The sequence below is a fragment of the Simochromis diagramma genome, unplaced genomic scaffold (genome assembly GCF_900408965.1).
Source record: "Simochromis diagramma unplaced genomic scaffold, fSimDia1.1 OVJJ01000477.1, whole genome shotgun sequence".
In the NCBI taxonomy this organism is placed as follows: domain Eukaryota; kingdom Metazoa; phylum Chordata; class Actinopteri; order Cichliformes; family Cichlidae; genus Simochromis; species Simochromis diagramma.
In genome coordinates, this window is record NW_024387300.1 from 655475 (window position 1) to 799653 (window position 144179).

The following is a 144179-nucleotide window of genomic DNA, read 5'->3' on the forward strand; positions in this document are numbered from 1 at the left end:
AGAGGAAAAGCGATATACATTTAAATCGCTTGCATGTAATTAGATGACTTTCAGCAAAGTCACAGGACTGAGGAGCTGTCATCGAAAGAAAAATCCATCACATAAAGTCTGTAGTATATAATCATATATTATCAGTGATTGAACTTAGATATTGCTTGTTTGTAAATATGAGGAAAAAACAAACAAACAAAGCCTTATAGCCTTATTATTGCACAGCTATACCTAAAACCATACAATATTTACAAAAAAACCCCACGACTGTTGACCTGGGTCAGCTTAAGTTCAGATCAACAGGATAGCAGATAATGTTGGCTCATCAGTGTTATCTCACCAGATAAAAGTAGGCTGTGGTTCACCAGAACAGTTTTGTCTGGTCAGTCTGTCTGTGGTGTGGTAAAATTTACAACACAGATAAGCCAATGCTGATGTTGTTTCCTTACAGACAGTCTCTCACAAAGGAACAAATACTGATCATATCGTTCCAGTAAAGTAAGCCAATGAGACATTTTCTTTTGACACAACAGCTTTGATTTGATAGATAATTATGTTATGAAATGTGTGTCATCACAAAACTGTCCAGCAGCAACTGTGTCAGCAGTGTTTATTGTTGTCAGTTTGTGAATTTCAGTTTCAAATCTGTGAGGTTCTGGGTGGATACTGGAGTAGTTAATTGCATTTTCTGTTTCATGTGCATTTCTGTGTATGTAGATGGAAACAGATCTTGATGAACTAAAGTCACTTTGAGGACAACATGTGACTGCAATTAGTTGCAGACCTGGTCCCCATCTTCAAAGCAACCACTTCAAAAGGCATCAAGGTCACTGCAAACAGTTGCAATACTTTTGGCGTGCTATGCTCTCTAATAACTGTTTTTCCCAGTGTGACTATAGCGTTAATGGTGATCTCGTAGAGTGGCTCACAGAGTGATGATCAAACAATAGTAATCATCCAATTCTATAACTTTGATTTAAAACTAATTTTCAGCCAAGATTACATGTTGACACTGGGCTTTTCACCGAACAGTAGTAACAAATCAGGTGTAATAGCTACAATAATCTGCCTAAGAAGATAGGAAATAAGCACCCTGTACAACTTGCTTCTGAATTCCCCGTATCTGGTGATTATATATAAAGTTTTTTAAAAGGTTCATTTTAAGGCTAATTCCAATAATATGGCTGTAACAGTGACCAGGCAGCCAAGCACATATTATACACCCCAACAGACAAAATAATCTCAAAAACACACAATCACAGAAATAAGCTATTTTAAGAAATAAGTAGGCCAATAAGTGCTTTTCTGGTGCCAGCAGCTTTGCCCTCAAGAAACTTCTACTGCTGGATCCTGGTTTGTCTCAGTTTTATTGGGACAGTTGTCTGTCTTTGTAAAGACTCTCTTTACTTTGTAGTATCCCTGAAACAGCACTACACCACTTCACTTATCTGTGTCACGTTTGAATAATGTGGTATGGTGACAAATGTGTACACAGAATGAAGGTGGGTGCATGCAGATAGAGCCAGGTGAGAGAAAGAGAGGCAGACAGCAAGCCAGATGAAGAGCCTCATGATTCTGTAACTGCTACTCTCACTTGTTTGCACACTAAAACAGATGGATCAGTGAATTACAAACACACATATGCACAGAGAGAGAGTTATTCATCACAACATAGCACAGCAGATTACAGACCTAGTGCCTGTGCTTTTCTGCCAGCTCAAATATTTAAGGGTGGAAATGTTCCCATATTGAACAGTATTGCAGTGCAGTTTTAGATTTATTCATTCAATAAATTATTACTAAACCATGACTTCCTCTGACTATCCAGAAAGCTTTGAGTTAAACTGTTCGTAATGGATATCCTCACAAAATTCAACGAGTTGCTTGTATGATTTTTGTTTGGATTTTAGTTTTGAATTCAAGGCAAAGTAAAATGTATATATTTCTGTTGTTATAATGTGCTTTTTATTGTGCGGACTTTTTATATTGTGCTATATTTGACCTTTTCCTTCCCTCCTCCCCATCTAGATGATTCCACACATTAAGAGAGATGAAAAGGTGTCTTCATGCTGTGAAGAAAGGCTAAAGAGAAAGAAAATTTTTGAAGGTGTGTGCTGTAGCAGGCAGGACTCGTACACGGAATGAAAACTTAAAGTGGCAACCTTTATTGATGGATGACTTTCCATAGAAAATAAACTCTCAAAACACAAACCAAAACCTAGAACATGAAGACTAGAGACTAAACTGGAAACTAGAAAATAAGAAACCCAAACAAGGAAAACAAACCAGGGACTGAACACAAGAATTTCATCAGGAACATGAAGGGGGGAAAACACAGCACGGAGAGGGTATGACGGGACACAGGGCTTTAATGCACAAGCAAGACAACGAGGCACTGGGAACAGGTGGGAACACAGCTGGAACAAATCAGACATAACAAGACAAAGGAAGCATAGCAGAATACATTGACAAAGGACACCGACTGTCAAAGTAAAAGAGGAAGCATAACTCAGAGACACGGACTTGACACTGAGACATAAAAACATGACACACTCTGGAACAGTTAGAACATGAAGCACAGAGACAAAAAAAACAAGACGTGGGACACAGGGAAGACATAGAGATAGAAAACTAAGACTAGGCATATAACACAGAGAGAGCAGAAACAGAACAGAAAGCTAGAAACCAGGAACTGTAAATACAGTACAAAACAAAAAAAAACATAATTCAAAGAGTATAACTGAACCCCCAAAACACAAGCACTGGGTCATCAGACCCAGTGGCGTGACAAAAATCCTGTTGCCTAGTTGGGATCATTGTTTTGCCCACTGTCCAACTTCTTTGTTTCAACCAGTCCTCCCTGCTGCTGTCAGAATGTTTGAGCGTGTTTATTCTGGGTCAGAGGAGGTCAGTTAACTGGGGTCGTTTCTCTGAACCAAGCTCAATGCCCTCCATTGATCAGGAAATGAGGGAGTGAGGCACTGAAACACTTTTAGCTCCTTTTGTTGTTTGTTTGTTGTTTACTGTCCTGAAATATTTGACTTTGTGCGTGTGTTTGGGTCATGCATCGTTGCAGGGGCCCAGAAGAAAAACGATTTGCTATATAAACAGTTGATGGAGACAGATGGGGCAAGAGCACTAACAAGTTTAGGGGGGAAAAGCAGAATAGAAGAAAGGGAAATCGTTTGTGCCATCAGTTTTGGTTGGAGAATATTTGTAATAAAAAGTGAGAGATTTGATGATTACAAGCTGAGAGGGTAATATTTTTCCTACATGTCTGGCTCTCAGTTTTCCATCAGTACTTTGATATAAATTCTAGGGTGAATTGTTCCATGTGTACTATCTAAAAAGGAATCAAGTGCAGAGAGCTGCAGATACAGATCAGTGCTGAATATCAAATTCAGAGATGTTTTCACTGCATTGGAGGTAAATGGAGCCTTTGCCACTTACCAGATGGTGCCGCATTCAAAATCTGATGTTATTTTACTACATTCGTAATTTAATCAAAATCTCCAACGTCAGTTCAGTTTAATTCCCAATATAGTGTTCAGCTGCTGTAGATGGTTGTGGCGGCTTGGCAGTTCTATTTTGACCTCTACTTGTTCAGTTTCCTCAACTTTTTTAAGGACACACTCCACACCATAACAAATTATACCACATCTGGGGTTAACAGCTGCTTTGATATCATGGTTGGGAAAAAATAGTGCTTTATTCTTGTCAAACTGTGTTGTTTTTTGGGCATTTTTCGTAAATTCAACCAACGAAATGGGAAGAATAAATTTGTTTTTGTGTTAGGTTGCTAACATGCCTAAATAGTCAGTTTATAAATATTTTTTGTTTGTTTTTGTTACACTAATACAAAACAAAAGAACAAGCCCAAAAGAGCCCCACAGCTCTGTGGGGCTCTTTTGGGCTTGTTCAGGCGGCGCTGCTGAACTGGGCCCCGGTCCGGATGGGCCTGGGCCCCCTTTACCTGGTGGGTTGCAGAGTGTGGGGGTGCCTACTGGGGTCAGCGGGGGAGCTGGCCCAAGGGAGGTGTACAACCTCACCCCTGGCGTCGTTGCCCACCTCTCAATTTTAAATACACGTAGACATTGAGGCCAAACAGGAGGGGCTATGGGCTTACCTGCTGCTCTCTGGCAGGTAGCTCCATGCCCTCCTGGGTTTTAAATGCACCTTAGAACACACATGCATCAACACTACATATGAGCGGGTGGAGGGAGGTTTGGAGTCTTCACACACCCCCGTTCTCTGCTGCCTGTTGGGGCGGGGGGGCTGGGAGGAGGAGTTGGCCGTCCGACTGGGGTCTGGAGTGTGGGGCCTCCCTGCTGCTGCCGAGTTGGGGCGGTCTGCTTCTCTCCACCCCAGGGAAAAGGGTAACACTACCTGGGTCTGGGTGCAGTTTCGCCCTCCAGGGGCAAGGGTACCTAGACCTGGGGCTTAGAGTACGCTTGGGGAGTGTGATTGTGTGTACAGTGTCTCTTTATGTCTGTCTCCACGTTGGTTGAGTGTGGAGTAAGTGCATATGAGAGCATGAGGGTGGGAATGGATGTTTGTATCTGTGTGTGCCTTTTTGTTTATGTCTATATGTCAGGTTGGGTATCAGACGTCACCTCTCTAGGAACATCTCAGGCCCTCCAAGGTATGGAGGCCTATCTCCCCCCACCACTCCCTCTGCCAGTGGCAGACGCCCTCAGACATCGGTGCATTGGTGGTTCTTTGTGTCCGGGGATGGGCGTCCAGGTACACACCGGTTCACTCCTGGTGGCTGCTTGTCGGGGCCTGGAGCCTGGGGCTCGATCGGGCTCCTTCGGGGGTGGGTTGCCCTCGGCCTGAGGCTTGGTCACTCTGGCACAGCTGGCTGCCTGCGGAGCTCATGGGTACGTCACTGCAACCCCCAACCCCGGCTTCTGCTCCGCGGCTGCTGAGCGACCCCTCATCTGGGGCTCTCCTCAGCTCTTTCTGGGATAGTGGTGCAGCTGCCCCTCTGTTGGTCTTCCTTGGTCTCCTTTGCTCTTGGGGCCTCTGGATGTCTGGAGTTTTGATCTCCTCCATACCTGCTTCATGCCCTGGAGGACGGGGCTATGGCCCCCCACACCCTCTAGCAGATCATTACATGAAGGAACCTTTTAAATACAAGCGCGCTCATGCTCACAGGTGTACACACAAACAAACTACACCCTTTTTGGCTGCTACCTCAAAGCACACTGTGCGCTGTCGATCTTACGTGCTGCACAATAATATTTAATATTTACTGTTATATTCACATAGATCATCGCGATGATGTTGTTTATTATATTGCTCTCTTTTTCTTTGCTTGTTTTCTCTTTTTTCTTTCTCAACAGGTGATCCAGGTGATTGATATGTATTTTTAGTCTGTTTGTTTTGTTGCTTTATCCCCGTCCCTCTTCCCCGCTCTTTTTCTTTCCTTCTTTCTTTCTCCCTTTTCTTTTCCCCAGTGAAGTCTGTCCCGTGTTCAGCAAATGAAAATTAAATAAACAATAAAAGCAAAGGTGAATCAAATAGACCTATACAGCAAGGCTGGGATGGTCCATTTGGTAAAGTAAATCCGTTGGGCATCTTTCTTTGCCTTTAGACAACAATTCTGATGGCAAAAGAACCAAACGGGACATGCAAAAAAAAAGGAAAAAAAAGAATCATGCTTGCATATTGTGCAGTCAATATTTTATGATTTATGAATGTATACTTTGAAAAGGCTGTATAATTTTCCAAACACAGGAATCCATTGAATAACACCAGTACCGATTTAATCAGGTCAACCTCTGAACATTGTTCTACTGTCCTGTTCTATGTAAATAGCACAGGACATATATAATGTGTGTAATCATATATAATTTTGCCATTTGTTTTTGATGGCAAAATTATATATGATTACATACAAAATATGAGTTTTCCAAAAGATTTTCAAGGAGATGTGTTTACAAGAAATGGCTTGTTAAAAACGAAATTTAAAATAATCAATAGTTTATGTCCACTGAAATGTTCATGGGCTTGAAATAGACACAGAATTCATTTGTAATAGTTATGACAGTTAATGCACTTAATATACAGTTATAGAGTCAGGTCCATCATGGCTGTTGGCTAACCCATTACATTCCTAAGGTCAGATTTTGTGTCAAGTGAAGTGTCACTCTGCTCCCCTGCCTTTTTCTCATATTTAAAAGATCATGGCTCAATCAGGAAGAAATGACTGAATGAGCCTAAACTTATTTTCTAGGCTAGAATTCAGCTCTGGATCAAAACAAAAGCTGACGACATTGTTTTGCACAGTATATCAAGACTCATTGATTAAAACTGTGACTGTTGTGTACAATATCTTTATTCATTTATTTTTTAACTATCATTATACAGGATTTTGTACTGAGGGCCAGTATAAATTGTTACCATGTGGTAGATTAGTCATTACTAAAATGTAGATAGTAAGCACCTAGACAAACCTACTGCTATAGGTATTTACACGCATACATCCATTATACACCCGCTCATCCAGTTCAAGTTTGTGGGAGACTGGAGCCTATCCCAGCTGCCAGAGCAAGAGTTGGGGTAGGCCATGTACAGGTCACCAGTCTGTCACTGTGCTAACAGAGACAGACTGCCACTAACTGCTATTTAGCATCACCAATAAAGTTAACCCCACTAACTCTATTTGTTAGTGTTGTGGTAGGAAGCTAGAGTATTTGGAGAGAACCCATGTAGAAATGGGAGGAACAGCCAAACTCCACAGAAAGGTGCCAGATTGTTACATAAGGCTGATATGGAAAAAAAAAAGGTTCTCTGAATGCACAGCACAAACAGTACTGTTAAATCCGACAGATCATTTTTAACTTCTGCACTCAAGACAGACAATATCTAGTATCTGGTCAATACCTGCAGAAAGCTATTGCCTCACCCATGAGCTGAACACAGTCTTAGCTCTCATGACAAGTGGAGAAAACACATTTTGACAACATGAATTTAAAAAAAAAAATCCAGATGACTGCATTGCTATTGCTTAGTAGAGCTGTCATGAGGATTTTTTTTAGCTTAAAACTGAGGACAAATGTTTTAATAAACAATCACTTAGATGCTCTATGTTCAACTTTATATACAAAACTAGATTAAAACTACAGATTAAAAATATAATGTTTGCTACTTTCTTGGACAGACACACACAGTGTCCTCTGTAGCACCTACGGATAACTAATCACCATGGCAACCAAATAGAGCCTCATTTCCTTCTCAGCTTCACCTCATTTAAGAATAACAATCATGCTACAGCATCACTTTGTGCCCCCATGTAGTGCCATACATAGCAGTTGATCACATATTCTGGTATTTGTCTTGCTGTGATCTGCTCTGTCTGCTATCCAGCAAGGTGTAACTACTTACAGAGGTAATTAATGGCAACAAGCAGGACGCTTTATGACGTGCAAAGTTGCTTTTGATAGCATGCATAAATAAGCAGTAAACTGCTGCTCACGAGTCTGTTTAAAACAATTAATGAATGAGCCAATGGAGGAGATTAAAAACGGCTGCAGTCTGCACTCGAACATCCGCCTAATCATTGTTCATTGATTCCTGTCCAAGACTAAAGGAGGACAATAAATGATGTGTAAAATTGTAACATTAAATGACTGTTAATGTTACAATTTTGCTGGTAGCTCTTTTGCTGCTCTGGTTCGGTGTCCACCTATTCACAAGGAAAAATATTTGAGTCTGGGTCTGGTGATGGACAGTGACACTTAAAGGGACCCGTCAAATGACGTAAATAAATTCACAGTTATTTTCAGCTGTGTTACATAAAATTCTGACTGTTCTTACCACAAAGGCATCTCTTAACATAAGGTTTAAAGTTCCAGCGTTTTCTCATCTCAGATAGTAACAGAAGACCATTTTGTCATGTTACAGGCAAGGTGTTGTTTGCACAGGGACCCTGAGTACAAAATTAACCACCAAGAGAGAACATTCAGATTTTAGAGAACTTCAAAACCCACATGAGAAAGCTAGAAGCTATTTCCGTTTTCCTTTTCCTATTTCCATTATGTTTTGTGTGCTTTTGCAGCGTTTTTCTTATTGCTGGTGTTTTCTTAAGTTGCAGTCCGTTTGGCCTCTCAGGGCCACCGTAAGATAGACTGAGTACTGATTTGATTTGCTAATTTACCTAAAAACAACCTTAATCACCAGTTGATTCAACAGCTTGACATTTTGTGTTCATAAAGACAAATGTTGCTTCCAGTAATACAGTAGCTATCAGTAATGTTATTTGACATTATCCATGTCTGAAAAATAAAGGTTTTTAGACTGTATTCTTTTATTCAGTATTAGATAACAAAAAGCAACAGTGCTGCAAATTGCTCAGCTTTATTGCCCTCAGTGTATATAACTAATTTAATACAAGGAGGAATGATAGCTGTATGTCCTCCCAGTGGCTGGTCCCCTGTGAAGGATGACGACTTGATGATTCAGCCACTGTCCAGAGCATGGGAGGGAGATGGTGTGGGCGTACACAGTGTTTACTTCCGTTAATTTGGACTTTAGGCAGGTAGGCAGACAACCAGAATCACATCAGTCTGCTTAATCGGACTGAATGAAGTCCTGGTTTCTGTTTTACGCATTTGTAACAACCACTTTCTAAGCTGTGTATATTCTACAGATCATTTCCAGTATCACACAATGTCACTATGACGCACTAAACACAACAGAAACTGAGCCCTGAGGAGGATAATTTTTCAACCACAACAGCCACAGTCTCACCCACCCACCCCCAGTCTTTTATTCACACACACACAGACACACACAGACACACGCATCACAGCAGCAGCAACAATAGCCTGTCTCCAGTCTCCAGGCTGGCAAAGTAAAGGAATGGAAATGTATCAAGCCTAAAACATCTCCAGGGAGACATTGTGTGAAAGAGACACTACTTCACTTAGAAGAAATGCCACACAAGCTGATGACAAACGCAGAGTGGCTACTTATAGTAATAGAAAGCTGGGTGCTGCAGACCTCTGAGGCTCTTTGCTAATTATGCAAGTCAAAGCATTAGATCAATGACTTCAGGTAGCTTCAAATTATTATGTACCTTTATTAAAGGTGTTAACAGGGGAGAAAGTACACTGGTAGTAAATGTAAATGAAAGAAAGGAACTTTGCAGTCCACATCAAGGAAAAATGATAAAATAGCATATAATAACATATATAACATAAGGAGGCTTCAAAGACGATCATAACACAATTAGAAATTTAACTGATCTGTTCTTGTTGCATAGGTTTTAAAATTACAATTTTGAATTTTGATCTTAAAAGTCACTAAAAAAAAGAAAATTTTAGTGTCATTTAAGGTCAATGATGACATTCAGTGTCACTCATCCCCATATATCTTGTACCTGTCAAATCCTCCTGGAGTCTCACCAGCTGGTATCTCTTACTCTTCCAGTAAATACCTTACATCGCCTGCTGGTATTCACCAGCTTCGGCTAAAACATTAAAAGAAGATAGTGCCAGGAAATGTAGATTCTCTATTTTGCACATTACATTTTTGATGACAGGCAAATATACATACAAATAGACATTTGTAGAGTAATAAAACATGTGCCCTAAATAAAAGCATTATGTGTAATAATGTATGCAAAAAGACATGGACCAGAGCCCTCAAAGAAGGCATCCATGGCAACACTGTGTCAAGCATCGCTTCTCAGAAGCTGTGAGCTGTGAACATCCATAATCTCAACATGAGCTGAAACACTTTCAAACATCTTACTGTCTTGAATAGGTGGAATTAGCTCATCACATACAGAAACAGATTTAGTGAAGATTACAAATGCTCTTCTTCTGATAGTGGACTCTTATCTGTGCTTCTCCTACTAGACCTCAGTGCAGCGTTGAGTACTGCTGACCATATTTTAATTACAGAGAATGGAGCATGTGGTAGGTATGTAAGGTAAAGCGCTGCAGTGGTTTGAATCATATCTATGGAAAAGACTCCAATTTGTCCACATAAATTGAGAGTCCTCTTCACACACAGGAGTTACAAAAGGAGATTTTCCTTTTGCTGAAAGGGTGTTGTTTGATTGTTTGGGTTTCCTCTCTATTTTTCTACGGTCTTTACAATATAAAATGCCTTATAATATAAAGTGACTTGAGACAACTGTTGTTGTGATTTGGCGCTATAAAAAAACTGAACTGAAATATCACTGTGTTATCTTAAATGATGTTTAAGGGGGAAACTATATTTCATGACCCAGTGACGCGCCCACAGAAACCACAACAGAAACATATGATAATTTAAATTCATTACTAAATAAAAAGTCATTAACAGATTTTTTTTCCCCCTAACATTAGTGCAGCCTGATACTCCTGTTGATGTTTCCCGGTAATTATCTTCTTGATATTAAACCTGGTGGTATTGTACAGTGTTACACAATGGCGAGCTATAAAGAGTTAATCAGTGCAGCAGCTACTGCAGAATGGTCATGAAATGATTTCGCATAGATTGTACCATCTTTCCAACAATCTTACTGCAAGAGCTGAGTTATAGGGTCATAGAAATAAATTACATCCAAAAAGGTCAATAAAAAGTGAGTCACACAGCATCAGTACTGCTATGAAAATCTATTCCAACACAGGCTGTGAAAATAAAAATAAACACATTATCTTAACCAGTAAAGACATATATTTTATTGATAAGTATATACAGAATATGCAGTGTTGACTATCAATGTTAAGTGGACATTTTTGTGAGAAGATGTTAAAATAATGTCAGCATTCTTTTTAAAGTATGTGATTTTAAAAAAGTTTGGTTTTTAAAAAAGAATATTTATCTTATATCTTATGAATGTTGCCAATCAACATGCCTGTGACTGTGTTCACACACACACATGATAAGACCACCATGCAAACCAAACACATGCATTACATTATGTTTGGTGTTTCACATCCTCGGCCCACTCATTACATGTTCACACGTTCAGGAAAATAAACAAAGGAGGGCTTTCAAGAGGTCACTTTTGTGTGTTCTCAATGCATGTGTGTGAAATGTGTCTGCTCTGTCTATTAAAGCTGGCGCCAGCGTTCACATCCGCCTCTGTAATGATGGATGATACAGGCACTAGTGATCATGAGTCTCTGAAGACTGTAGACTTGTTATCATTATCCACATTGGACTTTTCTCTCCAATAAGCCATGTGTAACTTATTCTGCAAAATATAAAAATAAATTGAGTGTGTTGAGAAAGTGCAAGGAGTACTTTAAAGAGCTGAGGAATGAAGAAAATGAAAGAGCAAGGAGGACAGACGAAGGACAGTTATTAATTCAGGAAGTGCAGAGGATCTGTAAGGAAGTGAGGGCAGATATGAAGAGGATGAAGAGAGGAAAGGCTGTTGGTCCAGATAACATACCTGTGTACAGTAGGTGTGGAGCTGTCAAGGAGAGAGGGCAGTGGACTTTTTAACCAGATTGTTTAACACAGTCTTGGAGAGTGAGAGGGTGCCTGTGGAATGAAGAAGAAGTTTACTGGTATCAATATTCAAGAACGTGGGTGATGTGCAGAGCTGAAGTAACTACAAAGGGATAAAGCTGATGAGCCATAACATGAAGCCATGGGAAGGAGTTGTTGAAGCTTTCTTAAGAAGAGTGGTGATGATCAGTAAGCAGCAGAACAGCTCCAAGCAGAGAAAGAGCACTACAGATGTGATGTTTGTTTTAAGAGCATTTTGCTAAATACTGATTGTTTCTTATATAGCACTTTCTGCTCTACCTGAACATTCAAAGTCTTTTATACAACTGGCCTTATTCACACAACCACCTTTTACTATGACAAATGAGAGCAACTTGGGGTTGGAGTAGCCAGGGTTTACAAACCTTCCGATTACGGTAGTTAGATTAGAAGGCAGTCTTCATTTTAAGGACAAACCCTTCTTTAGAGCATCATCACATGCACTTACCATTTTACTGTATATAGATTTAAAATATTGGGGGTATATCTATCTATCTTCATCATTATTTTTTTAATTAGCTATCATTAGTTATTATCATAATAATAGTAATCTGTACTGTCAAACAGAGTTCAAAGAAAAGAAAAACAAATACATGTGAGACTGGAGAAATGAGGAGAATGAAAGCAAGCAGTTCATCTCATCAGATCTGTTTTGCAATCATCACAACAGCTTGTGAGCTCCTGCTGTAACTCCTTGCGGAATGAACACACTTCCACTTCGAGCAGATTTAGTTTGGGCCTGCATGCTTACTCTTGTCACCTTCTGTTATTATATTGCGTTTACAGTCAGGTGCATCAGATGTGCTGCACTGTATGTGTGTTACTGGTATCATGTCTGCAGTGGAAATGCAGGCAGGCAGGCTGAACAGGCGGCAGATGGCCAAACAAACAGACAATTGGTGGTGGAGATTGGATTAATACAAGGATCTAATTACATTTGAGAAACCAGAGAAAACACGTAAGGAAAAATTAAAAGTGGCATCCAAATGATGCCTGGGTTTCATAGCAACCTTGGCACAAACACAAGAAGTCTGAAGTTTACAACAAAAGCTCTTTGGTGGTTGTCACAGTAATTAGGGCTTAAACAAAAAAGACTATTTTTAGTAATCGTCTGTCAATAAAATCTCTGGAATATCTCATAAACCAAAGGGTCTGAAGTGGCCCTCCAGGCCAACAATGTTGATCTCTTTATAAAAGATTCAGTTAAATGTAGACATGTATTAATTAAAAAGCATTCATTAGGTAATAAATTCAGTTATTGATTCTGTGGTGCTACAGATATATCTTCTTTCCTGTTGTGAAAGTGTCAAAAAAATATATATACATCTCAATAAAAAAATAGATTTTCTCTATACAGTTAATTGTTTATCTTCAGTTGACTTTTGGTTTTTTGCATCTAAAAAGAACAGTTGTTCTAAACACTTGTATGTAATTACATGTTGAGTGTAAGCCAGGATCTTAGTATGTGGAGACTTACTCTCTGTTATATTTTCAGCCATATTGGAGGAAGAGTTCGCAAACTGTAATATTTATGTTTCAGTTTGCATGCATAAGGCAAGAGGTGTATTTCTGTGTGAACTGTACATATGAGTTGTATTGGTCTTGATATTCTTCAACTCTGATCAAGAAAGACAATTAGCTTAATTCCCTACACTGTTCCAAAAAATAGTAATGTCAAAGTATTTTACTGTGTAGTTTACAGTTGTGTACTGTTTTTCTAGAATATCATTACATTTACATAAGTAGACTGTGATCTGACACGTCAAATGTAAAATAAATTAACATCACTGTAAATGTAATAAAACACAATTTACTTGTTTGTTAAATATATTTTGTTGTACATATGCATATATAGATCGTAAAAATACATCCAGAAATGTCTCCCATCATGCCTTGGGACATGTGCTGCTGTTTAGATGTTCTTGTTTTATTGTTTATGGTTACGTTACTTTAAACTGTTATCTTGAATGTTGTGTTTACGCCGTGGTGCAGCGTCACTGACAGTTGTTGTTTTGTAGTGAGAGTGCTGTACCATGAGTGACTTCTGTTGTGCTGTTGTTGAACCTTGAGGCACATTGTAGCACTGGCAAGTATTTTAATAAGGAGCTCCCCCTATCAGCTTGGGGTTAAATAACAAGCTCAATCTCTCTCTGTGAGCTTCTTTGTTAAGATTTCTCTGCATGCCACAATGTAAAACGTTGCACAGACACACTGTTCTAATTATATATTTTGAAAAAGAAATATAGAGGTAGGAATTGCAATTAATATAAATAACATGACGCTAAGCATCGGTCAATGAATCTGAACTAACAACAAGGTCGCGGGTAACGCTGCGACCGTAGGAAAAAACCCTAATATGAAGGTATTTTACTGTGCATTTTACAGTAATGTTCTGCTCTTCTAGAATATCATTAAAGTTACGTAAATAGACTTTGACTTCACATTTTGAATGTAAATTAACATTAAATCACTGTAATGTAATACAACATAATTTTCATGATTATTAAATGTATCTGTCTGTACATATGCATATTTAGATTGTTAAAATACATTCACAAATGTATCATGATTTCACAAATATCTGTCCGTTATTTGAAAGATTGAACTGTTGAATTCAAATGTAATGCTGTGGAAAAGTATATAACATGATCCCTATAAGCTTGTGTTACATCACATAAGTATTATTATTGCTGCTAGTTAGGCCGTTCGTGGCTCAAGAGTTGGCAGTTCTCCTTGTGATCAGAAGATTGCCGGTTCGTGCCCCGGCTCGGGCGCTCTCCGTCGTTGTGTCCGTGGTCAGGACTCTTCGCCTACCACCTACTAGTGATGGCCAAAGGGGCCGATGGTGTGATATGGCAGCCTCGCCTCTGTCCCAGGGCATGCAATCAATTATTATTCAAACCAACTGTTAACTGTATATTTCTGTACATTTACGTATTATGATTCATATTTCCACATTCAGTGACCTTGTTTATAGGTAATTTCATTGTTTGATCACGTTAAAATGTTCCGAATTTAATGTCTAAAAGCACTTGGAAAAGGCAGAATCCCATGTCAAATTAGTGCAACAAACTCTATTTTCATTACTGAAAATAACCGTATTTTTATGGGACAGCTATTTTCTGTTATTTTACGGTCGTATTTTGGCGCCCCAGCTGCCGGAATATTACCGGTTTGTTAAGATGTTTTTTTCCCCTATTTATAGATGATTTCATTGTTTAATCACATTAACATGTTCCTGATTTAATGTTTAGCGGCACTTAAAAAAGGCGAGATCCCATGTCAAATTAGCGCAACTAATTGTATTTTCATTACTGGAAATAACCGTATTTTTATGGGACAGTTATTTTCTGTTATTTCACGGTCGTATTTTGGCGCCCCAGCTGCCGGAAGATTACCGTTGTTTTACGATGTTTTTTGTAACAGTGTAGCTCTTTTTACATGTCCACAGTTGCCACTAGTCTACAAAGCACCACACTAAGGTGAGAAACTATTTGATTAATCATTCAATTTTGGGTAAAAATGGCTTGCAGTGTATTCAGTGTAATACCATTATAAAATAGAAAACAAATGTACACTAATATCCTTCTTTTGGTTTTTAATTGTGAGATCTATGTGTGAATAGAACTAAACATGATGAATGTTTAATTTCTCACCTTGTTTTTTCTTTCCAGTAAAGCTGAAGACTCTGAATTTCTGTGAAGCCTCTCTGTGGTTTCCCTGGGTGATGGAGGCTAGATGGAGGCAGCAGGATTTGAGGAGGGCTGTGGGGCTTTACTTTTGAGGAATAAGCCCTCTCTCTTCTCTCCCCTGAGCAACTGGAGTGGAATAATTACATAGCATGTGCAAAACTGAACCGGGACAATAAATGGTCCTTGTGAAAGAATAGACTGGGTGGTAAGGAGAGACATGAAGCAGAGAAAAAAGAAAGATGGCTGCCAGATCATTTGGGTAACTGTGGAGACCTGCACAGCAGTCATCACATTATTTACAACTGAGAATTTAATGCATCGTTCAGTAATGAGCAGCCAGCCAATGGCCTGTGATCTGAAGCTCAGTTATTCACTCACTGGGCTGAACTCCAGGCAGAAAAAAGCTGGAGGAGTCCCTCCGGATGGAAACAAAGCCAGATCCCATTGCTATTTTTCACTTTATTCTTTTGCAGTCAAGTGTAATTCATTACGTGTGTCTGTAAAATGCATGTGACATCAGTATTTCTCATATACTGCCCTGTGTGTGTGTGTGTGTGTGTGTGTGTGTGTGTGTGTGTGTGTGTGTGTGTGTCACAGATGACATGGTGTCAATAGTTAGGTCATCATGTTTAGGCTCATTCACTCCAAAATTATTTCAGCCAAATCTTTCAAACTGTGTCACTGCATACACATTTCCAATAAATTTCAATCGCACAAATGCAGAAAGAATTATTTGCAGTATTTTATCTGATTTTTTATAAGAAAGTCATGCCTGATCATTTGTATATACAGAGATCTCGGATGTTGTTCCTGGGATTGTCACGGCAAATAGGGACCACAGGGACCACTGCTACTACCCTCACCCTCCACCGCATCTTCTCCAGCTCTTCTCTGAGCCCTTGGTACTTCTCTAGATTCTTCAGTTCCTTCTGTGTGTGTGTGTGTGCGTGTGTGTGTGTACATATATATCTATATATCTCTCTCTATATATAGAGAGAGAGATATCTCTCTCTCTATATATATATATATATAATCTATATATAATCGCCATTTACGTATTTAAGTATTTTTTGCCTATTAAAAAACATTCAGCTGAAGACTCATTCCATGCACTTATATAAAAACAAATTAAGGTGCAATATGGACATTATGGACCATGCTGGGCATCCTCTGCATCCTCTGCACACGGCCATAAACAACCAGAGGAGTCTGTTCAGTGACAGGTTGCTTCTCCCAAAGTCAAGGACCAGCAGACTTAAAAAGTCCTTTGTCCCACACGCTATCAAACTGTTTAACTCCTCGCTGGAGGGGAGAGGGAAGGAAAACTGGGACAAAGGAGGGGGGAACAAGTAAGCTGTAGTGCCTTTTCACTGTGCAATAGTTTTTGTTAATATCCAACGGTGTAATAGACTCACAAAACTTGAAATGTGCCGTTCCCTTGTATTCCCTTGTATATTGTATTTTTACTCAGTTGTATATAGTATTTATATTTGTATTCTATTTTTATCTTATTGTATATTTATTTTATTTTATTCTACTGTATATAGTATTTTATTCTATTCTGTACAGTTGTGTACTGTATTTATTCTTATTGTATTCAAATTTTTGCCTCATAACTTTTGCACTGTCCACTTCCTGCTGTGACAAAACAAATTTCCCACGTGTGGGACTAATAAAGGTTATCTTATCTTATCTTATCTTATCTTATTCCTATTTATTCTATTTATTCCTTTTGTATTCTCTGTATTTATATATGTGTATATATGGTATATTTCTGCTCACATTCTGCAACTTCTGTCAGTGCTGTGCTACTGGAAACTGAATTTCCCGGAGGAACCCATCTGAGGGATAAATAAAGTTTAATCTAATCTAATGTAATCTATAGGGCAGTACAGGGCTTTGTATCTATCACTTGCTGTGATATAATGAGCGGTCACGGTCACGTGGCTTTCCGTTGCCCTGGAGGTCCACCCATTTGTAGTTAGAGCAACAGAAGACGCCTGCACCAGTTCAGCCATAACTTTAAACTTTTCCTGCTCATACATGCTTGGAACGAACTTGTCACACTGAAGTGGACGCGCAACGAGATATCATAGCATGGCTCAAGCACGTTCATCACAGTTTAAACCTCTTGTTTTACACAACGGAATACGGCCTCCCGTCTGCAGCTATACACCCCAATAGCTTTAGCCCGGACGGATTGGGTAGCAAAAGGCTGCTTAAATGCCGCAAACTCATCTATATATATATATATATATATATACAGGGAGTGCAGAATTATTAGGCAAATGAGTATTTTGTCCACATCATCCTCTTCATGCATGTTGTCTTACTCCAAGCTGTATAGGCTCGAAAGCCTACTACCAATTAAGCATATTAGGTGATGTGCATCTCTGTAATGAGAAGGGGTGTGGTCTAATGACATCAACACCCTATATCAGGTGTGCATAATTATTAGGCAACGTCCTTTCCTTTGGCAAAATGGGTCAAAAGAAGGACTTGACAGGCTCAGAAAAGTCAAAAATAGTGAGATATCTTGCAGAGGGATGCAGCAGTCTCAAAATTGCAAAGCTTCTGAAGCGTGATCATCGAACAATCAAGCATTTCATTCAAAATAGTCAACAGGGTCGCAAGAAGCGTGTGGAAAAAACCAAGGCGCAAAATAACTGCCCATGAACTGAGAAAAGTCAAGCGTGCAGCTGCCAAGATGCCACTTGCCACCAGTTTGGCCATATTTCAGAGCTGCAACATCACTGGAGTGCCCAAAAGCACAAGGTGTGCAATACTCAGAGACACGGCCAAGGTAAGAAAGGCTGAAAGACGACCACCACTGAACAAGATGGAATGGAAGCAGACAAAAACAACAAGCACGCATGCTACAAACTTTACCCGAGTCATTTAGACAGCCGTTAGCACATGATTCTCCTTATGGGGACCTGATATGTTTAATATGCTGCTGAGAAAATAGCCCAGAAGAAGCATATAGTATAGCTTTTATTTTGGAAAGAGACATTTCTCTGTAATAAACTCTCTTTTCCAAAGATGAGTGATTCCTCAATCAGATACAGGGCTCGCAAAATCGCTAGCCCGACGTCCCGGGGCTAGCGATTTTTCCAGTCGGGCTACCAAAATCTATCTCTGCCCTGCCTGTCGGCCTATCGTAGGAAGGAAAAATATATGTCAATGCTTTTGCATTTTTTCGGAAATGTAGCTGGGTAATTATGTCATTGGCATCGGTGAGCCACTGTCAATATGTGACATATTGCAATCGCGTTTGAATTTGCGCTTGTTTTTTGCTTTCACTTTGCAATCGCGCAAACTGTGTATAGAGAGCGACAGCACTGATTGGTGAGTGATGATAATTTGCGCACCAATTCCTCTGACATCGTCTTATTAATCGTTAGCTTACTATGCAAACATGACAAGTGAAATCTCCCAGCAAGTTTAAACATGTGAGAGGTTGATCGCGCAGAGAATCACTGAGCTTATGTGAGTGCGTGTGTAAAAGCAGCAGGATATATATTTTAGTTCTGCTGAGCCAAATAAGACAGTTCAGGGTAAAGAAGTGACAGCCATAGAAAAGCTTACCACAAAACGGAGAAGTTATGACAAATCAGACTATAAGGCAAAAAGAAAGTGCAGCTTTATGGTTTCATGGACAAAAGAATTTCTGTGGCTGCAATATGACGAGCTAAATAACCAGGGGTGCACATAAGTGGTCCACAGGTGCGCATTCGCTGTCAAAATAAAAAACGCGCACAAGATAAGAAGTTGCAATGCGTGTTTGCGTACATAAGATTTTCAGGAGGAGGACAGACATTTGTTTAGAACTCTTAAAGATGTCGAAGAAGCTCTTTTAAGCAATTACTGTGATGTTCCTCCACCTCCAAAGAAATGTCAGAAGGAGTCCGAACCACAAAAGAATCACGTATTCTCGGAAAAGTGGTTGCAGGAGGTGAGCTGGCTTCAAACAAATGATGAACGCACAGAGATGTGGTGCGGAATGTGCCGTGAAAATTTAATAAATGACAAATTAAAAAGGCATGAATATTTTTTTTTGCATCGGAAAAATATCGAACCGTGACACCAAAGTATCGAACCGAACCGTGAATTTTGTGTATCGTTGCACCCCTTATATATATATATATATATATATATATATATATATATATATATATATATATATAGATGGATGGATGGATATAGATATCTATATATGTGTGTATATAGATATCTATATAAGTATAAAAACACCCAGCACGCCCCTGCGGGCGGTTTATCCTTCAAGCTCGGGTCCTCTACCAGAGGCCTGGGAGCTTGAGGGTCCTGCGCAGTATCTTAGCTGTTCCCAGGACTGCGCTCTTCTGGACAGAGATCTCCGATGTTATTCCCGGGATCTGCTGGAGCCACTCGCCTAGCTTGGGAGTCACCGCACCTAGTGCTCCGATTACCACAGGGACCACCGTTACCTTCACCCTCCACATCCTCTCGAGCTCTTCTCTGAGCCCTTGGTGTGTATATATATGTATATATATATATATATATATATATATATGTATATGTATATATATGTATATATGTATATGTATATATGTATATATGTGTATATATATGTATATATATATATATATATATCTATATATTAGGGGTGCAACGATATTCGTATCGATATTGAACCGTTCGATACAGTGCTTTCGGTTCGGTACGCATATGTATCGAACAATACAACATTTGTAATTTATTTTATCAATTTTCCTTCTGACGATGCTGTCTGTGTTGAGCGCTCAGTGAATCTGTGTTCGACTACTCCGCCTAGGCTGCACTGTCGAGCGCAGATCCACTGAGCGCTCAACACAGACAGCATAGTCAGAAGGAAGAGCGCAGGGCAAGCTAGCGAGACAGAAGTTAAGCTCTACTTGCAACATTCAGATCTGGCGTTTGGAATTATTTTGGTTTTCATGTGACGTATGACCGTGAAGGTAAGCGAGTCATGGACTAAAGTAAAACAGTATGTTGGATGTGCCATGCAATGCTCAATTACATTGGTGTGAACTAGTGTGTTAGCGCAGTTAGCTCGTTAACGTGTTTGCCGTGTAGCCCCATGCACGGAGCGATCGGCGGTAGCTCGTTAACGGAGATTTGCCGTGTTGTGGCGTTAAGGTCATTTCAACGAGATTAACCTGAAAGCACTAGTGGGAACACAACGAATATGACTGCACATTTACGCCGACATCATCCTAGTGCAAAGACAAAAACAACAAGCATGCTACTAACTTTAGCCGAGTCATTTAGACAGCTGTTAGCACATGATTCTCCTTATGCTGCTGAGAATATAGCCCAGAAGAAGCGGATAGTATAGCTTTTATTTTGGAAAGAGCCATTTCTCTGTAATAAACTCTCTTTTCCAAAGATGAGTGATTCCTCAATCAGATACAGGGCTTGCAATATCGCTAGCCCGACGTCCCGGAGCTAGCGATTTTTTCAGTCGGGCTACCAAAATCTATCTCTTCCCTGCCCGTCGGGCTATTGTAGGAAAAATATATGTCAATGCTTTTGCATTCTTTCAGAAATGTAGCTGGGTAATTATGTCATTGGCATCGGTGAGCCACTGTCAATATGTGACATATTGAAGTCGCGTTTGAATTTGCGCTTGTTTTTTTGCTTTCACTTTGCAATCGTGCGAACTGTGTGTAGAGAGCGACAGCACTGATCTGTGAGTGATGATCATTTGTGCACCAATTCCTCTGACATCGTCTTATTAATCGTTAGCTTACTATGCAAACATGACAAGTGAAATCTCCCGCAGCAAGCTTAAACATGTGAGAGGTTGATCGCGCAGAGAATCGCTGAGCTTATGTGAGTGAGCGTGTAAAAGCATTTCAGTTCTGCTGAGCCAAATAAGACAGGTCAGGGTGAAGAAGTGACAGCCAAAGAAAAGCTTACCACAAAACGGAGAAGTTATGACAAATCAGACTATAAGGCAAAAAGAAAGTGCAGCTTTATGGTTTCATGGACAAAAGAATTTCTGTGGCTGCAATATGATGAGCTAAATAACCAGGGCTGCACATAAGTGGTCCACAGGTGCGCATTTGCTGTCAAAATAAAAAACATGCACAAGGGTTAGGGTTAAATTTAAAAACTGTACTTTTGAGTTAAAATATATATTTATAATTTTAATAAATGACAAATTAAAAAGGCATGAACATTTTTTTTGTATCGAAAAAATATCGAACCGTGACACCAAAGTATCGAACCGAACCGAACCGTGAATTTTGTGTATCGTTGCACCCCTAATATATATATATATATATATATGTATGTATGTATATATATGTGTATATATATGTGTATATATATATATATATATATATATATATATATATATATATATATATATATATATATATATCAGTCCACTATCAACTCTATTGTTTTTGTGACGTTGAGGGTGAGATGGTTGTCTCGGCACCAGTATGTCAGGGTGCTGACCTCCTCCTTGTAAGACCCATCACTGTAGTGTTGTCCGCATACCTTACAATGATGTTGGAGTTGCTTGTGTCCGTGCAGTTGTAGGTGTAGAGTGAGTACAGGAGAAGGCTCAGTACACACCCCTGTGGGGCACCAGTGTTCATACGAGGTGATGCTGCCCAGACTGACCACTTGGAATCTGTCAGACAGGACGTTAAGGATCCAGCTGCAGAGAGAGCTCCTCGGAGCTGCCTAGATCTTGCCTTTTCCTGTCCAGCTTTGAGGGAACGATGGTATTGAATGCTGAGCTGTAATCGACAAACAGCATTCTCACATACATGTCTCTGTTCTCCAGGTGCGAGAGGGCAGTATGTAGTGGCAGGGCTATGGTGTCATCAGTGGACCTGTTGTGGCAGTAGCAAATTGTAGAGGGTCCAGTGAGTCGGGTAGTGCAGAGCAGATGAAGTGAATGTGAATGGCCAAAATGCAATGGTAGGTGTGTGTGGCTGGAGTTCTTTCTTTCTACCATCACCAAGAGATTGTTAATATGATAAAAGAGATCAGAAATTGTTCAGTAAACTACATTTTTTTGTCATGGCTTTAAGAATATTTGTAGACTGAAACCCTGAAAACAATCACTGAAAATTATATTCAGTCCTTAAGTCGAAAGCTTGGTACACTGTGGGATTTTGGCCTGTCTAAAAACCAAAGTTGTATCCCAGGGAAAAATTTAGAATCCCTGCAAATTTCAAACACTGACTTTGTAGATCAATGAGATCATTGCATTACTGCATCTAGGGAGCTGGAGCAAGATGGATGTACTGTATGAACAATCTGACAAAACAGGATGAAAACACATTGAAGAATTATAGTATCTTTGGTCACAGCTCCAAAACGGTGGTTCAGTGTTATGTAGTGAGAGAGGTTCAATATTGGTAATTTCACAAATTAAGAATGATCACAAAATGTGATTCCAGTTTTAACATACGCCTACTAACAAACAAGCAACAGAAATGCACAGGCTGTTCAGAAGCTTGCTTGCACGATGTGTCCTCCAGCTGTTATGATAATGGAGCCAAAGACCATGTAGAATGAAAACGGATAGCTTAGGAATCGTAGCAGTGTGTTCCAGGCTGTGATACAGTGCGTGTTATCATTGTCTTTGTGTCTTACCCAAGTTTAGTCCATTTGCAACTTGGAAATAAATTTTAAGATTTCTGATATTTCCCTTTCTGTTTCCACCTTAAAGGGGATACATGAGTTCAACTGACACTTTTCACATGTGGAGGAAAATACATTTATAACTGATATGAAGAGAGGACACTGACAATACACAGACAGATAAAACAGAGATGAAAGCACAGACCAACCACCCTCCTCCAAGTATCTGCTTATTTTGTTGCTGCTGGTCAGCAGCAGCAGCAACCAACCACCTACAGGCAAAGTAGCACATTTAAAGGAAAAGCTGACAATGACTCCTGGTGGTGACCAGGAGTCATGTTTTCAGTTTTTCTTCTAATGATGTTCTTTGGATTGAATTTAGAAAATATATTTGGTTTTTATAGTTATCTTGAACAAAACAGAAATCATCACATTGTTTGGAGCAATTTTCCCAAAAAGATTTTTATGAAAACACACATGGAGAAAATAAAAACATTAAAAAGTATAATTTAACAAATAAACACTTGGGTCAGTGACTGGAAAGTAATGATAAAGTTTAAGATGTTACTATTTCAAAATAAAATCTCCACCACAATCAAACATTACAGTGAAGTGAATACGTTTGAAGAATGCCTGAAGTAGCTGTAACCTGTGACACAAAGGTGTACATTTGATAGTATGCAAGAAATCAAAACCTTTGCCTGTTATACTACAAGTACAAAATGTAATTGTGAATAAAGAAAAAATGTTCCCAGATCATTTTCACTTCACTAAAATGTTTCAGCTTAAATGAACTTCTGCATTTGCTGTATATATGATTGAGTTACACACCGCTGGGCACAAATGTTTGATGGGTCCTAGCACCTTACATGACTACTGCTTTCTTACACTGTCAATCCAAATACTGACGTCATTACTCTGGTCCAATCATCTTCTCGCTTGCCTTCTTTGAGCCAATTAGCCTCTGCTTTGCATGGTTTAGATTGGTGCTCTCCATCATTCTTCCTTTCAGACTCCTCCCCATTGCTATCTCAGACACAGAGGAGTTCTGTCCTACCTCGATGAAAATACAAACTTCCTCGATCTAAATGACACAAAGTAACGTTTGGGAGTTTGAGGCTCCCAGTGAGCAGAGGGTAATCCAATATAAATCCATCTACTTACCAAGTTTACACTGGGACATGTGTCTTTTTTTTATTCTGTTTTTTGTAACAGTGGTGATGTGAGTTTAAAAAAAATATGAATTAATGAAGTTTAGTTTAAGGTGGGACACAAAGATCGTGTAGTGACTTAGCCATTCATGGAAATACAACAATGTATAGTGTTGTGAAAAAGTACTTGTCCCCTTCTTTTCTTCATTTTTTGTGATTTTTGTCACAAAAATGACACGAGTAAGTACAAATTGTAGTTTTTTATGTTGATGGTTGATGATGATTTAATTTATTAAGGGAAAAAGCTATCCAAACCTAACTGGCCATGTGTGAAAAAGTAATTGCCAGTGCCATCCTTGGCATAAAGAACTGCAATTAAGTGTGATAACTAGTTATGAGTCTTTCACATGGCTGTGGAGGAATTTTGGCCCACTCATTGAAGAATTGTTTTAATTTAACCACAATGGAGTGTTTTTGAGCATGAATGTCCTGTTTAAGGTCATGCCAAATCCTCTCAATCAGATTCAAGTCCAGATTGTGACTAGACCACTCCAAGACCTTTGTTTTGTTGTTTTAGCTATTCAGTGGGAAGTTTGCTGTTGTGTTTTGGATCATTGACCTGCTTCCTAAGCTGTGTGTACTTGAGCTTCAGAGCACAAATTGTTGGCCACACAGTCCTTCAGGATTTTCTGGTATAGAGCAAAATTCATGGTGTGGCACTGTTTTTTACTTCAAGTCATGTTTCTATTGCTATTGCTTTATGCTATTATGCGTTTTAAACTAAACTACAGTGTCGTTTAACTAAACTAAACGACACTGTAGTTTAGTTTAGTTAAGGTTAAACTAAACTAAACTTTAGCCCATCCTGGAAGACAGCAACAACCAGTTTACTGCCAACACTTACTTATCACTCATGCTTTCGCTGTCCTGCTTCCACGGCATCTCCACACCAGACTAGCAGCTATTTATAAACACAATATTCTCAAAACATTTGGGGAATTTTTACTTTTACAGTGATCACTAAAATTCTCATTTTCTGTAAACGAATCATTTCATTAAAGCTGAAGAACAGCCAATAAAGTGTCATTTTCATATTGACAAGTAAATATATATTTTTTAAAAAGTGCACTCTGAAACCAGAAAATTGAATATGAAAAGTTAAATTATTGACATGCGCAGTATTAGTTTGAATACATTTAGCTTTCAATAGTCCCTCTGTGCATTACAATAATGAATATATTATTTCATAATATTAAGTGATTTAAAAATGTCAAGACCTTGCTCACTGATTAGTATCTTCTTGTTTTTCATGATGTTCATAAAATTCATTCATGTGGGTTGATCAGACTATTAGAAACTTAGTGTTTTAATTACCAACAGTTTAACTTCAGTGTAATAAACCAAAATCAGTTACTGCAGAGTGGTGGGGCTGCTTTCAAGGGCTCCCTTAATCACACGGATTTGCCACATATTTGTTTTGGGGTTTTTTTTAACATTTATTTTTTTCCCAAATGCCCCACTGACACAGCCCTCAAGAGATCTGTGGTTCCTCCCGGGACTGCATCAGGGGGCTTTTGCTTGTTAGGGAAAGGTGTGAAAGGGAGAGTGGCTAAACTGCTGGTGCAGAGTATCAGTGCATAATCTGGTTAAAATGACAGTCATGGTTTGGTCCTGCCTTCGCTATTGTGGTTGATATGGGGGTAGGGACGGGCGTCTGGGGAGTCCCTAGGGACGTTTCCCTAGAGGGACTAACCTGGGGGATGTGGCCATGACCTGGTTAGGAGCTCTGGGGCTCTTGGATGGTGTTTTCCTTGTGGCTGCGTACAGCGGAGATGGGGGAGGGTCTGTGCTGGCGGACGTTGGTTACTGGCCTGGTAGCCTGGCTGCCCCTGGGAGGGTCCGGGACGGGCGAGGAGGCTTGGGGGTCTGGGGGTGCTCCGCCCCCCGGTCTGGGGTGCTGGCCGGGCCTTGGGGGCTTGGGTCCTGGCTGTTGTGTCGCCGGAGCAGTGGGCGGGTGGGTACAGGGGGGCTCAGCCCCAGTGCAGGGGACCTCTGTTGCATCGGCCCTACTAGGGGGCTCTCTAACTGGTGGGGAGATTGTTATATCTTGCAGGTGGTCTCCTCACTACAGGAGCTCACTCTGCAGGTGGGGGGAGAGATATAGGAGAGGTGGAGAATGAACTCAACCTGGGTGTCTATTGTCTTGTGTAGTTTGGGAGATGATTGGATGATGGGGTGGGTGCAGTTTTCTCTGGGGTGGAGTCGGGTGGGCTGCCCCGGACTCTGTGGGGCTGGGCGGTGCTGCTGCTGCGGGCCCCGGTCCGGATGGGCCTGGGCCCCCTTGCCCTGGTGGGTTCCAGAGTGTGGGGGTGCCTACTGGGGTCAGCGGGGGAGCTGGCCCCAGGGAGGGGCCGCTTGCCCCTCCCTTTCTTCCCTCCCCATCCTCAGTTGCCTCCCTATTCCCGCTCTACCACACCCACCCACACACGCAGGGCTTGGGGTGCAGGTATGTCACCAGGGTGCAGGGGAGGCACTCCCCCTCTGTCCCCTTCTAGCTGCCTGTGCCTCAATTTTATTCTGCAACCTAGACATCCACATTACTCACACTCTCACATAACACATACATATAGGGCCTTGGGGGTGGGCATGTTTTACAGCATCCAGAGGATGGTCGGTGTACTCCAACCCACCTCTGGCGCTGGTGCCCTACCCTCAATTTTAAATGCATTTAGACACTAAGGGTTTTCGGGAAGAGCCGTGCTGCTCTCTGAGAGGAAGCTAGTACTATGCTCTCCTGAGTTTTAAATGCACTTTAGAACAGCACACAGCAACACTACATATGAGCGGGCATAGGGAGGTTTGAGGTCTTCACTCACCCCGGTTCTGTTAGCCGTCAGGGCTGGAGGGCTGGGAGGAGGTGCTGGCCGTCAGACTGGGGTCTGGGATGCGGGGCCTCCCTGCTACTGCAGATAAGGAGGTGGTCCGCTTGCCTCCACCCCAGAGAGAAGGGTTACATCTCCTGGGTCTAGGTGCGGCTTGCCTCTCTGAGGGCGGGGATACCTGGACCTGGGATATAGAGTATGTTTGGGGAGTGCGACTGTCTGTGCAGTGTCTATTTGTGTCTGTCTACACGTTGGGTGAGTGCCGAGTATTTGGTTGTGCATATGGGGGTGGGAATGCACGTCTGTGTCCGCGTGTGCCTGTTCGTCTGTGTCTATATGTCAGGTTGGGTCTTAGACTCAACCTCTCTGGGTACATCTCAGGCCCTCTAAAGTACGGAGGCCTATCTCCCCTCACCACACTCCCTGCCGGTGGCTGATGCCCTCAGAAGTTGGTGTGTTGGTGGTCCTTGTCGTCTGGGGCTGGGCGCTCATGTATGTACCGGCTCACTCCTGGTGGCCGATTGGTGGGGCCGTGCGCCTGTGGCCCGGCTGGGCTCCTTCCGGGGGGTGGGATGCCCTCAGGCCTCTGGCCTCTGGGCCTGAAGCTCGGTCCTCTCTGGCACAGCTGGCTGCCAGCAGAGCCCGTGGGCACGCCACTGCAACCCCCTCTGGCCTCTGCTCCGTAGCTGCGGGGTGACCTCTCCTTTGGGGCTCTACTCAGCTCTTCCCAGGAGGGTGGCACGGTTCCCCCCCCTTTGGTGGTCCTCCTCGGGTCCTTGTACTCTGGGGCCTCTGGATATCTGGGGCCTGGATCTCCTCCATACCTGCTTCATACCCTGGTGGATGGGGCTGTGCCTCCCCCACACTCCCTAGCAGATCGTTACATGGAGAAACCTTTGGAATACAAGCATGCTGATCCACACAGGTGTGCACACAGGTGTACACACGGGTGTTCACAGACGCGGACTACACCTTTCTTGGCTGCTGCCTCAAAGCACATTGTGCGCTGTCTATCTTGCGTGCTGCACAATATCGTTTATTATTTAGTATCTACTGTTATCTACTGCTAGCTAGTTTATTGTGATGGTGCTGTTTTGTTTTTTTTATGTTGCTCTTTGTTGTTTGCTTTCTCTTCTGTTTTTTTTCTCCATACAGGTGATCCAGGTGTTTTGTTTGTTTGTTTTTTTTCTTTCTTCCCCCCCTTCTCACTGTCTCTTCTCCCCTTTGGTTTTCTTTCTCTCCCTCTCTTTCTTTCATTCTTACTCCCTGTCCTATCCCCCAGTCATGTCTGTCCCGTTTGTAGCAACTGCAAATAAAATAAATTCATAATTATAATAAAGGTCAATCAAATGGACCAATATGGCAAGGCCATGATGATCCACTTGGTAAAATAAATCCGCTTGGCATCTTTCTTGGCCTTAAGACAACAATTCTGATGGCTAAAGATCCAAACGGGACACACACAAAAAAATAAAATAAAATAAAATAAAATGACAGATTAAGGTTTAAAGAGATCTATATCTATACAGTAGTATTCACAGTTGATTTTATGTAACTACATTATTGGTTACATTGTGCTGCAAAAGAAGCAACAGCATTATTGTTAAAAGGTGTTTCCTTCATTCTGTTGTTGACATTTTTATCAGGCAAGTTTTTCCAGCAGGCGATGGTGGAAAGAACGAAGGCGTGCCAAGATCTCCTCCAGAGTGGAAGGAGGAGTCAAAATACACAGCCTGAGAGAGAAGGAAAAAGAAACACACCAACACAACATTAACATATACTACCTTGAAAAAGAACAGTCACATGAAAACTACTTACATTTTTAATGTGTTTAGATCACCAAGCATTTAACCTTTGGAATAGTGCCTGCATTTGCTCGATTTTACCAATTTTAAATATATACAACGAAACTAAATAGAGCCCTACATTTCATAAAGTTACAAATAAAGGATCCAGATTGTGTGCTAATTATTAGAACCTAATTATTAGTATCTGATTAACTAGTACTTATATAGCATTTCTTGCACTTGCTCTAACTGAGCACTAGAAGCACTTTATTACAAGACATGTTTCCCTATTCACACACATTCATATAATGCTTTAATCTGTACTAAAGTGTTAGCCAGTAAGCGTGGCTTCACAGAAACATCTGTGAAACTGGTTTATTTTATTATATGTCTTTGTGTTGTTTCTGTGCTGCTAACCAACCAGGCTAGCAATAGCTGACAACTCTGTAATATGGCCACTTCTGGCTTAAAAAAAAAAAACAACAACACAGTTAGGGACTTGAATGTTAACATTGAGGCTTCAGAAACCAAACAGTGACAGTTCATGGGTTAACTTAATCTTTTACATACAGTTTGCTATTTAAGATTTTTCAAAAACCTCTTTAAATAATGCGGTAGGAATGAGAATGCAATTCCAATAAAATTAAGCAATTAGCAATCAAAAAAGACCCAAGTAAAAATGTTAATGAGATAATGGTCAGCACAACAGCATCAGCAAACTGTTTATTTTGTCTACAAATCATTCTCTACATTTTTTTTCACAAAATCACACATTTAGGGGACTAAGGGCTAATTAAAGATCTGACTAGAAACATAAAATAAAATTTTACCTGATGTGATAGTTTTTATCTTCCTGTCCATTCTCACAACCTGCCCCCACACAAATACCCTCTTCTCTCAGCAACCTCTGACAGTAAAGCACATCCGCCTTCACTTCCAGCCTCTGAAATTAAAGACAGTAAAACATTGTATCAATTTATGATTTTCACTGTTACATAAAAATGCAAGCAATTAAATGCTGGATTTTTAATGTTAACAATTTTTTTTTTACTCATATATACTGCTCAAAAAATGAAGGGAACACTTGAAAAATCCTAACTTTTCCTGACTGAAATCCTTACTTTTGGTAAGATTATAAATCTCGCTCATCCAAGTTGTGGGAGACGAAAAAATGCTTCTCCCGCTAAATTTGATTCTTTTATTCACCCAAGTGACAGAAGAAGTGACTTGGGTGAGATCCAAGTGAAGAGAGACCTTTTTTTCTTCAGCGTGCATTTATGTTCCCAAACTGGGAAGTCTAATGTGATGTGGGGCAGTTTATAAGTTAATATAAACTGCAGTGGGTTTTTATTTTGACATTATTTTAATCTTAAAAGCAAAGCTGTAAAAACATACTGGATTAAATTTTACCCCTGAAATTTAAAAAAGTAGGAATGTAAAGTTCCCTGAAATCGAATTAATAAAAAAAACAGGCACACAATCAGAATAACATCCATATTTTTATCTTTGAAATCTCACCTTAGCCTCCTCTACGATGTGAGGTGGCAAGTGTACCCGGGGATAAAGAAAGAGTCCTGCCATTGATGGCTGACAGCTCATCCCTTCTACTCTATTCAGAAACTCACATGCCCGTTCAGCATTCTGGGAAAGAGTATCCTCGATATGATGAATCTCCTTTAAGAATAAAATAAAAATTACTGTAGGCTGGGGAGCTCCTTGAAAAACACTAATTTACTCAACTGCAGTTTTATTCAACATATTGTATCTCATATCCTCTTGGATGCTATGGCTCACTGGGTCATGCTGACGCTGCACCAATGCTGTAAATATTCACAAGACTTTGGATTCACCTAACAGAGTATATCAGGGAAAGGAACAATCCCCCTGCCAGTTTAACAGTTCAAGTGTTATTGGGATGTTTACATGCCTACATGCATTGAGTTGCTGCTATGTGATTGGCTGGTTAGATATTTGCATTAATAACTGAGTCGGTGTACCTTATAAAGCATCTGCTAAATGTACCGTGACAACATGTAATGTGGATGCTGCGGCTTATGATGATAAACCAACAGCAAATCTAATTTCTCTGCAGTTTCCTTTAGTTTTGTGAATGTGTTTATCCTTGTTAAGCTCCTTATTGCATTTTTCCTACAGCATAACTGTTTTGTCTCCATGATTACACTTTAATACAATGCATTTACCAGAGATCCTTTTTGATTAAATAGAGACGTTACCATAGGACAGTCCCCTTACCTGTGTGTATGAGTTATAGGAAGAATCTTCAGGTCTAGGTGGATTAACACTAAGTTCCAGTGCCAGCTGTGGTAACACTGAAGCGCTGGAAATGACAGTTAAGTACTTTTTCACTGCTGGGTCAATGTTGATTACCTCCATATACCCTCCTCTCAGACCACCCCTAAACAAAGCAAATGCAGAGTTTAATAAACAGCATTGATTAACACTGATGAATGCTCTATCATTCAGGAAAGGAAATTCCAAAAGGTTAATTGTATTGATCTGGACATTGTATTTTCATAGGCAGAGAAAACGCTTCTCGAACTCATTCCAGTGACTCCTTCAGTCACTCAAACCAGTGACTGACTAGGATGAGTGACAGAATCAACTTTGTAGGGTGTGCTTATATTCCCATCAGCAGTCGATTTGTATATTAAAAATGGACCCTATCGAGATGCCAACCACTTTTATGCTCTGAAGCTTTAAGAAAAAGTCAATTTTAGAGTTATTATATTTGAAGGCAAAAGTGATCATATTTAGACATGAGTGTTCATTTATCAGCTAACAGTAGCAAGCTTGGTTAGAAAGTCCATAAACTGTACAAGTACATAGATATCTGTGAAATAGAGCTAACTAATAAGGACATTGGGATAATAGGGACAATGACTAACACATGTTGAGGTTAGACATTGATCATAGAATGACACTCACTCTCCTATGTGGGCTGTGGAAATTGAATGGAAAGACACCAGCTCCATTGTCTCAGCATACGTTTTACCCATCTCACACAGCACTTTCTTGTAGGAAATAAATTCTTTGTCCTGGCCATACACACTATCCTGGTGCACCTAGACAGTACAAGTGAACATCAAAAGAAAAAGTGAAAAGTGAAAACCTGCACAACTCCTCCAAAGGGCAAGGGCTAAACTAAAACAATGAGGTTTTATGATATTTTTATTACTACGTGCTGACCTCGAGCTGCTTTTATAACAGCCCACTGCTTTCTGACCTTGGAACTATGATCTTGAAGGATTACATACTAAAATTGTGTATTTTATTGTCTTTACCCATATGGTTGGAGAAGAATTTGCTTATGTGTGATTTTCTGAAACATTATAGCATCATTGTGGTAATAAAAACTGTTGTATAGCTCTCTCCATGCCCTTTTTAATATGACATATTACTTAACATGGTTTCTTGAAGTCAACCTTGGATGCTAACAATGAAAATTTGAAGACAATCTATAAAAAATTGTGGGTAATATAAGTTGTTTTTTTTTTTTTACATATTTTTATATTTGGTTTTCACTTGATTTTCACAAACATTAAGTCAGCTCGAGCTGTTACTGGTAGCTACCATCACACAAACTTTGTACATGATATTTTGAAAACTGTGGAGGTTAGACTGCTAACAAACAGGCAGGCAAAAACAGCCAGACTGATGATGTACTCTTTCTCTTTGAGGGGAGAGTAAACGTTATGCTTGTGGTCACCTCTTCAGCCAGTATGATGAGGCCGTTGGTAGCAGCAAAGTGAATCACCTTCTCAATAGTTTCTCTGTCTTGCACGTAACCTAGCAGGGGGAAAGTCACATTATTGAATGAGCTTCTATGAAGTAGCTGTAAACCACAAATCCACATGTGCAGTGCAAACAGCTAGAAAGAAACTCACATTTTAGTTTTTATTTAACTCTTAGGCTTTAAGACAGTTGACCTCTTAGCATGATATAGTTTTAAAAAGAGGACGAGGATTCTCTTAACGTATACACGAATATAGAATAGATCAAAAGCTGTGCAGGATGTACCAACAATGGGCTGCTCACCTGTAGGTTTTCCTGGGTTGCTGATGTATATGGCTTTGGGCTCACAGTGGACTCTTCCAGCCTCTAAAGCTCTATGCAGCTCATCCAGGTTTACAGCCCAGCCTTGTTCTTCAAAAAGACGGTATGGAACCAGTGCCAGCCCAGTCATGTCCAGCAGCATGGGCAGAGTATGTGGACAGGGCATGGGGGTCAGCACACCTGTCTGAGTTTTGCCCTCTCCGCTGGTAAGCAGGTTCAAAAACACCTATAGTGCAAAAAATATGTTGTTTTTGTTATAATAATAATAATAATAATAATAATAATAATAATAATAGATGAAAATAGTGGGTAGTTTTGTGCATGATCAAAAGATGTGGTTGCAGCAAAGTGGTGAATTCACAGTAAGGAATGGTGTGGGACTGATACACAGTGGCGGTGGTGCTCATGGTCAGTGTTCGGTTACATCAAGCATAGCAGAGATTAATTTTAATTTAAGCTGAAGAGAGTTGATTACAGCTTAGACTCATTCACTCAAGTCCTCCTTTATGCCAGTTATATACTATGATAAAGACACCGTTAGTGTAGGAAATAGAAATCAGTCTAAATAGCTGGTTTTTGTTTTTGTTTTTCATTCACTGCTTGTATCCTAGATACAGATTCAAGCTAAGTACATTTGTATTCTCGTGTGCTGATATTTTTATATTAAGATACCAGCAGGTTCAGTTACCTTTGTATAAAAATAGATGGTAGAATTGTCCTTCAAGGAGCTACCTTTTACTTTCTTACTCTGAGTACATTTCAGAGTCTGCACTTGTTCGCTTCTGCAACTTCTTAAGTGAAGAAGTTGCAGAAGTACGTTAACTTTTACTGCATTTTACTTTTCCTTTTTCTTGGCTTTGCCAAGTGGTTACATTTCTGGTGGTTACAAGTTAAAGGAATGGTTGGCCTGCGTCTCACAATCAGGATTTAAAGTGTCTGTCAGAGTCCAGAGAATAAGAATGATTTGCTAAGAAACACACCATATCACTCACAGATTACATCTGGTGGAACACCTTTTCAAGAATTGGCCAATTTTTAAGCATTTCTTAAGTAACTAATTATACAAAGCAGAAAGATATAGCTTTATTTAAAAAAGAAAACAAAAAGAAACCTTCATTAAAATGTTCAGTATAAAGTGTCACACCGACAAACTCTTCTGTAATCCAGTAGTTAAGATAATGTCTTCTGGATGAGAAGGCACGCCACCATCTCGCCTTGTGATAAATTCAGAAATGCTTTTCTGGACTTGTGGTAAACCACCGGAGGTTGTGGAGTATGAACCTGTCACAGGCAAAGTGATTAGACTGGCCAGCAGAAGCATTTATACTCACTTTGTGCATTGCTTGCAGATATAATTGTTTTTTCTCACCCACACTCCCTCCAGAACACATGTCCAGAAGCTTCTGTGCCCTTTGCCTGACATCCAGAGGAAGGCTTTTTTCTTTGAGGAGCTCAGGGTACAGACACACTGCCATAACCTAAGAAAGCAATCAGAAAGTGATGTGCTCAGGTTGACAGAGAAGTGCAGGTAAAATTCACAGATGATACATAAAACACCAACCTGGCGAATAAATGAGATAGGTGGCATTCCTGCCTTGTGTGGATCACCTGAGCTGACATCAATCACACTCTTGAAGGGTTTTTTTACACTCTGGAAAAATACATCAGTGTTTATCAATATTGACCGTTTTTTAAATTGACAGCTAAATTCTATCTATGCCAATCATGTACTTATCTCTTTAACCCTTTGACATTTGGTTTTCCCTTGGCTAATTTAAACTATATAGAGATAGAGAATGAATTCAATATTAACCATATATGACATAACCATAGCTTATACTTGTGGTTAAAAATGTACACTCATCCTCATCCATTTCCTTGACGTGGAGGTCAAGGAAATGCTGGCCTTTCAGGTTTTTTTTGAATAAGTAGAAGAATAAGAGAGCACAAGGGAAAAAATAGTCTGATCTGTGGCCTTAATATTTATTTGGTTTTCAGACATTTCATTTGTAGTAACTATCAAGTTACTATATATATATATATACCACAGGTGGATATAATCCTTTGACAAAAGAGGATAAGCTGCAGATGTGTGGTTGACCAAATTGAATGACTACTATTTACTATTAAACTGCTAACAATGACTCATAATTTATACTGTCTCTCAAAGTCTTTACAGCTGACTCACCTGTGCAATCTGCTCTGAGATGCATGCTGCTAGACCCTGCAGGTTCACTGGGGCTCGGATCCCACGCACCCTGGGATTCACGTCCTGCACAGTGCTCATCTCTCCTGATTCAACTGTCTAACTGATCAAGGTCCAGTGAGAGGCCTGGAAATACACTCAGGAGGCAGGTACTTTGTAATTAGAATACCCGCCTCCTGATGAGTCTGGTCTTTAAGAGAAGACGGTGTCAGATTATTCAGCACCTTTTAAATTCAGATTTAGAAAAGAGCAAATGAGGAGAAACTAATACGGAAGAAATATACTCTTTCCTTCAAAGTTGCTGCTGACTGGTACACTCCAGGCTAATCACAGTTTGCCAGTGGTAACGCAATAGTGTTATCTGATTATATCTGAAGTTTTTGTGCCTTAATTGTTAAACTGCCTTTAATATCTGAAACTGTCCATATGACTTTTTCAACTGTGACACTTTTTGTATAAATAAAGCTTAAAAATGAATTTTACATACTTGGATATCAGCATATGTTTGAATTGGAATCCTTTGTAGTTTTTCTGCAGTCTGTTCATTTTGTTCGCTTTTAAATGTTTACCAGAGAAGTCTACTATTCTTAGAACTTGAACTTGTTCGTTTAAGACTTTTCCTACTTTAAAAACAAAAGAAATGTTTTAACCTTGTGACAAGCAGCACAGTCTGGAGTTTAAATATAAAACTAACTGCTTGTTACTGACTGACATAATGGGCCTTAAGTTCAAAAGTATAATCATACAGCAAAATAAGATCTTTTATTATTCCTTGGTGTAATAACGTTTTAAAGAGTTAGTACAAGCAGATATTGTCATGCCTTTTTAAAAAACTGAATATATTTTAATCTGGGAGTATTTCCTGTAATTATATCTATTGTCGCTCTAGGAATTATGTTAACTTTGCAGCTTTCTTCTTGTTTGATGGCAGATACTCCCTTCACCCTGGCCAAAAAGCCTAAAATGACCAAAGAAAAGCGGGAAACAGCTAAACATGAGAGGTTTTTAGACAAAATTGGTGGTTTTTTTCCATTGATTAAGCACTTTTTCCAGCCAAGAGTGATACCATATATGCCCTATAGCTGCAGAAAAGGCTAACATTGTTATCTTTTTACAAAAAAAAAACAGCTAAACATAAGAGGTTTTTGGACAAAGTGTGTGTTCTCTATTCTTTAAGCACCGTTTAAGCACCGGCACCATTTCAAAAGTACCGGTTTGGTACTGGTATTGGATAAAACCTAAACGATACCCATCCCTAGTGTTCAGTGTGTCTGGTTTTGCTTCCCCTTGTCTCATTAGGTCTGATTCAGCCCAGCTATCTTACCACCTGTTTCCATCCTCTCGTTGTCCTGCTTGTGTATTTAAGTCCCGTGTTCCTTCCTGTTAGCTGTTATGTTGTACCTTCACTATACTGTGTTTCTTCCCTCCGCATTCCCACTTAATTCCTAGTTGTCAGTTCCTGGTTTATTTTGTAGTGTTTTAGTTTGAGTTTTTTAGTTTCAAGTTTTCTTTTTGTATTTGTAGTAAGTTATTTACAGCGAAATAAAAGCTGCTTCCTTTAGTTCATTCCTCTGTGTCCTGCGAGTCCTGCATTTGAATCCAATATCCTGCTTGCACACAAAACATGACATTAATGGTATGCTAATTGTTGCCTACCTACCGAGCTATGGTTAAGATAAGGTAAACACATTAGAAGAGCAAAGATGGAGGATGAGTGTTAGAAGGATGAGAAAATAAACTTTTTTCAGTAAAAGTTAATGTGAGAATCCCTGATAGGCAGAGACAAATGCAATCATATAGTAAAACAGATGCTGAAAATGGATCAGACTTCAGTCAAGACAACATCTGAGATCCATCCACAACACAAGGTTAATTAAGCTCCATTCTGTCCATGTAATCTTTCAGATATACCACGTGTTCATGTGTGTGTTTAAACATTCAACGATTACATTCCTTTTCAAAATAAATAAAGCACATAGAGACAACATGTTTCCATGCACCTCAATTTATTTAAGATTTCCACAACACATATGACCGTGGCTGTGGGTGACCGTGGCTCAGGGGGTTGGGAATCGCATCTGTAACCGGAAGGTCCCCGGTTCGATCCCTGGGCTCTCTGTCCTGGTCGTTGTGTCCTTGGGCAAGACACTTTACCCTACTTGCCTACTGGTGTTGGCCAGAGGGGCCGATGGCGCGATATGGCAGCCTCGCTTCTGTCAGTCTGCCCCAGGGCAGCTGTGGCTACAACTGTAGCTTGCCTCCACCAGTGTATGAATGTGAGAGTGAATGAATAGTGGTATTGTAAAGTGCTTTGGGTGCCTTGAAAAGCGCTATATAAATCCAATCCATTATTATTATTATTATTATGAATCAACGATAAGACCTAGACAGTTATAATTCATCTAAAAGCGTCACTCTTAGCTTTGTTCACATTAACTGGAAAACCAAAAAATCAGTTTTATTTGTTGTTGGATATCATCCACCTATGCTTTATTCAAATTATTTATACAAAGTCTAAGACATATTTTTTTCAGTCTAAAAACACTGCATTAAAAACATTAACTTTAGGAGATTTCCTTAAATAGAGGCATGCATAATCCAGCCACAGGAGGCCACAAGCCAATTTACTCCTGGTGCCAAGCCCAAGCCCAGATAAATGGTGTGGGTTGTATCATGAAGATCATAAAGAATGAAATTTCTGTACCACTTTGTTCGTGGCCCAGGTTAATAATGACTGACTCTAGTGTTGTAAGCTGACAGAGTGCTGGCTAACACTCTAACTTCTAAATGAAGTGCTCTGATTTGTAAAGCTGATATGATGGAGAAAAGGAAGGTTTTGCGTGTGAATGAGACCAGGAAAGAATGAGATGGACATCAATGATTTACTGTGGCACACAAAAAGGGAGCAGCTGAAAGAAGAAGAAGAAGACGCTCACTACTGAGAATCATGAGCATCATGTCAAAACTTCAATATAGCCTATGTTGTTTTTGGTTAAATTCTTTACTGTTGGAACTGTTGCAAAGCAGATGTTACTATTGCAGAATGACACTGAAATCTTTCTAAAAAAAATTATTATTTTAGTTATACAGACAGTTATTTGAATTATCCTCTTGAGATATTTCACATGAATCTGACCAATCTCAAGTTTACACTTAGTTTAGGCCACCCTCCTCCACAGGGCACTATAAGCTGACTTCTTGCTTCTCTTTCTTTACACTTCTGTTGGGGTCACAGTGCCACCCATGAGACGGCAGTGAAAGGAGGTGAGGCGAGCTAGGACCTCTACCAGGGTGTAATGAGGAACAAGGATGCATAATCTGCGAGAGAGCACCACAAACAAGAGTCAACTTTTTTGAAGCAATACAACATGCAGTACAAACCTCAAAAGGTTTTATGATTTCATATACTTTACCTCAAATGGAAGCTGTCAGTCATTTCCCCATGTTCACCTGCACCAGCTAATACACCCTCCTCTTCCAGTAATTTCTGACAGTACAGAACATCAGCTTTCAGCCCCAATAACTGAAAACAGAAGTGCATATAGGACAGTATGGCTTTCAACTTTTGTACCATCAGAATGATGCTTTTTTTTTTTTTAATGTTCAAATTTTTTTCACAATCCCTCAATAGTCTGTTTTCAAGGTTAAGCCATGTAAGGAATAAAGATGGAATCAGGTTCAAGTAAGGATAATGGTTTGGCATTCATTTGTAATGGCTAAACTTAGTGGTTAGACTTGGTGTTCCATTAACATTGATAATAGACTGATGGAGAAAGAAAGATGGAAGATTGTTGGAACATTTCCCACCTTGGCCTGCTCCTTAATCCCACATGGTAAGTGCAGGCGAGGAAAAACATAGATTCCTCCAAGCACTGGCTGACACCTTACCCCTGGCAGTTTATTTAGGAGCTCCTGAACCCATTGAGCATTATGGGACAGAGTAGCCAGGATGAAGAAGGTCTCCTTTGTGAACAGAGCAACAAAGTAATTAAAAGTAAGAGTGTAACAAAGGACAACTGTTGGCTTTTGCTGTTTCCTCACCTGCATGTATGTGTGATACGATGGGTCTCCAGGTTGTGGCGGATTGACCATAAGATCCAAACCAAGCTGTCCTGTGACTGGAGTACTGATATCACCACACAATGTGTTATCAAAATAATAAATCACCTCTGGATCCATATTAACTACCTCCATGTATCCAGCCCTCAGACCACACCTAAGATGCAGACACAGATTATCTTAATTAATTTATCAATATAATGCATTTAAAATTTGAGAAATGTCTAAACTATTCATTTAAATGCATGCATGGTATAAGAAGGCATGAAAAGTGAAGCTTGAAAGTATATTTCAAAGTGTATTTAGCCTACATTAATTCTAATGATCAGTATGTGGTTGCATAAACAAGCTATGCTATAGAAGCCTAAAGCCCTTTTCACAAAGGACACGGCGCATACAGTGCTGCGCACAGAAACACATTCATTTCTATTGCTTGTGGTGCAGAATAATGGTTTACTGCTGCGTCAAGCAAAGTGCAGCGCAAGCATATCAGCAAAAGGTACTGACACATCCTGTGGTCAAAGTTCAAACCAGTTTAACTTTGACTGCTGCGCGTTGTTATGTAAATTTGTGCAACCAATAAAAAAGAAGCCCACAGTTGCACTAAGTTCAACCATAGGATGAAGAAAAAAATTTTGCGCATATTCGAGTTGGGTGAACTTTTTGACAGAAGTTAAGGTGCATAGTTTTTAAACTTCCAGAACTTCTTCTTTAAAGCTTTCTTCTTTGAGAGATACTTTTTTTTTCTTCACATTTGAACATAATACAACACAAACTCTCAAAGAGGACACAAAGTCACAGAGATACATGTTTTGAAATGACACGGAGCTGGGGCATGTAGTACATGTAGCGCGGCCATAAACAAAACTGACATACAAGCAGAGCGCAGCGGCATTTTTAATAGATAAAAGGCAAATGGTTTGAACATGAATTAAGGTTGTAGATTGGGGAGAGCCTCAGGTGGGACTGGCGGAGGCTCTCAGGCCAGGCAGATCTCCGTGTACTAATGACAAGCTTGTATAGCAGAGTGTGTCAGATATAGATAGAGCCAAAGCAGACCCAGCAGACTTGCTGTGGTGCAAGTAGTGGTAGAATGGCCTGTTCTGGCTGGAACCAGGCTGGAACCAACTCCGGTGTTTCCTAGCATTTGCTACAATTGATTCATTTGCAACTTCAGCCAAATAGCCCAAACACTCACTAACCTAACATCTCCCAAAATTCCTTTTCAGTGGATGCCTCCACTCAAGAAGCCTTTGACACACTCTTCGGTTCAGCCTCCATCCCCATTAAGCCACATCCATCTCAGGTAAAATGCACCCATATGCCTTTTTCTCTCGCTGTCTCTTTCCCAAAAAACAATAGACAATGATGTTGGAGACATTGGCTAGAAGGAGTTGAGCACCCTTTTCTTTGCATGGACAGACCTTGAAGATATGCTTGCATATCTTCAAGCACCGTGCCTTTTGCTCATCAAGCCATACAGATGCAATTTTTCTGCACAAGTCTGGAGGCCTCCACCCGAGCCGGAGGTTTCTGCACCTGCTGGTCCCATCACCTCCGCCGGTCCACAGTGGAGCATCGCTGGACTGGCAATATCTCAATTATAAAGTATAGAAAATTGACCGAGGCCTAAAATGATATTATTACAAATATCTTTTAAAAAAAACTACATTTTTGCGCCTCCGGCTTCCAGTTGAGCTCCAATGCCAGCACTGTCCATGCGGCCATCCACCAGAACTTTTGTCTAGGATCCTGTTGGAAATTGTTGTTGACAAACATAAGAGACAGAACTCACTCTCTAATGCAGGTACTGGATAAAGAGTGGAAGGAGATCAGCTGCACTGTTTCTGCAAGCTCTCTATCCATTTCAAACAGGACTTTCTTATAGGAAATAAACTCTCTGTCCTTCCCATACACGCTGTCCTGGTACACCTGGAGTGCAGAGGAAAGAAATTGATAGATAAAGAAAACCTGACAAATGCATAATAAAAAGCCAATCTGAAAAGACAGCTCATGGTCACCTCATCAGCTAACAGTAGGACTCTCTCAGCTGCTGCGAACTGAATCACTTCCTCTATTGACTTCCTGTCCTGCACATGGCCTAGAAAGACAAAGGTAATATAAACAGTGATGAAAGAAGACTGTATCTCCATCTAATGTACAGTACAGTGCAATAGTTACACCATTTGGCACATCCTCTACAGTGAAAATAACAAATAGCAAAGTTTTACAGATTACAGTCTAAAGTAAAATGTCAGTCATATATATTTAACCTCTTTAATATTCTGGATATTTATAATTGAGCTATTTGTATATATTAGAGCTATTTCTAATATTTTGTAACTTTTTAATATATTGTATTATTGAATTTATTTCAGTCAGTTGCTGTCCAGCAACTGTAACCACATAATTTCCTTCGGGATTAATAAGGTATGCTGATTCGGATTCTCATTTCACTTAGCTACTGTGTTTTACTTACCTGTGGGATTTCCCGGGTTGCTGATGTAAATGGCTCTGGGCTCACAGTACCCCCGAGCAGCCTTTAAAGCTTGATGCATGTTGTCCAGGTCTACAGCCCACCCTCTCTCCTCTGTCAGCTGGTACGGTACCAAGACTACCCCAGCCTCCTCCAGCACATTGTACAGCATGTGTGGGCAGGGCCCAGGTATCAGCACGCCTGTCCGAGTATTCCCCTCACCACTGGCCAGCAGTTTCACAGCAATCTTATAACAATAATCGAAAAAGCTATATTTTTTTCCTTTAGGGAGAGCAATCTTTTCTGTCACTTTTTGCTACAGGTTATTAAAAAATCAGGAATAAATGAAATAAAATAGAATGTTTGAAGCGTAAAACAAAGTAAAACTGTTTCCCCTCGCAACTCCCTTTGCAACAATGAGAGATCACTCACACATTTAAGCTTTTCTTTACAACTAACTCAATAAACTATGTTTAAAGGCTAAATTAATACAATACACCTGGTTGTTTCAAAGATTCTAAAAATATGTTACATGTAGAAGTAAAAATGTTTAAGCTGTTGTTTGAAAATATTTTGGTTATTTTGGTTGAGGTTTTTACAATGTGTAAAGACTGGACATTATTATTAATACAAATCATATTATTTTTCAGTTAAGTGCAAAGATAAAATGTGAAAGCTAAACAACTACTACAGTTTGCTATAGCAGAAGATACATACAAAAGTCATGGAAAGGATTTCCACGTCATCAAATTGCTTTATTTCAGCATTATGCAGGTCTGTTATTCCAACTTAATGTACTTGAGTTAGCTTATTAATTAATGATGAATCAACTTATTTACTGCAGTTGAGTCCAGCTTAATTTAATTGAGTTGATCCAAGCCACGCAAATTACATTAGTCCAGCAAAAGCACTTAATGCTGATAAAAAGTCATTTATGAACAATAAATAGCAATAGCATACACGTGGTGTGTGTATAATTTCCTGCCTCTTGTGACCCTAGTGATTTTCCTGTGGTTTGTAATGATTTTGTGATATTGCTAGTCCAGGCAACTAACCAGTCTTGCTAGCTTGCATTATGTCATCTCAACAAGAATAAATTTAGCAAGTGTTATGCTGATGAATTTGATGCAGATTGTATATGTTTCAACATGTCACTATCGAACCCCTCAAATTGTTTAGTCAAATTACAAAACTCTTAGCATCGTCGTTCCGAGCGGTCGCGGGGTAGCACCTAACAGAGGTCCAGACCTTCTCCCCAGCCACCTCAGATTGTCGTCCAGGCGCCGAGAGATATATTCTCCACGTGTCTGGGTCTGCCCCGGGCCTCCTCCCGGTGGGACAGCCTGGAACACCTCCCCGGAGGACCCAGGGCAATCCGTTGCCAGATGCCCGAACCACCTCAGCTGGCTCCTTTCGATGTGGAGCAGCAGCTGCTCTACTCTGAGCCCCTCCCGGATGGCCGAACTTCTCACCCTATCTCTAAGGGAGAGGCCAGCCACCCTTCGGAGGAAGCTCATTTCCGCCGCTTGTATCCGCGATCTCGTTCTTTCGGTCACTACCCACAGCTCGTGGCCATAGGTGAGGGTAGGGACGTAGATCGACCGGTAAATTGAGAGCTTCGCTTTTACACTCAGCTCCCTCTTCACCACGACTGACCGGTGCAGCGTCCGCATTACTGCAGCCGCAGCCCCAATCCGTCTGTCGATCTCCGGCTCCCTTCTCCCATCACTCGCGAACAAGACCCCGAGATACTTGAACTCCTCCACTTGGGGCAGGAACTCATCCCCGACTCGGAGTGGGCACTCCACCCTTTTCCGGCTGAGAACCATGGCCTCAGATTTGGAGGTGCTGATCCTCATTCCCGCTGCGTCACACTCGGCTGCGAACCGTTCCAGTGCGAGCTGGAGGCCCACCCGATGAAGCCAACAGAACCACACATCCCGCAAAAATCAGAGATGAGATTCTGAGGCCACCAAAGCGAAAGCCCTCCGCCACTTGGCTGCGCCTAGAAATCCTGTCCATAAAATTATGAACAGAACCGGAGACAAAGGGCAGCCCTGGCGGAGCCCATCACCCACCGGGAACGAGTCCGACTTATTGCCGGCAATGCGAACCAAGCTCTTGCAACGGTTGTATAGGGATTGAATGGCCCGTAGCAATGGGCCAGACACCCCATACTCCCGCAACACCTCCCACAGGTGATGAAATGAAATGAAATGAAATAACTATCCAATTTTAGTTTTTTGAGCGATGGTAAACCCTAAAGATTTGTGGGTGTGTGGTCTGAGTGATAGGTGTGTTCACTCAGATAACTGCACTTTCCAGCTGTCTGTTTTTATGCTATTGTGTCCTTTCAAAGCATTTTAAAAAAGATAAAGTGGCTGATAAAGTTGGACATTGCATCTTGCCTAAAATGTGTTTTATTGTGTGGCCTCCCTTGATGTTAGACATGTTTGATTATGTAGTGCAGCGGTCCCCAACCCCCGGGCCTCGGACCGGTTTGTGAGTCGTTTGGTATAGGCCGGGACTGATCCACTGCCCTGCGACTTATAGGAATAGGTGGCTGAGATGAATGTCATATGTGCTGTTGATATTATTTTACTTGTTTCTAGTTTTCACGGTGCTCCATGATTGTGAGAGGAATAAAAGAATTGTGGACATCAGTATGAAGCGTGGATTCTTTCGACCAGAGTAGATACATGTAGCATTTGTGTAACTAGAAATAGTACGAATAGTGTTCATAGTCATACCATTATAGCCCTTTGAGAGCCAGCAGAAATAAAGATGTTTTGGGCATATGAAGGAACTCCATCTCTTTTTGTGATGAACTCAGCGATGCTTTGCCTCACATGACGAAGACCAGAGGATGCAGTGTATGAACCTATCAAATTATAATTATTTAAGTATATTTCAATATACATGTGAGTTAAAATCCCAGACTCTCAAGTTTAAAATTCAGTTTGTACATGCAAATTTTTTAACCCTCACCCACACTTGCTCCGTCACAGGCCTCCAGGAGTTTCTGAGCTCTTATCTTGACATCCAGAGGAAAACATTTGTCTTCCAGCAGCTGAGGGTATATACACACTGCCAAGACCTGAGGAAGTAGGCCAGATTCAGAGAGGAGTTTGTAGACAAGACTTTTTGAACAAGGAAAGTGTTTTTAACACATTAAGAAGACAACATGGTTACAAATATAGGATATGTATGGTGCAAGAGTAATATAAAATGCAGGAATTAACAATAATCACTATACATTACATCCACTGCAGAAAGTAATGGACATAAATAAAGCACATGAAAATAAAATGGATAAATAAGATTACACTTAAAAAATCACAACTTATATGACAGATACACAAGTTTGACAGGAATGCTTACACAACACAAAAAGTTACACAACACAATTAATGAACACTAACCTGTCGAAGAAATGAAACATGTTGTAAATCAACTCTGTGGGGATCACCTGAGCTAACATCAATCACCTTCTTGAAGGGTTTCTGCGCCCCCTGCAGGACAACACATGTTTAGGACTCAATTCTCTAGACCCGAAACAGATTTTCTCATTTCTCGCAACATTTCTGAGGTTCTCAGCTCCCAAGTTAGCTAACAGTTTTAGAGAAACAACTCAGTTAAAACAATTAACTCATAAATGAAGAAGCAGTTTGAATGTTTATTACAGCTGAAAGTTTTTTGATTTAATGAAAACCAGTCTTGCCCAAAGACACTCAGTTAATCAGACTTGAAGAATCAGGGACTGATCCACTGCCCTGCGGCTTAGTTGATGACCCACTACCCTCTGAGCCACAGCAATCCATTTGGAGGTACTACTTAACCTGCTAAGTTAAGTGACTTCACATTCAATAACTTACAGACAGAGTGGGTATAACACAAGAGTTCTAATATTGTGTTTAATTAAAAATATTAAGTAGGTTGAACTCAATTTTTAACAATTTGTTATTAGAACTCAATTTAAGTAAGTTACCAGTACTTTTTATGCAAAAACGCTGATCAACTCAATTTATTTGAGTTCTCTTAACTTAGAAAAACTAAGTAAGCTGGAAATGTTGCTTCTCAGTGCGGAAGGATGAAAGACGTGTTTTGAAAGTGCCACGCCACTACTGTCCCCCTCCCTAGCATGGATCAGTCCGCATGTTCATGGTGCCAGCATTTTTTTCTGGAATATGTTGAGCAAACCTGGAGAAGCTTCAGCTCAAGATATTATTGTTGTCATTGCTGTGGATCTTTACCTGATATACTGACTTGGTGAGTAAATGTTTACTCTTATTCAAAATGATTTTGTGTCTTCTCTTAGTTTAGCACCAGGTTTAAAATCTTGCTAGGTAGTTAGTGTTAGCCTAGCGTTGCTGCTGCGGCTGGGCTCATGTTACTTAAAAATTAACTCCACAGCCTTAAAAACCTTATATAAAAATATGTCTGTGAAATTTTCTGTTGATTGTTTGAAATAAAAAAGTGAGATAAGAGCCCAGACAAAATTTTTCGGGAGGTGCAGCTGTTAGGGGTGTGGTGTGGGGGGTATTTTAAATCCATAGCCATAACTAACTAACTATATATATCATGTTTAACATAAGTAGCAAAAGACCGCAAGGGGGTTGAACACAATACACCAGCAGTTAGCTGTGCTCGCCGGCTCTATCGAGCCTTGACCTCCCGGTCAGCTATCCTGCTGGTGGATAACAGAGCTCTCCGAAAACCTCAAAGCACTTTTGCAAATATGTGATATTTTGATAAATTAAGTAGATATTTGAGCATTACACATTCTCGACTGAAAATATCTTAGAAGTTTATTTTGTGACCCAGACAGGGTAATCTGGGGAAAAGGAAGATGGCATTTGTCGGCCGCAGTTGTCGGAGCCTGTGTATGCTACTTGTGTGTACTTGTGGTCTCGTGGACTTGTGATACGTCGGAGACCAAGGACTCTTCCAATTCAAAGTACACATGAAGTCGAGAACACAAAAAATTCCGGGATGTGTTTTTGCTCCTCCCGTTTTATCGAGCATGTATCGGTGGTGACTTGTGTGGACTTCAAGGGACGTGGTACAGCTAAATATCCCAGAATGCAATTCGTCCCCGGAAAGGATTGTGGGTAGGAGTGGCAAGCGGTACTAGCGCACGCAGGCTTTCACATGAAAACAGTCACACAGCGATAAAAAGAAACACAAAGAATGGCAAGAAGCTGTTGTATTATTAACTGCAATAGCCGGTCTCATGACAGCCACGGGAAGCAGACGGGTAAAGAAATCGGTTTCTATCGGTCATAAACCCCGCCTCCTCCATGTTAGCGGATCGGATGGGACCGGGGTCAGACTAAAATAAATCTATTCTCCTCAGATAAACTTTTTCCGCAGGTTCTTTCTTTTGTTTTCAATAGTTCTCATCACGCTGATTGTTATCCAAGGGGTCTCCTCTCCCATAAGTTTGATTCTAATTCCTACCGCGGCGATGTTAAATTGGGGTGAAACGTCATCATAACAGCTTTGACGGGCAGCTGCAGTCACGGAGAAACTTGCGTATCTCTGTTCGGGAATAGCAGATATAGCGTAGGCTCTGAGAGGAGGGCCAGCGTTTATGCTACGAAAATACGACCGAGTGTTTTAACCTGACAGCCTGAGGTGTTCTTCAGTAAACTGGACTACCCGACAGAAGGACCCGAGGCCACGCTGCACGTTTTCGGTAAGTTAAACGTGTTTGTAAGCTAATCCGTAACTACCGTCCTTAGCTAGGTCCTGAGACCTAGCTAAGGACTCCAAAACACGTACAAACTCCAAAACACTTGCAAACTCCAAAATATTTGCAAAATCCAAAACACATGCAAACTCCAAAACACATGCAAACTCCAAAACACATGCAAACCCCAAAACACATGCAAATTCCAAAACACAACGGAAGTGCTCCAGGACGCTAGGGGCAGTGTTGAGCTTTTGTTACCTAGTAACTACACAAACCAGGAAGTACCAATGACCAGATCTGGGCTGTATCCAATTCAGGGTCTGCGGCCTTAAAGGCCGCATTTTAAGGCCGATTACGTCACAGCGACACAACGAAGGCTGTTCCAATTCAAAGGCTGCTCGAAATGCGGCCCTCAAATGCGTCCTTAATTTCCCTGAATTTTAAGGATGGGTCGGTGTAGCCTTCATGGCCCAACATATCCCAGATTTCATAGCGCGGCGGTGGGTGTGGATAATTTTGCCGAAAAAAATGGCGGAAGCGGAGCCGCTGAAGAGTAAACTTTCAGAAGTAAGTACTGAATATTATGTCACTTATTTATGCGCAAATGTTTTTATAATGAAGAACATTAAAACATTACTGTTGGCCACATGTCGGGAAAGTTATGTGGCATTAGCGATGTTTGTACTAACTTGGTTTTAAAGCCTTTACTTCAAAATATACGCTGTTCAATAGTTGACTTTAATCTTACAGAGAATGTGATGATTTTATGGATAATTAAAGTCAGTCATATATCCACAAACACAACAAGCTGAAAGTCAGTGAATGCTGCTCGGTTTGCAGTCCTGAATATCACGGCACAAGCAGGATTCACTGCACTGTTAATGTTAGCTATGTTATATTGCTGCCTCTGTTCGGTGTCGAGCCAAACGGACTTTAACGTGTGTTTGAACGAGCTGACGGTTCACTCGTTAAGCTGAAAGAAAGATGCTTTAATCACAGGAGTCACACATGTGTCCACTGAACCATCTGGGAACTCTTCTTGTTTCGTAATAACACAAACACTAAATCCTCCTTCTTTTGTGCTGTTTTGTAGCAGTGTATACACCTGAGACTGTCACTTGTCTGTCTGTGCTGCACTCTCTCTCTGTTTCTTTCTCTCTGTGTTGTGTAATAAAAGTATGAACATGTATTTATAAGTTACACTTATGTTTGAATCCTGCAGCTTATCACACATTTGATTTCCATGTGTGACAACTGCAAGTGTCCAGAGTGAGGACAGACTGAGGGACCCACTGCTGCACATCATCTGTGAGGCATTGCACTCACTGAAGGAATAACTGAAGGAACAACATTTGTCTCTTATATATGATACACCTATATATGCACTGTCAAAGATACTTGTCTTTGAGTGAAGATTTAAGGTGATAAGACATATAAATAACTGCAACTTGAATCTGTACTGAGGCTCAGTATTTGACACAGAGTTCATGTTCACTGCTGTAATAGCTAATAATGATTAATACAATAACTATAATAATATTGGGCATATTATATTTACATTACCAAAGTGATATGACTTTAGTCTCATGAACAACATTAGCTAATTGTTATTTACTAACTAATCTTGAAATAACTGTTCAGTACAGAAATGAAGCCCAAAAATCATGTTTTACTGTCCTGTGGTCTCAGCCTCAGATACTTATCAGCTCTTGTAGAAACAAACAAACAAATGAACAAAATATGTTCTCCTTCATTTCTGTCAAACAAAGTTGTATGACACGTTTCCAGCGGTTAGTATCATGGTTGCTAGGCAACCTGGGAAGCGCGACGGAGACTAGACCGTCGCATACAGACAAACTTGCTGTTTATTTTGCAAATCGAGCTCAACACTGCCCCTAGCGTCCTGGAGCACTTCCATTGTGTTTTGGAGTTTGCAAGTGTTTTGGAGTTTGTACGTGTTTTGGAGTTTGAAAGTGTTTTGGAGTTTGCAAGTGTTTTGGAGTTTGTACGTGTTTTGGAGTTTGAAAGTGTTTTGGAGTTTGTGAGATTATAATATTATTTTATGCCATGTTATACCCCTAATTAAAGATTGTGAATTATTATGTAGTTTTAGTTTGCATTATTCTCCTGAATTAGAAGAAGGTGGTAACTATTGCATTTGTTAAACTGATTTGCATTACATTAGACTGCTGATTTATTGTGAATGAATGATATTGTTTTATGATGCATTATACTGTTGAGTTATAAGAAATACTGTTCGCAGAAAGTCATCGCCTTATTTGTCTGATTAGAAGAGAACAGAACATACTGGAGTTTTCTGCCCCATATCAGCAGGAGCAGATAAACAGGGAGTCAAGGTCGTAGCGTAGGCGCTGTGTGAGAGAAAGCATGTGAATGTTTAGGCTTTTATGATAAGGTGGGGGCCACTAGAGGCTATAAGAGTTTGATCAATGCTCCACCATTTTGAGATCTGATGCTGTCTGCGTACGGTGTCCATCTCCCACGCGTGTGATCATTAAAATCATTGTTTGACTCAACCCGGCCGGACAAGTGTTGTTATTGTGGTTTTTCCTCTTGTGTCCATCCCCAATATTTGAATCCGTAACAGTTTGGGGGCTTGTCCTGTGGTATTGGGGTGGAAGTTGGAGGTTTGGATGGTCCGAGGTTGTCGAACGGACAGGCACGAGCCAGTGGTCTGACGTGACTGGGCATAAGCCGGCTTATACAAAGGTAAGGCACTACCTGTTGAATTATTTCCAAAGTGTGCCAAATTGGACATGATTAAATTAAAGTCTACTCACTGAAATTACTGGTAGATGTCTGTTTTGATTTTGATGAAAAATCTCATGAGTTTAATGCAGTTAAAGGCTGCTAAGAAATTGAGTTAGAGGCTCAAGTACTTTGGTAGGGAATTGGTCATATTGTGAGTTAGAGGCTCCATTGACCTCGAGGGTGCACTTGCCTCAGTCAGACTCTTGTTTTGGGGTGTTGACTGTTGTTTCAAAATGTTATAAATTATTATAGGACGGCAGTTAGAGGCTGCTAAGAAGCGCAGTGCTCAGAGGTAACGCTTGCCAAGGTCGGGGACGCCTAGGCCTTGTCCTCTTTGAGGGATAGTCAGTTGGTCACTGTGGAGCTTGGGGCACTCCAGAATAACTAGTGGTTTCACCACTTTACCGTTTGGAACGGTATCTGCGCTTTTTTGGATACTTTTAAATTGAGTTAGGGACTTTAGAGATGAGGCCAGATACAGTTAGAGGCTGATACTGGTTAATTGATCACAAAAAAGTTGGACTTTCTTCGGTTGGACCCGTTAACTTAAATTTGTCAAAATTGTGTAGGCGCTAAATCTGTCAGGCCTTACAGTGATTGTAAATATAAGACGTCTTTGTAACATAAAATAACAGAGCTTTGTGTGAGGCTGTGTGTGTGACGACAGCGCACTGCAGCGCTGCGAGCTATTTTTAGACTGTGTGTGAACATGCAAAAGAGGTGGCTGCTGTGAGGCGCACAGAGGACTTTTGCTTCCTGTTTAGCGTGTTTTTGAGTTTTATAATTATGATTTGCAAACAATGATACATGCCTGTAATTAAAACGCTGATTTTGCTGATTATAATATTACAAATAAGGTTTTGAATGACTACGGTGAATGTTTGATGTTTGGCTGGGTTTTGATATAGAAGAGACAAATCGTGCATGATTTAGACCGGCACTTCATTCGGCAGAGTAAGATTGTGTGATAAATACGGGGATGATTTGTTTCAGTTTTGTGGTGTGAAAGATGTTGGGTTTTAAAACTGACGTAGAGAGAGGAGTGTGTTGGGAGACTGGCATGTAGTCTGCACTGTAAAGGTGGGCGTGTTGCCTGCTGGTCTATTTAACAGTGATGAAAATGATATTAAATAAATCTCTTAGTGTGTTAATACAGGTGGCTACGGGCCTGGACCAACTGCCCCCCACAAGCACAGCGGCCGAAGCAAAATTATAGTAATGGAAACCACACTCAGCAAGAATCAGCAGCTGTGGAAAAGACAGCAGCTAGCAGAGAATTAGAGGAGAAATTAAGAGAAGTTTTTAACACATAAAATTGGGGCCAACAGACTTGTGGAGGTTGGGAAGGCGTCCGGAGCATCACAACAAAAGGTGAAACAAAAACACACACAAGCAGAGAAATGTGAGAGAAAGGCACGTGTTAGAGAAATGCCTTGTTTAAGAAAAAAGTTAAAATAACCCACCTACAAACGCACACACACGCAATGAAGAAACAGCTTACATTCATAAACACGTGAAGATTTTCCAGCAAGGTTAAAGCAGCGAAACTTAATATACACCTGTTGTTAAATGATAAAGTTTATCCACTACTAACAAATAAACTCTCTGGGTTGCAGGACAACAACTTAACTTCAAAAAAAAAAAAAGGCACTGGTCTAACCAACCAGTGATGACACGATAAATTTAGTGGTAAAAAGATTCAAATTGTGACATATTTTCTGCTGATTGATTAATACAAGTGATTACTGAATGAAAGAAAATTCCTTTTTTGGGCTTTTAAACATGATCTTAAGAATTTTAACGTGTACCTGTGTTGTCCTGTCAACTTGGTGGGTTATGAGTTGATTATATGGTGAGAAAAAACAAAAAAAGGGGGGAGAGAAGGCTGACACAGGGCCTGGTCCCGTTGTTTCTCCCCTCTCTGAATAACACAGCCAACACAACATCATTTTCCTGTTCGTCCGTTTTTGTTTTGTTTTTTCTCTTTATGCTTGATTACAGGCTGCTTTGTCGGCCCGGAAAGCCGAGGCTGACCTGGACTCCTGCTCTCCCCTCTACCATCTTTGCTCTCCCCTCTACCATCTTTGATGTGACCCTGACCAAATGCTACAGCAGCTGGACCCACAACAACAACCTGAAAACGTCAACACTGCTGCAGGAAAACGATCTCATGCAGCGGAGACGGAGAGCGTTAAATCCAAGGCCCGTTTCACTACACGGGGGAGATTTCCAGACAGCTTCAGCTTACAGAGCTGTGACGAGACGCCCATTAAGCCCGGATGAAAAGTGAGGCCGAGCAGAAGAATGCTGACCTTAACAACTCTGCATTAAAACTGTGCAGGACAGTGACGGACCAACACTGATGATCGGGCAGCAAAAAGGGCGTGCCAGAGACAGGAGGAGTAACTGAGGTCAGGAGGCACCTCAGAATGGACAAAAGCACAAGAAGAAAATAAGCTGAAGGCACAGGTGTCGGGGCTCGGCCAGGAGCTGACCTCTGAGAAGAGCCGAACAGCAGAGCCGCAGAAGGCCGTGGAGCAAAGCAAGGGAAACATCAATGGACTTCAATCTGACTTGTACAGAAAAGACTCTGAGGTTTCTGCCCTCAGTAAGAGCTCAAGGCATCAGAGCAGAAACTGAGCATGGCTCAGGAGGAGCTGGCTGATAATCGAACCCATCAGTCAGGCTTGGAGTCCCAGACACAGGACTTGAAATCAGGCCGGAGCTTGCTGGAGCAGGAGGTCGCCAAACCTGACGAAAAGCTCCAACAGCAGGAGCAAACCCTGAAGGAGCTACAGAAGCAAAAGGGTCAAGTTAAGGAGGAGCGGAACAAGGAGAGGATGCAGGACACTGGAGAAAAGGACTGCCTCAATTGGGGCCAGAACCAGTATGGACAGAACTTTGAGCAGCAGCATCAATGGATGCAAACAGACTGAAATGGAGGAGGGCAGGACCCCAGGGCACGCTTCAGGCCGTGGTTTACCCAGAACACCAGAACAGGAAAGTGATGAACACAAACACACACAAACACACACATCTACATGCACTGACTCAGAATGAAGAGAAACACACATATGAACACATATGCACTCGTTGATTGAGTGAGAACTGACACACACACACACACACGTGCACACGCTGGTGCAATGAAGAGTGATACACACACACGCTGATGCAATGAAGAATGCTTTACTAACAAATGCTGCACACAAACATCCAAATACAGAATCTGTTACAACAACAAGAAGCCATTGATTGTTTATTGGTTAAATGCAGTTCATGGCACCCAGAGGGCACTTGTGTAGATTTGGGGGACAGGGTCTAAGGCAGTTTGGTTATGAAAACAATGTCTGTGGGTGATGTCTGTTTATGGCTCAAGGCCTCCACTGAATTGTTTACTGTGCTACACACAGCCTGATAAGGAGCAGTGGTACAGAGTGAAAATGATGAACTAACGGTGTGAGCCTTATTTCGGAGCGCTACATTGTTGTGAGTGAGATTTAATTGAAGGAGGAACACACTGAAAAAAAAGGGGCCAGCCCTTGGATTTACGTAAGCACCTCGCGTGTATTTAACACAATTGCCTCAGGCTTTAAAGATCTGTACGAAATTCTGGTTTCCAGTGTGAGAGAAAAAGCCATGCAGTTATTAGAGCTAGGTTAATGGATGATTCTATCCATGAATGTAAATGTAAATGGCTGTTTGTTTCTATCTGATAGACTGGTCGGCTGTCCGGGGTGTACCCTGCCTGATAACCTATCACTTCAGGGTTATTTCTCAGCCCTGTTGCAACCAGGATAAAGATAGGAGGATGGTAGTTGTTGTAGACCCCTTCAATTTTTATGGTAACCATGATCTAGATTTTGTTGAACCGCATGCAATATGAAGACAACATGTAGTATTTAAGTGACCAAGTAGTATTTGGATAAAAGTTACTGAATAGTGTTGAAATAAACTGACAGAATTGAAGGATTAAAATATTCCAGGAGCTCAACTTACTCCATCTGAACATGTTTCAATCGTGTTTTATGAACACAAAATGCACAGGTTTACTGAATATGAAAAGGTTGTGTTGATTTAACTCAGTTGTTTAAGTTTCTGCCAAAGCAAAACATTTGTGTGCAACCAGTGTCCACTATTGAATCAAGTAAATCCAACATTTTTTTAGTGCAAAAAGGAGTTACCGTACCTGCATTCCTACACAATATTGTCCCGGGAGGGAGAAAAACTTTCTGGTGAAGTTTTGGTTGATTTTGGGGTTTTTCTTGACACTAGGTGGATTTTATCAGTGAGGTTTGGATTGTTTTCTTTCTCTAAGAGAGAGGAAGATGGTTTTATGCTTGGACATGTTTGCAATGGGCCCCAGTATTTGTTATTATATGAGTATTTTATTGGTTACGTTTGTTTTTGCTTTTGTTACAGTGCACTGAAATAAGAACATCTGAGAGGTGAAAGCGCGTATCACTTTTACTCTCAACAAGCAGCGGGTGCTGTAAAGCAGTCAGTTCTTCTTTTACTCTTTTGCTGTTTTGTGGATCACAAGGTTTAAAACTACTTATAAACACACACACACAAAGTAACTCCACCAGAGTGCCTATTTCGGGTCACTTCTGCCTGTCCAAGCCCAGGTAAAGGAGCAGGGTTGGAATTGTGTCAAAAAAAAAACAAAAAAACAAAACAATAATTGCTAAAAGAAATTTAATTTGTAGTTCTAAATAGACTCTAAATGCATTTAGGACGTTTTTTACTCACTTTATGTCTCTTCCACGATGTTATTTCTCTCTCCAACAACATAGGTTACAATGAGATTAGCATGACCAATTATGCAAATTGGGCGATGACGTGATTTAGAGACTTATAGCGACTGTTAGGACAACCAATAGCGATTTTCCTTACTGAGGAGTTGGCGACACTGGTTGCTGCTCCGTCCACGCGCAGAATCATGTCAGGAAAAGTCGGGAGAAAGCGCCAGAGTCCAATTTGGGATTACTTTGAATATGACTGTGTTTTGGATAAAGCAAGTGTCTTGTAGTGGAAAGAGACAAATTATGAGGGACATTTCTAAAGGGGAAAAAAATCCCACAAACCTTAAAGTGCACTTGAAAAGCTCACACCAGAAGGCTAACCTAGCTTACCTTGAGAAGGTAAGGGAGCACACTCCCCCTCATCCCCAGAAAACAGAAGCTAACCCCAGGCAAGGCAGCGTGATGCATCCCGAGACAACAGGACGGGGACATCTACATAACTGTGTGAGTCAGTTGCCTTCAAAAAGTTTATCAATTCACTTGAACCAAAATTACAAACACCCGGTGCTGCAAGAGTTAATAGTTAATAGTCTCAACACCCAAGGATAAGCAGAAGAGCATGACTGATATGATGAAGCTGGGATTTTGTTACACTTAATTTTTGCAAACACAACTAAACCTATAACTGAAACTAATCAAAACTAAACTGAAACTAAGGATTTTCAAAGAAAATAAAATAAAAACTAAACTAGCAAACAAGTGGTAAAAACTAATTACAACTTACATAAAATTGAAAATCCGAAGTCGAAACTAAATAAAATTTAAAAAAACTAATGAAAATTGCAAAACTGTCAAAACCCTGGTCCAGACTAAGATGGCGTTGGACATCTTCAGGGCGGAGAAGGGTTGGTGTGACCAAGGTGTGGTTTGGCTTGTTGTATGTATATTTCAAGATGATATGGCTCTGGACGGACCAGTTACCAGGGCATGGAAGGAGGACAGACTCATTAAATGAGGAGAAGGAATTTCCTGGGATTGAAGATCCTCTGGGTGAGTGGTTGACTAAAAGCATGCATAAAATAAAAGCTATTTTTTGTTATTGATTGGTAATAGATTGATAATTGGCCACATTTACAGCTGTATTGACTTGTTGTGAACGCAGTCTACTTCATGTTTAAGCACTCTAATTAACAGATTGAAAATAGTGACATTAAAGGAAGAGTATGCAGCGCCACCCTGTCAGACGCCAGTGACGGTGGGGCTCAGTGATGAATCAGGTGAGCTGGACTCATGGCTGAATCAAAACATAGATTCCCTGCTGTGGTCAGTGAGGGAAAAACAGGGGGAAATAAAAGTAAAAGAGGCATTTATAAACATTTATGTGTCAAGTTTATAAACGGGATTAAAAAGGGGGTGTTTTACTGTCATTTTAGCATCAGCATTATTGTTACATCAGAATCATATAACAAGCATTGCATTGATCATTTATTGAAGCTTTTGACATTACATTAACATTTGTATTACGGTGATTGTTATAACCTCAGGTTAATCTTCTATTTACAGGTGTCGGGATAATCATATGATCTTTCATTGCAGGTGTAACCATGATCATTTTTATACTGCAGTTTGTTGCTCATTATAGAGTTGTGCTCAAGTTAATAAGGGTTAAAAGCTACAGTCAACGCAATGTTTGGCTGATCTATGGACTGGAGTGACTTTGAGCATGGAAGGCCGCACGCGCTTACATAACACTGATATCATGCTTTCCTTTGGGATCTTTTATTCAGTTATATCTTTTGCTAAGTTTTAAGTAGTGGCAGTTAATTAAACAACATTCATTTAATATTACATACATGATTCAGAGCATTACACAGATAAACTTAACAATCTGCAAAACCTTGTAGCTGCAATGTTGTGTCTCCATAAGGGACAGTTGGCTCCAGGAGATAAGTGGGAGTCAGTGCCTGTCCTTGAGAAGGAGAGCATGTTCCTTTGCTGTGTCTAAAGTAGTCAGCAGGTCCATATTGAAGTGAAGTTCATATTATTACAGGTTTTGTTTCTTGGCAATTCTGCGGACGCAGGCTCTGGGCGGAGCCGGGAGTTGAACAGATCGAACATGACATTTAAATTGATTTCATTCCCTAACACAGGATGACGAGACTGGCGCAACGACACTGGATGGGAGAAGATCTCGTACTTTCTAAGATATGAGGTCACAAACCTTTTCTTTTAATTTTCTAGCTCCGTTGGTTTGACACATGGGAATGTGTCAAAAAAGGGGGGAAGTTGAGTTTTAACATCAAACAAGGGTTAAATGAACATTTTTATGACTTCATTTGTGTTTTTAATAACTTAGGTATGGTAAAGCTTAAGCTAATAGTGACCCAAGAGGTTTCCGGACTTTTTTAGAGAATCAGTGAGAAGCATAAATCATTATTTCCATGTTTAAGCATTAATCATTGAAACGAACTGAATAGCGTTTAGAAGATAAAATGCCTGTGTTCATGAGAAGCTGAGTACCACACTGGAGAGGAAACCGTGGGACAGTAGGTGGAAGCAAACACATGATTTTTGGGGGGCGAATGTTAGAAATAAAAATGGCTAATTTGTTTTTGATGTCTTTTGTTAAAATGAGTGGTTTTAATAACTTTCAGACACACCTTGCAAATGTGCTTATAATGAGTTGGCACTCGGTCTTTTGAAGGTCATAAGCTTCGTTCGGCGTGATTGTCCGGACTGATATATTGCAGGTATTGACTTTGAGTGCAGAGGGCTAAATGCAAACACGCTTACACACACATAGGATATGATTAGAATAAGTCCCTGGGACATTCTGAATATTCTAAACCAATTCTGAATCTCCAGAAGATCAGTAGATAACAACATTAGATTATTAGAGCTAGGCAGAGAGGTGTTTTGGTTTTCTGTCTCTTACAGAGAAAGGAACAGACACCAGACGAGGTCATAGATATACGGGGATCCTTCGCAGCAGAGACAGACACGGTGACTGCCGAGACACCGACTGGGTCCATGTGTCATGGCGTTTGGGCTCCGATTAGTCACCTCAAAGGATGGATCCCATAAACACAGCAATAACCATGAAGGGGTTGGCGGAAGTCCAGGAACACCAGACCAATGAGGTTCGAGAGGCTCTTGGGCAAAAGGGGGACGCGTTCCTGTTCCTTTTTCTGGAGGATACACAGGACACACAGGACCCGAGGATACACAGATCGTTGTTTGAAATCGGGGCAGAATAATCCCCTGATCTGTGCCACGACTGAAGGGTTGTCTAACCCCTGAGGTTGAAGAAAGAAGAGCAGAGGATCACCCAACTGGACGACACTGGTGGCTGCAGCAATAAAATAAAGGCTAAAAGCTCCTTGGACAGAGGTTCTAGTCTGAGTACGTCTGAAGGGTATAAGGTAGCACCAAAATAAAGCTGTGGAAGAACTGGGGAGTGATGGAGGTGTTATCGGTACCGGCTACTGTTGTAATAATAGTTTTTCTTACATCTGAACTGCGCAAACACAGAGGTCATCTCACATATGGTTCGCCCATCAGGGGGACACAGGACCTCAGGAGTGAGAAGACATGAACCCGGCCACACTGTATTACAGGGTGTAGGTGAGCTCTCTATTCTAAAGAGCTCATCAGGGGGAGTGTGAGATTATAATATTATTTTATGCCATGTTATACCTAGAGCTGGGCGATATAAGATTTTTTCATATCACGATATGTTTTTTTCATTTCAGGCGATAACGATATCTATCACGATATAAGCCAAATAACTATATTTGTAAGATTTAAATGTGCCGTTGCTCACAAGTAAAATGTGAAATAATCAGCAGCTTGTTTTTATTTAAATATTTATTTCCCATAATAAGTTCATCCATTAAGCGGACGCGAATGGATGGATGAAGTTCAACAGGGTAGATGTACTTAAGGAACATGAGACTTTTTCAGATAAATAAAGGCAAATATTGCAAACTACACAAAAGGCAGCCGCTAAAGCGTTTAAGTTTCAAAATAGAACAAACGAAACAGACTACTAAATTGTCAATTCCACTTAGAAACAAAATATTAATTCTAAAAATAAATCTTAGTTTGTTTTACAGAACAACAGACAAAACTGACTAACTTTTGTCAATATCAAATAAACTGAGAACTAAAAGGAAATTCTCAATCTCTCCTTGTTGTATAGCTTAGCTTTTCAAACAGTTTTAACAGTTACTTTAGTCTGACAAAAGCCGAATGACGAATTAGCGCTTCCAGTCAGAGACTGAGGCTACGTCCACACGTACACGGGTATTTTTGAAAACGGAGATTTTCCGTTTTCGTTTTAAAAAATAATCCCGTCCACACATAAAGGCAGAAATGAAGGAAAACGCTGCTATGAACATGCCAAAGCAGCAGGTGGCGCTAGATTCCTAACCGTGCAGAAATGTTGGCCAATCAGAAGTGTAGAAGCCTCGGTGGGAAAAAGTAAACAAAGCTGGGGCATAGAAGCAGAACCGAGTCGTATGTGTGGAGGGACAGTAACTGTGTGTATATGTAAGCATTTAAACACTGCAGAGAGTAGAATTAACAGTAACAGTATTGTAGAAATTCATTTCACCGAAACAATAACGTGGCGCACAGTGTGACGCATGCACCAGTTTATTGTATTTCCAGACTTGCTTTCGGCACAATTTACAGTGCACGCTACTCTGTTTTTTGTCAGACTTGAAATAGCCGAAATACCTTCACACTACGGAACTTCTATGGCTCTTCCGTTCGACAATCTCTCCGGCATTGGAACCATCATCTGTTTTCTCTTCGGTAACCTTCAGTCACGCTCGGTTGATTTTTCTAGTCGGCACACTCATTTCCTCCATTACCCGGGCGGTACGGTGGCTGGCTGCTTCACAAACAAATACACATGTGCGGCTTGGCACTTGTGCTGTATGTAACAAGTCACGCGACGTGACGCTGCGGCTGTGATTGGTTCGGCTCTGCGCTACTTAATTTGGATTGGCTGACCTTTTTTTTTTTTAAGAGGACAAGAGCGGCGAGGTCTATCGCGATAGTTTAATTTCTCTATCGAGTAAAAGTTATATCGCGATACATATCGTTATCGTTCTATCGCCCAGCTCTAGTTATACCCCTAATTAAAGATTGTGAATTATTATGTAGTTTTAGTTTGCATTATTCTCCAGAATTAGAAGAAGGTGGTAACTATTGCATTTGTTAAACTGATTTGCATTACATTAGACTGCTGATTTATTGTGAATGAATGATATTGTTTTATGATGCATTATACTGCTGAGTTATAAGAAATACTGTTCGCAGAAAGTCATCGCCTTATTTGTCTGATTAGAAGAGAACAGAACATACTGGAGTTTTCTGCCCAATCTCAGCAGGAGCAGATAAACAGGGAGCCAAGGTCGTAGCTTAGGCGCTGTGTGAGAGAAAGCATGTGAATGTTTAGGCTTTTATGATAAGGTGGGGGCCACTAGAGGCTATAAGAGTTTGATCAATGCTCCACCATTTTGAGATCTGATGCTGTCTGCGTACGGTGTCCATCTCCCACGCGTGTGATCATTAAAATCATTGTTTGACTCAACCCGGCCAGACCAGTGTTGTTATTGTGGTTTTTCCTCTTGTGTCCATCCCCAATATTTGAATCCGTAACAAGTTTGCAAGTGTTTTGGAGTTTGCAAGTGTTTTGGAGTTTGTACGTGTTTTGGAGTTTGCAAGTGTTTTGGAGTTTGTACGTGTTTTGGAGTTTGCAAGTGTTTTGGATTTTGCATGTGTTTTGGAGTTTGCAAGTGTTTTGGATTTTGCAAGTGTTTTGGATTTTGCATGTGTTTTAGAGTTTGCAAGTGTTTTGGAGTTCGCAAGTGTTTTGGAGTTTGTACATGTTTTGGAGTTTGCAAGTGCTTTGGATTTTGCATGTGTTTTGGAGTTTGCAAGTGTTTTGGAGTTTGTACGTGTTTTGGATGTTGCATGTGTTTTGGATTTTGCAAGTGTTTTGGAGTTTGTACTGTTTTGGATTTTGCATGTGTTTTGGAGTTTGCATGTGTTTTGGAGTTTGTACGTGTTTTGGATTTTGCATGTGTTTTGGAGTTTGTACGTGCTTTGTCTCTAGGGGCCACCGTAAGAATGTAACCAAACTGTTTATCATTGAGAAAGTGTGATTCGAACATTAACATAGTGTTAGTTTTTAACCAGCTGTTGTTATTATTTAGCCAGTTTTTGTCTGTTGGAATCTTTCTCCTACAACAGAACATAGATGTGATGCTTCATATCTTGAATATGGAGGAGCAGACATGAATTAAAATGTATCCTCACAGTATGCAAATGCCTACGGGGACTCTCTTCTCTTCTACATTTGGTATTTTACATTTGGCCCACATAAAACGTGATTAGTCTGATGAAAGAAGTCCTTCCTACGGTGGCTGGGAAGTGCAAAGCGCAACAAATTAAAAAACCGCAACAAATTAAAAAACCACAACAAATTAAAAATCCACAACAAATTAAAAAACCGCAACAAATTAAAAATCCACAACAAATTAACACTAGCACTGCCAGGCTTCTACCTTTCAACCTTTAAAAGCCGGAGAGCAGCCAAATGGCTGGTAGGCTTTTAGCTAAGCTTTAGCTTCAGCCAAGTGGAAGCTAAATTGGCTAGTCATTCATATGTATATTAGGTTGTTACCTGGGAATTCTGGAGGGAGGGGAGTGGGGGTGTGTGATTGAGGGGATGGGGGAGCTGCTAAAGGCTGTGAACTTACTTCCTTTTGTGTTTCATCTTGAAGCATTCTCAATCATCCAGGGAAATAAATCTCCAAAAGTCACCAACTTGGGGTGTTTCAGTTTGCCATCTTAGGGAGAAATCAACACACATGGGTGTAGGTCCTTTGTTGCTGAGATTTATTGATGAAAACAGTACAAAAAACCAACCATTTGCACACATATTTACTAGGGGTGCAACGATACACAAAATTCACGGTTCGGTTCGGTTCGATACTTTGGTGTCACGGTTCGATATTTTTTCGATACAAAAAAATGTTCATGCATTTTTAATTTGTCATTTATTAAAATTATAAATATATATTTTAACTCAAAAGTACAGTTTTTAAATTTAACCCTAACCCTTGTGCGTGTTTTTTATTTTGACAGCGAATGCGCACCTGCGGACCACTTATGTGCAGCCCTGGTTATTTAGCTCATCATATTGCAGCCACAGAAATTCTTTTGTCCATGAAACCATAAAGCTGCACTTTCTTTTTGCCTTATAGTCTGATTTGTCATAACTTCTCCGTTTTGTGGTAAGCTTTTCTTTGGCTGTCACTTCTTCACCCTGACCTGTCTTATTTGGCTCAGCAGAACTGAAATGCTTTTACATGCTCACTCACATAAGCTCAGCGATCCTCTGCGTGATCAACCTCTCACATGTTTAAGCTGCGGGAGATTTCACTTGTCATGTTTGCATAGTAAGCTAACGATTAATAAGACGATGTCAGAGGAATTGGTGCACAAATTATCATCACTCACAGATCAGTGCTGTCGCTCTCTATACACAGTTCACGCGATTGCAAAGTGAAAGCAAAAAAACAAGCGCAAATTCAAACGCGACTTCAATATGTCACATATTGACAGTGGCTCACCGATGCCAATGACATAATTACCCAGCTACATTTCTGAAAGAATGCAAAAGCATTGACATATATTTTTCCTACAATAGCCCGACGGGCAGGGAAGAGATAGATTTTGGTAGCCCAACTGAAAAAATCGCTAGCTTCGGGACGTCGGGCTAGCGATATTGCAAGCCCTGTATCTGATTGAGGAATCACTCATCTTTGGAAAAGAGAGTTTATTACAGAGAAATGGCTCTTTCCAAAATAAAAGCTATACTATCCGCTTCTTCTGGGCTATATTCTCAGCAGCATAAGGAGAATCATGTGCTAACAGCTGTCTAAATGACTCGGCTAAAGTTAGTAGCATGCTTGCTTTTTTTTGTCTGCTTCCACTTGTCTTTGCACTAGGATGATGTCGGCGTAAATGTGCAGTCATATTCGTTGTGTTCCCACTAGTGCTTTCAGGTTAATCTCGTTGAAATGACCTTAACGCCACAACACGGCAAATCTCCGTTAACGAGCTACCGCCGATCGCTCCGTGCATGGGGCTAGACGGCCAACACGTTAACGAGCTAACTGCGCTAACACACTAGTTCACACCAATGTAATTGAGCATTGCGTGGCACATCCAACATACTGTTTTACTTTAGTCCATGACTCGCTTACCTTCAGGGTCATACGTCACATGAAAACCAAAATAATTCCAAACGCCAGATCTGAATGTTGCAAGTAGAGCTTAACTTCTGTCTCGCTAGCTTGCCCTGCGCTCTTCCTTCTGACTATGCTGTCTGTGTTAAGCGCTCAGTGGATCTGCGCTGGACAGTGCAGCCTAGGCGGAGTAGTCGAACGCAGATTCACTGAGCGCTCAACACAGACAGCATCGTCAGAAGGAAAATTGATAAAATAAATTACAAATGTTGTATTGTTCGATACATATGCGTACCGAACCGAAAGCACTGTATCGAACGGTTCAATATCGATACGAATATCGTTGCACCCCTAATATTTACAAATAATAATAAAAAGTGAGTGAATACATTTCAACATTTTCAGCAATAACTCACAATCCTGGCACTGCCATGGTATCTGTAGTCGGCATTTACCACATGTGTATCTGTAGCAGTGAACACATCGCACATTGGCATGATTGTTCTTGCATGTTATAAAACACGGCAACTGGCCAGCGCCGTGTTCATCTGCGGACAGTGTACTCCCGAACCATCTGGTCCATCACATCCACGCCACACTTTGTTTTGTTGTAAAGGGTGACAGTGTTTGGCTTCCTTTTGGTAGTGTTATCAGTCTGAACCACGCTGTGCATGCTGCTAAGAATATAGACTGTCTTCTTCCGTTTGGCCGCATACGCCGTCAGCGTGGCAGCAGAGGTTGAAAACACCTAGGAAATAAGATAAATTGTTATTTCCATAGTTGGTGACAAATGATCCCCACACACTGGAAATTGCAGCGAACTTATCAGTTGTGATTATGCTTTTATTATACCAGTGGTCTGATTGATGCCACAATGGACCATTGATCAGTCGTCCATTGTGGCATCAATCAGACCACTGGTATAATAAAAGCATATTTATCAAAGACCAGTGCTCTGGTCACTCACTTTTTATTATTATTTGTAAATATGTGTGCAAATGGTTGGTTTTTTGTACTGTTTTCATCATCATCCTCACATGGAAGAAGTAATCTGATTGGCATGGTGGTATGTTTGAAGCAGGTCCCTTGTGTAGCGCTGGAACCCAGTCACGATGTTTCATCCATTTCATTGGCTGGTCTGCTGCAATAATGCCAAATAATTAGCAAGTCTATAAATAGCACATAGTTCTGCAAAATCACTCATTAGGATGTTTTTTTTTTCTAATTTGCTATGACCTCAGAGTGCATCGAAAAGAAAACTAATAGGCTATCTGGTCTTTAAGTGATGGCATGACAAATCCTGCTTCCAGGCCTGAAGTAGTCTGCGTTTAATATGGGTTTTGTGTTGTTAACATGTTTAATGTTTTGTATTGTCTTCTATTTAATCTCAAAAAACTCCTAAAAACAGTAAGTGATCACTGTTGGCCTCCCACTGCTTCTATCACCACTAATCATTTGAAAGCTCAGTTTTTAAAACCTTACGATGTAGCTACAGCCCAGCCCATGCAGCAGTATATGAATGACTAATCCTATTCATCCTTGTGGATGGATTATCTCAGTTGTTCTCCTGGCTGAAGTTTGGTCTGTTTACAGCATCCTGCCATGCGATTACATTTGTTCCTGACCACCGAGAATCCTCACGATAACTTTTATCAAGTGGAAAAAGTTAGTGTTTATATTATGCTAACATAGCTGTGTCGCTAACGGTCACGTAGCACATCGTTTTACACCAGCTAGCCAAACTTCAGTACCCTACAAACGTCACTGCTGTTTAGTTTTCTGTGTTCATTTATGTTGGAAGTGATAGCAGAGCTGTACGTTTGACTTTGTTTCCAAAATCCCTCAGTTAGGACATGCTATATTGTATTTAGATGGAATCTAGCGAGCTAACTTCCTGCTAATTTCGTTTTCATGGATGCCTGGATGATAAACTCAATTGTTACACATGGTAGAGCAGAACGCTGATCATTTTATTACAGATGAAAGACTTTAGATAGTTTTTCAACACTCAGTGATGCCACAGTGATCGTGTGATTTATGGACCTGCAGGTGCTCTTGGGAGTTTGAGCCAAGACACGGCTAGTGATGTCAGACTTAAAAGACCGATAAAGAGTGATATGAACATATCTATAACTTACCGGAATGAAAATGTCTGGAGCACACCAACAGATATTTGGAGATGGAAGAGAACTGGATATCAGCTGGTCTCACAGCTGCTATCCAGACTAGACGCCTTCTTTTGGTAACATCCGATACATGAGCTGCCTCATGTTGCTTCCAGGTGGGGAAAGAATGAAAAGATAAACCATTTTCAACCTTATTCCCTTGCCGGTCGTGCGATCTAACTTTACAACCGACCGCACAGCAAGTACGAACCATAGCTGGTGTTATCCGTGTACTTTCGCTCCTCTTTCGCTAGCGCTTTGTTCGGCCCAGAAACATGGCGCCTCAACCAAAAATCCTGGCCACGCCCCCTCCCGTGACATCACTCTCGACTTCCGGTATTTCAGACAATCCCTTTCCGTCAAGGATTTTTAATTTGTTGCGGTTTTTTAATTTGTTGCGGTTTTTTAATTTGTTGTGGGTTTTTTTTAATTTGTTGTGGATTTTTAATTTGTTGCAGTTTTTTAATTTGTTGTGGATTTTTAATTTGTTGTGGATTTTTAATTTGTTGCGGTTTTTTAATTTGTTGTGGATTTTTAATTTGTTGCGTTTTTTTAATTTGTTGTGGATTTTTAATTTGTTGCAGTTTTTTAATTTGTTGTGGATTTTTAATTTGTTGCGGTTTTTTAATTTGTTGTGGATTTTTAATTTGTTGCCGTTTTTTAATTTGTTGCGCTTTGCACTTCCCAGCCACCGTACATTCCCGGCCACTGCATTCAAATATAGTGGGACAACATTGCTGCTTCCACAAACTGCAAACCCACTGATGTGTATTTTTAATAGATTAATTATATGTTTGTTGGAAGACGTAATTACACACCAACCTCCTATATATTTCAGAGTACACTACGGTTTTTTGGCTATTAAATAGCGTAAAATAAATTACTGACTTCACCTTCAAAGGTGGTGTAACACTACTGCTGTGTATGTGGAGAAGATGTAGACATTTGTTCACAACCCTGTGACAACCATTAAAAAATAAACAATTAAACAAAAAATCAAAGAAAAATGTATTTAATTCCTTCTCCACAGGAATCTGTAACTCTCAATTTGTAAGACCTTCTGATTAGACGGCCTGCTTCAACATCTAAGGCACAGCCGCATAGTGTAGTTGCATGTTGTCACCTTACTGAGATGCTTTATGTTACTTTAACTCCTTTAATTTAGCACTCCTCAGTAGATCTAAGAGTGTGTAGATAACTGTAAATCCTGTAAGCAAGTAGAGCTGTCTTGTCACAAGTGATTTTTGTGATTGTTTGCTATGACAGATCTGTAAATACCTTTTATGTGTAAATCAAGGAGTTTGGCAAGTGTCAACTTATCTATATTTACATCTCCAGTAGGGAAATGTATGCATTCTCATTTACACATTTGGCTACATGTTCTAAAAATAAATAAATAAATAAAAAAAACACACACATTGCGTTACCACTTGAAGAGAGGCTAGTCTTTCCCGATGTTTGCTACAGAGGTTGCATTTACTTTATTCCACGGACACTTTTACTTAAAAGAAAGATATTTTGGATATATACGTTTGAGCTGATTGCCAGGACTTACCAGTGAAATCTCTTTTCTGATTCGTTCAGCCAGATTCTGAAGCATAGTTTGTGGAGAGTCTCTAAGCCCTCTCACTGTGGGGTTCACATGTTGAAGAGAAGTCATCATCTCCATGAAACAGTTGAACTCAAATGTTGGAGCTGTCCATTTAAAACTATTGCAGTCCGAGGAGCTTTGCCAGACAGACACTGCTTCTTCCAAATTACTTTCTACCACAGACTTTCCCAAAGTGTGGGGCCCGCCCAAAGCCATTGCGGGGGGCGGGGGCAACGCTTGGACACTGCTAGCACAGGGCGCCACACAAACGCAAAGCAGGAGATGAAGCATCGCTGAATGTTTCCAAACCAACTTCGTTCTAAGCCAAAGACTAGAAAATATGGTGAAGCATATCTTCCCTTTCAGATGTTAGCTCTTTATACAGTAAAGTTACAGTGGGATACAAATAATATCAGGCTGATTCTGCCATCCTACCACGATTTGTTCCCCCTGTCTAAACAGACAAACAGTATCCTACAGTTGTTTATGTTTTTAAACCCATTTTGCACAGAGAGGCATTTTTTGAAAAATGTATTGATAGCAATGTTGAATATTATTACACAGAATAAAAACAACTACATGTAAAATAATTACACCGTGACGCCTCTGCCTTTCTAAATAGAGAGACAGTAACTGCGTGTTTATATGTAAGCGTGTAAAACCTGTAAATCTGAATATCTGCCATTCTGCAATTCATCTCATGTAAACAATAACGTGACGCACAGCGTGACGTGAAAAAAGGCACATACCTTTGACGTTGCATGACGAACTCTGTATTCCTCCTCCACACGTAAACGCAAAAAAGGAGTTTTAAAAATCTCATTTTCTGTGATTCGAAACGCCGTTTACGTGTGGACGAAACCGCTGCATTTTCAAAAATACCCGTGTAGGTGCGGACGTAGCGTAAACGAGTTAGTAGTTTATTTCCTTACTACCTGTAATTTATTGCAGATTACTTGTATTTGCTTAACTGTTTACTAAATATTTGAGGTGTGAAATAAACCGCAATGGAGCAAAATATGGGTGTGTGTGGTTGGAGGATGTGTTTGTGCGTGAGTGTGCGCGCGCGCGGGGGGGGGGGGGGGGGAGCAAAAAAAGTTTGGGAACCACTGTTCTACCACAACAAATTAAAGAATAACTAACTGGTGGACCACTTCAACAGAATGAAATGGGACTGCAGGTTTAATATGTAATTCTTTGACCAGAAAGAGACCTATGTACTGGTCTAAAAGAAAATAATGTAATGTAAAACCCAAGCAAGAATATTTATATATTAACTTGTATTTTTAAATAGATCACAATATTTTAGAAATTTGTGGTTTTAATACGCAACTGTTTTTGCAGTTATTAATGACACCATTCATTTTATAAGGCTCTTATTTAATTTACACTGGGGCTCCAGTCACATACATATCAGCATGTTCCGAATAAATAAATAAGGGTCAATAAATATTTTTATCATATGACTACCTGTTCAACAAGCTCTTTGTAATGCTTGTAATGTAATGCTTTGACAAAATCAGAATAGAAATCTGCTTCATTTGCCGATCAAGGATAAAAAGCTTGGCAACAACTATTCTTCAGAAATGCAACATAGGAATAAGGATAAACACTGTACAGAGGAAAAATAATAACTAATAAAACAACATTAAAATAAAGTGGGAAATCTTTTTACAGACAACTATGACAAAGTGCAAAAGTAGAATATTTTGGGAAGTTTGGAATGAAATGGATTGTGCTAGCCCATAACTTTGAATTTTCTTTAACTGGTAGCAGCATAGCAGCATTTAAACAGTTCTTGATTTGGTTCACATAATGACTCAGTGAAAAATGTTGCTTATCAATTACTTGACACATATATAATTGTATAAGTTTAGCTTTTATACAACAGAGCAGACTTGGAGTAGACGGTCCCTTTCCTGCCATGGGGTGAAATTACCTGAGAGGGTTAACCAGGGCCCCACCCTGGAGCCATACCTGAGGAGGGAGCTAGGTGGAGAGCGGCTGGTTGCTGCACGTTAGGGGACAGAATTTGTTTGGATGCAATTTTTTTTAATCATTAGAAGAAGAACCTGTGCATGTGCAATGACAATAAAGTTGAATTCTATTCTATTCTATTCTAAGAAAAAAAAAAAGAAAAAAAAATATATATATATCAATAAAAATGTGATCACTCCTTTTTCTGGATTTTTGTTTTAAAATGAAAAGACACTCTGCCGATTACATGAAAGAGCTTTATTAAATGGAAACTTGCACATGATTTGCAATGCAGAATAATAATACTGGACAGTTAGCATAGGTGCAGAGAGAAAAACACAACTTGTGTCAACCGCCTAATACACAATGGCTATAGGCCAAAACGATGACCTTTGCATAGAAGTCCCTACCCAGTGCAACTGCAGTGTAGGGAGAAAGAGAGAGGTTTGTGTCTACGGGGACAGTTAAAGGGAGCTCCAGGTACACAATAATAATTTCTACATAAAGTTATAGTATCTTCAATCTGAAGTCCGCTAGCATCCTTGTAGCACGTTCTTTTATCTATTAAAACAGGATCTACAGCTGTCTGATAAATAAAAGAAGTTATATACAATGAGAAATCAGACAGGGGAGGAGATGAAGTAGTTACAGGGGTGGGTGGTTAAATATAAAGTCATGCAGAGGGTCCAATCAAAGCTGCTTTTGGCAAATTCAGGACCAGTTGGGCCACATCTGTTGATTAAAGTCAGATGATGGAAACTGATCTTGATCGATGGTTTAGAAACAAGGCATGAAATCAGAGCTGGCAGGTAAAAAGAATGCTTTACTAGGTTTTTTTTGTTGTTGTTTTTTTCTTTGCTTGTTTTTTTTTTTTTTAGTGATAGCCCTTTATTTGTGGGTGTTTCCCTGTAGAGGCGAACACATCTGAGCCCCTATGCAGACACCCAGGGGAGCGTTCTCGTCTCCTCCCCCACTCACTGTTCTCACACTTCTCTGAAGGTAGTATAGATAAATTTAGAGCCCTTTGAAGAAATATTTAAAAAAAACTTCTCTACGTGGTTTGGTGAGAATTTGTGCTCTCCCCGGCAGAACAAGAAAGTCTATGACAGAAGCCCCCACCACCTGGAGGCAGAGTTCAAGTGATCACCCGAGGACTTGGTCTTGATTAGGAGGAACAGACTTGCATCTTTAGATCCCTTTAAACCCTATTTCATGGGTAGTGGTCAAAAACCAAATGAGCATGTTCCTCTAGACTGTAGATCGTTTTCCCTAAAAGGGAAATTATTCCAGTTGTAAAGAGAGCTCCTGTTCTTTCTTAAATACAAGAGTAATTACACTCCAGAGCAAAGGCACATACAGGATACTTCCTTTTTGCTACAAGTGCCCTCTAACCCCTTTTTCCATCCATTACGAACAGTTTAATTTTTCATTCCCCACATTTGTGTAACCTGAGTTTTCGTCTCCCTTTTTATCCTGTTTTTCTTGGTAAAGCCTGAAACAAAGTAAGTGCAAATTTCAGGGGGAGCTTTGTAGGTAAATTATTGTTTACATTGTACAGCATTCATCTGAAAATGTCAAATCGAAATTTATATTGTGTTTGCATTTGAAAAAGTGCTAGCTGTATTTACTGCTGATTCCCACAATGACTCTTTATAATAATGGCAAATAATAATTAAAGAATAATTTCATTATTTGTTATTGTACTGATTGTTTTTCCTTTTTAAATAACTTCCAGGTCCATCAAAATAATGAATAATGTCTGTTTTCATAAATATTTCATTTTCAAACACTTTCTTTTTCTTACCAATGGTTTAAACTTCCCCAGATTCCATTTCATTGGACACTATTGCCAGAAGTATTAGAAACACGTTGTAGTTTTGTTATGCGATCTACTTTTCATGAAATCTGTCACAGAAAAACCAGTTTGCAATTAATATGTTTCAGCCTTTAGTCCACGATTGTTTTTATAGCTTAGTTTTATGTCTTTTCAGTCCATGAGATACTTATGTTTGTGTTTACTTTTTTCATTCTGCCCTCAGCACAGAACGTTGCTATACTATATGATATTTTCTCGTCAAAGAACATGTTTTCTTCACTTCTAAATGGATTGCATGTGGCTGCTGTAGAAAGCCTGCTAGAGTCTACTCCAGGAAGCAGGTTTATCTAACAACTCTTTGTTAACCCTGAGATGAGGAAAACGCCAGGTTTTCTGTTCCAGAAAGCGAGTTAACTTAAACTCAGTCACTGGGTAAACAGAACTAAACCCACTCAATGTCCTGCTGCTGCTGAATCAGCTGACTGATACTCTGATTCAGCTCCTCATTCACTATGAAAGTGCATAGCACAGGTAATTCATTTAAGGAAATTTACATTTTTAGAAAAACACAAATCCCAGTTAGACCTCAGTTAGCTGTTTTTAGATTTGAGTGCTTTTACCCTCACTCAGATCCATCTCTTCTGTAACCCTGTGGACAGTTGTGTAACTGTCAGCCTATCAACAAGTTTAGAGCACTGTAGCAATTACTGTTTATGTTAAATTGATCTGTATGAAGCGTTTGACAGACAACACACTGGTCAATGAACTTCATTTCACGTGTTGCTATCGGTCATACTATCAGTCACAGATGTTGGAGATGAATATTTGAATGAAGATTAGGCTGAAAGGGCATTAAGAGTCTAAAAATGTATTTTAAATTGGCTTTTTAGGCAAAATGCGGTGTGTTCTGTAGATTTCATGTTGAAATGTGTTCACAGATTGATATTCAGTCATTAACTCATTAAATTAAAGTCAAACATCAGGCTGAATGGTAGGGAGTCTGAAAATCAGAATTTGAATCTAATGTTTTCGACTAAAAAAAATCACCTGAATCTTTCTCATTGGATCAACTCAGACCCAGATTTGCCCACAGGTAGCCTATGATAGGCTCCACAATGGATCAAAAACTATGTTCAGGTTGGAGTCCACTTGCACAACAGAAAAGATTAAAAATGGACAAGAATCATAGATTCATACTGGATCGGGCCTGGATTGAATTCAGCTTCGGTAATTTCCCAGTTCATGCGTTTTTGGTCCGTTTTGGATGCACATCTCATGTAAAGGACTGTGAACACGATAGAAAAATGTAAATTTCATATAAAAGTTTGTAAGGTCTGTAATGATAACAGACTGGTCCAAGCAAATTAAAATGAGCCCGCCCCCCCCGATAAATGTCATAGTCAGCACTGGCACATGTTCACATTCCTCCATTCATTTGATTAAAATTGAGACTCTGCACTATATTCCCGTTTTGCATTGTGGTATCTGATCTTCAGTGATGAGTGTTTCCTTTCTCTACTCATGCACGTGAGTAGAGAAAGAAAACACTTCTGAGCTGTTCTGAAACTGAAAACCTTGAGCTTCTGATATCAGAGTTAATCAACTAAGAGTTTATCAGACTAACAGTTTATTAAATATGCTTCCTGGAACCGAGCCCTGTTCTATTCAGGCTGTCACCACACAACCTATGAGGCACAGTTTGTGTTGGAGTTTAGCGCTCTCGGGTGGACGGGAGGATTAGCTGCGCTTTGCTATCACCTGTTGTCTCAGCTTCTCCCTTCTCTTCTTCTCCATCAGCCTGAAAGAGCAGCAAGAAAAACAGTGACAGATTAGTGGAAGACAGACAGATAGCAGATGTAGCAGATACAGATGTAATTTGGAGATGTTAAATTAAAGCTTGCAGGAGCCACTGCTAAGGGACTAACCTGCGGTTGCGAGCCTCCACCAGCTCACTCAGCTGGTCCTGAGCGGCTCGGAGCTCCTCCAGACTTTGCTGATAGCTCAGGTCTGCGGAGCCTGACCTCTCCAGGAGAGAAACCTGGTTGGACAGCTCGCAGGTTCGATCTCGCAACCGCTGGATGGATGTGTACAAGTTCTCATCGTCTTCCTCCTTGTAGCCACAAGGTGGATAGAGAATGCAACAGCTTTATTTCAGAATGTAATACTTAACAGTGGGATTTGATAAATGTGGATTTGTAATGAATCATAATTTTTGAACATTTTTAACGATTCATGAATTTGTGACTTTTAGTGCCTAGTTGAAAAAAGAGGCTGTGTGATATTTGTTTTGTGGAAATAATGATGAAGACGTGTACAAAAAGGTTATTTCACGCTGGAATTTTCACGTTCAGATGGTGGTGTTCAGCTTCAACTAACAGCAGTGCTGCTAACTGGAGATCCAGAAATCATCAAATATGAGTGTGCATAGTGAACTTTATTTGCTGACACCATGTTATTTGTGGCTATGTATCTCACAGCGGTGAAAGTCAGGGGTTCTGTGTGTAGATTCCACATCAACAGATCTTTGAACTACAAATGGAAACCAAAAATCTTGCCTCATGCCTGCAGAGTACTATTATTCAGATGTCCTGTTTGTTGCAGAGATAAAGTAGCCCAAACCTTAGCATTGACGATTTCTATGTGAACCAGAAGGGACGCTAGCTCGAGCTCCTCACTGTAGCTGTTCTTTAGAGGTACACTCCTGTAGCCTGGTAAAACAGAAAATTAAACCAATTCAATGTAAATTAAGATTAGGAAATATTTCCAGAAACATTGCAATCTAAAAAATACAAAAATAAATAACTCATAAGTTTGTATTCTGGAGACATTTGCGCACTCACCTGTTTTGAGCAGACGGACTGGGTAGGTTGCCTGTGCCAGGAAGTTGGGATCGCTGAACATGTCCTCCTCGTAGACAGTGAAGCGCAGAAAGGCGAAGGTGGGGTTGTGGATATCGAACACAAACTGCTTCTGCACCCACACAGGATTCAGACCATTATCAGCTAGGAGGGTGGAGAAAAGCAGAGGGTTAACACTGCAGTGAGTGCACATAAACTGCTGAAATGTTGCATTTTCATTGCTGCTATGCAGCAGCTGTCTTACCTACAACATCTGTCTTGCACTTGTAGCTGTCATAGTCGGCTCCACAGATTTCCAACTCTACAAAAGGACAGACAATGCTCCGGCCATTCTTAGGCAGATGGCGAGCTCCCAGCACCTGGGAAACACAGAGCAAGAATAAGCAAGACAGTGGGAAAATTGGACACTTAGAATATTAAAGTGGGCCAGGAGCACTTATAGACAAAGTAAAATCGGTCTGTATTTTTTAGAAATCAGCTGAAATTGGCTCATGATCATATTGTCAGACAACTGACTTCATATGATATTTTTTTCACTCCGCTTTGAAAAAAGGGGGGGAGCAAAAATACCACCTTCTGTATGAACTGATCTGCCAAAACGGTGGCTGAGTGTGACTTTGTGGCCTTTCTAACTCTAGCTATGGTCAGTTTCTTCCATTAACTTTCATTATGGTTCAAAGAACAATAAAAGTGTAGTTTTAAGCTTGTTCTCACCTAGAAAGGGAGCATGCCTGGACAATGTGAACTGCTCCTTTGCTTTATCTCAAGATTGACTTAGCTGTACAATCAAACTCCCTCTATCCTGCTTAGTTAATCTGACCTGTAATTGGATGGTGATTGGCTCCACGTGCAATGTGTCCTTGTCGAAAGGGTCAAACATGTCATCCCTCATGATGTCAGGCTGGGGAACATAGCCACTCCCACCTCCAAGCATGAACAAAGCTTGGTTCAGCTGCATGGGTTTATCTACAGACAGACAGGTTTTAAAGAATGAGTGTAAAATTGTATTTAGCATCACTAATTGATTACTGATCCATCACAGGTTGACTATGTGGACAGACTGCGGCCTGTTGTTCTTAGAGGCAAATAGGAGCTTTTCTGTTAAAGTAAGCCAGATGTTACACTGTATCAATGTCTCCCCCTGGTGGCCACTGCTAGAGTCAAATTTGTTAGGAATTTGTTAGAGATAACTTGCTCAGGAGCCAGGCCCGGGGAGCGTGCCTGAGGGCAAGCGTCAGCCGAGTATAAAGCAGTGGGAACAAGAGTCTGCACCTCCAAATCTGAGGCCATGGTACTCAGCTGGAAAAGGTGTGTGTCCACTCCAGGTCAGGGACGAGTTCCTACCCTGAGTCGAGGAGTTTAAGTATCCAGGGTAACAGGTCACCAGTGATGGTAGAAGGGAGCGGGAGATCCACAGACAGATTGGTGCTGTGACTGCAGTGATGTGGATGCTGTTACGGTCTGTCGTGGTGAAGAGAGATCTGAGTATAAAAGCGAAGCTCTCGATTTACCAGTTGTTTTACGTCTCCACCCTCACCTATGGTCACAAGCTGTGGGTAGTGACCAAAAGAACAAGACTGTGGATAAAAGCGCCGGAAAAGAGCTTCCTCCGAAGAGTGGCTGGCCTCTCTCTTAGAGATAGGGTGAGAAGTACAGCCCTCCAGGAGGGGCTCAGAGTAGAGCCGCTGCTCCTCCACATCGAAAGGAGCCAGTTGAGGTGGTTTGGGCATCTGTCACGGATGCCTCCTAAGCGCCTCCCGGGTGAGGTGGGTCTGTGCGGCCTCTTGCTCCTCCTCACTCCTCCAATGGGAGGAGGCTACGGGACAGACCCAGAACACGCTGGAGAGATTATGTCTCTCGGCTGGCCTCGGAACACCTTGGTGTTCTCCCACACAAGCTGGAGGAGGTAGCCAAAGAGAGAGAGGTCTGGGCTTCTCTACTTAGGCTGCTGCCCCCGCAACCCGGCCCCAGATAAGTGGAAAAAGATGGATGGATAAATTTCTCTGAGAACAGACATGAATTAGTGTCTGAGATGAGGAAAATCTTACAACTTGCCATCAACCCATGCTGTCTTGGACTCACTGTGTGGATAGAAAGGCTCTCTACAGTAATGCATCCACACACTGACCTGGGGTCTGGAAATTGAGTGCAACCAGCTGTGAGCCGCAGAGCCACATAGGTAGAGGGTCATAGTTGGAGGAGTCCAGCCTCTGTCCTCTGGGATAAATCCTGGAAAGCTGACGACGGTTGTACTGCAGAAAGCGTTTCCCTCGGCCACGGGTCGCAAACTTTTCTGCCTTTGTCTCTGGGAAGGAGGACATATCCCGGTAACATGCTCGCTCCGTCCCAATCTCTGCAAATGAAACAGGAAGTGAGACATGAGATTGCATACAGCAACAGTTTATAATGGTAAAAGAAATGAAATGGTATGGTCCTTACTGTCCTCATTGAAGGGCACTGGTCTGCAGTAGACCACGAGGTCAGACAGCTCCACTGCAATCTTCTTCCTCCTCTCCATCTGTTTCTCCTCCTGCATCTGTTACCATGGAGATGAGACAACCATACAAATATGAACATTTCTTAAACATATGTCATATTTTTTTCTGCAAACGGTTTTCACACCATGAAAACAACAACATGGACAACAAGGAGCAACATTCCTGACTGCTCCGCTCAGACTATGCATGTGACAAATAAAGAATCTTGAACATGGCATCATCTTCTGAGAACATTAGCTATATTTTCTATAAACAACCGACATTATAACAGCATGTATCTGACATATGAGTATGAGGAAACTGTCAAATTTGGGGTTTCACTATTTGACAAGGTTGTCCCGTAGAAAACTTTATACATTCACACTCTCTACTCTAGCTGAGATTACTGCTGGTGGTGTAGCAGTTTGATTCAAAAACATGCTTCAGCAGCTTCTAGGAATCCCATTTGGAATGTACCCACCTATGATCTACAACTCTTATATCAACTTAAACTGACAGCAACTTCCAACTAAGTTCCCCATGTATCATTCTGTGATGTAAACAGTGGACTGGGAAACAGATCCAAGCATCTTGAGGGGATTGCTTTCTCCACTGCCATGTTGAACCTAAATCCCCAGACCCGGTTACAGAGACAAAATCCAAGTGCATTTATTGCTATCGCTTGAGAATTTAACCACAACACCTTTGACACCGCAATAACCACCTTCACCCAGCAGGCTAGCTGCCCCACCAAAAATGACAGGACAATAGATCTGCTCCAAACCTGATCCCCCCCCCCACACGCTTAGTCGTTTGGATCACAGCTTGGTTCGCATCACTCTGTGCAATGCCCCTTTAGTCAAGAGATAGCCTGTGACCACAAGGATGGTGGGGAAATAATCAGTGGATGCTTTTGTGGCTCTCCAGGGCTGTTTTGAGGTGACTAATTGCCAAGCACTCTGTGGGAGGATATCGATGGGCTCACAGAATTAACCACAGACTACATAAATTTGTACACTGACTCCATAATTGCAACAGAGAGTGTGAAGTGTTATCCAAACAACAAGCCATGGGTAACAAAGGACATCAAAGCACTGCTCAACAGGAAAAAGAGAGCTTTGAGGTCTGCTAACAGGGAGGCAGTGAGAGAAGTTCAAAATGAACTGAAGGCATAAGTCAGGGAGGCCAAGGACAAATACAGGAGGGAGCTGGAGTGGAAATCTCAGCAAAACAACATGAGGGAGGTCTGAAGACCATCACTGGTTTAAGGCCAGCCAACAGCAGTGGAGTCGAAGAAGTGGGGAGTTAGCATGCAAGAGTCAACAAAGTGATTCCCACAGTGTTTCTGTGTTTCTCACAGACTTGTGTGTTGCTGATCACAAAACACAGGAAACATATCTCCTATCCTGTCTCCCTTTCTCTTCACCCCAAACACCACAGACTTTAGGCTGGTGATGAGGAAGAATGCAGCAAAGCACAACCATTTGCAGCTTAATGAGGTAACGACCTAGGAACTGGTTGTGGGCATGAGGAGGACAACAACACCAGTGATCCCTATTTCCATTCCCAAGCTCTGTTTGGAGACAGCAGAGGGTTACAAGAACCTCAGTGTTCACACTAACAGTAAAGTGGACTTCTGCAAGACTGAGGGCGTGTTCAAGTTTTACACTACACCATAACGTAGGGGTAGGGAACTCCAGGCCTCAAGAGCTGGTGTCCTGCAGGTTTTAGATGTGTCCTTGATCCATCACAGCTGATTTAAATGGCTAAATGACCTCCTCAACATGTCTTGAAGTTCTCAAGAGATCTGGTAATGAACTAATCATTTGATTCAGGTGTGTTGACCCAGGGTGAGATCTAAAACCTGCAGGAAACCGGCCCTCGAGGCCTGGAGTTCCCTCACCCCTGCTGTAGTGTATTAAAGAAGACATGAAAACGTGGTGCATGTAGACAATTTTAAAGTGAAATCTGAATACAACATTCTCAGGAGCAGATGATGTCCTCAGCAGGTGACTAAGTGCTTTGACCAGGTAAAGAGAGAGCCCCCTTCATAGCACAGATATAACTCACCAACCCATTAATCTCTCAGTTTGTCACCCTCAAAATTAGATATTCAGCTAGACAAAACTGCTAAGCTCACCACAGGCTCGGACCCATAAATGCAGACTCCGCTTAGAGATGAGAACATTTCCTAATCTCTAAAACTTTTTATATGTAGTTTCCTGCTTTATGATCAAAAGAGTAACCATAAGTCAGTTTGACAAACACAGCAAACATCCAGTCCAATCGAGCATAAAGATAAAACAAATCATTTTACACAAACATCTGAAAAATATTCATACTTAATTGTTCTAGAAAAGCCACATATATCATATACATAGTCATAAATATTGCTATTTACAAAATTTAGTTGTGATACGAAGCGTAATTGAGGTTCTGTCACATTTTCATGTAAGCAAAGAAAGTCCTTAAGTGAAGTCCTGACGACCTGCGGTCTAATTATTCAAGTAGCAAAAACTCTAACAGATGTGTTTGCACTCATCCGTGTATGTGTGCGGAGTTGCACTCACTCGTGCATCAGCATTCTGTGCAGCCTCTCTGATCTTGCTGACCCAGCCGGTGAGATCTTCCAGACTGTCAGCTGCTACGTCCAGAGTCTGGACCGGATGAGAAGAGAGGTGTTGGGAGTGGATAGTGAACACAAAGGCCCGGGAATTCTTTCCGTCTTTATGCACCACTGCAGAGATTAAAGGAGATACAAGTGGAACGAGAAAAAAGTGAGGGAAGAAGTTAGAATTGGATGAATATGCCTGTGTAGTTTCTCATGCATCTAGGTCATGATAGTCTTGAGAGCTGGTTTATGAAAACATTTTACTGATCATCCAAGAGGCTTCTTCAGTCCTAAAACAACTGGCTGGACTTCCTGGTTTTGAATTTTGAGCCCAGTATCATCTACATGTGCAAAGCAGTATTATGCCTAGGTAAGAGCCCAGAGCTTTACTTTCCACTAATGAATCCATGCAAATCTAAAACCCTGACTAATTTAATTTAGGCCAATCTCACCTTCAAGTTCATCATCTTTTGCATTTCTGCCTCGCTACCAGTGATGGGTTTTTTTTTAGACTGCTCTGTTTTGTGGCCTCTGTGATGCACGACAAGTCTCTTTCATTCTGTGTCAAAACACAGAAATCTTGAACTTGAAATTCATGTTGGTGAAGATGATGAAGTCTTAAAGTTGAGAAAGTTGAGACATGTGGAAGTCACAGCAGGGGCAAAACTGCAAGGAGTGAGAACAGGACTTCCACAGAGCAATCTAAAAACAGCATTAACAAAATCTGTTATGCTGTTTTTACTTTAATACTTCAATACTAATATAACTCTGTAGAGCCCAGTTGTCACCATGTAAGTGCAACCGCTTCACCCACATTTGTGACTAAAAATACACCTGCAGTAGAAATGTATCATGTGTATGAATAAAAAGTGACGCCCGATTTTTCAACAAAAACACTGATTCAGATCAACTGTTAACTTAGTCTGAAACCATGTTTCAATTTGGTAGCTTAAGGTTGACAGCAGCTATCCAGCTTTAAATAAGGGCTTGGAGTATACAAGATGTATGTATTTCACATAAAAACCCACAATTACCTCACTCAGGAGATACAATACTGTCAGAGTCCTTTTTTGCCTCCTAATAAAGTTGGAAAGCATTCCAAGAAGATAAAGGCTTATTTTTTTATATACCTTATTTAGGTTGCATGTACACCTTATTTTATTTGACACTACTTTACTTATTTCTTTTCTTTTGCATGTAAGAAATTGTTTTCTTTAAAATAATATTTTTTTAATATGACATGTAAAACAATAAATTGTTCTGGTAAACACATGTATGCAGTTAAACTATTAAAAACATTGCATTGTCTAAAATACAAACCAGAGAGCAGCTCGTTTTAAAAGACCAATGATCCTAGTTGTGGACTGATCTTTTTGATCAAGGCTAAATTTCAACATCATTTTGAGCAGGAACTAGTCCCTTCCTGCAGTAATTATTTAATATACCTGATAAAACTATAACACATAAGAACGTTTATCCACTAACCCAGGTGGCAGGTTGGTACATCTATGAAGCCTTTGAGGAAAGTTCCCAGAGGACTGTTCTCTGTGGACTGACGCAAAAGAATAAATATTTGTCAGAATAATACACAGTGAAAGCTGGAAGCTCATTTGAAAGTAGTGAGTGAATCAGAGCTCACTGCTTCATCCATCTCTCTAGTGGGGGAACTAGGGACCTCCTCTACATAGTTTGCAGGGAACCACAGCTGCTTCTTTCCTCCATAGTCACCTCTCCACCTAAAGGCAGGTCGCATATCAACAGCAAGAAGGTATACAGAAAACAGAAGAAGGTACATGTGCACCTGAGCGTCACTCACCAGCCGCCCTCCTGCTTATCCACATTCAGGATGAGCGCTTGTTTGGGGAAACATAGCTCGTCTTCTCTCTGAGCTCGATAGTCATACAGAGCTTTGACCGTACACTAAAACATGCAGGGAGAAACAGGACCAGTTCACAAACTCTGATGCAATTAAGAAAACACAATTTTAGAGAAATGAGAACGCACTTTGAGACATAACTAATGCCGTGGGGTTTGAAACGTGAATTAAAGTGATAAGAAGCATCACATGTGTTGCTGTCACTGAGTTTATTGCAGCATTTATGCCACATTGTGCTTTAGATGCAGCCGCTTGATGGCGCCAAAGTTAATTACATTTTTTAAACTGTCTCTTAAAAACACAGCTGGTTCTTTCCTTCTGTTCTTTCTTCGTTTGTTTCTTTCAGTCACAGCTTTTCTCTTTTTAAATAAACAGTCTCTCTTTTTGGTTCCTTTAATTATTCTAAAAGCACATACCCCACTCTCTTCTTTGGTGCCAGTAGTTTTACTGTTAGCCCCTCAAGAAGGACATTGGACTCCCAATACCCGACTGAAAACAAACATTTCCTGTACTTTGTACTTGTGCTGCTACTGCAGAGCGCTGCCAATGGCTATTAGACCGTGTTTCCATAGTAGCAAAATGAGGCAATTAAAACTACTAATCATTTACTAAAGAATATGATAATATGTGATAATCAATAAACAAACCCATTAAACTTAAGGGCCATAGGCCATGTGTTTCCAGTCACACTCACCCGTGCTGTGGGCATCTTATTAGCCTCCACATAGAAATGAGGAGTGCGAACTTCATACAGCGCTCCATAGTCAAGCTCCTGGAAAAATAAATAATCAAGTTTTCAGCCACCATTTTTGTTTTTGTTTTGTTACTTCTGACTGACTTTGAATTAATTCAACATACACTAACATCAATATTTAACTTTGGCAATGTTTAATAGAAGCATTCCACCATTGGAACAGTGTGCATGTTTAACAGGAAATACAAGGTCTGCCTTTTTGTTTGCTATTGTCAGACATAGACTAAACAACAACGAAATATTAAGCACATTAAATTATTATTAGATTAATGACTCTGTTGCACCCTAAAACTCTGAAAATCAGCTTTTTATATGTTCATATTGAATGGAAATTCACTTAGTTGTGTAGCATTTCTTGATGAGTAGTAGTAGTATAATGTAAGAACTGATTTTGTACAATTTTAACAAGCATGAAAGCCAACATTTAGTATGAGCACCTTTATTCTTCAACATAGCCTGAGATCTTTTAGGCAAGGTTTCTTGTCATTTCTGTAAATATTCTTCAGGAATGGTTCTCAAAGCCAATCCATGACTGACAGTGTTCCATTGGTGTGTTTTTGTATGCAGCTATGCTTTTACTGCATACGTAATGTATCAGGGATCATTCTTATGCTGAAAAATATAGCTGCTGCCATTCAGGTGCTTTCCAGATGCTATTGCATGACTGATCAAAATCTGATGGTACTTTTCTACATAATTCCATCAATTCTATTAAGATCCCCATCCCCACTGGCTGAAATTCAATAGTGTATAAAAATGGTTGCCACTGATTTTCAGTTCAGCTCTTCTGTAATTTGGCATATGTCTGATTTTTCACTGTGCATTTTTCGTGATTCAACCAGTGAAATGTAAACAAATGATGTGTCTTTGTGACCGGCTGCTAGTTACAAAGTGCCAAACGATAAAATGTAAAATTCGTTCTTTGCCAAGTTGTCTGTTATGTGTAACAACACAGGTCCGTGCCTTGAGTTAGATGCTTTTTTATGTTTGAATAATTCAGTGTTGAGTGGCTCAACAAACAATCAAAACACTGAAAATGGTCCAGTACAAGGACTGGACTGAAAAGGAGTGAAAATTTCATTACATTTTGTCTCCCTGTAGAGAAAATAAAAAGAAATGAGGGGGCGCTTAAGACTACACAATACTGTACAACAAGGTTATGCTTTGAAGTGAGGTGTGTCTTGACCAACCGTGGTGCCCATCCGGTCCAGAGTGTCTTCATTGATGGGGTAGCGGAGCCTCATTTTACGATACAGAGGATGTTTCTCATAGTAGCTCACCAGATCCACCAGACTCTCAAACTCTGCCGAGCTACCCAACATGAAGAGACGGCCTTCTTGCTGGATACGGCAGTGTTTGATCTTACCCTCTGCCCTACACACAAAAAAGTTATAGACAAAAATAAATGACATTTTTATGCTGGCTTTAAGAATTAACTGAGCAGAGACCAGAACTCATATTTTTGTCCTTTACGGTGTGTCGAGTTCTACCTGAAGGAGATGGCGTAGGAGTTGTGTTCACTGCGTTTTCGAACCAGGAAAGCTCCGTCTCTGGGCACACGCATCAGCATGTGTTCAGCCTGAACACGGGACAGGTTGGAGTGGTACCACCTGAACAGCAACAAACTTCATTTTAACAGTTTGTTTTTTGCACTGTCACTTGTGGAGTACATTGAGCAATGAATTCAGTTTGCTCCCTGGGCTTCAACCTTTTAAATTGCTGGCAGGACAAAAGCTGTTACTTTAATTTTATGATTGTTTTAATGAACTAATTACTAACATAATTCAAAGATGATTTGATTCAGTAATGAAAATTATGTAACCTGCAGTCTATAAAATACAATAAATATTAAAGGCATCAATAATAAAGATTCATATTTTTTCCTCTATTCTAGCATCATTTTGCTTACATTACAGGACATTTTTAATGCACGACTTTAACTTGTAATGTATTTTTACACTAAAGTATCAATACATTTACCCTCTACTTTATTATATTAAGATGTGAGTCACTCACTCTCGGCTTTCGTGTGCATTCGGCTGAGGTACAGGGTTTCCCAGCCTCATCTCAAACTCGTTGCAGCGGAGCGGCGTGTCTCTATAGTGGCAGATGAGCCGGTAGAGGCTGTCAAACACCAGGTTATCAGTCAGGTAGAAGCGGGTGGAGCCAGACTCTTGACGTGAATGTATCCTGCAGTGCTGGACCCGACCAGAGCGCCTGGAAGGCGAATAAGATTGCATTAGTACTGTGATTTAGTTCCTTCTCTCTAGTCTCTTTAGTCCTATCTTCTTCAGTCAGAGTTTTATCATATGTGGGTCCCTGAACTGTCGATGATTTATTCTTCTGTAGCCAACTTCTAAACATTTAGGTTCCTTATTTGCTAAAGTTTTTTTTTAAGCCTAGTTACCGCTAGTCATTTTAGGAAAGCCTGGGCTTTCCTAAGCGAGTCTGTCTAGTGTTTAAAGCTGTTCTGTTAATGTCTTGCACAGGCTTCATTATTCTATGACTAAACTAAATATTTTTACTGTCTCTCCCACAGCCATTCACCAGGGTTGGATGGGAGACAATCATTACTGTTCAACCCAAGACAAGCTCCAAGAAAAGGTATGATCGCTACAAGCCCAAGATTAATTTTATTGAAATGCAAATCCGAATCACCTCCGTCTTTTAAAGGATGGTGTAATGAGATGCTGCTTACTGCTCAGCTTCAATGGATTTGGTGTGGTAAAGGAAACTCTTATACCAACTTTCAAGATAATTAGAAACCTTTTCTGACATTCCTGGATATGGGGATTGGAGATAATTTAAATTTGAGATGTCTGATCATGAAATGGCAAAATATTTTACAAATGTTGGGTTTTTTTTCTTTCTCTGCACCAGATTGTGTTACTAATTTATCAGCTATTTTATGACAGAAAACACACGGACCAGAAGGAGAGGGTGTAGTCTCCAACAAATGTCTCACTCTCCCGGACCAGGAAGGTGCCGTCTTTGGCCCCGCCCTCGCAGTACTCCTGCAGGAGTTTCTCAGCCACCTGTCGGCCATCGCGTCCTCCACCCAGCTTCCCATGAAACCAGCGCTCTGCACAGTGCTGCTCATTGTTGTTGCACTCCTGACCAATTACAAAGACATATGAGGTAGTAATACCAAAGTTGGTTGCGAAAGCACCAAGTTTTGCCATGTGTTGCTATGTGCCACTTTTCTACCTCCTTTCCTTCATCATCCTCCTCTTCATCAGCTGTCTGATAATGAGATGTCTCCTCGGAGTAGTAAATCTTATTACTGGTCAAGACAAAATAATGTGGCGTCCATGTCTGCAAATGGATACACACATTTTAGACACACAACGATCAGTATAGTTAGAGTTAAAGTATATTTTCTTCATAATCACTTAGCCAAGCTTACACAAACTCACATGGTCAATGGGGTCTTCGAGGTAAAGGATGCCGTTCTTTAGGGAGTTACTGATGTCGTTTTCAGAGTAGCTGGCTGACGTCACCTCTTCATACAGGGTTCCTTCAACCAGCTTCTTGTGCTGTGACAGAGGAAGAAAGAAAGATGCTGAGCACCACAGGTTTAACGTCCCAGGAAAATCTCAACCAGGTGTATTTTCCATTAATGTGGAATCTGAAATGTTAATTGACAGCTCGAGGTAAACAGTGATCTCATTGTCAGACATCACCATTTAGGGAATGGAACTGTCAGTGTTTGCATTTATACGATTTCAACACGGCCTGAAATGATGTCAAAGAACTGGCCACCATGCCATGACATACAAGCCATTTTTAAGTAAAATCAAGGGGAAGAAAAATCTACACATACAAATCAAAACAGTGTATTATTTTGCCGCACTCATTACCAAAGCAGTTTTTCTTGAGTTTCTTGTCATAATCAGAAACCTCTTTCTCTTTTTAAATTATGACAAGTTGTGTGGAAAAAAATGTGGAAAAAAATATATCTTGCCTAGGTGGAGGTAAGAGTATGCAAGTGATATCAAGACAAGAAATAAATACCTGGCATTATAAATTTTATAGTGGTTTGAAAAAGTGTTTGTCCCCTTCCTGAATTCTCCCTTAGCAGCAACAACTGCAATCAAGCATTTGCGATAACTGGTAGGGAAGCACTGTGGAGGGATTCTGACCCACTCATCTTTGCAGAATTGTTATAATTCAGCCACATTGGAGGGTTTTCCAGCATGACACACCCTTTTAAGGTCATGCCACAGCATCTCAGTCAGATTCAGGTCAGGACTTCGACCAGGCCCCTCCAAAGTCTTCATTTTGTTTTTCTTAAGCTATTCAGAAGTGGACTTGCTGGTGGGTTTGGGATCATTGTCCTGCTGCAGACCTGAGGTGTGCTTCAGCTTGAGGTCACAAACAGATGGCTGGACTTTCTCCTTCAGGATGTTTTGGCAGACAGCAGCATTCATGGTTCATTTACCACAGCAAGTCTTCCAGGTCCTGACCTGCCCCAGACCATCACACTGTTAATATGATGTTCCTGTTACTTTTACGCCAGATGCAATGAGGCACACACCTTCCAAAAAGTTTAACTTCTGTCTCATCAGTCCACAGAGCCTTTATGTTGCTTTTTGCCCAGTCTCTTTCTTATGGTGAACACTGACCTTAACTGAGGCAAGTGAGTCCTGCAGCTCTTTGGATGTTGTTCTGGGGTCTTTTGTGAGCTCTTGGACTAGTCGTCGCTGCGCTCTTAGGCTAATTTTGGTCGGCCGGCCACTCCTGGGAAAGTTCACCTCTATTCCATGTGTTCACCATCTGTGGATAATGGCTCTCACTATGGTTCACTGGAATCCCACAGCTTTCGCAGCAATCACATTTTCACACAGGGCGATGCAGTTCATTATTAAGGTTTGCCCCTTAATAATAAAGACCTTCATTTAGAAATGGCATGCTGTGTTTACTTGTGTATCATTGTCTAATATTTACATTTTGTTTGATGATGATCTGAAACATTTAAGTGTGACAAACAACAAAACAAAATAAGAAAACAGAAAGGGTGCAAAAACACTTTTTCACACCAATGTATAAATATAAAACGATTTTTCGACATTTCATTTAACACCTTTTTTGTAGGTGGCATTTCATTAACTTAAACTTCAAAGAGATTTTTGTTTTTCAAATGGCCAAAAGTAACTCTTTGTCTTAACTATAGGCAGACTAATTGTGCTTGCGTGCATTTCTAGCCTATAATCAGGAAGGATTGGCTGGTCATAGACAGGGTGGGACGCTGTGCTTTGGGGCTGATGACAGAGAGCTGAGGGCAGCATCGTAATTACTGTCAGCTACTCTATCTACCACTCTGTGGAATAGTCAAGCTTTCTGGTGAACATGTGGTGTAAATTTTCAGGATATGATGAAACTTTTGACCAGATATATACAGAGCTGAGAGCAATACAGCTTTGAATCTATTTTGAACGCAACCTTTAAAATAGTTTTATTTTTCCATTATCTACACCTCCTCCATTGTTCTGAATTAACTCACATCTCTGCACACATTGTTACCACCTGACAAACATCACTGTGTGATATTAACTTCAATTTAAAATGAAAAATCTCTTCAGTGTTGAGGTGTTGAGTATATACTTTGATGAGGATCTTCCTGCGGAGCTGGTAGGGCGAAGGAAGCTCCTCTGCGTTATTGTCAACCGGTTTGGTGAGCAGCAGATCTCCGAAAACTTTCTTGAAGTGCGTGGCCATGTTCCTCTGCTGGACCACACTGCAGTGGTCCTCGATGGATAAGATCACAGGATACCTGCAAAGACACAACAGTAGGTAGAAGAGCTGTAATGCTAAAGAAAAAAAATGGTGATTCAGTCGCTACTTAAAACTGCTACTTTAGCAATACGGCTCAGTAAATGAACACAATCATGTACTCACTCAGATATAACAAAGGCGTGTTCTTTGATGGTATGCAGCACATCCAGGAATTTGATCTTGGAAGTTAATGTGTGGCCGTGGTAGATGATTGGCAGGTCATCGGGTCCATCCCAGCAGTCCACTTAGATTAGAAATTAAAAATCAAACATATAGTTAAGATTTTAGACCCTGAAATGAAGCCTGTATTGGTTAACCCAAAGCTTGTGGAACAGCACTATGTATGTAATAAACTGCAGGAAGGAGTAGTTCACCAGTGAGTTTAAAAAACATCTCGCATACGTTCAATGCAGCGGCAGCCCATCCTCAGACAGCGAGCGTAGGCTTCTAGAGATGATTCACTGGAAAACTGGTCACCTGTCAGGTACCTGAAAAAGCATGAATGTAGAAAACAACCTTGTTATAGCAGCGGTGGTTATAGAATAACTAATACTGTAGCAAGTAAAAATATACCGTAATGATATTTAAAAAAATAAATACTAACAACCCCCAGCACTACCCCTCGACGCAACTAGCAAGCAAAAAAAAAACAAAAACAAAACAGACTCCAGTCTTTAAATTTCCACAGAAATATTGAATCGTATTGTTTTCAGCAGTTACCAGCAAATCCGAGGATTTTGAATATCTCTCTTGAAATATCTCTGTCATGAAGGACTTTTCAATTTCCAATTTTTTTAACTCAACATTTTTGATAATTAGATGTCAAAGAACAGCAATATCCCTTTCACTTCTGCATTGGAAAAAACATTCAAAAAATGTATAAAAATCCTAAAAATATTAGCAAGCAGAATAAAATTCCTATCTGCAAACGCAGTCTCTAATGACATGCTCTCTATAATAATAAAGTTGGTAGTTTATCACTGAACTTTTTAAACTGTCATCTGTGTTTATCTTAAAAGATGTTCTTATTGAATTATGAATATTTGTGAACTTGAAAGATTTCCTGTGAGACCTACGTGTTGTGCGAAGATGAGATCCAGTACTGAGACAATGGCCTTTTCATGTCATCAGGAACTACGGGTGAAAGACGAGGGTCACACACAGAATTCTCTTTAGAGTACAGGAAGGTCAGGAACTAAAAAAAAACAAAAACAAAAAAACAGCAAAAAGATCTAATTGTCAGGAAAACACTGTGATTTGACTGTATGCTCAAGTTTATCGAGAACATCCATCAGGCCAATGGCTTTTCATCTCAGGTTAGGGTTTCACTTCAGTAATGTACCATTTTCCTTTGGTCATTTGGAACACCAGCACTGACCACGTATGTGTCTATAACAAAAGCAGCCGTACAACGAGGTTGTCAGTGACCTGGTGGATTGTTGAGAGGTTAACTTTTTGTGCTTATTTAGTGTGTCACCTCATCCAGTTGTAGCATCGGCTCAGGCTGTGGTGCCCCCCTCATGTAGCCCATAAGAAACTCCCTGACACGACCAAGATCTGACGCCCAGGACTCCTGAGACGAGCCGGATAAAGAAAAGTAAGCGCAAAGCAGTTTTGGGAAGCTTTTTCTGTGTGCTGATGGGCACTGAATCTTTTCTGTACCTTCTGGTCCATCTGTAAAAACTTTTGAAAGTCATAGAGGGAGATTTGACATAGCTCTGGTCTGTCAACATTTCTGAAAAGACAGTGATTTACAAGATATTAGATGGCAGACGTCTGAAAGTACTATTGAATGAGAAAGCAGGCATGAAACATCAAGAATTTTAGTGATAGATAATTTCATTGTGATAGCTTTCTTTATTTTATTTTACGTTTGCCAAATCTAGTTAAACCACCGCCCCATCGCATACATAACTTTAAGAAAACATTTCACTTTTTTGGACATCCAAAACAGTTATTCAATTTCATTAATGTGACAAATCATATAAAAATTTGGAATGCAAAACTTCCCTGATAAACTGGGAAAACTGGAGGAGTAGTGGGATAGCAGGGGATGTGAGGATGAAGGACAAGACACTGAGGACAAAAAGGTGGAGGGACTCACCGCAGAGGGAAGGAGAGCTCCAGCTGCTCAATAATCTGAAGAACAAAAGGGAAGGAACCAGGTGATGGACAGGTGGGAGGGAGCAGTAAAGGACAAAGTGAGCAAAGCGTGCATGAGAGCAGAAGAGGAAGTATCACAGCACTGGTGTGTTTACTTAGTGGAATTCTGAGCTACTGAAACTTTTTGCTAAGTGATATTTAAGTACAACAATCAAGATCAGATAAATATAATACTGTATAAACATATAAAATATTGCTGTTGTTTCTTCCTTGAGCTAGACCCTCAGGGGTTGCCACAGTGGATCATCTCACCCTATACTTTGCAAACTCTTCTGTTACACCAATCTTCTGCATGTCCTCCTTCACTACATTCATGAATCTTCACTGGAATCTTCTTTCCTTCCTGCCTGGCAGCTCAATGGTTACCATCCTTTGACCAATATATCCCCATCGCTTCTCTGCCCATGTCCCAATCATAGGGTTGCCAACTTTTTAACTATCAAATAGGGACACTGGTGCGCCAGAAGCACAATACACAGTCAGCTGGGCAAAGTTTAATATGCACTTTATGTCCATATTCTTATAATAAAAATGCAGTAAAATGTTGGTAATCAGTTTCAATGACTTTTCTAAAACAATAAAGAAAAATAAAGTAAATGATGGTTATTTTTTTGAAAAATAATCAGAAAAGAAAAAAATATTCAAATAAAAATACTGTAAATACAGGCTTCAATTACCAAGTTTATTATGCTATGGAGACCAAACCTTATTTTTACGAATCACGTGTTACTCCTCACATGTGGTGTGCCTGATAGGTCATCAGTGTTGGTTGTGACTGGACACAAGCATCCGGGGACATTAATAAGGAACAAACTAATTTGCCTCATTATACGCCATGTCTAGGCTAAAACGGGACAGTTGGCAACCCTACCGAACATTCTCATCCTTACCTCTTTAATTTTGTCTACAAATGGTTTGAAAACAATTATGTTATATTGCTGTTGTAGCAGCCAGAGCTTTAGAAAATTGAAGAATATAAAAACGACTAAAATCGTGCTGCATGATATGCTAATAAATAAGTTGGCTAATGTGGGTCTAAAGAAACGCTTTCTTGAATAAAACATCCTGAACAGGATTTCTCTGTTTGGTCTTAGGTATCAAAACCAACGTGTGCTCGTAGCATGCTAACACAGACACTTTGCTAGCTACTTAACATAGCATAGAAGTCTAGGAAAAAAACAACTTTATGCGTTGACCATAGTAAATTGTGAGCTCAGTTACTCATTTTGGGATATACTAAATAAAAAAATGAAGCCTATTTTGTACATCTTGGTCATGCTTCATGTTTCAAAATGGAGGACCCGTGAGAAACAGCAAGCTAACTGCCTAAAGAGTTGTTAGTGGCATCATTTGCTAATGAGTGTGCTTTTCAGCCAGACCTGCCTTTCATGTCAAGTTTATTGCAACCAAGATGAAGACAGCGAAAACATTCATCTTGAGGGTTCAAAAGTTACTTCAGAAACTGATGGTTGACATCATGACAGCTCCATTTCCTTCACTGTCTATGCTTGCTAAGTCAACAACAAAAAAAGGTTCTTGAAAGTTTTTCATCAGTTGCCACTTTGGGTCATGCTGTATAACACCCTGTAGCTACGAAGCACTAACAACATGTAATGGCATCCTAAAAAGCTTATTTCTGATCAAAGTGAAAATTGTCGCAGGACGTAGCATGCTTAGTTTATAGTGCTAGTTGCTGATATTGAACTTAACCCAGATTTTTTTCCTACAGTTCCTAATGTCAAACTGAATCCTCCAGAGGACATGAAACAATTTAGCTGGTGAACAACCTACTATATCTCATCATATAGATTTAATGAAATCCAAACTCCAATAATGAGTTCCTTATCATATCATTAGTGAAGGCTGAGCTCAAGCTCAAGCTCGCTGGCTTATTTCACATTCTGGTGTGGCAAGGTGTACCCCCCACTCCCCCCACCCCTGAAACCACTTGGACAGTAAAACTTTCCTTGCATAACATTTAGTATATGGTTTATAATAGTGACTTAAGAAAAACCTTCTTTATTGTCTTTTCCATCCTGATGATGCTACTTATTAAGTATAAGATTTTAATACTTCCTCCAGTGCTCTGCAAATGTATGTAGGTTTATATCTGACACTCACACTCCTCTGTGCATCAAACATCAGTGTTCTGTAGAGCTGTGCAAAGTTGGGGTATGACAGGTCGCTCCTGGCCTCCACCTCCTATGTAAATGGGTTTGTTGTGAGTTACAGTGACACCAAACAGTGCTGTGGTCAAGTCAGAACATGCAGGAGAGAAAATTCAAAAAGGAAAAGAAGCTGCAGGCAGTAAAACATTAAAATGATCCTCAGACTTATGTTTCACTCTAACCTGTAGCTTGTCTTTGAGAAAGCGCATGTTGGGCACTCGATAGTTGACCTGAGGCAGCAGAGCTTTCACATCCTTTACTGTAATGCTGGGAAGGGAACAAAAGAAAAGAAAGAAAAACCTTATTCAAGTGCAGTGAATCTAAACTCAGCACATGAAAAAATCATCTAGTTTGTTCAGAGTGAGTCACATGGTGGCAAATACCATACCGTTACATTAAAAGTTGGGCACTTTCCACTGTGAAAACCTTTATCCTCAATGTTAACTAAACTTAACAATGCCTTAACAGTTTTTAAACTGATGGTCAAAAATAGAAATACATGATTTGATAAAACAGTGTATTAGCAGACTGAGTGAGCTTTTGTAGAGCCGCTGATGTCTTTAACGTTAAACTTTTTTCCCGTAGACAAATCGCACATGGATTAGAGATTAAGGAAAAAAACATATGCAACTTCAGAAATCAATAAGAGATTGCAGAAGGAAGCTGGAAACGTAGGTAGAGTGAAAAAATCTAGGTCAGCGCTCTTGGGATCTTTTAGGTTCAATGACCGCTATCACTACTGGTCTCAGACCTGCCACCTCCCACCTCTTTCTCTCTAGCTACTGTTACTATTTTCACAGGAGACAGGAAGTTGCCCTCTCCCGGCATCGCATCACATCACTTCCTCCTCCTTATCAGGGGGTGGCAGGCTGTTTGTCCTGGAGCTACTTCCACCCAAACAGAAGCCTGGATTTAAAAGAGTCTGCGTGATATTTGCCTCGGAGCATGGAGGTGTATGGGCAGGTCCCTGGCAGAGTCTCTCTGATGAGATCTGGATATGATTTCACCGTAATTCCACCTGCTGTGGCACCCACTAATGAGCAGCCATCATAGGCTTTACAACTGGGTGCTGAAGGCCTGCATGTCACTCACCTGCCCTCGTGGCTCCTGTCCATGACTTCAAACTGTTTCCTCAGCCACCTACAGAGGGAGAGAGGGTAAAGTAATAGGAGAGAGAAAGCGACTTTTAAAAGCATTAAACTCTAACATACACACTTCTGGGTACTGTGCTAAAACACTGAAGTTAAAGGAAAGCACTGAATATTTTTAGACTTTGTTTTAACTGTTAACATAGAAGCAGAACATGTATTCTGACAGACTGTGCTCTGAAAAGAAGTCATTCTATTTTAGGTAAAACTAATAAATACTTTCCTGATGATAATGTGCCCAGTGCATCATTTTTGGTCATACTAACTAAAACATTAAGTCTATGTTGTAGATTTTGGTTATTCTTAGTGTGAGGAAGGAACATTATCCATGGTGTGCTCATTTCCTAACAACTTGGGATTGCTGCAGATGGCTGACTCTCCCTGAGCCTGGTTCTGGTGGAGTTTTCTTCCTGTTAAAAGGGAGTTTTTCCTTCCCACAATTGCCAAGTGCTTACACCTGATTGTTGATGTTTTCTCTATATTATTATAGGGTCTTTCCTTACATTCTAAATTGCCTTGAGGCAACTGCTGTTGTGATTTGGTGCTATATAAATAAAATGGAATTGAAATTGCCGGTCATAGTGCCCAGTCATTCAAGTAGGATATTTTTATTGTCTTTCATTAAGAGTATCCTTCTTTTTCTTTCTTTTAAAAAGATCATCATTTATATTTGGGATGAAAAAGTTTCACTTTTAATGTCTTCAATATTAGTGCTACTTACAACATACTGTAACATTACAAAGCTAATCTAATTAGTGTTCCAGTGTTAAAACACACAAAGACACACATTACCAATGTTATACAGAGTTTCCCTTTTTGTTTAACTATTAAACTTTCAAAGACATTGATGTTGACTTTTGTCATAATGCCTGCGTGTATTTTAAGTATTCAGCCAATGGTTCTTCTCCTTAACTTCATAAATAGATAAAATTATCCATTTCATTCCCTTCGACCACTTCCAAACATAAACTGTGCTCACTATGTAGACAACAAAACTGTCTTTCTGCCATACAACACCTCTCTGTTCCTCTGCTTTCACCACATAAGCCAAAAAACTGCCTCCGCACATTTGTCCGGAACAAATATTTTCATCCCAAAATAAATATTTGTCCTCACTGCTGACTCACAATTCCGTTTCTGTCCAGGTCACCACTCCTTTGATATACCCAGATCACAAATATAGACAGGTTTTTTTTAATTGTTTCCATTACTTCAGTTTTGTACTTTTAATTGGCACCAATTGGCCTCCCGTTTTGGTGGTTGTGGGGAGCATTGTCCAGTTTAATGTTTCATATTAAAAACAACCCAATTTCCGCGCGTATATACAGCGAGGACAATAAGTATTGAAGAAAGGGAGGTGCAAAAAGGCATGGGACACCAGCTGATATCTAGCATCTGCCACTTAGTGCAAATTAAAATCAGCTTTTTCAGTCCCAACTGATGGCTTATAAAATGGTGTCTCATTACCAAGTTGTCACAGAAGAAACATCTCATGATGGGTAAAACCAATGAGCTCTCTCAAGACCTTTGCAAAGTTATTGTTGCAAAATATACTGTTAGTATTAGTCACAGAAAAATTTCGGAACTACTCAAGGTTCCAGTGAGCGCTGTTGGATCCATAATCTGGAAGTGGAAAGAACATCATTTCACCGTAAACTGGTCACGACCAGATGCTCCCCACAAGATTTCAGACAGAGAACTGAAAAGAATTATCACAAGAGTTTCCCCAGAGCCAAGGACCACTTGTGCAGAGCTAGAAGAACAAATGGAAAATTTACTGAGACATTCTTGTGAGAAACCAGCTTCCATCTATCAGGATGATGAAGATAAAACAGGGATGGAAGTTTCAGCAGGACAATGATCCCAAACACACAGCCAAGAAAACTCTCAATTTATTTCAGACAAAGAAAATAAAGCAGCTAGACTGACCCAGCCAATCACCTGACCTGAATCCAATTGCAACCTCATAGAAAAACAGAAGCCTCAGGATTTGAAGACTCTTTGTGTAGACCAAAATCACATACACACATATGTGTGTCTTATTTTGCCTTCCACACATTGTATTTCCAAAAAGCCCTAAGTTATACATTGCTACTCATTAATAATGGATAGTGGCTGCTGTGCATTTGCCCCTCTCTCTTGCTGTCCACTACAACAAGAATTGAAATTGAATTGAAAATGATTGCCAAATGATGTGAATGTATAGGTAACGTGAGACGCAGAGACATTGCAGGTGAGGCACTGAAAAGCCTTTTTTTTTTAGTTCTGGGGAAGAGAGCGGGAGGGGGTGTATGATTTTCCTGTTCATTTTGTTTAGTTTTTGTTCAACAGTTTCCTGTTTTTTCCCAGAGAAAAGGAGAATTTCCTGTTGTTACTGCACTGATTATCTTCACCCCTATTTAAGTCAAATTCAACGTAGATCTTTTTTTCATTGTTAATAATCGATAAAAAATGTGGGCTATGGGGCTTGACCCGTTGGGCTGTTGAAGTGGGGCATGCCAGAAAAAGTTTAAGAGTTCATGTTTAGATTTTGACTAAAGAAAAGCTACTTGTTAACCTATAGCTTCTGCTGAACCCAGCTGGCCAGTCTATGTAGGTTCCTGTGGGCAACTTTACAGCATTTAAAAGCATGTTTACAGCCTTCTTTAGAAAGCTTCCCTCTTCATAATAACTCTGAGTGGGGCTAACTTCTTTTTAACTGATCAATCTGAATAAATGAGTTATAGATAATCAACCAGCCAAACTCCTTTTCAGGGAAAGGAAAGAGAGCATACTTGCTCCTTTATTGACTTCGTACACATCCATCACATCGAACTGACATCATTGACATCAACTGGAGTGAAATCAGAAAGCCAGAAAAAAAACTCTTAATAGGTTGTCATGTAAATAGTACTAACACAAGAGACTACAAGTTAAGTTTCCTACACATATAATCTTATATTAACACAATAAGCAGGTTAGAACTTCTATTACTGGTTTGTCACAAAAAACACTATAATCAGTTCCCAAAGAACTGATGGAACTCACATCCTTTGCTTTCCAAAGGATTGTTTTGATGAATGGTCTCAAAGGTGCAGCCATGCTTTCCCCACTATTCTCTGAACCTCCAGCTTCCTGTTTATTTAAATGTCAAAATAAAAGCTTCACAAACTTCTGACATTTAATAAAACATCCTGTACAGTAATACTTAATAAGTAAGTAAGTAAAATTTTATTTATATAGCACATTTCTAGATAAAAGATCACAAAGTGCTTCACAAGCTATAAAACAAAAACAGACAAAAGTTAACAAAATGCAATTCTAAAAAGATGTGTTTTTAGTTGTTACTTACTTACTGTCTCTTTAACACACCGAATAAAATCAGGACACTCGACATATTTCTATGTAAAGCAAAGCTGCAGAGTGCCTATATCACCATACTGCAGCAATTGGATCACTATTTGTGGAGGAATTTCTAACTTTCAGTTTCAGATCTATGAGGTTCTAGCTAGACCCTGGATGTAAGTAGTTAATGTGAATTTGTGAGAACAGCACCCCCAAGGCTGGAGACGGAGCAATACTGGAAGAGCTTATGGGAGAAGGACGCAACCCTTAACGGCAATGCTCAGGGGCTAGTGGATCTAAGAGCAGACCACAGCAACCTCCCTAAACAGGGTCCAGTAACCATCACAGTGGCAGAAAGGGTCTCCAGTATGAAGAATTGGACAGTACCAGGCCCCGACATGGTTCACACCTACTGGTTGAAGAAGCTGACTGCACTCCACAAGCTTCTGGCAGTACTAATGAACCAGCTGCTAGTCGACGAGAGACACACTCGGAATGGCTAACCGAAGGCTGGACAGTCCTGATCCTCAAGATCCCCCAGACCGGACCGGTCCCTTCCGGTGGTCTATATATGTGTAAGTATATGATTATTGTCTTCTACTCTTATTATTACTCATAATACAGATTTTCATCCAGAGTTTCTTCTGATGTTTGCCACAGGTTTCTTGTGATACTTGTCATTCTGGTACAAAGCTACACTGATGTGATCAGAAGACCAACTGTAATAAATCTGAGAGTCTCTTTGTCGTTCCTCTACCTTCCCAGCACAAACTGCCCTTTAAGATGATGGACAGGAATGATTTGTGTGTTGATATAGGAGCATATCCATTTGTGTATATGAAGCCTCAGGTTTACAGCTCTCTCAAACACAAACACACAAACCTGTCAATCTGTTGTGGTGCCGGTGCCCTCTGCGTGTCCATCATTAGCCAGTTGAGTCCAGTGATCCACATGTTGACTTCCTCTTCACTGAAGGCTACAAACACAAATTCACAGAGCAAGCAAAAGAATGTTTTTAGGGCAACAATTGTCCTGCTAAAACTGAATTGTAGGTATTTTAAATTTTGTAGTTTTATTGTTGTCTTGAATTCCTCCAGAAATAAAAGACCATACCCAACAGTAAAATGATTCTCATAATCTCTGTAAAGAGTTGTTAGTGGCATCTCTGTATCAAAAACTATTAAAAACACACACTAACAAATAAGAGTTCATTTTCCCCATAGTTGTTATTTTGAAGATTTACACCTTCACTTGGAAACCAGTAGTTTTAAACCCACGTAGGTTCCAGGTTTACTCATTATAACTGAGGTCTGTACGATTCATTGTAAAGTAACAGTGCAATATAAAACACGGTTGTTTTATTTGTTGTTGAAAATCAAATTTTAAGATGTGATTTTAAGTTGATTACATAACTAAGCTTTGCTTATATGGTTACTGGGCAAATGATGACACTGTAGGCTATGACAGTGAACACCAGGGGCCCACCAACATATGTTTGCAGTAGAGCCTTAACATCATGATAGAGAAACCAAGCACATTGTTAGATTGTGTCAAAATGTGGCATTTTGACAGTAATTAAATAAACAGCAGTGCTAAACTGATTGTTTAAGATGAACAAAGTTGAGAAAATGAGTAACAGAAAATATGTTATGTGATGTGATGCGAGTTCTAGTTGAGCAGCAGACATGACTGTGAGAAAAACCAAACAGTAGCTGTGAAAACACTTTGGGAATCATCAGTACACATACACAGACAGTAGCTTATATACACACACACACTGACCAGCTACACTGAGGGTCCGGAGGCGAAACTCCAGGCCGTACAGCACTATAAAGCAGTGGGTGGAGTCCAGCTTACGAGCCTCCTCAGGGTAGCGCTCAAAATCACGGGAGCCCTTCCCCAACCGCAGCTCCCGGATCTCCCGTATGTCGACTGTAGGAGGGAGAGAGAGAGGAAGGAAGGATTGTGTTGCATGAATGCAAATATGCACAACCATAAATCACACTTTGGCACGTTGTTCATTTCACTGCCAAACACACAGAAATCTGCTGCTGAAGAGCTGAACAAATACTCAGTGTTTGTGTGTGAGAGCCCAAAAACACACACTAACATTTCTGCTGACTGCAGAATGTCTGCAAACACACCGATGTTTACGCTTTCCTTCCACATTATTAAAGGAAAAGATTCTCTAATGTATTTTTAATTTGAGACTCTAGTAATTTTGCATTATTAACAGTGCGAGATTATACTTTCAGTCTCCCTTCTGATTGGCTTCTCCTTGGAAAAAGAAGTTTTGAATAACAGGTGGGTGGGGCTTCTGTACTCACAGCCAGAGCTGTGTGCCTGAGATGACCATATTAGGTCTATCTGCTCTCAATGACATCACAGAGCAAAGAAAAGAAAGAAAAATGTCTCAAATTGCGAGTTTAGAGCTAAACTTTTGGGTCATGGGAATTACTTAGAAATATTCTGAACTCACTGAAACAGAAAAATAGATTAGGCCCCTTTTTATAATCATGGCTTTAAGCCACTAAATTTACTTAATTTCGTTTATTAACTTAATTAAAATGTACTGAGGATGCTCAACGACATTTCAAGAGTCCAGGGTGTACTCTGTTTCTCCCCTTATGACAGCTGGGATAGGTCTCGGTCTTAAGCATCTGGACAAAAAAATATTCGGCCTGCTATAAAAACCAATTTGTACCTTTAGTCTCTGTGCAAGTAGCCAGGCGGTGACCATGAACACAACATAAATAGAGATAAACTTTGGTTAGAATTACAAAACCAAACATGAGAAAACTTTACTTTGGTTCTGATGGTTGGAACTTCTTCTGGGATTCTGAAGCAAATTGTGAACATGCCTGTTCAATGTCAGGGTAAGCACACAGTCCGAAACTATTCTGTGACTAAGACTGCAGTGCATATTGTAGGCACTGCAGTCTTCTTTCATAACATAAAGTTATTATAAATAAGTAATTTTTATTTCTCAAAATATAGCACGTCAAGCAGTTTTGTTTATTTGATGAAGATTTACATGCAATCTAACCGTTGGCTTATTTCCTGTGTCATATAAAGGCTTTCATAGATGTAATGCACACTTGTGGCTCAGTCAGTGAAAGCTCCACTGGCAGGCTTATGGAGTCGGGTGACAGACCGCCGAATATGATGTAAACTCCGGCCTCTGCTTTGACACTGGCAGCAGTCGACACACCCACAAAGAAAACCCCAGCTTACTGACATAGCAGATGTCTTGTGCAAACACACATAAACATAGGCTCAAAAATGCTCTGCCATTCACAGACCACAGAAAGACCCACTGTAGCACACACACACTTGAACTGAATGTGACTTTTATAAGCCTGGATGTGATTTTTCCACCACAGAGAAGCTTCTTCCGAATAAAAACAGGAATCAAGCAGAAGCCCAACAGCTTTTTTCCCATTGGCATAAAAAAAATCCCACCAGGAAAAAGCTATCTTTCCAAAATGTACACTGCAGGGGATACACAACAGGGAACACACAGCAGGGGAAAGAACAGTGTTCCGGGTCTTTATCAAGCCAAGGCCATCCTCAGCAGGTTGTAAATAATCTGGAATCAAACAGAAATCGGGTTCCTATCTGAGCCTCCTGCATGTGGAGATGACATGGAGCACGTTTGGCATGAGATTAAGAGAAAGCCATTTTCCTCAGATGGAAATGTGGCCGTACTTCATTGAGATGGGGTCCAGCACTGGAAGCAGCAATTTCTTAACCAGAGAAGACCTGCTTGGTTTCAGTACATGGAAATAATAACTTTATAAGATGTAAAAAAAAAACACCATTATAAACATAAATGATTCACACATACATTAGCTTAAAAAATATCCCTTTGATTGTCTCAAAGTGAAAATCATGGTGAAATTTAAAACAAGATCCAGGTTATTCGTACTTGGAAATACTAACCTGGTGTTGCACTCAAACTAAACCAAGAGGAAACACAGCTAATGTTTGCTTGGTAACTCTTAATAGCGGTCTTCATGATCATATACAGTCATGTGTAAAAGAAAGTCTTCACACGAATGAGGACCAAGAAAAACCTCTAAAAGCACATAGAGCAGAGCTTAAGGTTTCAAAGGTACATCTGAACAAACAACAAGACTTCCTACAAGAAAAGAGACAAAAGTGGAAATGTTTGGCCATAATGCACATAATGCACAAAGCATACCAGCGCAAACACCTCATACCAACTATCAAGCACAGTGGGGGGTTGGGGGGAGTGGACTTGTTTTGCAGCCACAGGACCTGGACACCTTACCTTGATGCCTTGAATCAACTATAAACCCCTTTGTATACCAAAGAGTCAAATGTCTGACAGCTGAAAGTTGTCTGAAACTGGGTTCAATTCAATACAATCTTATTTATACAGCGCCAAATCAAAAAAACAGCCACCTCGAGGCACTTTATATCGTAAGGTAGACCCTAAAATAATACATACAGAGAGAACCCCAACAATCATATGACCCCCTATGAGCAAGCACTTTGGCGACAGTGGGAAGGAAAAACTCCCTTTTAACAGGAAGAAACCTCCAACAGAACTAAGCTCAGGGAGGGGCGGCCATCTGCTGGGGAGAGAGAAGACAGATAGATGTCATGCAACAGGACAGTGATCCCAAACACAGCAGCAAGCCTGCAACAGACTGGCTAAAAAAGAAAAGACCTAGTCAGAGCCCAACACCAAAAACTTTCACTTTTTTAAGTCTAATTTTATTTTTGTTTGTCTGATGCATCATAAAACTCCTTTTTAGGCCATGGCCTTTTTTATATCCCTCAAGCTAGACATGTAAAAAACAAAAATGCCTCACTATATGCATCAGTCATGAAGCTATACAAAGTGCTTCACAGTCTAAGCTGAGTCACTTTCTTCCCAAACTAATTTTAGAAATACCTCAAAAACCTCCTATTTGTTTTCCTCTGCTCGCTCTCGTTATTATTTCCTGCCATTTCGTTTGGACTCCGGACAATAAGGCAAACAGGCGCTCAGCTCACCAAACGTCACACTTCGCTCACCATGACTATGGCAGCACACACCCAGCCTTTCCCACTCCGCAGTATGCAGAGACTGATAAATACCACACATATTACGGTCTTTAATCCGGGTCTAAGCTGTAAACATAGCTGTGATAAAGACACACAGACTCTGCAATCTAAAGTAAAGTTTAAAGAATAAGTAGGGAGACGTATCCACAGGGCCAATTGCACATTTAGCATGTAAGAGTGTGAGGTAATGTCAGAAGCCTCACAGAAAGAATATACAAGGTAAACCTCCATCACAAAAAGAGATATAATCAGTTGTTTTATCATGAGAGCAGCTTATGAACTTCTCTGGTTTGCTGTCAATACTCAGTGCTAGACGGACACTGGCTGTAGAAACTCTCCTAAAAGCCATTTTGTGCATAGCTGACCTAAAACCACACACCACTGATAGCTGCGGTGGACTTCCAGTGAAACAAATTTCTTCTGGTGCAGCTAGTAACAGCATTTCCTGCCAGTTGGAACAAATAGTTTATGGCAGCTCAAAGAATTTGAATTGAAGGGAGGGAGGTGTTCAGGTTAGACAAGGACTAAATAATGAACAGTTAGAAGGACTCGTCATTGAAAAGCTTGATATGACATAACTGTAACATGGTCTAATAGTATTATTGCTGCGCAAAACTTCTAAGCTTTCATTATCGAAGAACTCAGCTGACATCCAAACATAGATGTATAGCCCAGCTAGACAAGGCAAAATGAAGTTAAATTTAATGGAGATTACAAATTTGGAATTTAAATATTTAAAAAATAATCAAAAAATCCCACTTTAATACATATTATGACTTATGGAAGCTGTCATTACCGTGCATGAGCAATGCACTCTGGGTCGACGATGTGAACCTCTTGCACTTGCTGTAGTTATATAAAAAGCATCAAAAATGCCACGTTGCCCCATTTCTGGCTCTGATTTCCATTTTCTACTGTAATTCACAGATGTTTACTGTTAATAAGAAGAGCAGAAAGGAGTGGGAAAGGCTGTGGATGAAGACAACTTCTAAAAGTTACAGCAGCTTTCTTCAGGCACTTCAAATACATGTAAACTGGTCATCAGAGGTGGACTGATACTGTGGCCTCTAATGGACAAACTATGCAACACGACTAAAGGATATTTCTCTTCTCTCTTCTTTACTTTTTAGTTTTCATTTAGTTATAAATGTAGATACTGAAAGACTGCCAAACAGCTTATAACAGACAATAATTTAGGCCCATGTATAAATAGGTAGGGCTCTTCAGACGCTTTTCTTTCCAAGTTCCTTAGACCTGGATGACTGAGAACCTTCACAGACATAGGGCTCTACTGGTAATTATGTTGCATCTTCAGGAAGAGACACGCGTGGTAGCCAAGCAGGGAGCGATGGAGAGCCTGAAGCCAACCAACACTGTGCTCCAGGACTGGTGAGGTGAAACACCTCTGGTGATCTGTACACAAAGGCACCTACCGCTGCTAATAGGCAGGTTCACTTGTCAAAAACTTTACACCTTTTACTTCTTTTAGACAATCTTGTCAACCAAATAATGTAGTTGAACTAAATTTTGAGTTGGCTCTGAAGGAGGGGAGAAAGTGCATTGCTGTAAAGGAAAATGTTCATGCTAGACAAGAGAAAATGACAGCTTGATAGTAAAAATGAATACAAAAATGCAATTTATCCAATTTTTAGTGCTGTCAGCATTAATCTCGTTAAAATGACGTTAACGCCATAACCACATTAACACGGCAAATCTCTGTTAGCGAGTTAGCGTGGGTCGTCCCGTGCGTGGGACTGCACGGCGTCAACGCATTAGAGCGGTTAGCTTGTTACCGCGTTAGCGCCGTACAGCCCCATGAAGATTAACGCTGATAGCACTACTTTTTTTTTTCATAAATACTAAAAGACAAAATCATACCTAAAATTTATATTCGATTAACTGTTAAGCACTGAATAATGCCTGGCTCTATCCTTGTTTTTCACTCTAATGGAGACAATAAATTAGAAGGAAAACATTTACTGAGGTCACAGATCAAATAACAAAGGAGAAGTTTTTCCACATACTTACAAACTTCTTTTAGTGACCACAGGAGTTGCCCCCTGCTGGCCATTATAAAGGATGCAGACTTCATTTTTCAGATTCTGAAGCTACTTTTCTATACTCTGTATGGTCCCAGCTTAATGGAGCTAAAGAAAAAATTTAAAGATGGGAGGACAATCGACACCGCTGAGAGCAATCTCATATTTTTCAGCATAGTGATCTTACATATGCACATTTCAGATAAACTGACTCTGGCTAACCCTAATCAAGAACAAAATTCTTCCTTGTTGATTCAAATCACTCTGAGTATCTCAAACATCCAACTCCTCATTTGTGGACCATGTCTCTGCTTCCTGTAGATGACGCTGGGCCTTTTGTTTTCGGCCCTTCAATCTGAGGCAGGAAGTGAGACACTCCTTGATAACCCCATACTTCCTTTGCCTCAAGACTTAATACCTCCACTGTTTGCCAAAGTGCTCATCTCAGACAAAAAACACTGAATCCAAGCATGGAGGTGTGTACATAGCTGAGCAAACAGTAGGAAAAAAAAAAAAAAAAACAAAGGAAAGAAAAGCAGGAGAGAAGGGGAAGGTCATGATGGTCTAAGTGTGAGATAAATGAGCTTGTAACTGCAAAAAGAAAGTGAAAGAAAGCAGAGTGAGAAAATAATGTGGGAGGTCAGAGAAAATCTGGAAATGAGAAGGGTGTTTAGGTGAATGCGTGGGGGCAGGAAAATGAGAAAGGACAGCTGGGGGAAGAAAATGGAGAGGCGAGAGGAGGAGGGATAAACATGGGTGGCTGAGAGTAAGAGCTGTGGGAGCTAAAGTCAAAGAGAGACCTGCTGAATTCCTAGAATCTACTGATGAGTTTGTCCAGTGGGAGGTTTTTTGTGTTTTTGTGTAAACGGGGTGTTTTTGTTTTTACCATTGTGGGAATGTGTAGACTTGGACAGAGTAGGTGTTCTCTGTGATTTTGTACATGCTCACACTTGAATGTTTTTCCCTTCATTAGCCAAGGTGCTGTTTTTTGCTAGGTTTACAATTAAGGTTAAATCAGCCTCTGAGCGTTCAGAGAAAGATTGGCAGAGGAGAGTTCAGAAGAGAGGAGGGGAAACTACAGATAACTAAACAGTATTAATAAATTCTTCATTATTCACCTACTGGACATCATCTGCAGAGCAAGTGACAACATCTGATTGTGAAAAATGAGATGCAGAGAAGTCCAGAAACCATCTTTTACTTACAGTCTGTGGTTCTAACAACTGTTGACTTGCCCAACCCCTTAAATGACTGCTAGCTTAAGAAATGCTTACTGATACTGAACTGTTTGTTGTTGAAACAGAGGGCCGAGATGGCACACATGAACTTTGCTACAGTTTGAATATCACAGCTCAACAATTTAAAAGACAAAAAAGGAAGGTCATCTAAAAACTATATAGGCTAGCTTTTCTGTGTTCTCCCAGCTTCTGTGCTGTATGTTTTAGCTTTTCATTGTGAATGTGTTCATGAAATAGTTCGTGAAAACTTTTAATGTTTTGTGTTGTTAGATGTGAAAAAAAGATTTTTTATTTATGTTCCGGGAATTCCTTTTTACTTTTGTTTACTTGAAGGCAATTTGCCTTCAGACCCCAATTTACAGATTTGTGTCCATGGGCACAAACTTAAGTTGCTTTTAAAAGGTGAAAGAGTCCACATTTGAAGGCTGAAGAGACTGGCAGTGGGGCCAATAATTTCATTCTGCTGCTCACACAACAGACAATGATCGAAACCCTCACAAAGCAAATAACACAATATATCTTATTATTAAGCCATTCGTAAGCCAAATTACACAATGACTTTAATAAAAATCAGTGGCAACAGATCCTGTAGTGAATCCTAATTTCAAATGTATGTCATGGTTTAGGGCTGCTTTTCAAGGAAAATGTCTGATTGACGGCAGCCTCATTTTTCAGCATGACAATGACCCCAAACACATCCAGTAAAAGCATACTTAGATACAAAAACACAATGAAATATTATCGGTCGTGGACTGGCCTCCCCAGAATCCAGACCTGAACTTTATTGAAGTGGTGTGGGATCATCTTGACAAATAACAGAACAAAGGGCAGCCACCATCCAAAGAAGAGCTTAAGAAGCTTGGAGTGCTACTCATGAAGAATACTTATCGAAATTACAAGGAGGCTGTTCTGAACCACTCTCTTGTTGTCTTATAGATTATATATCCATTTATGTTTGGATAGCTTTCAATAAATCGCTGCACCAATTTCCAATTTTTCACAGAAATTCAGTTGTCTCAAGACTTACAGAATACTGTATATATATATATATATATTTGTATATATGACCTACTTGGTTTGGTTTAAAAAAAATCATGGCTTGGATCAAAATACAACACCTGACACCTATTTTAAACCTCAGTTTTCTTGGTTGTCAGGGTGATGCATCGCCTCTGAAGAGTTGCTGGAGTTAAAATAACACATGGCAGACAGAAGGAAACTCTATCATGCCAGTTGTGAATACCATAAGTTTTCTCAGTACTAACAGAATCTGTAACAAATCCACCCCCGGGCAACAAAATCCAGGACGCAGACAATAGCGTCCACACCCCAGACAGGACGAATCAACAGCCCAACAACAGCCGCCTGCTTTAAGTTTACCACTGCCACTTCACTCCACTCCAATAGGCTGTCTCAGTCGTCTAAGCCCACAACCCGCCAGTCAGTCAGTCAGGAGGTTGGGCAGCCGGCAGAAAAGCTAAAGCTGGCCAAAGATCCACGCCGCAGCAGCATGTGTGCTAAGAGTGACAGGCAGGCTGACTTGGAGGAAACAGAGGTCACAGGGTCATGATCTGTCTGTCCTCTGAGGGCCCTGTCACAGTGTCGGGACGGGAGACACTCCGACACTGTGGGGAACAGCCTGCCACAGCAAAATGTCATTTTACAGCAACGCTTAGAACGAAAACCCCAGAAACCTGTTTTTTCAAAGGATCAGTTAACTATATATTGTTTTTGCTCCAAGCTTAAGCAGCATCCAGATCTCAGAGCTTTTTGCATCACCAGCAAAACAATGCCTTTTTCCTGAGCTTTCAACCACATCAGGTCTGGTTTTCATCCAGTGACTACAGAGGGAATCTCATAGCTCAAAACCCCCGAAAAAGGAAAGCTACTGAGCCATGAGTTCCATGAGAAATCAAACTTTAAAGCTCTAAAACACTCTTAAAATTGTTAAATACAAAACCTTTATAAGGAATCTGAATTAGAGCGTAAAACTGGACAAATTTAGTTTTAAATCAGAAGAAACTTGATTAAACAGTTGGCTAAGCCTTCAAAGTCAGCTTTTCCTACATTTACTTTGAAGTTGGTTTTATTTTAGGCTGTCAAAGTTTCTTTGCCCACAAGCGCACTGTGGAGAAAGAAAGTGCTGTACACACAAACACACACGGTGTGCATAAATATTTGTGTCATTTGGTTTGTAAAACCTCACTTTCTTTATCCATAGTGCACTTATGGACAAAGAAACTGAGACTGGCTAACAGAAAAGCAACAAAATGTGTAATTTTTGTACATTTGCACTGTCTCAGTATAAGGCCTCACTGGGCACTTGACTGTATTTTTATCCTTTATCCTGCTGCCATAACAGATAAAAATTAACAGTAAACTGTATCTTAAAGGGTCACAGCTGGTATGCTGTATTTAAAAAAATGGATGGATGGATGGATTTAAAAGATGTAACCGCTTGAAGGTGGTGTTTTCAAGAAGTGGATTTCACACTGTTTAGGACATTAAAGCAGAGTGTGGTTTAGGACAGGTCTCTATTGACAATGGCACCTGCAAAAATCCTCAGCTTGAGGCTTTAAAAAACTTTGCAGCCCAGTGACCAACATCAAGGTGTCCATATCCATCTTTTACATACAGTCTATAGTTGGTAATCACCTCTTAAAAGCGTGAACACAGAGCTGAGGAAGCAGACTGTGGTGTCCTGTTTCTTTGCTTGTCAGCATATTTCACTGACACCTAATCGTTGGCTGATACTTCAACATCTTCTGATACAGAATCTGTGCATGTGATTTGTGGAAAACAGCGCCATCATACCCTGTATGAATGTGTTATTCTCAATAGTTAAAAGATTTCTGAGCACAAATATTTAAAATCAATCAAACCTCTGCTATAGAGAAATACACCCAATTATTGTTATTTTGCATTTTTATAAAGCTTCTTCATAACTATGTAATCACTGTATGTATCTGGATATTTGTTTGTTGTATATATTCTTTTTTAATAATAGACATAGATTCTCTTTTTTTCAATAAAGAGAATTCTCTGTATGCCTGCAACCCTTATTTACAGCAGTGTTGCCAACTATATATCTCTATATCAACTATTTTCTCTAGATTTACCCACTTTTTATAGCCCTACAGCAGCCCCACCTCCCAAAAAAGAAAAAAAAATACACAGTACCACATCACGCAATTATGCCTTGCTTTCAGAACAAGGTATTCTCTTTGTACGGATCAGCAGTGAGCACTCAGACAGAGGCTGTACTGTGTGAGGTGTGTAAAAAATGTTAAGAAGTTCTATGGGATCTATTGTTCTCCTTCATTTAACTCATAAATATAGCGTAAACACAGCCATTAACATTCATTTGTGTGAATGCAAAACTTTGTCACATCCGCAGATTTATCTTTGAGGCTTGATGAGTCTGTGAACATGGGTGTGATGGTTCAAGACAGAAGGCCTTTCTGTGCTGCTGCCTCAACTTCAGGTCATCAAACACATGATCCACTGCCCCTGCTGTTGAGCTCTCATTATTTAATAGCACGATACAGAAATCTTGCATAAGTGCAGCAAGTTAGGGAGCATATGAGCATACACATAAATACACATAATAACTCTTTAACATTTTTATACAGACTACAGTTTGTAATGGGATGATTGTAAATAAAGAAAGGAAACAGGGGTCAGGACATAATTCTGATAAAGTGAATTATATATTGATGGCTAATTAGCCAAGTGCTCATGTTGCCTATGCTAGTTAGCCATGTTAAGCAGATTAACGCCTGGAGAAAACTGAATTGATCATTGCCTTTCATTTCAGCTTTTAATGTAACTGACGTGGGAAAATCTGCTGTCTAGTGTTGGCACTGCATCTATGTGAGACTGTTTCTAACCATTTTTATATGACGCATAATATCTATTTTGAAGATTTTTCAGGTAAAGACTGAACTGGAACATCAGAATATTGGATTTTCTTTAATAACCTTGTCTTGATGAAGTGATGGTGTTTTTTTTTCTAAAAATTCTCATTTACTGCCTTAAAAAAAAGCCAGGTATCAACCTAAACCAGACAGAAAACAGCGAGCAGAGGAGAGAATCAAGCACAATGGTACCAAAACAGCAGTAGAGACTTTCACAATGAGCTGAAAGAGTCCACATAAATAACATCATACTCAGATTTCTAATAATGCGTTACATGCATGGTCAGCAGCTCTGACCATGTGTCAAACTCCAGTCCTCGAAACTTTGAAATGTGTCCCTGCTGCACAAACCTGAATAAAATTAGGTCATTGGAAAGACTTGACTGCATGCCGAGGTGGCAACCCCTAACCCTTGTGCAAGTAAGTTTAAATAAATTTAAGTTTTAACTTCTAAAAGTACTTTTATTGCACCATATTCATGAGCTGCTGTACCATGAATCAAATGGCTGAATTGCCACCTCAGCATGCAGTCAAGTTCCATAGAGTTCTGATAATGACCTACTAATTTTCTCCATGTGTTGCAGCACGGACACATGGAAACGTTTCAGGACTGCGGCCTTCGAGGACTGGAGTTCGACACCTGTGATGTAGAGCAAACCTATACGTTTATGGGATTGGTTCTTCAGGTTGTTTTATATGGAGCGCTGCTGTCTGAATCTGTGGTGTTGTTTCAGAACAGCTCCAAGATGGAAAGGCTCAACCAGGTTGACTCTTTGGTTGACTCAAACACACTTCTGCATGTTATAAATGTGAGACAGATGTTTCCATGGTTTAAACATGCTTGTGTTTTGCGGGCTGGTTTAAACTTGGCAGACACAAACATTGGATTAGCCTTAAAAGCACAATTGTTTCGCTGCTGCTAGTTTAGAAGAACTGTTTGACTTTTCAACATGAATTACTGACTTTAAACATTTCACAGAAATCAATCCCCAATTTTATACTTACTCTCTCCTTCTATTTTGTCTGGGTTTCTGCTCCACACTATCTGCCTCGTGTCCTGCCTTATCTGGAACGTTCTCCTCTCAGGGCGCTGAGACTTTTTCTGATAGAAGATGGTCATCACTGTGCCCATTTCCAGGCTGTGGAGGATGCGGGCACCTGCCTCAGACCAGTCCAGCATCCTGGAGACCATGACTGAACCAGCAGCCCCTGCAACACTACTGGGGGCCTCCTCAGCACAGCCATTGAGGCAGCCACTGAATCTGGCTGCACACATCTTCACTGCATCGCTAAAAGTAAACCTTGCTGGATTACTAATCTGTTGTGATTTCTCGAATAGGGTGCTTATCCTTCAGTCACCAGCTGCAAGCAACAAGGACAGGGGTATTCAACATGTTCAAGCCCACTGGGGTCAGGAGGAAATCTGGTTATGAACTGTGTCAGTTGGGGCAGCCAGAGTGAATAAAACTATTCCCCAATAAAACACAAGCTAAAAGGCATCAGTCAGCAGCTGCACAGCTCAAACACCGACCCGTCTGAGATGTGAACTATCCTCTGGTACTCTGGAGGGGGGAGTGTATTCCTGTCTTATCCTTTCCAGATGCTTCTGGCAGCACACCAGTGAAATCCACTCGGGGTGAGTTCTCATCACCGCCAGACAGCGTGATGATCCGGCTTAAAATCCTGCTTGGACGCCTCGCTGCTCTCGCTGGGCCGGTAAACAAGATGTGGATCCCCTCACCGCTGACTGACGAGAATCAAGTCGGGGCTGGTGACAAAGGCGCTGGGTTATGCAATAACGAGCCGGGCAAATACCCGGAGTGGCGGCGGAGAGGAGGACGGGCAGCGGCGGCCGCTATGTGGCGGCTTCACGGAGACGAAGAGACGCGCGGATGGGAAAGCACGGAGCAGCCGCGACGAGACTCGGGAGCGCTCCCATCTGCCGAAGCATTCTGCTCCCTTCTCCCTCTCTGTTCCTCCTCTCCCAGCTCACAGGATCCACTCACCCGTGGTAGAAAACCCCTTGAGACGGGTGCAAGGCTGTGCCGTTAAACCAGGTCCTCCCTGCTGCTCCTTCCCCAGGATGTCGCTCTCTGTCTCTGGATCTGTGCGTATCCTCAGCTTCAACGCCAGAGGTCTTGAGAGGAAATTAGTGCCAGCAGACCGGAAAAGCTTGATCCGACTTTTTTTTTTTTTTGCCTGCTGTACAGTATCTGAGGGAAGATGAGGGGAGTAGAGGGAGAGTCGCAGGGACAGCCAGAGAAGGGAGAGAAGCCAGAGAACAGAGCGCCCTCTGCCGGCCTCTACAAGATCTGCAGGTGAAAGCGTTTTCTGCAGCGAATGCGCAGTGGACTCAGCGGGTATCTGGGCATGTCAGGAGGTTAAGTGCGGTTCAAATTACAAAGGTCACTGATGTGTCACCCAGTAGCAGTAAATCAAAGGTTTTACGCGACTGGTGAGCTCGCTAGAGGTTGTTCTTTTTGTTTATTTTGTTTTGTTTTTATGTCGTAGCTGAAATTTAGATTTCCAGGACATTATACATATAATCGTTTTAAACTAATACTGTTAATAAGGGATATGGATTATCTGACCAACATGTTTGTAGTGTACAACAGACCATTCAGCAAGTTTGTGCTTTAATTCTGGGGGGTGAAATTGTAGTGGCTTATCAGTCCATTACCTAGCACTAATTAGCCAATATGTCTGCATCTTGCGCTTATTTTATGGATGCACTTTGCAAATTGCGTGTGCTATTTAATATGCCCCCCTTCTTTCCAAATATAGTAATTTATGTCCTTGAAATAAAAAGAATACTGGTTAGAGTCAGAATCTGAGTCTAAAACCAGTTTGTCATTTCCAGCTAGTATATACAGTATTTCTTAACCGCTTCCACTCCCTCCTCTGGGGTATCCCTAAAAAGTCACCCTGAACTCTGTTCAAAATGCTGCTCTGTGGTTTCTTAATGTACCTATTAGAACTAATTTTAGGATTGTATTGATCACTTTTTTCCCCCGCGTCACTGTAGCAATCGGAATTGTCTTCTGAAGTCCAAGGAAAATGCCCAGATTGATTGTGCCAAGTGGACCTTTTGCTATTCTGGTCCACTTGATTGTCATAGTTAATTAGAATTTTGTCAGGATTTTTTTTTATTACTTTTTAAATTTTAATATTGTTATTTTATTTTAAGTCATTACAATCAGAACAGACATAACTGGGGGATGACGAAGAGAAAGAAAAAGGACAGAGAGGTTGGGAGAGAATGAACAGAAGGATAGGGAAAATAGAGAAGAAGAAGTCCAAATATATGTGGACCTAACAGGATAATAAATTGATTCTCATCTTACTGCACAATGCAAAACTTTAGTAACTTTTATTATGTACAGTACTTTGCAGAAGTCTTGAGCCACTAGTTATTTATTTTTCTTATAATAAAAAATACATTCTTCTAACTTTTAAAGTGGTCCCGAGCTTTTTTGTGTGTGGAGATTTTCACTCGTTTTCAGTCGCGTCTATGCACATCGCCACTTTTGTTTTTTAAGTCACTTACCACTGACCTATCAGCCAAGCATTAAAAGCAGTGTATCAGTGTGTTGTCTGCAGGAAACAGAAAACTTAGCAAAGAAACAACTTAAAATTATACCTTTAGACACTTTGTTACTAGCAGCCAGAGGCAAAAAGCACATAATTGGTTCCCATTTCTTTACACAAATACAAAAAACCAAATTGACAAATTGCTAAAGAAAAGACTGTTTGACAGGCATTGAGTCGTATCTTTGCACAAACAAGGTGGGTTTGAATTGCACTTCAGCCAGTGGTGTTGGGGAACTTGTCAAAATTGATTAAGAACACAAAAATAGAAAGTTTTTTATCGTGACAATGATCCCAAAACAGTGTTTTATCCATGACACTATCAATCATGGACTGGCCTCAGCAGAGACCAGACCTCAACATTATTGAAGCAGTGTGGGATCATCTTGGCAGAGAACAGAACAAAAGGCAGCCAACATCCAAAAGAAGAGCTTGAATGTCTTGCAAGAATCCTGGAGAACTATTCCTGAAAACTACTTATAGAGTAAAGGTGGTCATGCCTTACAGACTTTCAAACTATAGAACAGCACAAACTGTTTTTGCCTCATATACTGCATTTCCATATGTTTGGACATTCCAATAAATCACCTATTTCCCATTTTTCCAGCAAAATATAAAGAGATTAGGGATGGCTTAAAAGTAGTGTCGTGGAATTTTGGATAGAGGATTTGTGCCTTGTGATCCCCATAACTAAAGGAATAACTCGCCCACTACTGACCATTATTTCTGCAGTGAAATAGACTAAAGTTCAGTAATGTGCATTAGCAGGACTCCCTGAGGCTGTAAAAGAGTGTGGACTGATCCACCGCTGAGACAGTCAAGGATGATATCACTGCCTCTCTGTTTTTAATCAGCTCCATATGTCCACTGGGTGTATCTCCAGTTCCACTACCACTGGTCAGCAGGCAGCCAATCAGAATTCAAGGGAACTCTTCTCACATGTCCTGCAGCAGCAAGGAAAAGAGGCTTGGGGGGTGGGATGTAGAGAATTGTTGCCAACAGTTTTCAGATTGAAGCAGAGTAAAAAGGAATGGTGAGCATTCAGTTAATCGCCTAAAGGTTAAATTTTACATCTAAACTAAGAGCAGTACCATTACACTCTGTCTCCATCTTTACTCTGCTGCTTCTTTTCAAACTTAAAATGAATCCTGCAAAGAAACCATAAACTGCAAAAAGCAGAAAAACATGTTGAAATGAACTTAAAGTTGTTATCATGGCACATTTAATACTGTTTTAGTGGCATGCGTTTGGTTTGTAGGTAAATGAGAAGAACACTTGGAAACAGCTGCAGTCTTTGATTTTCAGTTTCTTTACCATCACTGGACAGAAACACAGATACTGTCAGAACAGCTGAAAGAAATAAGCTACACGTGAGTCCAAGGACTTATACACAGCTTTAGAACTTTCTTTTTCTGTGTGGATTTAACACAAGCAGCCATTTATCTTTTACTGAGTCCTTCCATTGGATTTGAGAGACTTTAGTTGTGAATAGGTTTTTATTACTAACACATATCACTACGAAACTGGGCTTGTTTATTACTAACATAAATAATATTGTTTTATGTTTACAACTTTTTGTTACATTTCTATGTTTAACTTGAGCATACGTTTTCAAAACAAATGTGAATATTTGATGAAAACCTAATTGTTGTGTCATTTTATTTTCATATTAAGAGCCCAGAAAGAAACACATTAGGTAAAACTGCTCCATAAATCAAGCACTCAATGACAATCAATACACTTGTTGGTTAAAAAAGTGCTATAATTTGCAGTAATACAGCAGGAAAGTTCAGAGATGTAAATACAACTGAAGTGGTGATTTCTTGCTCACAAAAAGCAGCCTTTGTTATTGAAGATGAGATTTTATTATTAAATACAAGTTATCAGTAAGAATTTTAAAGGACCCCCACACTCAAGGTGATTATATGAAGATAATTTACTTTTTTTTGCATGGCAGGATTTCTGGAATTTTACAATTAAATATGAAAAGTGTGTGTTTTACATATTACATATGAATCATTTTACATTAATATCATGTAGACAAAGGAAACGTAATCTATAATCTGGTGATTTCCTCTCAATTTAAGTGAAAAGACGACAGTGTGATGAACCTAAAGTAACCTGAAATTTCGATATTCCTCAGTGCCTTCATCCTGTGTAGTCTCACCTACATAAAAATGTTGATTACTGTGATTATGGATGAAGTGTTATGGATAAGAAACCACAAATACTTTAGGGTCAAACTTCCTTAGCTTCTATACTGTCAAACAAAATCATAATCTTTGACAGGAACTAAAATATCAACCTGTAATTGCTTCCACTTTTTCAAAAGCATGATCAAAGGGTCTGAGGTTACATATTTATTTAAAAAAATTCCACTAACCTGAGTCTTAGTCCCAAGTTTAGAATATTATTAATATGAAAAATAATTAATGCACGGGCAGCTTTCTATTTTTTTTTCTAGTTTCCAACCACGTCTTTCTTCAGCACCTTAACATGAACTTAATGATATTAATCTGCAACAAGGCAGCAAAGTCTGGTTCAGAGAATATGATTATTTCTGCGCTGTTATGTCTTCATTTCACAGTGCGGCTCCTGTTTTTAGATTTGTTGGATGTTTATTGTCGAAAGTTTCCAAATGTAGAAAACATAACTATAAGGATATGTCTGAAAGAGTGTCTAACCCTGATGATCTTTGCACTAAACACCTTTATTTTAATCCTTCTTTAAAAACATTCGTTACATCTGAATAACACAGGCGACACAACAGCTGTTATTCCAGTATTTGGAGTGTCCCCACTGTAAGGGTTCATTCAGACGATGCTCTATAAATATAAGAACTTCTGTGAGGCAATTTAGGAAACACTTGATTCGCTTTAGTTGGCTAAAAGAAAGTTGGTGTTGTTGCTGCTTCCTTTTTGGATCTCTTTGACCATGTTGTCGAGTTTCTGGGAGAGGGCCACCTAGTGGAAGAGAAAGCCACAGGCATAGGTAAAGAAATCTTTCACAATCTGTGAGAGTTAATTTCTGCATCTTAGTGAAGGACTAAGTTGGTCTGTACTCTTGCATTCAGTACAGCTTGTACTGAGACTTACTGTGTAGGAATCCGGCTTCTGCAGTCTCTTGTGCCGAGGGTGCAGAGTCTGGAGGGAGCGCTGGACCTTTGCTCTAGTTTCTGCAGCGCTGCACAAAGGCTGTGTGACCTAGAAAATGTTGGAGACACTCATAAAGGCAAAGCTCCCACACACTATAGTGGCTTGTTTGGTAATGTTTAGTACATGAAGTGTGATTTTTTTTTTTTTATAGTTTTTAAAGAAAGTACTTTTCTTTGCTGTTATATTACATACGTTTGGTGTTCTTTGTAAACTTATTAGTCACTGATTAAAAATCTAAATGGAAAATCTTTAAGAAACAAAGATTAAAAAAAGTATGTCTTCAGTGTGATTATCCCACAATTCTTCATAAGCTGTCTGTTAATGTTTGAGAGAGCGGCCCATCCTCACCTGTCCTTTACTAAACACTTCCTGACGCAGACAGGTGACCCGAGCTGGAGTGACTGAGAGGGCGGTGTGGTTGCATCCCAGGGGGTAACAGCTCAGTGGGAGTCCCGCCTCTGGAGGAGACTCCACCGCCAGACATATCACGTCTAGAAATGGATGACCTGTAGAGGAGAAAGGACAGAAACCAATTATAGATTTACAGGAACATATTCATTTCTGCCTAAAGGGACGATCATACTGCCATTCACGGACCTGTCTCTGATCATTTATAACAAGTAATTTGTGGCGTTCCTGTTGTTGTGCCACACAGAGAAAGAAGCTCAGCTGCAGCAGGTAGTACTCAATTCTCACCTTCAGGATCTATTAGCCGGTAGACAGCTTTCCTCCCAGGAACAGTGCTCTTTTCTGGGTCCTCACTGACCTTCATCCTGGGTCTTCCTCTCACCTCTACCAGCTAATGAACAGAGGAACAAACAAAACCATACAGGTGTTAAACATGGCAGGAGAGGAGAGAGGCTAGTAAGTGTGAATTCTCATTAAATCACCTTATATACACAGCCAAGGGAAGGTTGTTTTGTGCAAGTCACCAGATGTGTTCCAACACCAACTACACTGATCGCGTTCTCCTAAGACAATGACACATCAAGATGACATGGAAAGGTCTTGCAGGGAGTCGCTTTTACAAGTCACAAAATTTGACTGACTCCTAATGAATTACCCTGTATGGCCACTCAATTTACCTTACTGTTGACTTCAGCCAAGCTCTCTTCTGAGATGTTATTAGTCCCAACGATGATCAGGGAATCAAAAGCAGGAATGGAGAATCTGCAGAGATGAAATGAACAATAAGAGAGGAAACAAAAAGCAGTGACACAAAATTAGACTTGAGCCACAGATCTCTGGAGGAGTCAGAACATATCTCACTGTAAGTTTAAAGACAGACGGGAGGACACCTTACTCACTGCTCGCTGCAGAGTCTGAAGACACGGTGCACATCAAGGGACTGCTTGCAAAGGTCCCCGCTGTCAAGACGAACCCCCACCGGCCTGTAGCCCAGCTCACACAGTACCAGTGCCACAGCACAGAAGTTCAAGATGCCGCTACTGAAATTATATTTACACACAGAATAGATGAGATCATTGAACTGCTTTGTGTTTAGCTTTGTTTAATGGAAACAAAGCTAGGGAATGGAGAAAAGAGAAGGGCCAGTCAGTGATATCAATTCCTTCGTCCTCCAGGAGCTGACTGCATACTCTCATCACATGAAACTGATACCTAATGTAAATCAGGGTGCCACTGCCTCGCCTGTACAAGTCTGTGTCCTTCCATGGATATGCCTCCCCTGACCATCAATGACCCACCACCAATCCAGTCATGTTTAATGATTTTACATAACATTCCCCACAGCTTCTCCAGACACATCAGTCACATGCGCTCAGGGTGAACCTGCTCTTAAACTGAAAATCACAGGGCACCAGTGGTGGACCTGCCAGTTCTAATATTGTATGGAAAATGCTAATTGTGCTCCAAGGTCATCAGGCACTCTTGTGAAGTCTGTTTGTGATTGTTAGCTCAGAGACATTCACACCAGTGGCCTGTTTTGAAGGTCATTTCATAAGACTATGGCATCACTCATCCTGTTCCTTATTGCGCAAAAGAGCAGATACAGGTCCTGCTGGTGGGTTAAAGACCTTTTCCTGCCCAGTCCAGCTCTCCTAGAGCAACCGCCTGTCTCCTGGAATCTCTTCCATGCACTTCAAACTTTGCTGGAAGACCCAGCCTACCTTGTGATAGACTGATGTGGAGTTGGATTACCTCTACAACATCAATTCGTAGGGTCCAGGTATCACCTCATGCTAAAAGTAGTGACTCTGACTGTAGCCAAATGCAAAACCAATGAATAAATCAGTCAGAAAAGATGAGGGAAAAATGTCAGTGGCCTCCACCTTTGTTTTGGGGCTTGTCTCATTATTTTAACTCTAATCCCAGAAGTTTCAGTGACTAGATGCTTTATTCTGATTAAAAAGTGTTCCTTTAGTTTTTAGAGCTTCTTAGTTTTCTGGCTTTCATTAGCCAAACTGCCAATTTGTCAGCTTTATCTCATATATGCAGTGTAAACTTTAAAAACTTAATGTAAGGCAGGAGTTACCAGCCAACACTGTAGCTGTCAATCACTGGGAGGAAGTTCTGAGGATACGCGATGGCATAAGACAAGAAAGCAGCCAGCTCTCCCTCATGGATCTTCCCTGGCTCTGCTCCCAGAAGTTCACACACACGACTCAGCCAGCCTTTTGTTAAAGAAATGATATCGACTGGATTATGGTCCCCGTTCACCGCCGAAAGTGTCTGTAAAGAGACAAACAAGACGTTTAAGAGTTTGTTAAATGCAATAGAGCATTTCAGTTACCAAATTACAACAGAAGGAGAGCCTAACGTGTGCCTCTCCTGTGAAACCAGCCCTCAGGAGACTGATACCCTCTCTACTTTTGAAATGAGGGTTCAAATGGGAGCTGAATCTTTTGAACCATCCCGTAGTTTTGGTGGTAATAACTCAGGTGGCTGGGGACTGTGGTGTTTATATGCCACTGGTGCACGTCGTTCATTTTCATTTGTCAACTCTCTCTGGTAGTTTCTGTTTTTTGGACGGACCGAATCCCGGGCCCAGGGGCCCACTGTCAGGGGGTGCCCCACCCCCTAGAAGGGGCCCGACCGAGTCCCGGGCGCCAGGCCTTGTCAAGCAGCCACTGGGAGTGAGCCAGTACATACCTGAGCGGCCAATCCCAGACACCGGGAACCACCAACACACGAGGGCATCAGGCACCGGCAGGGAGTGTGGTAAGGGGAGGTAGGCCCCCACACCTGGGGGGGGGGGGCCTTCCTCCTCACTGTCGCCGAGTGGTCTAATATTACATCACCTTTACCTTACATAAACTCCCAGACCAGCTTTTTTGGTAGACCTTGCTAGTACAGTCATGTTTTAATTCAATTAATTGCATTGCTGCCATAATTGCATTGCTGCCATGTGATTGGCCCATAAGATATTTGCATTAATGAGTCGTGGAACATGTCACAGCTGATCTTTACAAACCCTGCCGAGTGTAAAATGGAAGTCATGTTCTGGTTTGCCAGTATAAACACATAAGATGTGTAGCTCAATTATCTGAATGGTATGGTTCCATTCAGATGACGTAAAGACAGAGTGCACATACTCACTTGCGGCCACACTTCCTCCAGGGAGGTAAAAGAAGTTACGTACGAGTGTGCCATGGTCCCTGCAACTGGGATTCCAAACAGGAAACCAGCCTGAACATTACTGGTAAGATCAAACCCTGAAAGATGGAATAAAGCTAAAGCCTCTGTGTGTATGCAGAACAGAAGAAAATCATTTCCACATTATTTCATGCATTATTTCAACATAAAACATGCTGGTTTTTGTTCATTTGATGTCATATAGTAATGTTCTTTGGGAATTTCAGTAAATACTGCAGACACGCTGTGTAAGACAGCATGGAAATGAAGTCCAGATCGCTACATTCCTTCAGAGGTTACAGATGGATGCTTTTATCCTCTCATTAAGACAGCGTCCTCTTCATGAGTTTCGTTGGATGGAATGCCAATATCAAAAATCACATTTCTGATTTTTGATATTGGCATTTTTAAAAAAAAAAAATATATATATATATATATAGGAAAGCACCCTTTAAGTGACAACTCCACAAATGTGCCAAGTTATCTGTACAGATCTGGGAAGATCAAAACAAAGTAATCACACAGCAATCACCTCCGATGTGTGTGTATCGGGAGGCGGTGAGTCCTCCATCTGGACCCTGAGCCCTCCTGAGGCCCATTTCCAGCAGCTTCCTCTTAGGGCCTGCCGCCAGACGGAAACGGGCAGCATTAGTGCAGACCAGACTGACAACAGAGAAGAGAGAGGACACTGAAGCAACAGTCCATTATATAAATTTAGCTTTGCTTCAATGAAGCTACAGTATATGACATTTATATTCCATGAAAGCAACAAACAAAATATCGCAAATAAGCTTATTTACATTTTCCCAAATATGAAATAGAATTCTTCAGAAATATATTTCCTAAGGTCCTCGGGGTGAACGCAGTAGCTTTAAAGATGGCACAACATGGGAAAATAACCAGGACGTTACTTTTCCAGGAAAAACAGAAATATGACTATGTATTACCTGGCATAGTTGACAAGACACAATAGACTTGTCTCCAGTAGTTGTACCACAGCCAGTGGACCAGCCACTTCCATGAGAGGCACCTGAAGATATGATGACATGCAGCACTAGTTAGTCCCTCAGACTGTGACCTTTGAACCTCAGTTTAACCTTAAAGACTCATAGCTCACCCTGGCAAAGACCACAGTGCCTTCGGGGACGGAATGGAGCGTTACACCCGAACAGTCGAGGCATCGCAGAAACTGGAAGAAGGCAGGGTCAGTGTCTGGAGGCATGACAGAGCGCAGGAACTCCACATCTGGATCCATGAACACAAAATGTTAACACAACCCTGTAACACTCTCCTGACTCACTTCTCTGTTTGTCCTCCTGTCTCACGCACCTACACTCACAGGAACAGAAAAAAAAAAAAAAATCACATCGTTTCCTGTAAATCACTGGTGCGACTATAATGAAGGTTAGACTAAACATGTTTGTTGCACAAGTGTGGCACAGTGATCCTGTCTTAGCGCTGATTACTTTTCACCTGTGCAGCTGCTAAAGTTTTAAAAAGTGCATTAATTCAAGTATTGCAAAGAAATTGGTGGTTTTACTTAACTGATGATTTATGCTACTTTAGACCATACTTTTGTGGTCGAGAAAATAGATTTCCTGTTTTTACTCAAGTACACGTTCCAACACATGTATAGAAGAAACATCATAGGTCCACCACTTTGAAGGCAGTGTGAAACAGTGCTCCTCTGCTGTGTACTACTGTGCAAACCTCATCACTTTCAAACACTGAAACAGTCCTAAATCAAAGCGAGGGCAGCACATTAACATTAGTTACTGGGATAGGTAGGAACATCTAATGCAGTCATGTTATCTGATACTGATGCTGGACTGGCATATCTGTGTAGCCCAGGGCCGTGCAGAGAGGTTTAAAGGGGCGGGTGCTCAAAGTTAAAAAGGGGCACATTGAACCAGGCTGAATAACAACAACACACATTCATCAAGAATCTAATATGGGAAGGGCAGGGCTGTGTTGATCTGAGACTGTAGACATTAAAATGTCCATAGGAGAGATGGTAGCTGATTAAACAAGTGTCATGAGATAATAACAAAATGCAAAGATTGGTGACAGCGCTTGGAACCATAAGGCAACAAAAAACTGTGAGAAATAATTTAGGCTCTGCCTGTGAATCACTCTTTGCTTCTCTTCTTCCTTCCATCCCATCATTTCATATATCACTCTCCACTTGCTGTCTATCTGAGAACAAGGCACAACTTGCTATTGCAATAAACTATAATCTAATTATCCACACCTAACAACTCTTGCACTTAATCTAAATGATGACAGAAAAATGTTATAGCACTGCCTTTAGTAGCCTCACACAGCTCCTGCTGTTTCCTCCTCATGTCCTTACCAGCCATGTCTGGACAATGTTATATCATGAGTAATATTTTTTTTAAAAATCCATCTAAATAAAACACACACATGCACGCACACACAGTGACATTTTAGACCTTCTTCAGAATACTGTATATACTATGGGCATCATGGTGCTGATCCAGAATCCTTACATTATTATTTATTACTAGAGCTACAATAATAAAGCAATGAGGAGGGGGAAGTAATAAATATGAAATAATGTATTTATGATGATTCCATTTGTTTCACTATCCACTCTGTGCAGGGGCAAAGCTTATTACATTTTTAAACTGTAGAGATACAATAATTTTACTGCTGTAAAATCCAAATTTTGTCTTATTTAAAATATAAATCTAATATAATCTGCTTCTTAATGTATCTTCTTTAAAATACAGCTTGTGTTTTTTAATATATTATAATTATAATAATTATTATGTGGACATGCATATTAGATCGTTTTTTAGTGAAATATAATCCCTCCAGAAAGGCAGGAAAAGCCCGGAAACTTACTTTAAAACTAAATATGTTCCCTAAAACGGTGACAGAGCTACAGACCCATGACAGCCAGGTAGCCAGCAGCTATGACCAGCACTACTTGTGCAGTTAATAAAAGGACAGGTAATGTTTGTCGCGCTGTTGCACACACAGCACGCTCGTTTGTTTCAGTTCGTCAGTTGCAACAAGACAACTTACCAACGTGTACGTAATAAGCTAATACTCCTGGGTGCTACACACTACAGTGTACGCTGTACACCTACTTACTGGTTTTGTCGCATCAGTCTGTGTCTCTGAGTTAACTTGTGTTTCTCCTACAGCTCCGGACCGCTAAAAATGCGCGTGCTCTTTGTGAGCTCGTTCCCGGCTCGTAACCAGCGCGTTCTGCCGTCAAGGGTGATCATTGGTTAAATGTGATCATGTGACTGATGCAAGCCAGATCCTTTTATTTAGCAAAACTGTGATTAATAGTTAAATATTATTGTTGAGGGGCACAGACAGGACTCCGCACGCACGCACACATAAAAAAAAATTATTATTTTTTTTTAAAAAGTTGCCTCAACAAAAGGGCACTTTGGGCACCCATCAGGAAAGGGGCGGGTGCTCAAGCCCCTCTAGCCCCCCCCCTCTGCACGTGCCTGGTGTAGCCAAAATCAACAGTGGTCCCACTCGGACTGACTGCTGTCACTCTCATACAGACAGACAGAGCACTAACACCTCGCAGTCAGTCTGAGGTAGATGTGCAGTGGGCTACAGATGATTTGCTTATATTCCTACATAAAGCCAAGGTTGCAGAGCCCCTGTGTGCCTTTTGCGGTTAAATCGGTCCTGGAGTAGCAAAGCTGCTGCTGGTGGAACAAATAGTAACACGATCATACGATTAATGGTGGTATTCTTAACGGCTTTGGGGAAACTGGACTTTACGAACTTAACGAAGCACAGTTGCTTCTTGGGCTTCTGTAAGTTTTCACAAGTCACTACTTTCTCTTTTCCAGTTCTTAAGAAATAATAAGTAGTATTGCGCAACCAGTTCTGTATGCCTACCAGAGCTCCACGGGAGACAAAAGTGACTGTCAGCGGATTAATAACGAGACTTTTATTATTTAATCTAGCGTTTATGTCCAGTTTGTAGTCAGTGAAACTAACATGTAGTTAGTTGATCTCCTCACCTTCGTCTGCGAAGCGAAAGCTGCGCAGGAACAGCAGGCAGTCGTGCACCCCGGCGAACAGCGAGAAGCCTCCGCCGAACGGATTGTCCCTGAAGAAGAGCTCGAACACGGCGTGCTCGTCGTGGCGACCGGCCCGCCAGTACGCATACGCCATGGTGAACTGGTACAAGTCGGTGAGCAGCGGGGGAACCCGCTCCCGGATACACCGCTCCATAACCCCGCTGCACGTGCTACTGCTGGACGGCGCTGCCATGTTCTCCCAGCGCTGATGCCGAGACCTCTGGGACTTGCAGTTCTCCCACCGACTCCTTTACCCCCTGAGGCAGAGACGGAGCGGGGCAGCTGGGAAATACAGCCACGGCTCACGTTGTTGCATTAAAGACTTTTCAGTTAGTCTCTTTGTTGGCGTACATTTATGGTCTAGTGATTCCCATTAGTGTCAGCCCGTGTCACGAGTCATGCGCTTAACCTAACGCAATTTTGGATCATAAAAACTGGATTCACTTTCAAAATATCGCGTCCATGTGGCCACCTGCTGTGAAGGAGCGAGAACCTTCAGCACGCAATGTAAAAACCCACCATCTATGCAGATATTGTTGTCCAGATTGACTCAGTTTAATATCTCCAGTCAGGCTCTTCAGTGGTTTGCCTTATATCTCTCACACAGGAAACAGTGTGTGGTGTTGGATGGGGTTAAATCTCCATATTTAGACTGTGATACAGGGGTTCCTCAAGGATCTGTTCTTGGGCCCTTATTGTTCTCTCTTTTTATCAATAACTTACCTGAAGTCTGTCCAAATATATTTGATCAAATGTATCCGGATGATGCAGTTATATATACGCAAGCAAATAGTGTCCAGCAGGTGGCAAAAGATCTTACAGCTGCTTTAGCATTAATGCATAGCTGGCTGGAGGACTCATGCCTAATGTTGAACACCTCAAAAACTGTCTGTATGTATTTTTCAAAACGCCCCTTAAACTTGAAGCAGTCAAACATATTCCTGGATGGAGTAGAGCTTGAATTAGCTCCAGAATTTAAATATCTTGGGGTCATTCTAGACCCAACATTATCCTTCAAGAGTCACATAAATAAAGTGTCCCAGGTACTTAAATTTAATAATCGAAATTTTAATCATATACGTAATAATTTAAATATGAATGTTGCAAAAACTTATTTTTACTCAATGATCATCTCTCATATGGACTATTGTTTGACGTCCTGGTCACTTGCGTGTCCAACAACACTTAAAACTATTGAAAACATTTATAAAAGAAGTTTAAAACTACTTGACAAAAAACCGACTTCCCACCACCACTGTCATGTGTTAAAAAAACATAAATTACTGAACTTCAATAACTTAGTGAAACTTAAAAGAGTGTGTTTAATATATAAAGTCTTACACTCCCTTGCTCCACCACCACTAAAGCAGTTCATTAGCCATAAAGAAAGCTCAGACAGGACCACTCGAGCTACAATCCGAGGAGACTTGTTTATACCCCACAGACGGACAGCATTTGGGCAGAACGTCCTCTCTGTTAAGGGAGGCCATCTGTGGAACAGTCTTCCTCAACCCATTAGAGAATGCTCGACATTCAATTTGTTTAAGGCAAAGGTTAAAAACTGGTTATGGACAAATCAAGTGTGTGATCATGTATGAGTTGTATAGTTTTAATGTTTTATTTGGGAACAGAATGGTGTGTATGTGTAAGTTTGGTGATGGAGTTTTTATTATGAATGAATGATGAATTTTTATGAATTATTATGTTTATTTTTTTATGTTTAAGGACAACAGATGGAAATTAGCCTTTGGCTATAATCTGGTATGTTTACATTCATGTAATTTTTTTTTTTTTTTACATTTATGTTCATTAACATGCACTGTCCTAAATAAATAAATAAATAAATAAAATATTGCAACTACAAAATTAGTCTTTATTTATAATGAGCCATGAAAATGTTGGAATATCTTATTTGATTATTTCTAATTTCTGACTAAATTTATTCCAAAATGTCAGCAAGCATCCCCTGGTTTTAACCTTATTCAAGATTCTTTATTTGTCAGTTGCATAGTTATGAACAGGGTTGGTCAAGTTACTTGAAAAAAGTAATCACTAACTAATTACTGATTATTACCCCCCCCCCCCCCCAAAGTAATCCTGTTACTTTACTGATTACTTATTTTTTTGAAAGTAATTAGTTACTTAGTTAATCTTTAAAAACATTTTACACCATTTTTCTGCATAATCCATCATATAAAATGTAATCAAATGAAAAAGTATATTTTTAAAACTTGTTTTATTAGTTTTAATCTTTTAACTTTATGCATTAAGCAAAACTTTGATTATATGCAACATTCTCTGACTGGAAGAAATTTGTTTAACATTTAAACCTATTTTCTGCACATTCCAGCACATAAAAAATAGGCTTTTGTGTTTAAACTCACTCTTGCAAATAGATGCACGTAAAACACAGCAGAAAATAAATAAAATCAAAGAATCAGCGGTCCTGTTGCTCTATTTTCACCTGTTTAGCAGAGTGGAGCATGCGCCCTGGTGCAGGTGTGTCGCAGCTGTCATGTCAGTGGAAGAATCCGGGAGTTTCTCTGTGAATTTCACATTCCCGTGGCAGCGTAGCGTACTCGGTGATTGTGCGGAAATTTAGGGGGGCGGGTTCGCTGTAAAAGTTTTCTTCGAACAGCGGACGCTAATGTTTTTGTCACTTACGGAATCAAACTCAAAGTAATCGGATTACACTAACGTGTTACTTGTAACGCGTTACTGCCCATCTCTGGTTATCAACAATCTGCAGGCCACTATGTCAAGCTGAAATTAAATCTGGCAATGAGCTAGAGTCATGTGAAAAAGTCTTCCCGTGACTCTATGCAGTCCTATGAAAAACTAACACATCCTTAGTGCTTCCATAGGTAATTGAGAGGGCCAGTCACAGCAGGGGTTGTTTTAACACACTCTCACAGTGTTCTGAGACGTGAACATCACACAAATTTACTCCAAGGTCATACTGCTCAATGCTTAGAGAAAATTAAAAAACAACAACCATAAAGCCACAGGCCTCTGGATTTTAAATGTTAACCATTATGACAAGAGAATGTAAATAAAAAAAGAAAGAACAAGCGTGTCTTGTTTGGAAGGTTGCTATGAGAAAGTCTCTTCTCTCTAAAAAGAACATGGTAGTACGACTTAGATTTGCAGAGTTGCACCTGAACAAATCTCAAGACTTTTGGAACAATGTCTTTTGGACAGATAAGAGCAAAGTGGAGAAGTTTAGTTGTAATACACAGCGCAGTGGTGGAGGGTTAATGATTTGGGCTTGTGCAGCCACAGGACCTGAGCGGTTGCAGCAGGAGCCTATCCCAGCTGCAACAGGGTAAGAGGCACCAGTCTGTCGGAAAGCTAACACAGAGGGGCACACTATTCAAACTCACATTCACATGCATGGGCAATGTACAATCATTAGTTAACCCAGTGGTTCCCAAACTTTTTTGCTGGCCCCCCTTTGTTTTACAAGAAAAATGTTCGCGCCCCCCGCCGCGTGCACGCACTAACACATCCTCCAACCACACACACCCATATTTTGCTCCATTGCGGTTTATTTCACACCTCAAACATTTAGTAAACAATTGTGAAAATACAAGTAATCTGCAATAAATTACAGGTAGTAAGAAAATAAACTCTTTTACGCTACGTCCGCACCTACACGGGTATTTTTGAAAACGCAGCTGTTTCTATGCGTTTTGACCTTTCGTCCACACGTAAACGGCGTTTCGAATCACCGAAAACTGAGATCTTTAAAACTCCTTTTTTGCGTTTAGGTGTGGACAAGGAATACAGAGTTCATCATGCAACGTCAAAGGTATGTGCCTTTTTTCACGTCACGCTGTGCGCCACGTTATTGTTTACATGAGATGAATTGCAGAATGGCAGATAGAGACAAAATGTGTTAATCTGACTATCTGCAGGTTTTACACGCTTACATACACACACGCAGTTACTGTCCCTCTATTTAGAAAGGCAGAGGCGTCACGGTGTAATTATTTTACATGTAGTTGTATTTTTTCCTGTGTAATAATATTCAACATTGCTATCAATACATTTTTCAAAAAATGCCTCTCTGTGCAAAACAGGTTTAAAACATAAATAACTGTGGGATACTGTTTGTCCGTGATTTGAACCGGGGGGAACAAATCGTGGCAGGATCAGCCTGATATCATTTGTATCCCACTGTAACTTTACTGTATAAAGTATAGTATGTATATCTCCAAAATGTCAGGAGTAGTTAGTCATTACAAGAAGTGTTTGTGAACTAAATCACGAATGTGGGATACTGTTTGTCCGTGATTTAAACAGCCCAGCGCTGCTCCCGACGCAGGGAAAACCAATTCTGCAGTGGAGACCTACCTCGGCACTTGTGCAGGTGAAGCCAAAGGGAAGATTTGCTTCACCATATTTTCTAGTCTTTGGCTTAAAATGAAGTTGGTTTGGAAACATATTCAGCGATGCTTCATCTCCTGCTTTGCGTTTCTGTAGGCGCCTGTGCTAGCAGTGTCCAAGCGTTTTGTTTTTTGTGTGACAAAAATAAACTGAAAACTAAACCTTGGAATATGTTATTAGTTTAATTCCAAAATATTTCCAAAGCACACTTCAGTTCACACTGCTTGTGATTTTACAGTGTTCAAATGAATACTCTTAGACTTTGCATTCAACACAATGAATGCATTTGTATCAAGTTTCAACTTTTAAAAGTGAGGCTACATCTGAATCTTTCTTTAAAAGGAATTGCACCTAAATTTGCAAAAACTGTAACTATAATATGATATATACAACTGTTAAAAAAACTCAGTTTTACACCACATTCTATTGTGATACAACAACTTGGATTTCTTTTCAAGTTTCCTCAGGAGAACAGCTTAATTAATAGAACAGAAGTATAAATAACATCCTTCCTAAAATACGCATATCTCAGGACTGTGGGAAAGAGCAAGAGGAGGAAACCCACGCAGGCACAGGAAGACCACAACAGAGCAAATAACCCACAGAAAAGTCCCAGCCTGGATTTGAACTAGGTACCTTCTTGCTGCAATGTAACAGTCCTAAACACTAGACAGCTGTACTCTTTTGACTGTCTGGATAATTTCATCGCTTCAGGCACATAAACCGAATTCAAATGTGACACCTTTAGTGGGCCACAGCCTCAAACACGGAGACAAAAGAAGGCATTTCTTTGTTTGCAAGCCAAAAAAATGTTGGAGCTATTATTCATTAGTGATTCTCATTTCTCACACATCCCATCCCTAAGAAGATTTTAAACTCAGTCTGGAATCATTACCAAATTATCCCACTTCTCCCTGGTGTCCATTGCCCTGCTCAGCTACAGGGAAGTATCCTGCAAGCTCATTGGTCAGTGCGTGCTTCTGTCCTGCCCATACAAAGTATGTAGGCTGTCCTGACTGGTCTTGCTCCTGTGTATACACAAAGAAGGGGCTGAGTTCAATTGCCAGAGCCGACCTGACCAGGCCGACTCCACCTGAAAGCTCTGAGCAGGGGTGGTAAACTCGCCCGCTGACAGGATGCATGTACAGCGCCTCGGGGCGGAACAGGACGGAGAGTTTCTCTGCGCCGCCACAGTATGATAGCAGCTCCTGCTCGCCCTGCGGTCCAGTGGGGCTCTGCAGCAGGTGGGTGAAGACCACAGGTCGGTCATCACAGCGGAGGAAATTCCTCTCCCTGCCGCACAGTGACAGGAAGGGGAAGTCATCCTCGTAACGACCACTATGATTCATGCGCAGGCGAGTGAAGAAGAAGACTAGGAATTCCTTATCTGGTAACAAAAAACAAATAAATAAAAAATGAGGGCATCAGTAATGGTCTCACAAGTGGTATTAATGCAATTTACTTGAAAATAAAATAATTCAACTGTATATGAACATCGCACTACAGTTTGTATAAAACTTTTTTAGTATAACATAAGAATGTGATATTAAATCCATAATTAAATGTCACAGTTTATCATCTCAGTGTAACACAATTTAAATGTCTCTCAAGGATTATCACAAAGTTAATTTTTTTTTCTTTTCCCAGTTTAATGTACAACACTACAATGTATTCAAGCTGGCTGCAATTTAAGAATCAATGTACGGTACTGTGAAATGTCACAAGTTACCTCTCATTTCTTTAGTCTGGTTCCTTGCATCCAAGAATCCAGACATTTTTATAATTAACTGAAATACCTGGTATAAGTGGTCTCAAGCACTTATTTTCTGAAGTATTTCTACATCATGTGTTTAATGTACATAGCTAAGGACCGGCCACATATGTAATACACCTTATAAGTTGTTTTTAATCTAAAAAGCGCAAATGGTTCAAATATAACCATTTAACATTTGTACATGAATAACAGTAAGACAGAAGGAATAAATAACAAACAGGAGAAATATATACAATCAAAAAGGAAATAAAGGCACACACTGGAGAACAAAGTGCTTGGAAGCAGTGCATTATCACGTGTATCATTCTTGTAAGTGGTCTGAATGGTGAGGTTTACTCAGACCATAGCTCAGATTGGTGAGGATGGTGGGCAGGGGTGGGGTGTGGGAGAACAATGTTTGTTAACAGTCTAAATGTCCCAGGGAAGAACCTGTTCATGAGTCTGGAGGTGTGGGACATCCTGGGCTCAGTAGTGGAGTACAAAACACCCAGGCAGTAGGACGGCTCGCTCTCCACTGAGGTGTGGTAGAAGACCAGCGGCAGCTTCTGGTCCAGGTTATTCTTCCTCAGGATGCGTAGGAAGTGCAGCTGCTGTTGGGCCTTCTGCTTGAAACACTTCATGGCTACAGACGTAAGGGCTATGGGTCTGTAGTCATTGAGGCTGTCTATTCCAGTCTTTTGGAGGATGGGAATGATGGCTAAGGCAGACAGGTGGGAATGGTGGCATGAGTCAGGGAGAGGTTGAACAGCATGGTGAGGATTCCCTGACAGTTGTTTCACGCAGGCTTTAACAACATCCCATGGGATGCCGTCAGTTCTCCTGGGGTTCACCGCAAGGTTTGATCCACTTCAGAGAAAGTTTCATTAATGCTGCCTAACAGCAGCTAACACTGGTAAAACAGCACCGCTAACCAACAGAAAAATTCAGGACATCCTCATCACCTCATCTCAATATCATGTCATCTGACAGATGTGAGCTTAAGTGATTCATTGATGTGTATCAGACTCCATTCACAAAGTTTTGCAGCATCCTCCAGAATTCTGATGTTTGAGGTAAATAGTGGACTGACTGCCTGCTCTTACTACAGATTAACGCTGGCCAGAGTTGTTTGTTCTACAGAAGTCATTATAGCTACGATAATGCACATGATTTGGGAGGGGTAAGAAAACAGAATTCTGTCAACTGCAATCTACCAGCATATAGCGGTGATATTTTACACGCTGTACCTTTTTTTTAAAAAAAAAAAAAGAAGAAGAAGAAGAAGAAGAAGAAGAAGAAGAAGAAGAAGAAGAAGAAGAAGCAGCCAGGAAGCCATTCTTAAGGATGGGAAGAAGGGGTGTGACCATACTGAGAAATCAATGACAACTGGTCGTATGGAGTGATGAATACAAACTTTACATTTTGGGCTCAAATTGTCGGCAGTATGTACTGAGGATACCAAACGGGACGGAAGAACAAAACACTATCTTCCCTGAGCCTGGACCTCAGAATTAATGAAGCGATGAGAACAAAAGAGTGCCAAAATCCAAGACAGGTTCCAAGCTCGTTAGAATTATACAAACTGTTTATGCCTTAAACTGTATTTCCATGTATGTTTGGATGTTTTAATAAATCATTACATACATTGCCCATTTTCAATTATAAAGAAATGATGGGCCAGTCAAGAGTTGTAACTGTAACGCTGTCATTTCTTAATGTCAAAATAAATAATAAGTCTGTGCTGTATGTTTCTTGGTTACCTTTAAAGCAGGTGACAAAGTTTTTCACTTTGGTATCATCGAGGAAAAGCTGCAAGTAGAGGAATGAAAGTTAACATGATATTTACTGCTAAAGGGAGACTCCGGATGTTTACTTTTTGAAGAGCTAGTTTACTTTCTTACCTGTCCTTGATGGTCGATATAGTAGAAGTATTCTCGGATGCGTGGTGTGGGGCTCTGGCCCTGGACGTACGTAGCGGTCGCTCTGGAGGCGGTTAAGCCGGCTGGTCCGCGGCGCAGAGAGGCCAGAGCTTTGGCGCTGAAAGCCGCGGTCCGGAGGAACAACATAACCGAGTAATAGTAAATAGGCTCCGTATTAAACACGGGAACCGAAAATGTGGTGTTTCACAAACGACAGCCTGTGTGTTTCTGCTATTTGCACACCTTACACAACTCAGATTAAAGCCCCAAGTGTTTACAATCGAACAAACGTTACCCGGAAGTGTTTAAGTGGTGCAATGTGGTCATTTATTTTCTGCTGCCACCTAGTGGATGATATCATGCACGCGTTTGAAATGCAGATTTAACGCGCGTATATTTCATGAGAGGCTCCACAAATTAGAAAAGAATAATAGAATTCTAATTGTAATCTTTACATATTAAATACCTGTGTTGTTATTTTACTTGGCCGTATCTAAAAATGTAGTGAAACAGAAATTTTTAGACTTTGTAGATAAGAATCAGGTCATCCTAAAAAAAAAAAACTGATGTGTTTGACTTTTCGGTTTGCGATAGAAAAATGTGAAGTCCAACTCCAAGGTTATGATAGATGGATGAAGCCTTTATTTGTCACATTTGTTTTTTTTACAATTGTTATTGTTTTGTTCTTATTCTTTCAGTTTTATCAAATACTACTTGGTCTTTATTATCAGTCAGACTTTATTGCTTTTTTTATGTCAGTTCTTTCAGTGCTAAATGTACAGCACCCGGTTCTGCAATGTCTGATTCGGCTGGTTCATATTGAACACCATGTAAAATCTCTCACATCAGCTAAAAGTGAAGATGTTTGAGAAGATATAGCCATAGCAATTTTTAAAAAAAGGCCAGGTGTACAGCATAGAACAAGCGAAGGTAAGAGCAAAATACCGACTATAACACATGTATATGGATGTTACATGTTTGACAGTGACTGGTTGCATAGTTGGTACTAACCTCATAACCACAGAGTACACATTGTTTCTGTTACAGTGTTAACTCATTGTATATTAACTGCTAAAGAAAGAGTGATCAGGTTTATTTGAATGCACCCTCTACAGGGAGTGCAGAATTATTAGGCAAGTTGCATTTTTGAGGAATAATTTTATTATTGAACAACAACCATGTTCTCAATGAACCCAAAAAACTCATTAATATCAAAGCTGAATGTTTTTGGAAGTAGTTTTTAGTTTGTTTTTAGTTTGAGCTGTTTTAGGGGGATATCTGTGTGTGCGGGTGACTATTACTGTGCATAATTATTAGGCAACTTAACAAAAAACAAATATATACCCATTTCAATTATTTATTTTTACCTGTGAAACCAATATAACATCTCCACATTCACAAATATACATTTCTGACATTCAAAAACAAAACAAAAACAAATCAGCGACCAATATAGCCACCTTTCTTTGCAAGGACACTCAAAAGCCTGCCATCCATGGATTCTGTCAGTGTTTTGATCTGTTCACCATCAACATTGCGTGCAGCAGCAACCACAGCCTCCCAGACACTGTTCAGAGAGGTGTACTGTTTTCCCTCCTTGTAAACCTCACATTTGATGATGGACCACAGGTTCTCAATGGGGTTCAGATCAGGTGAACAAGGAGGCCATGTCATTAGTTTTTCTTCTTTTATACCCTTTCTTGCCAGCCACGCTGTGGAGTACTTGGACGCGTGTGATGGAGCATTGTCCTGCATGAAAATCATGTTTTTCTTGAAGGATGCAGACTTCTTCCTGTACCACTGCTTGAAGAAGGTGTCTTCCAGAAACTGGCAGTAGGACTGGGAGTTGAGCTTGACTCCATCCTCAACCCAAAAAGGCCCCACAAGCTCATCTTTGATGATACCAGCCCAAACCAGTACTCCACCTCCACCTTGCTGGCGCCTGAGTCGGACTGGAGCTCTCTGCCCTTTACCAATCCAGCCACGGGCCCATCCATCTGGCCCATCAAGACTCACTCTCATTTCATCAGTCCATAAAACCTTAGAAAAACCAGTCTTGAGATATTTCTTGGCCCAGTCTTGACGTTTCAGCTTGTGTGTCTTGTTCAGTGGTGGTCGTCTTTCAGCCTTTCTTACCTTGGCCATGTCTCTGAGTATTGCACACCTTGTGCTTTTGGGCACTCCAGTGATGTTGCAGTTCTGAAATATGGCCAAACTGGTGGCAAGTGGCATCTTGGCAGCTGCACGCTTGACTTTTCTCAGTTCATGGACAGTTATTTTGCACCTTGGTTTTTCCACACGCTTCTTGCGACCCTGTTGACTATTTTGAATGAAACGCTTGATTGTTTGATGATCACGCTTCAGAAGCTTTGCAATTTTGAGACTGCTGCATCCCTCTGCAAGATATCTCACTATTTTTGACTTTTCTGTGCCTGTCAAGTCCTTCTTTTGACCCATTTTGCCAAAGGAAAGGAAGTTGCCTAATAATTATGCACACCTGATATAGGGTGTTGATGTCATTAGACCACACCCCTTCTCATTACAGAGATGCACATCACCTAATATGCTTAATTGGTAGTAGGCTTTTGAGCCTATACAGCTTGGAGTAAGACAACATGCATGAAGAGGATGATGTGGACAAAATACTCATTTGCCTAATAATTCTGCACTCCCTGTAGGAAGTTGGATTTAGATTAAGCCACTACATTTGCAGTGCATCAGTCTCATTGTACTGTTCATGTATTTATTGTTAGCTGTTCCACTTTGGAGACAGAAGAGGAACTCAAGCCTGCAGCAGCAGACAGACTGGTAGAAGAGGAGCTCCGACCTGTCTGGATCAGATCCCAGATACACATCAACAACTCAAGAGTTCATTCAAGGTGTAATTTTGGTTGCTAACGTGGCCGATGGCGTGATATGGCAGCCTCACTTCTGTCAGTCTGCGCCAGGGCAGCTGTGGCTACGACTGTAGCTTGCCTCCACCAGTGTGTGAATGTGAGAGTGAATGAATAGTGGAATTGTAAAGCGCTTTGAGTGCCTTGAAAAGCGCTTTATAAATGCAATCCATTATTATTATAACATTGTTGCGTGTGTGTGTGTTACCCAAAAAGCCATTTTGCAGGACAGAGAAATCAAAGCAATTCTTATAATTAGTATTTAAATGCATTCAGTTTGTTTGTTGGACGACAAAGAATCACTGAACACCGCCGTTTAAATTGTTAGAGCTATAGCAGGAAGTTGCCTTTATCTTTAATAATGTACCAAACTTTTTAAACCATCTTTAAAAAAAAAAAAAGATAAAATGTCAAAGAAAACAACTCCTCAAGAACTTGTTTTTAAGTTTGTAGTTGGAACCCATTGTAGCAGGAAGCAGGTATTTAGGGCACCTGGACTATGACATTAAGGATTTCTTATGAAGTACAAGCTTCTTTTTTCCCTTTTTGCAACCCTCCTCCATTCCACCTCCATTCTTACGTTTGCATATTAAAGGTAAGAATTGTGTTTGATTTGAACCAAAAACTTCCCCACATAGAGCACCTTGTAATAAAATAAAATGCATATAAAAGTTCTTCCTGCCTAATGTTCAGGATCATTAGTTAGAGCAGTTGCACTGGTGAAACATTTTAATTTCATTACGGACACCTGCGCTTTAAGTCTACCAGTTCAGTTTGATTCATCCATCCATCAGTTCTCTTATTCAGTTCACTGGGGAGCTGGAGCTTATCCTATACACACCAGGGAAATGTCGCTGGTACCTGCTAACCTAACCCCACCAACTGCATGTCTTTGGACCGTTGGAGGAAGTTCAAGTACCTGGATAGAACCCATGCAAACACAGGGAGAAAATGCAAACTGAGTTCAATTCATATAGCACCAAATCACAACAACAGCTGCCTCGAGGTGCTAAGTCAAAATATGCACAAAGGGTAAAATGATGGACAGGGGTTCAAAATCTAAATATATCATTAGGATAGTACCAAAAAAACCCCCCAAAAAGAGAGTTGGTAACATAACAGGCTCTGAAATGGCACGTTTGCTGTGGCTGCGGGTACCATTATAGGATAGGTCTTGAAGTAATCAACTGCTCCTGTATTAAACACGGCTTCCCAGTCATAATAAAAGCTCCTGGTGAAATTTAAAAAAAAAAAAGTTTTTTTTATTTGAGAGCATTTGCGTACGTGCTTGTCATTCTGTCTATAAAAATGATTGCTCAAAAGGTTTTCAATAAATTCTGAAAAAAGTGTGTTGCATTGCATTTGGATAGTACTTGTTTTGTATTGAATTCTATTCCTTTAAAAGTAAATAATGCCCAATTGCCTTGGTGGTTGTGCAAATTCCCTGCTGACTTGGCCTCAGGATGTCGCCAGGCAAGAATCAGGCGCACCCAAAGGGAATCAGTGGTCATGTGCGCAGCAGAGGGGGAGTGAGAGACGAAAGGAGCAGCGGCAGAGCATGGCAGTTGGTGTCGTGTGATTACACGTGCGTTAATTAACCTGTAAGTGTGATTACCTTTGACGGGTTAACTAGTATGATAATAGCTATAGTTGTCTGTGCATGTTAAAGTTATGCCTCGGTATATTGATACCATATTGGTAGGATTATTCAATTATTTAATTAATTTGTACGCAGTTAATACCAGTGGCCAGAATGTCCTGCAATAATTACATCAAGCCGTTAAAGGATTTTTCTTTTGTTTATTGTTTAGTTTAACTGCTGTTAGCTTGCCACGTTCTTGCCTTACTACTAGTAACTTGTAAGACATGCGCTATTTAGCCAACTTATGGTGTTACAGTGACCCCTTGTGGACATTGTCAACTATTGCTGTGTCTGAATAGATGATGTGTTATGCTTGGTTCTTAGTTATCTTTGACATAGAATTCCCTGTTTCTGTTTCCAGACAACCATGCTTATAGTCAATTATACTGCATCCGCTACAACCATAAGTTCATGTCTGGCTGTCCCACATTTGGGTTAAACATGTCAAGCTCTGATGTAACTAATTCTTCTGTGGAGCGCAATTAAAGACAGTGAACTAAACTCCTGGACTGCTGCAGTCTTTTTGACTGAAGACTTAGGCCAGACTTGTATACCCAGCACTTTCAGTATATATATATATGTATATCTGCAGTGGAGGTTTGTGCTTGGAGTGCTTCTTGTTCCTATTTAGAGAATAGATGTCTGCTTTCTTTGTCTCCCTGAATGCACCATTTAAATTATTAGAACCACAGAAGGAAGTTATCTGCATCTTTACTTACTCATTAGACTAGCTCAAATAAAAACTGATAAAATGCCAAGACAAACAAATTCCTAAGACACCTTATCACAAACATCTGTTATGTTATTATGAGGTTGGGGTTTGTGGCTGGACTCCATTGTAGTTGGCATTTTCAGCATTTAGACTGAACTTCTCAGAAAGCTTTTTTCTGTTTGCACTGGTTAACTTTGTAATTACATCCTATAATGTGTTGTTTGACTTGGATGAAAAAACCGTCCTACATACCAGAGTTGTTAGTTTAGAATTTTCTAATAAGTTTTTATTTTTTATTTTATTTTGACTTTTTGATTTTGATTCAGTTTAGTTTCAGTTAGTTTCCACAGTGGATTTTTTCTTGTTTCAGTTTAGGTTATATGGTTTGAAAATGTTTAGTTTTACTTCATTTATTTAGTTTCATTGTTGATTTCAGTCTTTTTCATTATTATTGTATAGCTGGCATGTATCGGGGGCACAATTTTGAAAAACCAGCACAAACGTTGCTATAGAAACACAAAAGCTTTTGAAAGCAGTTAATTTAGACATTTTAGACATCCAGAGTCTCATTAAATGTCAAATCAAGCAAGTTGTAATAACATTTTGACCAAACTAACAGGAACTAAAACTAATATTTCCTCTATATTTCTACTTTATTGTAGTAAATTCTGCAATCACAAAATCACTTCAGTTAGTTTACTTTTATATTTTTATTTTATTTTAGTTAAGTAAAATATTTTTTTCACATCTAATTTTAGTTTTTCAGTTTAGTTTTAGTTACCTACAATGACTTTGCTACATGCAGTACATTTTATTAAAGTAAGATAGTCAGATGTTGTCCTATATATTCCTGTTTTATGTTGAGGATCATACAGATACAACCATCAAACACTTCAGAACACCATTTTATATTTGGTATTTCTGCAGCTTTGGAACTCTAATGTATGTAAGAGAGTAAACAATGATAGCACTGTAGTTTCCGACCATGCACCAAGTTGTTTTGTGATAATACCAAGTTTGAGAAAAGAAAAAAAATATATCTGATGGTAATTTAAACCCAAATGACTCAAGGATCAAGAATTTATCAGTTATGTGGGAATCCTGATAGTTCTGAATTCATGATAGCACAAACATGCTTACAAGGAGCAACTCATTCTTAGTCTTAAAGCTGCGTTCTTCAAACACTTTCATTTTAGGAGAGACACCTGTAGCTCTAACAGTTCATCTGCAAAGGGTCTAAGCCTTTTATATTTGCCATACCTACATGGGAATCTCCTGTATGTGAGGCCATAATGCATGTAGGAAATTCTGAAACTGTGCTTGTTTATTGTGTAACTAAAATGCGATCAAATCTTAACATACCGGGTGGCACGGTGGTTAGCACTGTTGCTGCAGAGCAAGAAGATCCTGAGTTCAATTCTCCCATGAGGCCGGGGTCTTTCTGTGTGGAGTTTGCATGTTCTCCTGGTGTTTGTGTGGGTTCCTTTTGGGTACTTCAGCTTCCTCCCACCGTCCAAAGACAGTTTGTGAGGATAGGTTAATTGATTAATCCAAATTGCCCATAGGTGTGAGCGTGAATGGTTGTATGTCTCTGTGTGTTAGACTGGTGACCTGTCAAGGATGCCCCCGCCTCTCGCCCTATGTCAGCTGGGATAGGCTCCAGGGCACCCCGCGACCCTGAAAAGGATAAGCGGAAGCGAATGGATGCATGGAATCTTAATCTCCTTTCAGTTGGTTAGCAGTTTAAGAGCAACTTTGAGCAAGGAGGAACCTAAGATCTTTTACCTGAGTGAGGAGGTTTGGCGGACCTCTATGATTGCCCATTGACACATTCTGACACATTCTTTCAAATTACATGGAAGTTTGATCCAAATCATTGATACAGAAATAAATCTTACAAAAACCTAAAGTGGACTGTGAAACTGATAAACAGAATTTACAGTACCCTGGATATAGTGTCATTATGAATACTATAATATAATAAATATACATCAATTGGAAGCCATATCATTATAACATTTTTTAACAGACCTGGTTGTGCAACAGCACCACCAGGAAGATCATTATGTATATGAGGGATTTTGTAAGATTAACATATGAAAAACAAAGTAAGTGCATCACAGTAGTGAAAGTGCTGTACTGTTTATGGGCTCAATTCATCACTGCTATGTTGTTGGACTTTTCAAATTATGAGATATTTTTGTGTTTTGATGCTGACTTTATTGAGTTGGGAGATGTGAGCAAATCTTCAGTGAGATTGTGCAGGGATCATGTTTGTGCTCTAACCTGCAGGATTTCATAACCGGCTGACAGTATAGTAGCAATGCTAAAGACAGAGAAAATAAAAAGTGAAAATAATTTGCAGCTAAGAGTGAAGGAATGCAACACCTTGTTGTATCACCTGACTCTGGACACATAAGAATCAGTCAACCATGAAATCAAAATGCAATGTATATCTGTTACAGCTTCTCAATAACATTCTCCACAAAATATATTTGGAAGTCAGTGTTTTATGTTTTATGAGTATATAAGTGCTGTCAGTTGTGGGACTGCAAGGGCACCCTGAATGCACCAATTAAATCATTAGAACCACAGCAAGAAGCCGTCTGTACTATGTGGCAAACTTGTTAATCCGGTTTGGGCGGGGAAAAAAGTGAAGAAGTGTCTTCAAAACATCCGTCGAGTTATTATGGGTGTGGGGTTTGTGTTTGAAATTTAGTGAAGCAGGTATTTTTGCCATTTGGACAAAAGGACTAGTTTTGAACCACAAGCTTTTTGCTATTTGCACTACATACACTTCTATTTCCTCGTCGTATTTGATTTAAACCAACAAGTGTCTTTAATGAGTTTTATGTTCAGGATCATGCAACTGCTTTAGTGAAACATTTCTGACACCTGTGCTTCAAATCTAACAATTTTGAAAACCTGAAAAAGTACAACAGAATGCACAAAGGGACAAACATAGAGGAGTACCTGTGGGATTTGAAATGTAAGTATAAAATTAAAGAATGGAGAGGTGGTAAATGTATATAGTAAGGCAGGGGTATCCATCTCCAGAGCCACTGTCCTGCAGTTTTTAGATGCTTCCAACACAGCTGAATAAAAGGGTTGGATTACCTCCTCAGCATGCCTTCAAGTTTGGCAAAGGCCTGGTAACAGGCCATTCTTCTGACTCAGGTGTGTTAGAACAAGGATGTGTCTGAAGGCTACAGGAAAGTAGCTCTAAAGGACTGGAATTGGACACCCCTGTTGTAGGTCTTTGTGGTGAGGTGTGGTTGGCGGTACCGTGCGGACGCACCTGCACGGTATCCGTCCGCAGTATTTAAAACCATGGGGAAGCAGGGGTAGAGAGTTGTGGTGTAGCGTTATGTGTGGCTGGCAGCTTGTGAGTTGCAGCGGAATGAATAAAGATGGCTCTGATTAAAGATGTCTATCTAATTCACACCAGTCTTTAACATACAATATAACAAAATCAGCTTTTAGCTATTGGCTATATCTCATTGACCATTGAGTTGGTAAGCTGGTGGAGGTCAGTGAGAGTTTTCACTTAATAGAACCTTTTTGTCAGGGGTTACATAACATTAAAATGTATATTTATCATTCTTTACAGAATTGTAAAACGGCAATTGTGAAGTCAAACAGTCCCCGAATGCCATCCATTTAAATCACAGCAAGAGGTTGGCTGTACCTTCACTTATGTATCTAAGTTGTTTATTCAGCTTTAAACAAAAACTGATAAAATGCCAGAACAAACGAGTTACAAAGATACTGTTTCTAAGACACCTGGCATTTCTTCTGGGTGTGGGATTTGTCATTAGAACCCAAAGCGACAGGTATTTTTGGCATTTTGGAACAAGGTAATCTGAGAGACTTCTCATGAAGCGTTAGCTGTTTGTGAAATCAGATATCAGCAGTTGACACACCTTATCTATTTTTCTTTGCAACTCCTCCCTTCTTACCTTTGTGCATTATGACTTCTAATGTGTGATGTCTGATTTAAAACAAAAACTGACCTACATACAAAAAAAAATGTTTTTCTACATGAAGTTCATTTTTTGTTTCATGCAGCTGTTTTTGCTAGACATTTTAATTTTAGATTGTAATTTTAAAACACCTTTGCTTCCTCTCTAATATTGTAGAACATCTGCAAAAAAGGAAAACAATGAAAGGGAGTAACTGTGGGCTTTGAAATTATATAGTGTTGTGTCCAGTTTTTCCAAAAGTCATGTCAACTTTATTTATCTGAAATATCTGCCTTTTCAAAAGATTTAATTTGCTTTGGCTGTTGAAATTACAAGTTACAGTGCTGGCCCTCTATGTGAAATCAGCTGTATGTCTTCACAAAGAGGATGACCCTGGATCAGGCCGTACAGTTTTATACCTCAAGAATAACACATTTTATTATGACTATCTTCTTCCGGAAGCAACGTGGCTGTCCTGCTGTCTCCCTTCGAGTCTCCTCTCTGTTCACGTCCAACCTTGTATCTGCTCCTTTTCCTGGAATGACAAAGACAGAAAAAACACCTACCTGCCAAGCCTTGATTATTAATATTATCTTATTGATTCTTTTTATTATCTAAGTTTGGGACAAATATCATCCTGACTGTTAACTAGTTATGATATCTAAGCATGCTGCAAAAAACTCTCTGCCATCTATGTCAATCACAATATTTTGATTCAGTCATGACACTGAATGAAACTTCCGACCCTCAAAAACACAGAGCGCCAACTTGTTAATGAGAATATGCAATGTGTATATAAAAACAGCTTTATTTAATTATTTTAATCCTAAGTAACACAGTTGGTTCTGAAATGTCATTCATGCTATCACTATGGTCTGCCTGATTAAGTAATCACTTACCTCATACCTAGTAGTTGTCACGGCCAGCGGGGGCAGACCGTGTGGAGAGTGTGTGTGGTGGACCCAGGTGCGAACACAGGCGAGGAGACGGGAGTGAACTTAAACTGAAAGCGAGCCTTTATTTGGGCTGATGCAGAAGGGAGTAGACAAAACATAACAGGGACAGAGACTGCAACTAACCAAAAACCTAAACTGGAAAAACACTAACCTGACTGAAAGGAATAACTATGACCGCTGTGAACAGAATGCTGTGCAGATGCATGGAAACTGTGAACCAAATGGCGTGACGAAACAGACATGAACATAACCTGCACGGAACCTCATCGTGCGGCTGCATGAAAAACAACATAGGTAGGTTTGATTAAAGTATAAAAGCATTTAGTGTCTAAGTATTGAACCTTACATGCTGTTCATAGACAGATATTCTCTGACAAAGTCTAATTTTGTACTTGAGTCTAACCAGCACTATGCTGTAAACACAGATGACTTTTCATTACATTGTGAAGAAATTTTCTTAAGAGAAAAATTCTGGAATCATTTACTTAAAAAAAAAGAAGATTTTAATAGACTGTTTAGACACTCCCAAAGATCATTCTAATGATGACCAACGTCATCATCGTGTTTGGGCCTCATTCCAGTGAACAGCGAACACATGAAATTGTCCAATTACTTGTGCACATTGCATATAAAAATAACAGTTACCGGGGAAACAGTAAAATAATTTTGTTGTTCTTCCAAGATTGTCATCTTCTCATGGTGGAGAAGCTGTGTGGTTCAGAGATCTCAAGAACAATCAGTGTTGGGGAGTAACGAAATAAATGTCCCGGCATTACATATTTAAAATACAAGATATGAGTAACTGTATTCCGTTACAGTTACCGTTTTAAAAGGTGGTATTCAGAAATACAGTAACTTTGTTGAAATAAAGGGATTACATGGCGGTCTTTTCCTGTTTCATGTGTTCGGCTATGCCCTGTCTATTTTTGGTAATTCCACACCAATGGAAACAAAACACACATTAAGATGCTCTAATGTCTCAATCTTGCGGCCCGCATAATGACTTGACAATTTTTTTAAATTTTTATTATTGTTCAAAAAACTATTTAATATGAAGGCAAAAGGCAGAGTGTTACAGGCATAGCCCTAAAGAATGTAGCCTCATGGGCAGTGTAGCCCAGTTGTAAGTAAGCTATAGTATTAAGACTCGACTGTACACCATGTTCGCGTTTTCCTCCGAAACAATAAGATCCATTGGAGCAGCCTTTCAACGCCTCTCTGTGTCTCTTGCTAGCAAAGTTCACCCACACAACAAAGTAAAGCTAGTTTTCGGCCACGAGCCCGACATGGAACCTGACGTATTAACCAGAGTTCCCTTTACTACGGTTCAAAGCCGCGGACCTGTTTTATAGTAATAGTTTTCTAGATCACAGTAAAAAGTGCAGCATCACCTAATGTCCACCCTGTTACTCATTTTATATTAAGATTTAAAAATCTAGTTGGTATTGGTATGGCGAATAACCTTCAGTAATAGTAATAAATCACACAGCAATAGTACATTCATGTAGTTTTAAAAAGCATGATAATATATTAAGTAATCCAAAGTATTCAGAATACATTACTCTCATTGAGTAACGTTACAGAATTTTGGGGCATGTATTCTGTAATCTGTAGTGGAATACATTTTAAAAGTAACCTTCCCAACACTGTGAACAGTGGCATCCAGATCTGAACTCCTGATATAGAACCACCTATGTCTATAAGGTTGAGGAAAGATTACCTTGATAAAGAGCTCTATGACCTATACCTCAATAGCAGAACAGCTGGAAGAAGATGCTGTCTTTAAATGTGTGACACAACAGCTGGAAAAGCAGATAAAGGCAGCAGATTAAAAAGAGCCCCTGTCATCTTGACTCTATGCCAGGAGGTACTGATCATAATTTGTTAAGGAACATTTGGTGGCTGTGCATTCACCAGCCTCTCCACAATAAACAAGTCATTTCACCAGCTACCCAGGTCAAATTGAGTGTATTATAGTGTAACAGAGGAAGTCCTATAGCAGTAGTCTGAGCCTTTACTTGAAAGATCCTAAGGGATCTTTCAAGGTAATGTGATCCAGCCCTCAATATAAGCTGTATCAAAAGGAAAGCTTTGAGTCAAGTAGAGTATCTGTCTCCCAAATTTAAACTAGGGCTGGTTTCCCAGGAGAGGGAGCTGAGAGCTTAACTCTGCCTCCAATTCTTCTTTTAGAAAGTTTAGGAACCACAAGTAAGCCTGAGGGCAAAGTGCTATGTTAGGGTAATATAGTACAATGAGACCCTATTGAACCATATCAAGACATGAGGAGGCCTGATTATTCAAGACTTTATATGTGAGGTGAAGGACTTTAAATTTAGTTCTTTATGTAACCTGAAGCCAGTGAAGAGAAGCTAACATGGGAGGAATGTGATCTCTTTCTCATCCCAATTACTACTCTCACTGCAGCTTTTTGGATTAGGTGAATTAAGTGATTCAGCGGATTAAGTCCAGCCTTAAAGAAATTAATGCATGAACTAGTTTTGGACTGAGTTTTGGACAAGAAAATTACAGGATATCTAAAATTACAGGATACCCAGTCCTTTATATCTTTGAAACATTGCTGTAGTTTAACTAATTGGTTTATGCCATGGACACTTGACTTAACAAGGTCAGTGAGAGGGAAACCAACACATACAAGTGTTTATTCATTGAGAGCATGGAACATAAGCATGCCATGCCAATCAAATGCATGTGGAACACAGCCAAGGATGGGAATTCCTTGGAATTGTTATTCTGCCTGGGTATCAGTTCCACTTATGAATTCCACTTGCACTTGTGCTGCAACAAGCTGATTTCAATTCATGTCCTGGAGGAGGAAAATAGTGCCACAGACTTTGTGGATATGGGCATTACTTTTATTTTTATTTTACAAAAGGATGAGAGCGTGATGGTAAAGAGCAAACTGCATTCAAGACAGAAACAACTTCATCTCTTTGCAAGCTTCTGCACGGACACCTAGCTGAGAACCCAGATAGATGTTAAAGCTGAGTGAATGCCCATACTAGAAATAGAATAGAAATTTGTGTTGGCCTCAGGTTTATGTAGTTAACTGCTAAGTGTGAGAAAGTGCGTTTCTGGTCATTTTACGGTGAAACATGAAAGTAATGCAATGAGTAATGTATCAAATTAGTTTCTCCTGGAATTAATTAAGCAATGTATGCTGCTAAGTGATGGTGGTGACTTTCAAAGAGGAGCAAACAAGAACTCAATGAGAACTGTTAAATGAATCAAAAAGGAAGCAAATCGATAGGTAATATTGATAATGGAATATGAATTGCTGAATTCTTATTCTTTTTCCCATACACAGTGCAATATATGAACCATGGGATAAGACGAAAACCAGCATCCACAATGACCTGTCACAGCTGGAGGGTACAGCATAATTTGAACAATAGGTTCAGTGTGGCCAAAGAGTGAAAAGAGAGGGAAAGGGATCTGGACTGACGGGGTTCCTAGAAGGCTGATCAGGAGATTCAACAGTTACAAGTACCCTGGCTCCTTAAAAAGCATTATCTCTCTTCAAGCAATGGAAATGTGGAGGATTAATGAATGTCCGAGTCACAATCCGACATGAAACATGAAGCATTCAATCTATTATTTCTATTCTATCTGTACATCTGTTA

The 144179-nt window shown here is 40.3% G+C and overlaps 5 protein-coding genes and 1 long non-coding RNA gene across 7 annotated transcripts; all 6 read right to left on the minus strand.

Annotated features, from left to right (window-relative positions):
• Positions 1 to 29862: 29862 nt before the first annotated feature.
• On the minus strand, positions 29863 to 33195 carry LOC120716573 (alanine aminotransferase 1-like). Its single transcript, XM_040004112.1, has 3 exons — positions 32682 to 33195; positions 32353 to 32432; positions 29863 to 31708 (listed from the first exon to the last, which is right to left on the minus strand). Exons 1-3 carry the CDS (start codon positions 32863 to 32865, stop codon positions 31568 to 31570), a joined length of 405 nt encoding a protein of 134 aa, XP_039860046.1. The 5' UTR covers positions 32866 to 33195; the 3' UTR covers positions 29863 to 31567.
• Positions 33196 to 37180: 3985 nt separating this feature from the next.
• Positions 37181 to 66955, minus strand: LOC120716560 (alanine aminotransferase 1-like). Its single transcript, XM_040004099.1, has 11 exons — positions 66640 to 66955; positions 44863 to 44952; positions 44429 to 44537; positions 44191 to 44321; positions 41444 to 41687; positions 40986 to 41065; positions 40760 to 40896; positions 38947 to 39121; positions 38713 to 38868; positions 38319 to 38428; positions 37181 to 38223 (listed from the first exon to the last, which is right to left on the minus strand). Exons 1-11 carry the CDS (start codon positions 66889 to 66891, stop codon positions 38118 to 38120), a joined length of 1590 nt encoding a protein of 529 aa, XP_039860033.1. The 5' UTR covers positions 66892 to 66955; the 3' UTR covers positions 37181 to 38117.
• On the minus strand, positions 57000 to 59842 carry LOC120716568. Its single transcript, XR_005691983.1, has 2 exons — positions 59794 to 59842; positions 57000 to 58348 (listed from the first exon to the last, which is right to left on the minus strand). It is a non-coding gene; the product is annotated as an uncharacterized LOC120716568 (long non-coding RNA).
• Positions 66956 to 68895: 1940 nt separating the features above from the next.
• LOC120716558 (1-phosphatidylinositol 4,5-bisphosphate phosphodiesterase gamma-1-like) lies at positions 68896 to 110151 on the minus strand. Of its 2 annotated transcripts, XM_040004096.1 has the most exons (32): positions 108898 to 110151; positions 97405 to 97554; positions 96505 to 96598; positions 92243 to 92290; positions 91333 to 91417; positions 91104 to 91184; positions 88924 to 88958; positions 88482 to 88554; positions 88297 to 88392; positions 87896 to 88014; positions 87222 to 87307; positions 86943 to 87063; positions 86649 to 86817; positions 84461 to 84580; positions 84252 to 84359; positions 83973 to 84157; positions 83061 to 83261; positions 82535 to 82654; positions 82235 to 82418; positions 80985 to 81062; positions 80231 to 80334; positions 80054 to 80150; positions 79900 to 79966; positions 78374 to 78540; positions 75766 to 75862; positions 75455 to 75679; positions 74147 to 74292; positions 73571 to 73685; positions 73309 to 73470; positions 73088 to 73176; positions 72394 to 72578; positions 68896 to 72266 (listed from the first exon to the last, which is right to left on the minus strand). In XM_040004096.1, the coding sequence occupies exons 1-32, from the start codon at positions 109166 to 109168 to the stop codon at positions 72206 to 72208; spliced, it is 3939 nt and encodes a 1312-aa protein (XP_039860030.1). In that variant the 5' UTR covers positions 109169 to 110151; the 3' UTR covers positions 68896 to 72205. The 2 variants fall into 2 exon arrangements, with proteins under 2 accessions (XP_039860030.1, XP_039860031.1); XM_040004097.1 differs by lacking the exon at positions 91104 to 91184.
• A 3073-nt stretch (positions 110152 to 113224) lies between these two features.
• Positions 113225 to 123484, minus strand: naprt (nicotinate phosphoribosyltransferase). Its single transcript, XM_040004098.1, has 13 exons — positions 122252 to 123484; positions 119347 to 119474; positions 119177 to 119259; positions 118762 to 118892; positions 118194 to 118309; positions 117130 to 117326; positions 115943 to 116083; positions 115721 to 115805; positions 115526 to 115606; positions 115332 to 115434; positions 114984 to 115141; positions 114576 to 114683; positions 113225 to 114443 (listed from the first exon to the last, which is right to left on the minus strand). Exons 1-13 carry the CDS (start codon positions 122502 to 122504, stop codon positions 114357 to 114359), a joined length of 1671 nt encoding a protein of 556 aa, XP_039860032.1. The 5' UTR covers positions 122505 to 123484; the 3' UTR covers positions 113225 to 114356.
• A 3378-nt stretch (positions 123485 to 126862) lies between these two features.
• cunh8orf82 (chromosome unknown C8orf82 homolog) lies at positions 126863 to 130692 on the minus strand. Its single transcript, XM_040004102.1, has 3 exons — positions 130355 to 130692; positions 130214 to 130262; positions 126863 to 128087 (listed from the first exon to the last, which is right to left on the minus strand). Exons 1-3 carry the CDS (start codon positions 130517 to 130519, stop codon positions 127600 to 127602), a joined length of 702 nt encoding a protein of 233 aa, XP_039860036.1. The 5' UTR covers positions 130520 to 130692; the 3' UTR covers positions 126863 to 127599.
• Between the last annotated feature and the right edge of the window lie 13487 nt (positions 130693 to 144179).

Bases quoted from the DNA above. Each gene is read 5' to 3' on its own strand.
- LOC120716573 (XM_040004112.1), bottom strand. From the start codon at position 32,865: ATGCCCTGTCCACATACTCTGCCCATGCTGCTGGACATGACTGGGCTG. The intron at 32,433-32,681 runs GTGAGCAGCCCA...TCCCCCTGCTAG, and splicing joins CAACCCAGGAAAACCTACAG to GTTACGTGCAAGACAGAGAA. The intron at 31,709-32,352 runs GTGACCACAAGC...TGTACTGTCTAG, and splicing joins TCATCATACTGGCTGAAGAG to GTGCACCAGGATAGTGTGTA.
- LOC120716560 (XM_040004099.1), bottom strand. From the start codon at position 66,891: ATGGCTTTGGGCGGGCCCCACACTTTGGGAAAGTCTGTGGTAGAAAGT. The intron at 40,897-40,985 runs GTGACCATGAGC...TCTGCACTCCAG, and splicing joins TCCTACTGTTAGCTGATGAG to GTGTACCAGGACAGCGTGTA. The intron at 38,429-38,712 runs GTGGGAAATGTT...TTCTGTTTTCAG, and splicing joins GGATTAAGGAGCAGGCCAAG to TTATTGGGGCTGAAAGCTGA.
- LOC120716558 (XM_040004096.1), bottom strand. From the start codon at position 109,168: ATGTGTGCAGCCAGATTCAGTGGCTGCCTCAATGGCTGTGCTGAGGAG. The intron at 84,360-84,460 runs GTGAGTTTGTGT...ATCCATTTGCAG, and splicing joins TCGAAGACCCCATTGACCAT to ACATGGACGCCACATTATTT. The intron at 80,335-80,984 runs GTGAGTGTGACT...TGCATGTTTTAG, and splicing joins ATAAGATGCCCACAGCACGG to TGTACGGTCAAAGCTCTGTA.
- naprt (XM_040004098.1), bottom strand. From the start codon at position 122,504: ATGGCAGCGCCGTCCAGCAGTAGCACGTGCAGCGGGGTTATGGAGCGG. The intron at 118,310-118,761 runs GTGATTGCTGTG...TCCATCTTTCAG, and splicing joins CCGATACACACACATCGGAG to GGTTTGATCTTACCAGTAAT. The intron at 115,806-115,942 runs GTGAGTAAGGTG...TCATCTCTGCAG, and splicing joins TTCAGACTCTGCAGCGAGCA to ATTCTCCATTCCTGCTTTTG.
- cunh8orf82 (XM_040004102.1), bottom strand. From the start codon at position 130,519: ATGTTGTTCCTCCGGACCGCGGCTTTCAGCGCCAAAGCTCTGGCCTCT. The intron at 130,263-130,354 runs GTAAGAAAGTAA...CTCTACTTGCAG, and splicing joins ATATCGACCATCAAGGACAG to CTTTTCCTCGATGATACCAA. The intron at 128,088-130,213 runs GTAACCAAGAAA...TTTTGTTACCAG, and splicing joins CTTTGTCACCTGCTTTAAAG to ATAAGGAATTCCTAGTCTTC.